The 143,710-nt window shown below is 41.3% G+C and overlaps 5 protein-coding genes, 1 long non-coding RNA gene and 1 pseudogene across 6 annotated transcripts; 3 read left to right on the forward strand and 4 right to left on the reverse strand.

Moving 5' to 3' along the window:
* Positions 1-4,829: 4,829 nt before the first annotated feature.
* LOC129045957 (uncharacterized) lies at positions 4,830-19,521 on the reverse strand (annotated as a pseudogene).
* On the forward strand, positions 18,979-19,759 carry LOC123847760 (histone H3.3A-like). Its single transcript, XM_045879530.3, has 2 exons — positions 18,979-19,033; positions 19,336-19,759. Exons 1-2 carry the CDS (start codon positions 18,979-18,981, stop codon positions 19,746-19,748), a joined length of 468 nt encoding a protein of 155 aa, XP_045735486.1. The 3' UTR covers positions 19,749-19,759.
* A 5,288-nt stretch (positions 19,760-25,047) lies between these two features.
* On the reverse strand, positions 25,048-46,353 carry DCTN6 (dynactin subunit 6). The gene is made up of 7 exons (XM_045879772.3): positions 46,203-46,353; positions 38,234-38,298; positions 31,851-31,956; positions 30,410-30,498; positions 28,889-28,936; positions 27,570-27,712; positions 25,048-25,535 (listed from the first exon to the last, which is right to left on the reverse strand). Exons 1-7 carry the CDS (start codon positions 46,223-46,225, stop codon positions 25,437-25,439), a joined length of 573 nt encoding a protein of 190 aa, XP_045735728.1. The 5' UTR covers positions 46,226-46,353; the 3' UTR covers positions 25,048-25,436.
* Positions 46,354-47,308: 955 nt separating this feature from the next.
* LOC123847906 (uncharacterized) lies at positions 47,309-65,534 on the reverse strand. The gene is made up of 6 exons (XR_010409705.1): positions 62,631-65,534; positions 57,831-58,344; positions 57,230-57,355; positions 56,703-56,814; positions 54,692-55,146; positions 47,309-51,662 (listed from the first exon to the last, which is right to left on the reverse strand). It is a non-coding gene; the product is annotated as an uncharacterized LOC123847906 (long non-coding RNA).
* MBOAT4 (membrane bound O-acyltransferase domain containing 4) lies at positions 51,475-58,623 on the forward strand. Its single transcript, XM_045879771.3, has 3 exons — positions 51,475-51,593; positions 54,775-54,999; positions 57,414-58,623. Exons 1-3 carry the CDS (start codon positions 51,475-51,477, stop codon positions 58,375-58,377), a joined length of 1,308 nt encoding a protein of 435 aa, XP_045735727.1. The 3' UTR covers positions 58,378-58,623.
* A 6,103-nt stretch (positions 65,535-71,637) lies between the features above and the next one.
* LEPROTL1 (leptin receptor overlapping transcript like 1) lies at positions 71,638-88,446 on the reverse strand. Its single transcript, XM_045879770.3, has 4 exons — positions 88,210-88,446; positions 82,703-82,778; positions 80,804-80,990; positions 71,638-79,812 (listed from the first exon to the last, which is right to left on the reverse strand). The coding sequence occupies exons 1-4, from the start codon at positions 88,223-88,225 to the stop codon at positions 79,696-79,698; spliced, it is 396 nt and encodes a 131-aa protein (XP_045735726.1). The 5' UTR covers positions 88,226-88,446; the 3' UTR covers positions 71,638-79,695.
* Positions 88,447-94,418: 5,972 nt separating this feature from the next.
* SARAF (store-operated calcium entry associated regulatory factor) lies at positions 94,419-112,493 on the forward strand. The gene is made up of 6 exons (XM_064585596.1): positions 94,419-94,685; positions 103,811-103,989; positions 106,536-106,953; positions 109,317-109,446; positions 110,079-110,227; positions 112,060-112,493. Exons 1-6 carry the CDS (start codon positions 94,583-94,585, stop codon positions 112,083-112,085), a joined length of 1,005 nt encoding a protein of 334 aa, XP_064441666.1. The 5' UTR covers positions 94,419-94,582; the 3' UTR covers positions 112,086-112,493.
* The last annotated feature ends 31,217 nt before the right edge of the window (positions 112,494-143,710 follow it).

A 143,710-nucleotide genomic window follows, 5' to 3' on the forward strand; every position in this document is an offset into this window, starting at 1 on the left:
ATTAACAGTATGTGCCCATCTGCACACTAAGTACCTCTGCACAAAGACTCACATGGGAAGAAAAACAATGACCAATACTGACAATCGATAATTCAACCTATTTGAATTCAGGATGTGTGGCTTCCATCCCAAGTTCCTGACTCTTTCTCTATCAACTGCTCATAGCTGGGACCACTGACTTCACTGACCCCTAGCTCTCAATGCGGGTTCCTGAGCCAGTGCTCAGGCAGTAAGTAAAGAGTTAGCAATCTGCCCCCTTCCTGTGGGGTTTAGGGATCCTGACCCTGGGTTCCCATCTTGGTCCCAGCTGTGCTTGGTAGCCAATCCCATGGGGTTGGGGAGGAGGGTGTCCAGAGGCTCGGAAGAAGCCCAGAGCTCCATCCACGGGACAGGGCTTCTGAGTGGTTCTTGCTGATCTCTCTTCTCAAGAGCTGGAATTCTGGACAGGGAATCTAAGATCCAGACTCAGGATCACCGGATGCCTGGATTTCTGGGCTGCTCCCTCGTCTCCAGATGGGAACCCGCTGCCACCTAGAACCTAAATGAAGGTTGGGAGCTGACCCTCTGTTAGTGTTCCAAAACATCTTCCCTCTCCTATTTCCCATGGTGGGCTGAGCCTAGACCCTCTCCCCGCTCCCTACCTGCTGTTTTGCCAAAAAAAAGTCCTGCCTAGGTGTTGGTCTTAGGTTTTAACAAGTGGCTTTACTAATTTGTTTTTCTGTCTATACCTATATTCAGATGTGATTTCTCGCATTATACCTCTCCAAACTGCCAGACCCACTAGTATTTTAGTAGCGTTCTCTAATTTAGCGTTCTCTGCTCTCATTTCAGATTTACCGGGGCCCCACCTAACAATAAAAACAATAAAGCGGACAGATCCCTGGGGCACCTGGCTGGCTCAGTCGGTAGAACATGGGCCTTGGAGCAGTGTGAGGACGAGCTGAGAACGACCCCTGGAAGGGCCAAAGCCAGCACGCTGCTGCATCCTCACGACGAGCGCCGACATCCCGCCCCACCCCCACCCCCAGCAGCCACCACGCCCAAGAGAAAGGCTGCAGGGGAGGCGAAAGGAGATAAAGCCAAGGTCAAGGATGAGCCACACTGAAGATCTGCAAGGTCATCTGCTAAGCCTGCGCTTCCAAGCCAGAGTGCAAGCCTAAGAAGGCCCCTGCCAAGAAGGGAGAGAAGGTACCCAAGGGGAACGAGGGGATGGCTGACGCGGGCAGGGATAGGAAGAAGCCTGCAGAAAACGGAGATGCCCCAACACGCCAGGCACAGAAAGCTGAAGGGGGCTGGGCATGCCAAGAAAAGCGCGTATTTCTGGTAACTGTGGACTTCTGGCGGCTGCACAGTTTGCAAATGCTACTTTTTATCAAGTTTTATTATATATATAAAAAAAGAACGTATGAGTCTTGATCTCCAGGTGGTAAGTTCAAGCCCCGCCTTGGGTGTAGAGAGTACTTAAAAATAAAATCTTTAAAATAAAAAAATTGACCACAACCCCCGTGCCCAGCACTGACCTAAGTGCTTGACACCCTCCCCGTGAGGTCCATGCTCTTTTCCTCTTGACGGGTGAGGACACCGAGGCTCAAGAGGTTCACCCAGGATGGACAGCTGGTGCATGACAGAACCGAGATTGCGACCAGAGCGGCCTCATCCCGATGCCTGTGCTCACAACTCTGATGAGACAGGTGAGTGGCCCACACAGGTGTGCAGACCGCCGTGGGGTGAGCAGTCACAGCTGAGTTCCTGGGCAGTGGCAGGTACTTTGGAAGGTTTTATTACATTTCCAAGTTACATGTGATTTTTTTTTTCCTCTAGGAAATCCAAAGGGCCCATGTCCATCCTATTCCATCTTCCCCAGGGCTTTGCCATCCATACTTGACAACATTCTGCGAGCAACTATGGGAAAGACAAAGAATAAGTGGATATAGCTTCTGCCTTCAAAGGGTTTCGGATGCAGGAGATGAATGGGGGACGAAGTTAGTGCTGCGTGAGGTTTTAAGTGCATTTCTGGGCTGTTTCCTCTTGTTGCCAGAAGTGACAGGACTCAGGTTATTCTGCTCAAAAGCTCAAATCGCAGAAAGGCCTCGAATTCAACAGCTGATGGCTAGGTTTTAGGAGTACACGGTTTTTTGTGTGTTTTAAGGGGCAAGGATAAGACTTGAGGGTAGGGTGGTGCTGTTACTATCAGTTTCCGTGAAATGTTGCAATCTGCCCCTGGCCAGGGATAAGCTCTCCTTAAAGGTCCTCTAGCAAGGAGAATCGATTTTAGATCTTGGTCATCGTAGAAGCCATTCCACTCCCCAGTTCCTCTGGCCTGCTTCAGCGCTGTTGTTAGGTTCAGTCTGGCAAACGTCTGTTGAGGGCCCACTATGAACCAGATCGGATGTCAGGAAAGGCGGGGGTGTGGCGGCGGGGGTGGGGCTCAAGCTGCAGAGGGCGTGGTCTCTGACCTGGAGGGATTTGTCCCTCAGGTAGGACAGATTTGTCAGTAAAAGCCGCTCAGTGCGGTGGCAGAGGTCCAGAGAACAAGCTGCCCAGACGGGGGATTTAAAGCCGTTCTGGAGTGTGGTGTAGTGTGGTGTGTGTGTGTGGACGTGTGTGTCTATCTCTGTGTTTCTGCGTATGCGTCTGTGTGTATCTGTGCGTGTCTGAGTGTGTCTGGGTCTGTGTGTATATCTTCCTTGAAGACAAGACACCTCACCCAAACCTCGGGAGGAGATTCCCGGCCAAGAGGAGGGCACAAACAAGGGCACAGAGGCAACAGGTGATACACAAAGCCCCATAAACTGGGCTGTGAGGTGGGGAGGTCAGGAAGAAGCCAGCAGGGGTCAGGACTGGAGGCCCATGGATGTTGGCTGAAGCCCTCCGGTTAATCCTGTAATGGAACGGGGCTGTGGGAAGCAGGAGAAAGACGTGGTTACATTAGCCCCTCGACGACACTGCTCTGGTGGCAGTCTGGAGACCAGAGTGATGGGGGGCTGGGGTGGTGGTGGGACGCTGAGGGAAAACAGTCCAGGAGAGAGGCAGTCAGGGCTCGAATTCCAGCAGGGAGCGAGGAAGGAGAGAAGGCCCCACACCATCCTGCTATCCCAAACCCAACAGACACTTCCATCTCCTCCTCACAGCCTCCTCTCCACCCTTGTCAGCCTTTCCCCAGCAGCGCCCGGCCAGGAGGCCCATCCAGGCTTCTGAAGGGCTCTCCTTAAACACCTGGGAAGAGAGGATGCGGGGAGGGGAAGAGGCCGAGTGAGGGAGTTGGCAGAAGCAGCCCACCGCTGCCTCCCACTTTGAGGGTCTTTGTCTGACCGCTGCGCAGTTTCACTTGCTCTTTGCAGTTCACTCAGCCCAGTTACTGCTGTCAGCTTAACTGACCTACACATGGAGACACCTATGATGGGTTAGCTATGCTGTTACAGGGACAGGGGTTCTAACTCGAGGAGGTTTTACAACACATATTCCTTTCTTTCTCTCTCTCCCTCCCTCCCTCTCTCCCTTTCTTTTCTTTTTTCTTCCTTTCTTCCTTCCTTCCTTTCGTTTTCTTTCTTTCTTTCTTTCTTTCTTTTTTTTTTTTAAAGATTTTATTTATTTATTTGACAGAGAGAGACACAGCGAGAGAGGGAACACAAGCAGGGGGAGTGGGAGAGGGAGAAGCAGGCTTCCCGCTGAGCAGGGAGCCCGATGCGGGGCTCGATCCCAGGACTCTGGGATCATGACCTGAGCCGAAGGCAGACACCCAACGACTGAGCCACCCAGGCGCCCCTCTTTCTTTCTTTCTTTTCTTTCTTTCTTTCTTTCAGATTTTAAGTAATCTCTATACCCAACATAGGGCCTGAACTCACAACCTCGAGATCAAGAGTCACACCCTCTAAGGACAGAGCCAGCCAGGCGCCCCACAACAACATTTCTTTTTCCTTCTAATGGAAACATGTTTCCTCCTCCCTCTCCCACACTCCCTCTCTTGCCGGGCTCCAGGTTGCCCAGATGAAGATCCTGTGCCCACTCGGTGGGAGATTCCTGGTACCTCAGGAACAGGCTTCTACTGTTTCCTTATAAGAGAGTTTCCTTATAAGAGCTTATTCTTTGCTTCTAGAAGTCATTTCAATAAATATCCATCAGATTAGACTCTCATTTAAATAGTATTTGTCGGGGGGAGAGGAGTAATTAAAACGTAATGAGACGGTTAGCAAATGGATCTGGGACTTTTCAACTTTCTTATTCTGGTGAAATCAAAACCAACAGGCATTTTTAAGCCCCTGATCTGCCAATGCATCGCAAGGAAATGGGGCTGGTATGTGGATGAGCAAGAGAACAGCCCGGTCCTGTCCTCCACGACGTAGGTCCACAGGCCCGGGGAGCACAGGGGAGAGGAGCTGACTGTGTCCGAGGAAGTTGGGGGTGCCTGTGTCCGAACTGGGTTTTTAATTAAGTGGATGTTTGACAGTCAAAGACCAGGGCATTCAGAGCTGAGGAGACCGTGTGACCAGTGTGGCATGGGAGGAAATGATGCTGGGCCGGGGAGAAGTTAGGGGAGGCTGAAGGCCTGTGTTGTGGGGAGTGGTAGGGAGACACAGCTGGCAAGGTGGCTCAAGGGCTGAATGCAAAGGCCCTGGGGCACCAGCACCAGAGTTGGGCTGTACTTAAAGCAAAAGCAACCAGGAGTCCTCAAATGTGTGCAGGCCTGAGGTATTTCGTGTTTTAGGAAGGCAACTATTTCGTGTTTGGAGAGAGAGGACATGGTGAGAATCAATCTGGAAGCTGTTAGAAGATAAAGACGAGGAAGCCTGCTTTAGGCAGAGGGATGCAGGGAAAGGGACATGTCTAGAGATACGTAGGACGTAGAGCTGTGCTGAGCTGGGTACAGACGGCACAGGAAGGAGTAAAGTCTGATAGAAAGCTTGCTGGTTTGGGAAAATAGGTGCCTACCACGCACTGCGCCAGGATACCTGAGGAGAGCTAACGCTTTTATCAACTGCCTTCTGGGATCATCTCAAGCGAATCTAAGAATGGAATCGCCTACAGATGTGGCAGAAGGCAAAAGGAAGAGCTAAAGGAGGGCATATACGAAGGGAGGTTTGTTCTTTGTGCCCAGATGGAATCTGCGAGTTTTTCTAAGGCCTGCAATTTTGCCGTTGGTGCCAACCACTGTCTGGGGTATAAAGTGGGACTCACTCCAGACTCCCACATGAGACATTTCTGGGAGACCCGTTGGATGAGAGCACACGACGAATGCAATGCTGGAAGCACATTGAGGGGGAGCTCTCTAGAAAGCAGCTGGAGTCTAGATTAATAGGAGATAGATAGGCTGGAAATCTAGGCTGCAAATAATTAGCATCCCAGAGCCACTTGGAGCTGGGGGCACAGGTGAAATCACCAAAGGAGGGCCTGGGACAGGAACCCAAGGAACATCAGCATTCGGGGAGCCGCTGGGAGGGGTGGCAGTGGAAATGAGGCATGAAGAGGACAAGGAGAGAACAGAGGCCAGGAATCTGCCATATGATGGACCAGGCTGGTTAAGGGCAAGTAGAGGCCGTGAGGGTAAACTTGCACAGTGGGAGCATGGGGAGTTGGGCAGGACGTGGTGTGTGGGCCTCAGCAACGCTGGGCACATTGCAAGTCGGGCAGTTACATGTGGACTCCTGTGCCCCTGTGTGCTAACATCTCCCAATCCAGACCCAGTGCTTGGCCCACAACTCATGGCTCCGAGGGAGGCTGCTGCCTTGACCTTTTGGGGCTCAGGCTGCTGGGATCAGAGGTAAGAAAGAAGGGGTCTTATAACTTCCCTTCACTCATCTGTGGGCTAAGAGCTTTTGGACCACTGGGCCAACGCCACTCTCTTTTTTTTGCACTGAGAAAAACTATCAGTGTAGATACCATGCAAAGCTTTTTCTGAGCGTGGCTTTGATCTTGTGGTAGCAACATTCCAAGAGAAAAATAAGAAAAAAACCTTCTTAAGAATCTGGTGCTTGTTGGCTGAGAGATTGGGTGTTGTGCGGATTGATGAAAGTCCCAAGGCTCAGCAGTTCAGGGGAGAAAGCAGGCCTTTGCTATCAGAAGAACCGCACTGCATGTTCTCATCCCGGCAACCCAGCTGCTGTCTTCATGGTTAAGCACCTCTAATGGCTCCCATGTGTCAGCTGGAAATTTTACTTAAACCAAAGGAATAAACAGCAATACGTCACAGTGTCACGAAGAGTTTCTGCCCCTTTGTGCACATTACGAGCGAATCACGTCTGCTAGAATTCTATCCTATGCGCCAACAGACTTCTTTTTTTTTTAAAGGATTTTATTTATTTATTTGACAGAGAGACACAGCGAGAGAGAGAGCACAAGCAGGGGGAGTGGGAGAGAGAGAAGCAGGCTTCCCGCCGAGCAGGGAGCCCGACGCGGGGCTCGATCCCAGGACCCCGGGATCATGACCTGAGCCGAAGGCAGACGCTTAACCGACTGAGCCATCCAGGCGCCCCTAACAGACTTCTTAATACATGTATGATGTCTTATAATCAGCTCTGAAGATTTTTAATGTGGGAATGTGATGGAATGGGGTTGGAGAACTTAACGATGACATAAAGGTTCTACAAGTCAAACCATTCTCTCTTTCTACCTTTCATAATCCCACTGAAACAATAAATATATTAGTATTAATATGTACATATATTAGCATGTTTATTTCTTTGGTTAAATAAAAACCCAAATGGACAGGAAGTTGATTTTATAAGTTTTTTTTTTAAGATTTTATTTATTTATTTGTCAGAGAGAGAGAGAGAGAATACAAGCAGGGGGAGTGGGAGAGGGAGAAGCAGGCCCCCCAGCTGAGCAAGGAACCCAATGCGGGGCTCGATCCCAGGACCTTGGGATCATGACCTGAGCCGAAGGCAGACACTTAACCGACTGAGCCACCAAGGTGTCCCTGATTTTAGAAGTTTTTAACTTCTAAAGCAAGATAGGATAGTTATTAGCCTGAAATAAATCCAAGAAAATTACAATCCTTTTGGTGGATTGGGACCAAATGCAGATTTTTCAAGAAGTAAAGAGGCATTTAACTCACAATTTTTCTTTTTAGGAAATTAGTATTTTTTATTTGATTAATGCTAGAAATCGATCACGTCCACATTCTGCCCTTTCCTCTTATCAATTCAGAAAATAGAATATATTCCATCTGTTGTCTCTCCCCTTACCCCACATCTTCTTAATCTCGTTAAGGCAGAATTGCTAAATAATAATAGTTGATGTTAGTTTCTGATGAGAACTGGATCATTATAGAGATTGAGGAACATCCAACACTCATGACCAAAGAAGGAGGCTGTGTACATGGGAAATCTGTGAAGTCTCATTTTGACAATTTTATTTTGACAACTTGTTCCCTTTGTTAAATTTTTTTTTTTTTTTCTGGCCTGAACTTGAGCCATTAGGGTCATTTTTGTTCTGGATGTTTTTGGTTCTCATTCACTTATTTACTGGTGTCTAAGGTCTGGACTTGTGCCCCTGGCACCTACCACCGTCTGCCATAGACATGGGGCTCACTCCAGACCCCCACCTGCGTGCCATTTCTGGGAGACTCTCAGGGACTGCACTGGGCCTTGGGCTATACAAGTGGGCTCTTGCGGGCAGGGACCTCAGGTCCCCAAGAGGTGTAATAGGAGAATCCTGTCTGGATAGATTCTCCAGTGTCTCTGACCTGCACTAGAAATATATTTTGAGAATCTTCTAGTTGAAACCGTCTGTTACATGTGATGAGAACAATGTCACCTATTCTTTTTCTTATTTGTCATGGCTCCCAAGAATCACGGAGATGCTTTTCAGACCAAAGTATTGGGGAACTTATTGCCTCAAACTTTCAGGACAGAGATGAAGGAGCTAAACATAGGGCAAAGGCACATTGCTAGTTTAACCCTTCTTTTTTATTTCCTAAAAGACAAGACTCAAGTGATTCTGGGTTAGAAGAGTAAGCGTACACACAGTCCAGTAGAGCTTGGTGCCGGAACGTTCTAGAAGATTCTGATCCAGTGGTGTCTCGTTACAATATGAAAACCTGAAAAATCGATGTAGCTTCAACTTCATGTGGTGAAATAACATGGGTATTTGGGAAATGTAATACTGACTATGAATTTTAACATTAACTACCATGTATTAGCCCTTCGTTGTTCCAGGTTCTCTATTTCCTGCTTTGCATATGTGCTCGCCTCAAAGTCAAATCCGAGGATCAATCACGGTAGTCGTCACCTACTTCTCGGGGTCAGCACATCTGCTTCTCCTCACTTCCCTGCTTGCTACCTTCATTTCTATTTTGTTCATCTTGATGCATACACTTTCTTTATCTTCACCCACTTCAAATTTCTTTTGGAAAGAGGCAGCATTCTGCATTCAGTTTTGGAATGATTTGTTTCTAAAGAGTAATTCATTGTGAAGGCTTTAGTTTGTCTTCACTTCTAAAGAAATCAATGTTTTACCTGGAAGGAAGACAACAGCCATTCTTGTTGAATTGTTCTGCTAATGTTTGCTTTGTAAACAGTAGTATTTTATGCAAACAAATTGGAAAGTCTTGATTTGGGCCCCGTAGGGGCAAAGGTCTTCCTTCTCTCACTAAGTATCCTTTGGTAGGGCTTCCTGAGGGGAGCTTTGTCATTTCCACCCCCTTGTGGATCATAAGGTACACCGTGGGGTGGGTTGTCTCCTAGAATGAAGTCTGACTTACTCTCCTTTTCAATGTAAATAGCGTGTATTCATACACACAATCTTCACACTTGTACTTTATGAATAATTTCTATGTATGCATATAGCATATGTGTAATCATTTCTTTAAGCTGTTTCATCTCTCCCTGAAGGACCCTCCATAATTACTGCAAAATACTTTTGTACAATGACCCAACTGAAATATAAACCGTTCAAAAAGAATTTAGATTTTCAGAGAGGAGGAGAGTTGCCCATTGACAAGGACTCTGGCCTTTGGCAAGCTGCTTCTGAGGGAGCTGTCGGAAACCTGAGAGGGATAAGGAACACCTTCGCTTAAGGGGCTCCCTGCCTTCACCTGGGTGGTGTTAAGCTGGGGTGGCTACTCCCTCTGGAGCAGAGATCCCATTATTTATCACAGGCACACTGCCTTTGGGAAAGTAGGGAGGAGACAGTTGGGTCCCTGCTCAGAAACTGGTGTTGTGGACTCAAAGATCCTCTCAAGAATTTCCAGATGCCTTCAAGCAAGGTCTATTGGAAATACACAACAGAGCAAACGATCCTGAGAGTCTGAAGGGGAAGGCAGTTCAAAGTCGCTAAAAGGGGGCTTTGTTATTAAGAGAGTCTTAATCTGGTAAGGCTCTAAGGTAAACCCCATAGTCAGACTTGATGTTTTTGTGTTTTAATGTTTGTTCTGGTGAGGTACTATTTTCACCCAGCAGGGTTAAGAGTGGGTGGGAAGGATGGACCTTAAGGCAATGGAAGGATTTTTACTTATTTTCTACCTGTATTGCCTGGAAAATGCTTCCCTTGTAATGTCAAGTAGTACAAAGTAAACCCGAGCAGTCTTGTGTATTTACATTGGGGCCTTAGTTATGCAAAAATATGGATGGGTAAAACATTAGTAGAAAATATAATAAAATGGTACCAGTGGTTGTCTCTTTATGTTGGGGTTGTAAATGTTTCCTTTTGCTTTTCTTTTTTCTAAATCTCATGTACTAAATGAGACATATTTATAATGAAACTGAAATCTGGAAAAAAAATCCTAGCCTTATTTTGCAATTTATACCACACATTTTTGTCAGAAAAATTCCATCAAATGTAATTAATAGTGTTCAACCTTGGGGGTATGTGTCAGCTGGGAAGCTTTTACGTTTTTCAGGGACTGCAAAGTCTGGCATGCGGAGCTGATGAGCAGCCAAGGTTGAGGACCATTGAGCTGATGGTCGCCAAAGACTTTCTCATTAATCTGGGTCTAACCCTCCTGTGAGGTCCGTGACAAACAGGACTCTAGACTAGAATCACTGAAGCTGAAGGGAGTGTCTGCAGCTCCCTGCTGTATGAATGGTGGATAACAGAGTGTGTGGGTCTCCTGGGTGCATCCATTTGAACAGGAGTCCCCACTGAGGTTTCCATGTCACTTACTAGCTTAATGGGAACTGGAAAAGAGTCAAAGTTAATTCTTTTTTTTTTTTTTTTTAAGATTTTATTTATTTATTTGACAGAGAATGACACAGCGAGAGAGGGAACACAAACGGGGAGTGGGAGAGGGAGAAGCAGACTCCCCGCCGAGCAGGGAGCCCGATGCGGGACTCGATCCCGGGACTCCAGGATCATGACCTGAGTCGAAGGCAGCCGCTTAACCAACTGAGCCACCCAGGTGCCCTCAAAGTTAATTCTTAACGCAATATTCATTCAAATTTTTTTAAAAAGTGCAGATCTCACAGCACTCTCGGAAATGGGAGAGGATTTGTGAAATAAAATATATAAGACCCTGCAGGTCAGGATTCACCTCTTCAGATGATTGATATTAACCAATAGATCAATCATGACAACTTTTTTTCTTTTTAAAAATTTTATTTGAGAGAGTGAGAGAGCACAAGCAAGGGGAGCAGCAAAGGGAGAGGGAGAAGCAGGCTCCCCGCTGAGCAGGGAGCTAGACTCGGGGCTCCATCCCAGGACCCCAGGATCATGACCCCAGCCGAAGGCTTAACCAACTGAACTATCCACGCTCCCCGACCATGACAACTCTCAAGCTAAATATTCAGGAAGGCATCTTTTTAGCTAAGTGTGTGTGTAGGAGGGTGGGTGGATGGCCGGGTGGTGGTGGTAGTGATGGTGACCAGGACCTGAAACGTAATATGGGAAATGACACAAATTCCTCAAGGCTTGGACTGCAATAAAGATAGATGTAAATCAACACAAAGGAGATTTTGATCTAAAAGTATGATCAGGGGTGCGTGGGTGGCTCAGTCGGTTAAGCCTCTGCCTTCGGCTTAAGTCATGATCCCAGGGTCCTGGGATCGAGCCCCACATCGGGCTCCCTGCTCAGCAGGGAGTCTGCTTCTCCCTCTTTTACTCCCCTGCTTGTGCTCTCTTTCTGTCAAATAAATAAATTAAGTCTTTAAAAAAATAAAAGTAAGATCATTGTTTATGTAAAGTCTTCTCTCTTAATTACCTTCTCCATCGGAAAAGAGAATATTTTCAGATTCTAGTGGCTATCATAAATGAAAGTTTCCCAAAATCCAGCCATCCAGAAAAGCAAATTCATTTTCAAATGCGTGAATAGGAGACACAGATGGGGTGTCCCTCAGCCACTGCTCCCCTTTCCAGGAGTTTCCAGCTGCAGTCATACTTGCCTTCCTAGCTATGGTTGATGAGACTAGCAGTGGGTCGAGCAGAAAGTCTCCATCCTGAGAGTTCTGAATTGGGACTGTGAGATGCTAGGTAGTCATTCCTGCAGGTCAGTGAACAGAGGACACATAAACCAGGGAGTGAGGGCAACCGTGGTGGGTCATGTGCACACATCAGCAGTGATGACCGGTTTGCTGAGACCAATGGAGTGGACGATGTGAGGGAACTCAAGCGAGGGAAGCCGACTGCCGGCTTCTTGGTCCAGTCCTCTGTGGGTCCCACCTCTGCTTGATGCCCTTAGATTCCATTAGCCATCTCGAGAGCCTTCCATAAGGGCCTTTTTGCTTCAACTAGTTTAAAGTGATGTCTTTACCTTGTAACCTAAAAGGCCTTGACTAGAAAAAATGGTAACCAAAGCAAAGTGCATAATCCAACCAGTAATTAACACTGAGAAAGAAATGTAAATGGAAGCAACATTAAGAATATATTAGTCATTTCTCTCTGCTGAGAATTTTAGAGCAGTCAGTCTTAGCTTTTTGGGAGTGGTAGCAGTTAGAATTCTTTAAGAAGCTGATGGAAGTTATAGACCTTCTGTTTAGGGGGGGAAAAAAACACATTTTGCATATAATCCATGTACCACCAGATAAGTACTTAGGTGATCAGTGTTTTGATTTGAGCCTTAATAAATGTACATAGATACCTGTCATTCTCATTGTGTCACCCATTTAGGTTATAAGCTTCTTTCTAAAGGAGGAAACCAGTTTTCTCTGTAAATTTTAGTTCCTTTTACTTGATGGCTCAGGCAGAATTACTCAATGAAGTTATTATCATCTGTTAAATTATGGGATATATATGGTATCAAAATACTTTTTTCTAATATTAAAATACTTTTTGAATGCAAATCATGATTTGTACCCCAAACATAAATGTCTTATTAAGGTGGATTAAGGGTACTTCACATTAAAATCAAATGCCCTCTTCTGTAGGCCAGGCTTTTCTTCCCTCTATTGAACTTGTAATTTATCGAAGGGCCCAAGTAGCTACAAGTCAGACAGTATTTGAATCCAGTCTCTACCACTTACCACATAACCTTGGGCAAGTTCTCTAGTCCTTTGAGACTAAATTTTCTCTCTGGCAAATGAGGTCAACAGTGGTATCTAATCACAAGGTTTTTGTGAAGTTTTAGTAAGATATTCCATTTAAAGCACTTGGCAAAATGCCTAGCGCAAGATAACAAATATTAATTTATTATCTAGATGAACTGACATAGAAATTTAGTCACAATATACGGTGAACTTGCTTCCCTTGGAAGGCCTTTTCTCCTGACTTGTCCTGCATACTTACACTGATAGAGTAAGGGCCAGGACTGAGGTAGGGTCAAGGTCCACTCAAGGTTTTCCTCCTTTGTGAAACTCCCTCCCTCTCTTAGACAGAACGAGTGACCTCTTCAGGCTTCCCTGGGTATTCCTCCTCACTGAACTGGAATCCACTGTGTAGTTGGGCTCCATCTCTAGACTCCGAGACAGGGACTGTATTAGTCTTCTCCTCTGTATCCCATAAGACAATTTATTGAATAAATACATGAGTAAAGAAACACAGAGCCAGTAGTGAAGGAGATTCCTACCCTTTCCCTCTTGTTGATCAGATCTCGAGGGAGAGCATGGGAAGAGGTTACATAAGTGAAGAGGTTGGTATGAGAATAAGAAGGATCCTACAAATTTAGGGAAAGACTGATAATTCCGTAGCCATGGTAACAAGGAGCCAAGAACTGTTTTTTTTTTTTTTTTAAGATTTTATTTATTTATTTATTTGAGAGAGAGAGCGAGAGAGAAAGAGCATGAGAGGGGAGAGGGTCAGAGGGAGAAGCAGGCTCCCTGCTGAGCCAGGAGCCCGATGCGGGGCTCGATCCCAGGACTCTGGGATCATGACCTGAGCCGAAGGTAGTCGCTTAACCAACTGAGCCACCCAGGCGCCCCAGGAACTGGTTTTAAGTCTCTTCAGTCTATCCGTGACAACTAGCTGAAGTGAACGTGCTTTTGCAAATCAACTGGTATTGTTTCTTGCTTATAAAAATCAGCCAACAGGGGCACCTGGGTGGCTCAGTGGGTTAAGCGTCTGCCTTCAGCTCAGGTCATTATCCCAGGGTCCTGGAATCGAGCCCCATGTCGGACTCCCTGCTTCTCCCTCTCCCCCCTGCTCATGTTCTCTCTCATTCTCCCTCTCAAATAAATAAATAAAATCTTAAAAAGAAAAAAAGAAAATCAGGTAATAAATTAGTATGGACCTGTTCTAGTAAAAATGCACCCGAGCACCAGCCAATCAATAGGTCTCACCCGAGCAACCACAGTTCCACAGATGATGTCAACCCACTCACACTTCTGAAAGCTCACCGATCCATGAATTCCACACTTCTCAAAAACCCTACATGAGATCAGCAGTCTGCTCTGTTCCCGGAGACCATGCCTGACAAGCACGGTTCTCCCTTACTAGAGCCAGCAATAAATTCAGTTTTGTTCTTTTTATCCAGATATTGGGAAACAGTCTCATCATCTTTTCCCAATTCTGATATAGACAATTTTTAAATTTTGTAAATTTCATATAACATAATTCACAATCTTAAACATTTTAGAGTGTATAATTCAGTGATTTTTAGTATAGTCACACTACTATGCAACCATCATCCCTGTTCAATTCCAGAATATTTCCTTTATCCTAAAAGGAAACTCTGTACTTCCCAACTGCCCTTTTCTTCACCACCTGCCAACCACTAGTCTACTTTCTGTCTCTGTACGCTTGCCTATTCTTGACACATCAGATGAGTGGAATCCTACAGCATATGGCCTTTTGGGTCTGGCTTCCTTCACTTCAGCATGTTTCAACGCTCATCCATATTGGAGGATGTATCCCTACTTCTTTCCTTTTCGTGGCCAAATAATATTCCACCGTATGGACGTAATACATAGTTTTTAATCCATTCTTCTGTAAATGGATACTTGGTTTGTTTTTACCTTTTGGCTGTTGTGAATAATGCTGCTGTGAACAACCGGTGTACAAATACCTGTTTGTGAGCACCTCTCTTCAACTGGTTGACAATTTTTTCTCAGGACTTTGACTGTATCACCCTAGGGGTGCCTGGCTGGCTAGGTCAGAGGAACGGGCGACTCCTGATCTCGGGGTTGTGAGCTGGAGCTCCACACTGGGTGTGGAGATTACTTTAAAATAAAATCTGAAAAATAAATAAACAAACCACCCTACTGCCTTCTAGCCTCCATGATTTTTTTTATTTCTTTTATTACTCAAAAATAAAATAAAAGTTAAAAATAACTTCATTTTTTTATTTAGCTTTCTGACTCTGTGCTTGAGCCTTCCACATTTCCACAGTGATTTTCTGCTCCTCGATAAGGAAAGCGTGCTTGATCCTGTCATGAACAAACTTAGCACACATGGAACCATCACAGGCCCTGCTGACATGTGTTTTCGTTTTAGACAACGTCATAAGAACCGTAGGTCTCACAGCACGAACTCCTCCAATCGGCCTGGGCCCATACCACCTGCGGATTTTGGGGCTTTCCCAACCTTCCTGGTACAGAGTTAAATGGTTCTACTCCCAGGGGTTCGGGACAGCCTAATTCTGCCAGAGGCTGTATCACAGGACAGCCTACGATCGTACGTCAAGTGCCGGACCGTTCTGAATGCCTGTGGATGCCAGCCCCAGGAGAGGAAAAAGCTCCATGATTTATGATGAGAAATCAGCCAGTAAGTTGACTGAGGATCCATTTTCCGTGATGAGTTGCTTGTCCAGAACAGGCAAATCCAGACACTGAGAGGAGACTGGTGATTGCCAGGGTTAGGAGGAAGAAGGAATGAGAAATAACTGCTCATGGGCATGGGGTTTGCTTTTTGGAGTGATGAAAATATTAAAAAAGAAATTAGTAATGATGTTTGCATAGCTCTGTGAATGTATTAAAATCCCCCAAATTGTCCATTTTAAAAGGATAAATTATGTCCTGAGCTGCTGTAGAAAACTCTAAATCGGATGTCTCAAAGGCATCTCAAAATCAATGTGCCCCACATCCAAGTCTTGTTCTTTAATATCAAACCCTGTCTTCTTCCTGGGCTCTGGAGCTCAGGGAGTAGACCACCATCCATCTACTCACACAATGGAAACCCTGGGTCATGTTTGCCAGCTTGTTACTCCCTTCCCCCAATATTTAGTCCATCCCTGAATCCTATCACTTTTACCTCCGAAATGGCTCTTTTCCCATCTGTCCCTATCTTTTTTTTTTTTTTAAGATTTTATTTTATTTATTTGAGACAGAGAGAATGAGAGACAGAGAGCATGAGAGGGAGGAGGGTCAGAGGGAGAAGCAGACTCCCTGCCGAGCAGGGAGCCCGATGCGGGACTCGATCCTGGGACTCCAGGATCATGACCTGAGCCGAAGGCAGTCGCTTAACCAACTGAGCCACTCAGGCGCCCTCATCTGTCCCTATCTTTAACGGTCCATCCCAAAGCCACCATCTCTCGTTAATGACCCCTCTCATCTGGCCTCCTCATGTATGCACTCTTGCCCCTCTTCAATTTGCCATCCCTGCTGCAGCTGGTGGCGCTGGATTGTTCAGCAGATAGACCAGGCACGTACTAACTAATTACATCAGCAAAGCAGGCCACTTACAAATTGAGGTAAAATTTCTTGGAAGATGTTGGTATTTTGTATCAGTTAGGATACAGCAGTTCTGTAAGTAACAGAAAAACCAGCTCGCGCTTGCTGAGATATTATCTCTGGAAGCACCTACATTTTTTCCCTATTGCCATCCTCTGTTCACATCCAGTGATAGAAGGACAGTCTCCCTCAAGGATAAGTTCTCCCCTTAGCTTGTATTAGGCAAATTTAAGGTATAGGCATACCTGTGGACCAGGGAAAGGCCAAACACTCGTTGGCATGGACTGACTGAGGTCTACCTGTGGACTGGATGGACAGCTGAATAAAACTTGAGAATCTGCTAAGGAGGAGGAAGACGGGGATGGGCACTTACCCTTGATCCAATAATATGGCTCTTCTTTTAGGCAAGACTTGAAATATAGGGAAGGGGCCCTGATATATTGCAGAAAGAGGAAGCTAACTTTAGCAAAATATCATTTACAGCACGAGGTTTCCCTCTTCATATTTCAAAATTCAAAGGCATTTTCTGTCATCTGGCACAAACAAAATGTAACAATTTATCGTAATTCAGTAAAGAGCTTTCCGATTTTTCTTACTGCATTGTGATAAAGTTAAAATGTAAAGATCATATGGGATCAAGTGTGGGTTATTCTTTTTCCAGTTATAAAATATATTGAGCACTACGGCAGAGGTTCACTAACCAGAGGGGTAAATACAAGTCAAACACTTCCCTTTTGGGCTCTACACATTTAAGCAATATATACCACACATCTACAATTGTGCCAGTCAGCCTTAAGTAAAAAGAAAACATATTTTAGGCACAGTTATAGGGTAAGCTGAAAGACCTAAAACCATTCTTTCAGCTAATAGACCTAGATATATTATAGGTAATTGAACTCTAAAAATCTGCTCTATTAAAAATCAAGTGCATTTAACCCAGAGATAAGGGGTTCTATGTGTCATCTTTATAAAAATGAAATTTTATTCACCTGACAGTATATATAAGTCACCAGCAAGCATTGCGGTGCGTTATTCCCCTACCTTTGTGTGGTTGGCAGCTCGTGGAAGTCTGTGGTAGAAGCTCTCTTCCCTAGGTAGCCAGGATCCATAGCTGGTCAGTTAAAGAGAAAAGTCAGTTAAAGTGGGGAATCACAAACTTATAATAAGTAGCCTTAAAATGTTATTTTTTTTTTAAGATTTTATTTATTTATTTGAAGAGAGAAACACAGCGAGAGAGGGAACACAAGCAGGGGGAGCGGGAGAGGGAGAAGCAGGTTTCCCGCCGAGCAGGGAGCCCGATGCGGGGCTCGATGCGGGGCTCGATCCCAGGATCCTGGGATCACGACCTGAGCCGAAGGCAGACGCTTAACGACTGAGCCACCCAGGCGCCCCTCAAGGTCAATTCTTAAATTGGACTATGTACCAGCGTTTTTCAAAGTGAAGATCCTGGGTCACCTCCATCAGAACCACTTAAGATGGTCCTATCCCAGTTTGTCTAAGGCCAAGAATCAGCATTTTGGAGAGTACCCTTGTTGATGCTTCAGTCCACTGCAGTTTGAGAATCACTGGGCTACGTAATTAAATAGGTGCATTTTATTTATTTTATTTTTTTTTTTAAAGATTTTTTATTTATTCATTTGTCAGAGAGAGAGCACAGCAGAGGGAGAAGCAGGCTCCCTGCTGAGCATGGAGCCCTATGAGGGACTCGATCCCAGGACCCTAGGATCATGACCTGAGCCGAAGGCAGACGCTTAACGACTGAGCCACTCAGGCGCCCCTAAAATGTTATTTTTAATTAAAAACATACAAGTCCTTTCATCCAGCATTCCTTTGATATCGGGCTAAAAGGCCTTTTCTTGGAGTGGCGTCTACAGATGGGGGCGGTACATAAGACATGCATTAACACCAGCAAGTACTGCTGTCAATTTTAGTTTCAGTGGAGTGAGGACTCAAGACACCTGTGGAGAAAACTGAGGGCAGAATTCCGATGGATTCCTCCGCCTAAACTTACACATTTGTTTCGCCCACACCTAATTCCACAACAGATTTTCTTAAGGCGTGATAAAGACCTATCTTTAGAGAGAGGCCCTGATATCAGATAGGTCTTTATCAGGTCTTCCCAAGCATTCAACTTATTTTCATAGAGATCACAACTCTCTTCATGCTCCTCTTTGTCTGCTTTGGGTAATATTGAATTAAATTATGTAATTACTAAGCAAAACTTGCATAAACAAGTTTGGGAACAAACGACTGACTTTTGGAAAGCATACAACTCAGGAAGAAGTGATTAGCCCATCAGGGACTAGCCTACTTACTGGTTGTAAAAATTGCATGGGCCTTCAGCATTAGGAATGTTTTTCACACAGAACAGGGACTGGTTCAAAGGTCTGAGCCAGAGGAAGGCAGAGTTGGTTCTAGAAACAGAAAATCTAAATTCAGAAACAGCATTTACATTTATATGAAGTTATGAAACTCCTTTGAGAGGAATGCTAATGAATAGGATTTGAGCAAACTTTTTTTTTTAAGATTTTTTTTTTATTTATTTGACAGAGAGAGACACAGAGAGAGAGAGGGAACACAAGCAGGGGGAGTGGGAGAGGGAGAAGCAGGCTCCCCGCAGAGCGGGGAGCCAGATGCGGGGCTTGATCCCAGGACCCTGGGACCATGACCTGAGCCGACGGCAGACGCCTAACAACTGAGCCACCCAGGCGCCCCTGAGCAAACCTTTCTTTACGGAGTTTGCAGTAGGGCCAGCCATGCTTCTCTGGGGGAGGGCATAATGCCTGAGCCTCCTGTTGGAGGTTGTTAGGGTCACTGGGTCTACTCTTGGTGAATGCTCTAAAATATTAAAATCTCTCTCTCTTTGAAGAAAGCAGGAAAGGAACTGTTCCTAGTTTATGTTTAAGAAAATACTGAAATCTAGCTTTTGGCTTTCAGCTCGAAGGAGGCCAAGGTCAGCTGTCTTCGGTTGTCCCCATTCCAGGTTCACCCAACATCAGCTGCCTCCATCATGCCGCCTAAGTTCGACCCCAACGAGATCGAAGTTGCATGGGTGAGGCGCACCGGTGGGGAAGTTGAGGCCACGTCTGCCCTGGCACGATCGGCTCCCCCTGGGTCTTTCTCCAAAAAACGTTGGTGATGACATCACCAAGGCAACAGGTGATTGGAAGGGTCTGAGGATTACAGTGAAACTGACATTCAGAACAGACAGGCCCGGATTGAAGTGGTACCTTCGGCCTCTGCCCTGATTATCAAAGCCCTCACGGGGCCACCAAGAGACAGAAAGGTGTTCGCAGCCGCCGTCGCTCGCCAACGCCAGCGCTGCCTCCAGCTCGCCGAGCTCCAGCCGAAGGAGAAGGGGGTTAAGCCGTGGCTCGTACAAAGCAGACTGCCTGCAAATCGACAGGTGGTAAAGCACCAAGGAAGCAGCTGGCTACAAAAGCCGCTCGCAAGAGTGCGCCCTCTACTGGAAGGGTGAAGAAACCGCATCGTTACAGGCCTGGGACCGCGGCACTCCGTGCAATCAGACGTTATCAGAAGTCCAGTGAACTTCTGATCCGCAAACTTCCTTTCCAGCGTCTGGTGCGAGAACTCGCTCAGGACTTCAAAACAGATCTGCGCTTCCAGAGCGCAGCTATTGGTGCTTTGCAGGAGGCAAGCGAGGCCTATCTGGTGGGCCTCTTTGAGGCCATCAACCTGTGTGCTATCCGTGCCAAACGTGTCACGATTATGCCAAAAGACATCCAGCTAGCGCGCCGCATACGTGGGGAACGTGCTTAAGAATCCACTATGATGGGGGCGCCTGGGTGGCTCAGTTGGTTAAGCGACTGCCTTCGGCTCGGGTCATGATCCTGGAGTCCCGGGATCGAGTCCCGCATCGGGCTCCCTGCTTGGAAGGGAGCCTGCTTCTCCCTCTGACCCTAACCCCTCTCATGTGCTTTCTCTCGTTCTCTCTCTCTCAAATAAATAAATAAAATCTTTAAAAAAAAAAAAAAATCCACTATGATGAAAAACATGTCATTTTTAAGAAAAAAATTTTTTTTTCTCTTCTTCCTGTTATTGGTAGTTCTGAACGTTAGATATTTTTTTCCATGGGGTCAAAAGGTACCTGAGTATATGATTGCAAGTGGAAAAAGAGGGGACAGAAATCAGGCATTGGCAGGTTTTCCATTGTCATTTGTGTGTGAATTTTTATTATAAATGCAGGGACATAAAGCATTAATGCAAGTCAAAATGTTTCAGTGAACACGTTTCAGCAGTTCAACTGTATAACAATTATAAATAAACCTGTTAAATTTTTCTGGACAATGCCAGCATTTGGATTTTTTTTTTTTAAGATTTTATTTATTTATTTGACAGAGAGAGACATAGCGAGAGCAGGAACACAAGCAGGGGGAGTGGGAGAGGGAGAAGCAGGCTTCCCGCAGAGCAGGGAGCCCGATGTGGGGCTCGATCCCAGGACCCTGGGACCATGACCTGAGCCGAAGGCAGACGCTTAACGACTGAGCCACCCAGGCGCCCGCATTTGGATTTTTTTAAAACAAGTAAATTTCTTATTGAAGGCAACAACAACAACAAAAAAAGACAGAAAGAAGCAGAAAAAACATTAAGCCCAGTGGAAAGAGCACTTTGGATGTGACTGTCAACGCTGCCCGACCGATGTGGCACTGATCTTGAGCCCGAGAAATCTCTGGAAACGCCCAGTCTGTGGGCTGCAATGTTGATGGCCGCCACCCTTGTGATATCACAGATGATATCAACAGTGGTGCAGTGGAATGCCCAGCTCGTCAAAAACTAGAAAGGAAAATATTTCAATAAAGAATCATTTGACAGCCGAAAAAGAAAAAAAATTATTGAAGTCTCAAGTAGCCTTAGTATGGGTCAGATTACTAAGGATAATAAAATTCTCCAAGAGAACCAATTTGCTAATCAAGAGGGGGAAAACGATCCTGTTTCCTGGTGCCCTCTTGTGATGAAACAGCAGGTCGACAGTAGGGATTATAAAGCTTTAAGATCCAAGTATCTGAAAGAGATCATCTCCCTTCATTAATGGTTGGACTGCACACTAAGAACCAGCCACCAAAATGATAAAAGCAGTGGTGCTTGAGGGAGGGCCATAGGATTAGAAGTACTTCCTCCCCACCTCCTAAATTATCTAAAATGAAATTATATTACTTTTGTAAGTAAAAACAACAAAAACACCACCACGATTTACCACAGTTAGTTAATAATAAGCAGAACCACTTTAAAGTTTTGGACAGAACGACCTATAGCCTTAACATGAGGACAGTTTTTTAGTAATTTTTTTTTTTTTTTAAAGATTTTATTTTTAAATAATCTCTATACCCATTGTGGGGCTTGAACTCACAACCCAGAGATCAAGAGTCACACACTCGGGGCGCCTGGGTGGCTCAGTCCGTTAAGCGGCTGCCTTCGGCTCAGGTCATGATCCTGGGGTCTTGGGATTGAGCCCCACATCCGGCTCCCTGCCCAGTGGAGAGCCTGTTTCTCCCTCTCCATCTGCCTGCCACTCTGCCTACTTATGCTCTCTCTAATAAATAAATAAAATCTTTAAAAAAAAAAAAGTCACACACTCTACCAACTGAACCAGCCAGGCATCCCCCTCTTCTAGAAATTCTTATTGAATTCAGGGGGAAGACCAATAATGCTTTTTAAGTTTTCCTATTGTTTTGTCTCACGCTGTTTAAGAACTTTCAAAATAACAAAGACTGATATGCAAGGCAAATCCTCAGCTGTTTTCCTAACTAGCACTTAGGAAGCCCACTGTATTATGGTATCTCTAAAAGGCAGCGCTAAATGCGGTTAAGATCATGAACTCTGGAGCCAAATGCCATTTACTTGCCAGTGACCTTAGGACAGTTACTTAGCCTGTCTGTGCCTCAATTTCCACATCTGTAAAATAGTGATAATATTACTTATCTGACTGTTCAGAGAATTAAATGACTTCATGTGTAATCAACCAGTTATGTGTAAACCGCTTTTAATAGTGCCTGACATGTAGTAGGTTCTATACACATTTAATAAATAAATGCAAATTTTAAAAAAATGTCGGTGAGTTTACTAAGTATATATTAAGAATAGTTTTTCTGGAGGCACCTGGCTGGCTCAGTTGGTTTAGTGTGTGACTCTTGATCTCTGGGTTGAGTTTGAGCCCCACGTTGGGTGCAGAGATAAATTAAAAAATGAAAAAAAGAAAGTTTTTGTATTATTTTCAACACTCTCCTATTCAACATTCTTACCCTTCAGGGTTTTTATTAATAATAATTTCTACTTAGCCTAGAGAAGTTAAACTTATGCTTAACGAGATATTTATTTAGGGACAAGTAATCTAAATTTCTAAGACGATGGTGTTTAGGGAAGGTTATGACGAAGACCTCTAATAATGTCATATGCCATGTCCATTAATAAAGAGTTCTTCCTGAACCTGTTTTCCCAATGTGGAGATCCTTGAGAGATACTGACCCAGCAAGGAACCCAGGCATAACCCAGGATGTGTGTGTGTGTGGTTTTTAGAATATGAACCTGAATTCTTGGATGCTCCTCCCTTTAAAAGGTGGAGCATAATCTCCTCCCGCCTTGAGTGTGAGATAGACTTAGTGACTTGCTTCTAAGAAATTAAATGAAGGGGCAGCCTGGGTGGCTCAGTTGGTTAAGCGTCTGCCTTCGGCTCAGGTCATAATCTCGGGGCCCTGAGATCGAGCCCCGCGTTGGGCTCCCTGCTCAGCGGGGAGTCTGCTTGTCCCTCTCCCTCTGCCCCTCCCTCACGCTTGTGTGTGCTCTCTCTCTAATAAATAAAATCTTTAAAAACTAATAAAATAAAATGAAGTGGAAGTGATGGTGACAACTTCAGAGACAAGGTCCTTCCTTGTTTGGATCTGAGGGAAGCTGAGGGAAGGCAGCTGCCAGGTCATGAGGATACCCAACAGCCCAGTGGAGAGGCTCACAGAGTACGGAACGGAGGCCTCCTGCCAACAGCCCTGTGAGGCAGTCATCTTGTTAAGTGGACCAGCCAGCCCCAGTCTTCAGGTGACTGCAGGTCTGACAGCTTGAGAGAAACATGAAGCACACTGAGCCAGAAGCCCCAGGTGAGCCACTCCTAGATTTGACCTGCAGAAACCATGTAAGATAATAAATGTTCACTGTATTAAGTTGCTACATTTTGGGGTAATTTTCTACACAGTACAGATAACTATTATAGCTTGTGTTCACGGGTGAATAAGAGAGCAGTGTGAAGTACCCTTTCTAGACCTGATCCTATCCAACTAGTGAAAATCTATCATTTGACCCAAGACCTATCGCCACGTTGCAGTTAGCTGCTGTGATAAAATGGTTTCTTTCTTTTCCCTGCCCAGTTGCTACTTTTTATGTTCCAAACATGTCAGGGTTTATCCTACCCCTTAGCATAACTGCCCAGAATGTCTGTGAAGAAATTTGAGGGCAGTCTCGGCGAGATAGAGACTATTAGTAAGAGAAGGCAGGAGCCTGGCTATGGAGAAGCCCCAAAGAGTGAAGTTTGTGCAATACACTGTCTGGGCTTTGGTTCTTTGTCCTAAAGGGTCAGGAACTGTATTTTTCAGAATGTTCAGAACTCATAGACTAAATTGACAGACTTCGGGGCTGAACTCTACAAACTAAATTCACATGAGACTAATGTATAAATCAGAAAGCTTCTCTGATTTTGCTCTGTGTGGAATGGAATTCCGATGCTCTCATCCAGAGTTCCTCCTTTTCCTGAATGATAGCTTGGAGGTCATATTAGCGAATCAGAAGGTGGTTCAGTTAAGCTTGCAATTAGAGCCCAAAGTGGTGAGTCTCAAGTATGTTCTTCCCAAACCGCAGCAAGGCTTGATAAACTGATACTACCTGAAGAAAAGAACACTTTGGGCCATTAAACTGCTCACATGTCTTGGATTCAGTACCTCCCTTCCATGGATAACACTGTATGTACTGTCATATTTTGTTTCTCCAAACTCTTGGCAAATTGACTATTTCTGTTCACATTTTCTTTCTCAAATGAGTTAGTATCACTTCTAGGAAACAATGGGGCTCCTCACCACATGCTGACTTAGTTTAAATCTCTGGGGGTATCTTACTACCATGTCCTTGGAGTGTCTCCCTGTTGTCTTCACACATTACCTGTACCGTTTGGATCAGAGGACATTTATTAGCATACCAGAGCTTGTCCAGAGATAGTATTTTGGAACTGGCATAGCCTCTGAAAGGCAGTTTTGTAATTTCTTATCTTTTCTCTAGAAAATTTCCATGATCAACAAAATCTGAAGTTAAGATCACCAGGGACGGAAAAATGAATAAACAGCAGTTATCAAAAATAGGGCATTTATGTGATGTTATCCTCTTTACAACCCATTGTATGTGGTAGTACCTGAGGCATGAGTGTTCTCACCAAAACTGAATCATTCAAATTTAGAACAAAGGCTAATTTGTAGGTGTCAGTTTCAGAACTTCAAAAATTGTTTTTACTATGTAAGTATTTAATTTTAAGAAAAAATATCTTAGTATTTAATGTCTTAGTATGAAGCAACAGCTATTGATTCAAAATTTGAAGTCTGTTCCATCAAATGTATGCACTTGAATTATTAAAACTTAGACAACAAAATCCTTAATGTTGCCATTATGTAATTAGATAAATTATAACAACATCAACAGTCATGTTGATCTATGATGTAGTATGCCAAAATCATTTCAAACATTTATAAATATAACAAAATCTCTTTTAGTTTTATTGCCTTCAGAAACCCAGGACCATTCAATGGTCATTTACTTGTCACTTTCATCAGAGATCATTCTTACTGATTTCGTATGCTACTGAATACATTTTTCCCTAATTATTTGTTTTACTAAAATGAAAATACAATTTTTTTCTTGGAAACAAAATTAAGTCAAATTAATTCAACAGCTGCTGAAATTTCACCTGAAATTTTAAACAGCTCCAAAGCCACAAAAGGAGAAGATAAACACATTAGCTTTAATATAGCTAGTATGCAATAAAAATGAAAAGATCTATTTTGGGAAAGTTAACACAAGTAGAAAAATCGACTAAAGTATGTTCACTAAAGTCCTGTCATTAGCATTTTTATTTAGTACAATATATGCTAGAATATAAATACATAACAATATGTCCTTTCTTATCACAGGGAATCTTTTATACAACTAAATTCCATGGCCAACATTTTATATGACAAAAGAAAAATAAACCAAACCTGTAAATTCTCAGAAAAGGAGCAAGGATACAGGAAAATAATGCATTTTATATAAATTATAGAGGACAGTTACAGTGAAAATCCATTACCTTCCTCTCTGACTCAATTTTACAAAATAAAGTCAGCATGTATTATTCTGGGAACTGCTAAGACTGCAGGAACACTGTGGCCCTTTCAAAAGACAGTGGTCAAAGACAAACTATTATCTTGATGTCATATATTGTTCTTAGTTCTTAACTGGAGTTGAGCTTCCTTTCATAGTCTTCTTTAGGTGGTGGTAGTTTGGCAAGATTTTCATCAGGAAATCCAGCTGTAGTGTCTGGGGCTAAAAAGATAAGATAATTAAGGACTGACAAGCAGAAGGCAAAGTTAAGAGTAGCAGGCAGAAATAATTACCACCAGGCCAGGGAAATATAGGTGATTTTCACTGGCTTATTTTTGCTTACCTGTTTGTTTGTTTGTTTAATTTACAATGAATGTATGTTAAGTATGATAATAAGAAAAGCCAAAAGATTTTACATAGACAAAATATACACGACTCAGTTTTCAACCCTGCTTTTGTAGACTTTACCCTGGCCTCCAAAAAATTAAACAGTTCTAATCACAGACAACAACGTTAAGTAGAAACCTGGAGCACGCGGATTCCCACAGGACCTACACAGCACGCAGCTGCAGTCCTCATCGGCTCTTCACTCTTCCCGCATCAGCTTTGCCCAGACTTCCCTCACTGTGAAACTCACAAGGGGCATTCATGACAAACACGGAGTTTTAGACCCTTGCCCTAGACACTGTGATTCAATAAGTCTGGGGAATCCTTCTTTTAATAAGGACCTCTACGTGATCACTGTGATCACTGAAATGTGGAAAACAGTAGGTGTTAAACTTCAGATATTCTTTCTTAATTCTAATCTCCCTCAACCCAATTCGTTTCTCCCTCTTCAATCAGTTTTGCTGTTATGCAAATGACAGTGAAAAGAAAAACTGATTTGTTCTTATTGCCTTTTTAGTCTATGGAAGTCATACTTGCTTATAACAGTAATAAAAGCCAAATGTTAGAGAAACAGAATACCCCAAAGAGAACTGGAGTTTTAATTTCTGATAAAGTATGGCTAAGAATCAGATACAAAGTGATAAATGTCTTGACAAATATTTTCTTCTGGGGGAGGGGAAAGAGGCTGGGTAACCAAAGCACTATGTTGTGGGCCAAGCAATGAGGCTCAAAACCTCAATCAGAATGTCTTCTGTCCAAAGAAAGCCCCAAATGCCCTATTTATCTCCTAAATGAAAGTCTAAATACATGTTCTTCATTATTCTTGGTTCTTAGGAGGAAGAAAAGATAATTTCTCATAAGCCAGGAAAATATCCAAACACATTTGCATATTCACAAAACTGTGTTTACTTTCAAGTCGTCTATGTTGGCAAACTAATAGATGGATCCAAGTTGGCTGTCCAATATAAATTTGGTAGGGTCATTCCTTACCCTGGAGGATTTTAAGAGTGAATCAACAGTTTATAAAGTTTGGTGATGCATCTTCAGTGAAAACACTTAAGACCAGGAATAACATCTCTGAATTTTCTTTTTTCTATCAATTTGTCATTGTCATCTTTGTATGTATTTTTGATAATAACTTAAAAGACTGAATAATTTGGGGCGCCTGGGTGGCTCAGTTGGTTAAGCTTCTGCCTTCGGCTCAGGTCATGGTTCCAGGGTCCTGGGATCAAGCCCCGCATCGGGCTCCCTGCTTGACGGGAAGCCTGCTTCTCCTTCTCCCACTCCCCCTGTTTGTGTTCCCTCTCTCACTGCCTCTCTCTCGCTCTGTTAAATAAATAAATAAAATCTTTAAAAAAAAAAAAAGACTGAATGATTTCATTGCAAATAAATTCTAGCTTTAGGAATGTTTCTTTGATGTTTTATTTTAATCATTTGCTTTTTAAATAGCAGACTGCTGCCCCATTAAAACAATTATGCGGTATTTTGGGGAAAATCAGCAGCCCTAGAAAGAACTTTTTTTTGGGAAATATAATTAACATACAGTGTTATATTAGTTTCAAGTGTACAACATAGTGACTCAAGAATTCTAAACATTACTCCCCGTGCTCACCAGGATAAATGTAGTCACCATCAGCAACCATGCAACATTATTATTACAATATTACTGACTACATTCCCTGCGCTGTACTTTTCATCTCTGTGACTTATTTATTTTATAATAACTGGAAGTTTGTAGCTCTTAATCCTCTTTATCTATTTCATACATCCCCTCCACCCACCTTCCCCGTGGCAACCACCAGTTTGTTCTCTGTATTTAAGTCTTTGTTTCTTTTAGAAAGAACTCTTTTTAAAGACAGGGTCTAGTACCTGTGGTCGCTCAGTCTGCACCCGACGAAGGCAATCTGCACCATAGATCACTGTATTCTCAGGGATGACTTCAAACGTATTCAGGTTGCAGCAAGCCCCAATGATGCAACCACTTGTCAATATTACATTTCTGCCCACATATGCTGCAGTAAAAACATAGAAAGAACTGCAATTTAAGACAAATGAGTGGAACGTTAATATTTTTCTAAAATGACTGAAGTATTAAATTGCAAACTAGCCTTAAGAAAATTAAGGAAATATTTCAGTTCAGAGTTTGTAAAGCAGGCAGGCGCCTGACTAGTACTAAATGGATTAAAACAGAGCTTTGCTCACTAGTTGTGTGACCTTGGGCAAGTCACTGTAAATTCTTTGAGCAAGTTTATCTATAAGATGGAAAGACTGACCTACTTACAGTTTGTTGTAAGGAATAAGTGAGATATTAAACGTAAAGTGCTGAGCAAAGGTTTGACACATAGTAAGTATATAATAAATAGAAAATAACAATGATAATAATAATTGGTAATCCAAATTAAAATAAAAACCATTAAGTAGATTAACAAAAAGTCTACTTTTATTAATTAAAAAAAAAGAAACATTTTCTTTCACACCAATCAGGACCATCAAAGATAAATCATTATTCTAAAGATGTCTCATTGTTCAGGTTCTTTCTGGGCTGTAGTGGGACATGCTCTTGGAGCTGCTTTCCAATAGCGGTGGTGACTTTACAAGACCTCCTGCCTAGCTCCATTTATAAGTAGCTTCCATTTGTTCCTGACTGGCTAGGGTAAATGAGTCCTGCAATTAAAGCAAACTGCTACAGAAAATTATTTTTTTCCTTTAATTCTGCAATTATATTAATCAACTAAATTATCATTGACATTAGTATTTAGCAGAAATCTTTTTCAAATCTTTCATCTGAACATTATGGTTTAATTCAATCCTGATTTAAATGTACACAGCTGAATTTTTTTTTTTTTAAGAGAGGGAGGGAGGGGCAGAGGGAGAAAGAGAAAGAGAATCTTAAGCAGGCTCCACGCCCAGCCTGACATGAGGCTCAATTTCACAACCCTGAGATCAAAATCAAGAGTTGGATGCTTAACCAACTGAGCTACCCAGGCAGACCAACGGCTGAATTTTTAATTCAATGTATTAAACATAGGCAAAGAGTTAGTCTCATAACTATTTTAGTCCACTTTCAACCATACCTTCCTTCCACTTTGCCATAGTTTCTACTTAGGTTGTTCTCTAGGACACAATAAAGACAAAGGAGGTAAAGGAGGTAATCATTTTTCACAATAAAATTTCCAAACATAGCTTACCTTTTGATTCAATAACATTATTATCTCCCATTTTCATAGCTTGGGAATCTGTAAGCCAGAGTTAAGTAAATATTGTAAATGTGTTCATCTTTTTTTCCCTCCACTAATTCACTATATCCTTTTTTTTTAAAAAGTTTATTTATTTGTCAGAGAGAGAAAATGAGCACAAGCAGGGGGAGCGGCAGGCAGGGGGAGAGGCAAGCCCCCGCTGGGCAAGGACTGATGCAGGACTCAATCCCAGGACCCTGGGATCATGACCTGAGCTGAAGGCAGATGCTTAACCCACTGAGCCACCCAGGTGTCCCTAATTCACTATATCCTTATCCTGCCTGGGGCAGAGGACAAAGGCATGGGAAGGGCCACGCAGCTCCAGTCTGGCCAGAATGGCTTGCTCAGGGCAGCCTGAAAGTAAAGTTTTCATCTTTAAATATAAGTGTCTGTAAGCAGACATAAATGCCTTCTATAGTTTTTAAAGAAATGAGCATCTTTTACCCCAATTCTATGAGTAACATATTTTCATGATTGTCTTAAGAAAATTAAAGTTACTGGGGCACCTGGGTGGCTCAGTTGGTTAAGCGACTGCCTTCGGCTCAGGTCATGATCCTGGAGTCCCGGGATTGAGTCCCGCATCGGGCTCCCTGCTCAGCAGGGAGTCTGCCTCTCCCTCTGACCCTCCTCCCTCTGATGCTCTCTGTCTCTCATTCTCTCTCTCTCTCAAATAAATAAATAAAATCTTTAAAAACAAAAAAAAAATTAAAGTTACTTATCACCAAATCACTTAAAGCTAACACTGTTAACAGTCTGATATATCTTTATATAAATACATATAATTCCTTTTATATAACTGGGAATCAAATTGTATAAAATCAAACTGTATAAACTTTCACAGCTCACTTTATTTGGTTCAATTAACTTTGCAAGCAAGCATTATTCCATAACATTAAAATCTTTAAAAACATAGTTTAAAATGACTGCTTAATGGCCTTAATAGTCCATTTTGTGCATATAGCTTAATTTATTTAAATATTTTGCTATTGTTAAACATTTAGATTTTTTTCGTCCAAGTTTTCCTATCAAAAAATAATGTTTTGCTGACACCATGAAAGCATTTTACTATCTTTTTAGAGTACAAAAATCAAGCACAAGAAATGGTAGCACTCCAGGGGAAAAAAAACAAAGAATGAAGTATTTCCATCCCTATCCACCATTTCTTTGCATCAGACAACATTCTGTTAACCTAAACTATACAGGAACCAAATGGACAGAGCTGTGGTTCCTAAATCAGGATGGAAGCCAGGATTCCTGTTTCTATGTCTACTGCCACTCAGTCATTGCTACCTGTCAACAAGTTATGCAACAGGAGCAAGATGGTACCTAAAGATATGTATGTGTGTGCGTGAACGCATGCTTATAATATATTTGATATATTTGATAGCTAGAACATGACCATTTCTATGGAATAGATCTGAATACTAAAGACAGCTGGGAAGAAGAGTTTACTTAAATTATTGTAAAGGATACAACAGCCAACTTCAAACACATTATTGGTGCCAATGATCATAGGTTTCGGTTCTGGATCTTCAGCATCAGGGGTGATATTATCAGGGTGACTATAAAAAGAAGAGACAAATTATCAAAGTCAATAATGCAATAAGCAATTCTCTTGTTTTAGAATTCGGGTTCATTCTTTCAATTTTACTTTCATCAAGCTTAAAATATGTAACTACAAAAGTACTTTCTTAATCCAAGTGAATTATTTATCCTCTGTGCTGAAGAATTGATTCTGAGTTGAAAAAGAACTATTGAAATGCAAAGAAGCCCAAGGCAGATGCCTAAAGAAGTCATAGATCAGCTTTCCTTTGCTTATTATTAAAGCTCAAAGGCCAGAGGGCCTTTTCCAGGACAAGGTAAAAATGTTGCTGGCTATCGTTTTTTAGCTTGTTAAATTAGAATCAAAATCAGGCCTGGCTTGAAAATTTTCCATTCTTAATAATCATTCGAGATTGTGAAATGCAAACAGATATTCACATCAAATAATTATTTTATGCTGTTAGGTAGTTTGAAATATTTGGAACATAAAATGTTTGTGGTCAAGAGGAAGCCATTTTTTAAATGGAGCTTTATCTCTGACAGTTGAGTTACTACAGAATATAGCTGTTGTCAACTGACTTACACTAAAGGTGCCAAAATAGATTTTAAAAAGAAACTGTTTAATATAGTAAGAAACTCCCAAATTCTAAGTAAGCGTTAAGACAAATCAACCTCTTTATCACAGTTAAATATTTTCCCAAGGTCTTTCTTACAAATTCCATACATTGTTGCTATAAATTAGGTATAAGCTTGAATTTCCTGCCAAAATTTTATCTAGAAAGCTTTACAAATGCTTATGAAAATTTCATTGGTATTACAGTCTAGTTCACTAAGACCATATACATGTTTAATATTTTATTATTTCTTTAATCTTCAAAGTTAAAAATTGCCTCTAGAACCCCCCCAAATTTTCAAATATAATTCTGGGTGCTATCCCCACAAAGCATATGAAAATATACATCAGAGTTAAATTCATGTGTCTGGGCATGAGTAATAACATTTCAGCCAGAACTGAGAAATCCAATCAAAAGACTCTCTTCGGGGTGGTCAGCACAGTACTTAGTCGCTGGAATCAGGAAATGTCTGCTTAAGGCACAAAAGAGAGAGTGACACGTAAGGGGAAGGTTATCAGACCCAGAGGGATTCTAGCCAGCCACCGACGAGTTCTCTCACCTTGGACAAGTCTCTTCACCCATCTGGTCTCGTTTCATTTACTAATTACTTGTGTTGAAAAAAATCCTTAATGTTTCTCTAGTTCTAAAATAGTGGGCTTTCCAGATGTCTGTCGTAAAAGGTTCCTATGGATAGCTGAAATTAACAAAAACATAACCTGTGGTCCTTAGTTCAGAGTATCTCTAAGAGTTGTACTCACGCATTTATGATAAGCGCCTGTTCTTCTATGAGGTTACCTTCACCAATCACTATCGGCCCGGCTTCAGCAATAATCCTCGCTTTGGGGTGGATCACCGTCCTAGGTCCTGTTAAAAATATGATGAAACGGAATTATTGGTGGAGGCTACGCGTCCGACAGGAGGGGAGAAGACGATCGAGGGGGGTCGAGGCCATTGGGAGGCACATTTTCTAAAGCAGGCAGGCCCCACACTAGGCACTTTACAAACGCTATCTCCTCAGCTATTATCAATACTAGTTCGTGCCAAATCTCAAGCCAAGGTGAGTGGAGACAGCCCAGGCTCTGGGGCCAGACAGCCCTGGCTCACCCGCTATTTGGAAGCCTCTGTTATCTCAGCGGTGAAATGGGGGTGGTGAGAATACCAGTCTCGCAGAGTCGTTGTAAGGATTAGATGAGATTATGTTTGTAGACACGGTATTCTGGCACATTGTTGGCAATAAAAATTAATTCCCTTCCATGCTTTGCTTTCCCTCATAAAAGTGAGGCTCTCTTTGCTTACAACGCTGGTGCTTTCTCATGCTGGTGAACCACATAACGCTTTCTTATGCTAGTGAACTACAGAGTTAGTCTTTGTATTAAGTGGCTAAGAGGAAATATGGGTGGAAAGGGAGACAGGAAATATGTAAACTAACCTTGCCTTTGTTACTTTGTCACCATCCCTACAACAAGCCTAACCACTGGAAGGAGGCGGAGCTTCTGTTGTGTCTGACCTAAGATACGATTTTAACCAGAAAAAGGTTACAGGGAGGCAGTGGAAGGAGACAAAGGTGGTTGGTTACTGGAGTCCTAAGGCTCTGAAACAGGCCGACTGAGGCAATGTCTCCCATCTCAAACTGAAGGGAGCAGGAAGGGGTCTTAGCACATCCATTTCACCATCAGGGTGAAGGAGGCAGTACATGGCTCAAACAGGGACCCGATTCTGGAGCGCTAACACATTCCTTCCCCTGGTTCCTAATTTCCTGGAAGGCCTAGCTAGCATTTTGGTGATAATGAAACCACCAAGAGAAAATGCACCCCTCCCTGCAGCACCAGCCCCACCCACCCCCAAGGCCAAGGCTATTTTTATTGGTAAATAAGATGACGTGATGTAACCACTCTGAAAGTAAGAGAGGGTGGGCAAAAGTGTTGCCAGAAGGTGGGGAGGCAGTCAGGAAGATGCCACTGTCCATGTCATTCAGTATTCGTGTAAATTAACTTACTCAACAATCATTACCTGCTTGTGACAGGCAAGATTAGTGCTATATGTCACAGGGAAACATAAAGGAATACAGGCTACTTTTGCCCTTTTGAGCTTGCCGATCTTCTTTGTTTTGTTTAGCTTGAAAACCGGAAATACTTAACATACTCATACACAAATGTATTAAAATAAATAAGGAGGTGTTCCTGGTGCCTAGAGAATTGGAAGGAACCTCCATGCAGCTTTATTTTTCCCCTAACAATGAAGAGCTGGGGACTGATAAGGAGGGTGGGGCCCAAGACAGGATGCACAGTCAAAGGACCGCACGGTCTGATAAAGAAACAACATGAGAGAGGCTTTGTTATTTCTGTCACCTCTGGCTCCCCAAATCCTCAGCTGCCAAATTAAAATTTCTCTGGCAACTTCTATTGAGAATAGAAGATGGGATCTCTCGGATCTCTGGGAAGGTTCTCAAGTGAACATGTATAACTTTTTTTTTCTTTGTTAAAAAAATACTCACATTTATAAAAGTATTATGTGCCCATTATAAAAATCCAAACAAAGCAAAAAGTGAAAGATCCTCTCTTTATGCTAATCCTATTCCCTAGAGGTAACTAGTTTGGGATATATTATTCCAGACTTAAGTTCTACTGTATACTTAAGACCTGTAAATGTCACTGTATATAAAATATATTCATCTCAAAGTTAAAGAATAGAATTTGAAGGTGGAAAAATATGGATTATAGGCACATAGTTGTTTTTGTTTTTTTTTTAATCAAGGAATAGTACTTATTATTCTGCAATCTGCTTTATTCACCTGAAAAGTCATGGTGATTTTTCCATAGAAGTACATTTAGTTAGCTATTCTTTTCAATGGCTGAATAGTATTTCATATCATATTAACATACCATAATTTATGTAACCAAGCCCTTAATAATGGGCATTTAGATGTTATCACTTTTGGGGGAGAGGTGCTAAATAATGCTGAAACAAACACTGGATGCCTCTGAAATGAGAAATTTCTTATAGGTCTTCCAGCTATGTGAACCAATTTAAGTCTGTCGTTTGCACGATACCAGATTTGCATTTTACTTTAAAATGTTCTATGACAGAGCACTTGGGTGGCTCAGTCGGTTAAGCGTGTGCCTTTGGCTCAGGTCATGAACCCAGGGTTCTGGGATGGAGTCCCGCATTGGGCTCTCTGCTCCACTGTGAGCCTGCTTCGTCCTCTCCCTCTGCCCCTCCCCCGGCTCGTGCTCACTCTTGCTCTGCACGCGCGCTCTCTCAAATAAAATCTTGAAAATAAATGTTCTATGATAAAAGGGACAAATCATTCAATTTTAGGTTCTCTGTAATTATAGCCCTGCCAGCACCCCACCCCTTGTCTAGAAAGCCCGGACTCCGGCCTCTACCACGTAAAGGCTAAATGCTTCATCTCTCAAATGCCTGTTCTCTCATCTATAAAAAGATGAGACCTAGAGCAACCTACTTCATTGTGTTGAAGTGTGGATTATATGAAATAACGTCTCAAAGGGAGATTACAGGGTCTGGCCCACAGCTGTTAAAAATGGGAGGTTCATCACTGACACCAAAAGCTATTTGTGTAACTATCATAATAAGCAAAAAACTCCTTCTGATCTGAGAAACAGAAAAAAAGAGTCCACTTTACTCCTCTACTCAGGTTATTAGGGTGATAACTCCTTTTAACCAGAGGGGAGAAATTTACATATTACTGTAAAATAGTAAAAGAAATTTAAAAAGATTTTCCATGCTAGCATTAGAATCTTAGACGGGGAAGAGATCATCATGCTGTGATAGAAAGCAGATCTGCTGCTACTGCTAGATAAGAAGCCAGGGGCACTAGATATTCTGCTGGTCCTCAAGCGGTAGCTTTTGACAACAAGCAGACTTGCAAGAAGCTACCTAAGAATGGACTAGTATGAAAAGGTTATCACTGAAACCTGTCTTTCTTTAAAAGTTTCTCTAAAGTGTAGCTTTGAAAACAACTGATATTTCCATTTTTCAAAATGATATAATACATATTAATTATATAAACACAAATGAAAAAAAATGAACTCAAGTCCCCATGTCTTACACAATTTTTAAATATAATGCCTGAGCTATTTTAACCAGGCATTTTATTGTTGTTATTATCATTTTTATCATTACTAATAAGCTAGCTAGAAGATAAACTGGAAAACTCCTGGTTAGAAATCTGAGGGCCCAGAGATAAAAAGCAGGATCACCAGCCTAGGTGAGGCCTGCACTTAAGACAGCACCTCCCCCTGCTGGCAGCACTGCCAAACTACAAGTCCTCGTGTTTCCGGGCGGAAAGAACTTAAAAGGTGAGAGAATCAACTTTGAATTGTGAAGTAACAACAAAAGTCATGGGTGATCATAAACTGTCAGGTCTTTTGGAGCAGAGACTAGAGAGGTTAGTACACATGTACTTCAGCATATGAGTGCTAAGATTTTGGTTTGGAGAGCTTGCTAAAGGGATGTTCCGATGCAGGTGTGCGGTCCACAGTGTGGGCTTCGTCTCTGCACAGTTTTGTGCTGGAGGTTGGCACCAGAGAGCCCAGGAGTCCAAGTGCTATTCCAAGTCCCGGGCGGCCGCAGTGGACTAAAATGTGGGCAAAGACTGCTCCACACTCTTCTACATGCGAGAAACACTTTTACCTAGAATGGGTCTGATTTCAAAGCAAGTTTAAGGGTACTGAGGTTAAAATGCTTTAAAAATAAAAATCTGTCACCATGGAAAGATTTTTTTTAAAGGTTGTTGTGAACTTTCTTGGAGCTCTCGCTGGCAGGGTAGTTTGTATATTTTCTTACCAAATGTGCTGAAACCCTATTTGGCTTATCTCCTTGTTTGGATAAATGTGTCTAGAGTTGGAGTTGCCTTACCGGCTGATGAATTATTTTTCTAAATGGTTGGCTGGGCCTGGTGCAACACAGCCAGAAAGGCATTCCTCACATCAAATTTCCATTCCCCTCATTTGGTAAAGGACATTTTTCCTGTCTATCTTTGCCACAGAAAGCAATCCTTGTGCCATTTTCATATGTCAATAAATAGTTCAAAAAGCCATAAGCTTTTTCCTTTGAAAATTAAAACAATTCTTTTTACCTGTAAGCTGAAGTACCTGTAAGAACTGCTTTATATTTGATGAATTTCAAGTCAAAGCCACCGTTCTGCCTTATTGAAAAAGATTTCCACGGTAAAGGGAAGCTTTTGATCTGTATTAAAAACTCTAATGGAGAGAAAGACAGAATAAGTGGGACAAAGGGCTTCCATCTCAAAGTTTTACCACTGTGTGGAGTTCTGCCTTCCTACTGCAATGTCCCAACCAAACCCTGTCCTAAGACAAGGAGACTGACTTTCACTCTATAATGGGACTACAGAACTTGCTTAGAAGTAACTTTCTGAAATGTTTTTCAGCTTTCAAAGCAAGATTTAAGGAAATAATGCATGGCCCAGGAATCAAGGCAGCCTAATTACAAACAGGCTTGATACTATGAAACCTTGTTTACCCACATTGTAATTAACAAGAGAGCTGTTATTTTTCCTAAGGTCTGTTTCCTAGCAGCCTCTAATGAAAGGGGTCAAGGCTCCAGCAGAGCCTCAAGTCATAGTTTCTACTTAAGGACAATACTTCAAAGCTTCAGACTAGTTTCTCTGATAAACCAAATAACTGATTTTCTAGGAGAACAGAAGATCAGGTTTAAAGTTCTACTACACCACTGAAACATAGAGAAGGAAAAAATTACCTTCCTTCCGAAATATTTCAGAATGGAATAATTTGGTAGGAGTATAACCAACTAGGGGACGGAAAGTTATGCATAACATCCTCTGAAAAATCCATTAATTCAACTACACTTAAGTTTATTACTACTTAACCCAGAAAATAGAGCTTATTAATCGTTCAAATCTCCCTATCCATAGCATTAGAGAAAAAGACTTTATTCTGCTAAGTTAAGCAAAAACAAACAAACAAAACCCCTGGTAACAGAACCCTATTGGGCTAAGGGAAGCCAAGCGCCCAGTTCAGACTATGATCTCCCAGCCTTCCCGGCAGTTAGATGTGTCCATGACACTAAATCCAAGGCATCACACATACAAAGAGAGATTGTGTGGAACTTTCAGGAAGACCATTTAAAGGAAGCTGACTCAACTAGGAGGTACACCCTTTGTCTCCACTTCTTCCCTTTCTTATCCAAGATCGCTCTTGGTGCTTTAGCTATCTCATTCTGGCCTACAAGGCTGGAGGTCCTGGACAATCAACTAACTAGCCCTGAATTGCCTACCTCTATACTTATTTATATAAAAGAATAAACCTTTGCATCGTTTAAGCCACCACTCTATGCAGCTGAACCTAATTCTAATACACACAATTACCCATGGATGCGGAAAATGAAGGTTGTTGAGGTTAAGTAGTATAATCAAGGTAAAGAGTATCATTAGCAGGGAAAGAGCAAGGATGCTAACCCAGGTCTCTCCGAGTCCACGGTCTACATTGTTAACAGGAGTACATAAGCCCCATGAAGGCAGTACCTTTGTCTGCTGTGTTCACTGCTGTGTCCCTAGAGCCAGCATCGTGCCGGCACACAGTAGGTACACACCTGATGCTTCTCAAACAAACGAATGACTTTATTATATTGCCTCATTATTTTATCAGATAGAAGTTTCAATACAGAGTCCATCAAGGGGCCTGGCTGGCTCAGTGGGTGGAGCATGCGACTCCATCTCAGGGTTTTGAGTTTGAGCCGCGTGTTGGGTGTAGAGATTACTTAAAAATAAAATCTTAAAAAAGTGTCCATCAGGGGCGCCTGGGTGGCTCAGTCGTTAAGCGTCTGCCTTCAGACCAGGTCACAATCTCGGGGTCCTGGGATCGAGACCCGCATCGGGCTCCCTGCTCGGTGGGAAGCCTGCTTCTCCCTCTCCCACTCCCCCTGCTTGTGTTCCCTCTCTCGCTGTCTCTGTCTGTCAAATAAATAAATAAAACTTAAAAAAAAAAAAACAAAACACTTATAGGAAAAACAAATTATTTGGTCAATAAAATTAGGACATCAGTGAAACATAAATATATAAAACCTAATTAACTGTAAAGCACTGAAATAAATTAAATTACATCAATTTTTGAGAAACAACACTAATAAACTGTTTTCTTACCTATGGTTACATCACCCCGGATTTCACTTTCTACACACACAACTGCTCCAGGAGCAATCTTCACACTGTAGAAAGGAAAAGGTAATATTCACTATGGGTACGTTTTAAAAATATTGTTACAGAAGCTAACTTGACACTGCAGTGAGAAAATGGTTTAAAAAATGGATTAAAAAACTGTAAGAGAATAAGGTATTTAATATATTATAAAAATCTCAGGAGGCATACTATCCATCAGGCTAAAATCAATAACGATACCTTATTAAAATGCTTGAGGGAGTGCCTCGGTGAGTCAGTGGCTTAACCGACTGACTCTTGGTTTCTGCTCAGGCCATGATCTCAGGGTCACGGGATTGAGCCCCGTGTCAGGCTCTGTGCTCAGTGGGGAGTCTGCTTGAAATTCTCTCTCCCTCTGTCCCAATCCCCTGCGTGTACTCTCTCTCTCTAAAATAAATAAATAAAAATTTTTTTAAAGGATTTTGTTTATTTATCTGACAGAGAGATAGAGAGAGACCACAAGCAGGCAGAGCGGCAGGCAGAGGGAGAGGAAGAAGCAGGCTCTCCGCTGAGCAGTACCCTGGGATCATGACCCGAGCTGAAGGCAGCCGCTTAACCAACGGAACCACCCAGTAAACCCAATAAATCAATCTTTTAAAAAATAATAGAAATAAAATGCTTGATAAGAGGCTTCGGATTCTTTTAACACCAGCATTGTCTCCAAATAGGATAAAGCTGAATACAACCTAACTATCCAATAGTAAGGGACTGGTTAATAAACTATGGTACAACACAGTCTAATACACAGTCATAAAAAAGAAAGAATAATCCTTTATGTAAAGATCTGGAACAATTTCTAAGTTATATTAAGTAAAAAAGAGTCAAAGCCAGAAAATGGATGGTATATAACACACTGTTATTTTTGTGAAAAGGAAAAAAAGAATGTACATTCAAAATATTTAACAACCAGCAAGGTAATACTAATATAGAAATCAATGTAGAGATACAAAATTTACAAAGATTCCTATTTATTCTCTAACTATATATGTTATAAAACTGCTTATCAAGTGAATTAAGTTGGAGTGCACTGTCCCAAAATTACTAACTTCCAAATAATTTACTGATGCTTTTTGATATTCTGTAACGTCCTGTTTGACACAGCTGAATCGAGCTAAATGCTACCTTAGCTGGGCCATGAGCTGACATGCAGAACTATACCAAACAATTTCCCCCATAAACTGATAATCATTTGGTAACTTGTTCTTATTAAGTAAAGAATTTTCCTTAGTAGTAATGATATTATTGATAGTGTTAAATATGTACTCAGCTTCTATAAAATAGCAGCAATACCATTTTAGCAATTTTGACTTTATAATCCTATTTGGATTTTTCAAAATTTTGATTTCTAGTTGTTCACTGCAAGTATATAGAAATACAATAATTTGGGGGGTTGCCTGAGTGGCTCAGTCAGTTAAGCGTTGGACTCCTGTCTCAGCTCTTGATTTCAGGATCGTGAGTTCAAACCCCCATTGGGCTCCATGCTGAGTGTGGAGCCTACTTAAAAAAAAAAAAAAAGGAAGAAATAGAATAATTTTGCATATTGACTTTGTTTCTTAAAATCTTGCTAAACCCACTCAGTTCACATAGATTCTCTGGGATTTCTCACATAAAGAATTCTGAAGTCTGTGAATAGGGACAGTTTTATTTCTTCTTTTCCAATCTGTATGCATATTATTTCTTTTTCTTGTCTTATTGCCCTGGCTAAGACTTTCAGTATGATGTTTAATATCCTTAATATGTTCTGGGTCTGTAAGATAAACAAAACCTATCAAACTATCTTTCTAAGAAATGAATGATGCATTTTAAATAAATTATTAAAACCTGGTATGTAAAACAGTTGAAACTTTCTTGACCAAAATGTTCATGCTTTGGTCTATTAATTTTGTAAAGACTTGCTTTCTTATTTTAGCAAATATGTTTTCAACCAGTAAGAACCATAAATGTAGAGTGTAATGATTCATTCGTATCAATATTATTTTTTTAAGTTCTACAAATATTCATGTATGAAAATACTTTTTTGTTTGTTTTTTTTATTTTTTTTAAAGATTTTATTTATTTATTTGAGAGAGAGAGAATGAGAGAGAGCACATGAGAGGGGGGAGGGTCAGAGGGAGAAGCAGACTCCCTGCCGAGCAGGGAGCCCGATGCGGGACTCGATCCAGGGACTCCAGGATCATGACCTGAGCCGAAGGCAGTCAGTCGCTTAACCAACTGAGCCACCCAGGCGCCCTACTTGCTTATTTTTAACATATAGTAGATAGTATAAAAATGTTAATGGTACTTTCTATTTGTTTTTCATGTCTTTTTTTGGACATTTCTTTGGTTAAAAAAAATTGTATTGCCAGGTTTTCTTTTTTTGCAAATGTTTTACTGTGAGACAGGTTCATGTTTTTGTATTTGTCCTCCTTGATGAATGCAAATTTTCATTATATGTAACGCAAACTTAAATAGGACATGCATGCCATTCTAACAAAATATTTTAAGTCATTAGCACATTAAATTTCTCTGACTTTTGAGCATCATTTACAAATGATGAAACCAATACAGCTGCACTAGTGCGTAACTGCTGAATATTTGTATTTGCTTGAATATTTCCAAACTATCTCTAGAGGAACAGACAAGGTACTAATAATATACATCACCTTCAGAGAGAGGAACTGGATAGCAGGGACACAATGGTAGACGGAAACTTTTTCACTACATGCCCATTTTTTAACTGTTTGCATTTTGAATCCTACAAATGCACTGCCTATTCAATATATAAATAAATAAAACAAAAAAGAGAGTGATAAAATTTTCTTTATACCAGGTGCTAAGGGGGTCCTGGATTCATTTCCATAATCAGGATGAAACTTTATCCCTATTTCCTTAAAAAGTCTCCCTCAAATCAGGATCCCTATATGCCCTCCCCCACTTCATTTTACCTAAAAATACTTTCTTGTAACTCTTAAGTATCATTTAATTAATTTTAGACTTCTTAGTTTCCCCTTAAGACCAGTTTTTTTTTTAAAAGATTTATTTGTTTGAGAGAGAGAGAGCACCAGTGGGAGGGACAGAGGGAGAGAGAATCTCAAGCCGACTCCGCCCTTGAGCCCGATGTTGGGCTTGATCTCACAACCCTGGGATCACGACCTGAACCAAAACCAGAAGTCCGATGCTTAACCCACTGTGCCACCCAGGTGCCCCAAGACCAATGTTTTGTTCTTTAAATCATTGTTCCCACTGCTTCAACAACAATCCTCTTTAACCAAGGATAAAATTATTATTCATGGAGTGCCTGGGTGGCTCAGTCGTTAAGCATCTGCCTTCAGCTCAGGTCATGGTCCCAGGGTCCTGGGATCGAGCCCCACATCGGGGTCCCTGCTCAGCGGGAAGCCTGCTTCTCCCTCTCCCACTCCCCCTGCTGTGTTCCCTCTCTCGCTGTGTCTCTGTCAAATAAATAAAATTTAAAAAAAAATTATTATTCATTAGTATCACTTTTCATTACTTCCAATCTTCAAATAAATAACCAGCTATCACAAATATAACCCTATTATGCCATATTCACAATGGCATTGGTTATAGTATCTCCAGACCATTGTCTGTAACTGTTCTGTGTCATATTACATCCATGATGCTTGATACTGTACTAGCAGAAACATGATACAAGTCAATGTAAATAAGAAATAAAAGGCTGTGTTATGAAATAAATATGAATACTTGGAATAGTCAGTATGATCATATTCTGGTCCATTTCTTGTATTAGTTTGTTCAGGGTAATGAGGTGTTTTTGCTTTTCTATTTATGATGGCTATCAAATGATGATGCACCTATAATTTAAGACACTGGGACACTTTTGTTGACAATATCAGGGCACTTCTTGGAAAATACTGTACCAATATGCATCAGCAATCATCAACACAGTCACCATGTTTGACCTTAGAAATCTATTCTGGAGTTCTATCATCAAGAATTCAATAGGAGGAATATATATGCACAAATTGGCCATGTTATTTAGAATAATGAAACTAGGGAGGAGGAGTAATGAAATAAAATATAATCATCAACTTACTGGAATACTATATACTCCCTAACAATAAAAAGCAAGATAAAACTACCTTTTTATAGAAAAAGTTTGCTCCTCCCTGTGGGCACTGCACTCGAGACATCAGGCCCAGAGGTAGGTAATGATGATAGAGCAACAGTGAGTCCACCAGCTCCCCTTTCCCTGTGTTGTTTAGTTTAGTCCACCAACTCCCTTTCCAGTTCTTTAGTTCTCATTCTTAATAATGGACCGAGAGCCAGAGATTATCAGATAAATCAGGAAAGCCTCCAACTAAAAAGGAAAAAAGCAAAACAAAGAGGAAAAAATAGTTTGAGGAAAAACAGACAATTCAGGTAGTAAAAGAAAACTTAAAAAAAAACCCTTATAATTCAGAGAAATAAGAGACACTACTGCATAAAACAAAAGTCTATGAAAAAGGAACAAAGTCTAAGAAAGAGCTCCTAGAGATAAAAAACGACCAAAAATTGAAATCACTAGGAGTGAGGTTAAAAAAAAGAGCTCTTCCAGAAAGTAGAACAAAATGGAAAAAAGAAAAGAAAACAGGACAGAAAAAAAATGAGAAAATTAGAGAATCCAAATAAGAGAAATCTCAAGGGGCGCCTGGGTGGTGCCGTCGGTTGAGTGTCCAACTCTTGGGTCAGCTTAGGTCATGATTTCACAGGTCCTGGGATAGAGCCCTGCATTGCATTGGGCTCCAGCTCAGCAGGGAGTCTGCTCTTCTCTCTCTTTGCCTCTGCCCCTCCCACTGTGCTCTCTCTCTCTCTCTAAGGGAAAAAAATTAGAAAAAAAATTAAAAAAGAAAATCTCAAAAGGAGAAAAGAATTTGTGGTAAAAACTATTAAAGAATAATACAAGAAAACTTCCCACTACTAAAGGGTATTAATCTTAACTCTAAAAGGATGCAAATGCAAAGGACCCATGCCAAGTAACATCATCTTAAAATTTCTGAATGCCATGCTAAAGATCCTTATAGTGTTCAGAACAAAACCAAAACCAAAACCAAAAGCAAAGTCACCCAGAGGGATTAAAATCATCAGAATGGCATCAGAGTCCTCAACAGCAATACTGGAGGCTACAAGACCAGAACACCATACGTACAGAATGCTAAGCAAAAACTATGTTCAAACTAGAGCTACCTATCCAGCCAAACTAGCAATCAAGTATTGGAAGGAGAATAAAGACATTTTCATACTTCCAAGAACTTAAAAAAAAAATTACCTCTTAAGTACTCTTTATTAGGAAGATGCTGAAAGATGTACTAAGCTAAATAAAAGAAAGCCAACAGACAAGATAGATTCTAGAAACAGAGGCCCCAGTGTGTGAGGACAGAGGGAAATTATCAGGGCAACAGCCATGTATCAGCCGCAGAGAGCAAAGATGATAGAGGGTTTCAAGGGGAAGATCTCCAAGAAAAAAAGAAGACAGATTATGTGATGATTACTAGATATTTGGTATATCTGCTAGAAGATTTGAAAATCATCAGTACATAGAAAAGTAAGGAAATGAAAAAAAAATGGTTATTTTGTTAAATTTTAGATTAACCTAGGTTGACGGTCCACAGAAAATTCAAGAGAAAGACCCAGTAAGAAAGTGAAAACACAGAGCTCATGAGAGTTCTAGACCAGAAATAAAGCTCTGAGAGTCAGCAGGGTACAAACTCTTTTTTTTTTTTTAAGATTTTATTTATTTATTTGACAGAGAGAGACACAGCCAGAGAGGGAACACAAGCAGGGGGAGTGGGAGAGGGAGAAGCAGGCTTCCCGCGGAGCAGGGAGCCCGATATGGAGCTCGATCCCAGGACCCTGGGATCATGACCTGAGCCCAAGGCAGATGCTTAACGACTGAGCCACCCAGGCACCACCAGGGTACAAACTCTTTAACATGTCCCTCCATCATTCACATTCCAGAATCCCCCTAAATATTCCCTAATACAAGTGCAAAGTAACACCAAAAATATTTTTCTTAAATCACACCAACTTCCCTACTGATAAGGAAAACTAAAAAAAGGAGACATACACAATTTTTTTCTCCTACAAATTTCAGTAAACAAACCTTCCTACCACCAAGTATTTTTAAAGCTCTAAGTAAAAAGAATATATACCAAACAAAAACTATTAATCCCCGAGTCTGTCTTCAAGAAATATTTGTGAGATCAGACACAGCTACATCTGTTTCCATCATTTTGATATACAGTGACTTTCTACAAGGCACAAGTTAGTGAAATTCTAGAAATGATGCATCTGGGTTATGTGTCTAACTCTGCTGAAGTCACAGAAAAAATACAATCTTTCTACCCAGTACATGAAAAACTTTAGTACCACGGAACAGAAAGCAGAAATGGCCCAACCCTCTCATCTTATAGATGAGGAAACTGAAGCCCAGAGACTAGAAATTTCCTGAAGCAGTTCGTCCCTGGGGCATCATTATCCGAACACCAATCATTTCTTTTCTGTTAGCTGAAAGTTTCCTGGGAACATCCTGACATGTTGGGTATTTTTCCTGTGAGAGCTGAATGATGCTGTCCTTGAACGCATCACCATTTGTAAATGCTATTCCTCTGATGGTTTCCATTTAGAGTGGGTGTGCGTGTTAAAATAAAGCAATTTTATTAGGCCCTGGTCAAATAAGTTAGGTTTTATAAAATACCTCTTGTTTTAGACCTTATTTGGGGTTTCAATTTCCTCAGCTTCCCTCTCACTATGATTTTTTAGGAAAAGAGCATTATCTAACATTTAAGTTGTCCTAGACAAGTGAGGAGAGGAGCGATTCCCAAGTGTCCCTCTGTCCAGTCTTATGCCTAAGGGAGAGGACCCAGGTAGAGTTTGTGTCCCGATCAGCCTACTTCTCCCTGAGGCATAAAATAATTAAATTCACGACTAGACCAGCTAAACGCGGTCCAAACATCTCCGTGGGGCTGCGGGGCGGGGGGGTGGCTCAGACGGCTGGGAGGAAAAGGCTTAGCCGAGCACCTACTAAAATAACAAGGCAACAATATCATCTCCACCGTACACTACTATATACTGCACACAATTTTCATAGTAGATCTGATCCTCTGCAGCTTATGAAAAAGGATTACAGTTACCTGCCTCAATAGAAGAAAACCCTAAATTTTAATTACAACAGAACCAAGGTTTGTCGGTCTTCCTGTTCAAAGAAGAGTCCGTAGAGGGTGCTCAACGCTGCTGCTTTCGGAAACGGTTAACATAAGCACCTCTCCCACCCAAGCCGTTCCTTTCCACCACCAGTTTCCAGCAGTGAAGACTGCTGGACAAGCCGCCACCATCGCTGTCCTCACATGCGTGCAAAGGGGCTTATCCACGCCGAGCGGACCGTCGCACACAGTTCTGGTCCGGGCGCAGGCCCCTTTAGACGAGCGACAGTGACGCGTTTGCCCAAACGCACACCGCCCACCATGGGCAGGAGGGGACTGGGGTGTGGCCAGCACTTCGCGGCTGTCTCGGAACGCCCGGCGGAGGATACTGTACAAGCCGCCGACAGTGGCCAGCAGCACCAAACGCAGCAGCATTTAGGGGGGCGGGGGTGTCCCTCCGCGTCCCGGGGCAGTGGGCGACGCCAAGCTCCCCGCGCAACGCCGCCGGAGACACTTTCTGCGCCGGCGCGTTGCGGAGGAGGGCGGCGGGATCTAAGAACAAAAACCTTCCTGGCACCGATTCCACATCCCTTCCCGATCCTCCCTCAGATCCACTTCGTTGCCCTCTCCCTCAGGGCCGCCACGCCCGGGCTTTAAGAACCAGCCCGGCCGAGCACCGGGGATGAGACACCATCTTAGTCCCTACCACTGGCGCCCAACAGCAGATTTTCCACTCCTGCGGAGTGTAGAAATAGGCTTTTCTCAAACAGCGGACTCACCTCTTTTGAGCCTTCTCCGCCATGGTGTGGACCCTGTCTCCAATTGGAGCGGAGATCGACACAACCGCCTGGGGCCAGCGATGATCTCTACGAGCGATTGGAGCGCCTGGCAGGATCGGGAGGGGGCGGGGCCTGCCGGGGCTAGTGGTTTCTCCTCCCCCTCGCTGAGGCGGCGGTGCGAGGCAGCGTTCATGGCCACTGGCTGATGGTTAGGGCAGCCCGCGGATGGATAGACTCGGATTTAAAACAGCCGCTTAGTCTAATCCAACACACGTCATGTTCATCTCATCATACCCCACCGTTCTTTTTCAGTCTGCTTTCCGGTCTCTGCTCCTTAAGATTCCTGCCAGGCCCCTGCGCCCTTTTCTGTTCAGGGTGAGCTCATCTCTTCCTGGGCGATCTCAGCATTCCCATAAGTTAAATACCTTCCTACCTGCTGGCTTTCTCAGGTTAATATCTCTAGTTCTGTCCTCCTTACCGAACTTCACATCTGGTTATTCCATTGCTTACTTGGCATCTCCACTTGGATGCCTCAAAGTTGTATCAAACCTAAAACGTATAGAAGAAGAGAGCTTTTGATTTACACCCTCAGTTGGTGCTTTGATCTCCATCTCAGTAAAGGGATCCACCATTCACCTAGATGCTCACGCTAGAAACTCAATAGGCATCCTGGGCTTTCCTCACCTCCGTGTATATAATTCACCGGCAAGACTTTGCCACCTCTCCAATGTAAGCTCAGCCGCGGTCTCTCCTGGGTAGTCAGCTCCCTCCACCCTTGACCTCTAAAGTCACACCCCCATCCCTGCCCTCCACCCCCCATCCAAGCCATTCTCCTGCAGCCAAAATCATCCTTTAAAAACCAATCCAGTTATTTTACTTCCCATTCTTTATAAAATCCAAACTCCTAAACTCCTTTCCATCGACTACTTCTGGGCTAGATCCAGCCCCTGCCTACTTCTCTCTTCCTTATTGTCGTGTTCCTCCTCCTCTTTCTCCGATCACACTTTCATCCTCCATGAAGCCAAGCTGACTCTCTGCCCCAGAGCGCTTCCACCTGCCCTGCTCCCTGCCCTGCCCTCCCCTCCCCCCCCTCCCCGCGGGTTCAAGTCTCAGATGTCCCATCGTCCGTGTATTAGTCAGGGTTCACCAGAGAAACAGAACCACTAGGAGACATAAATTAAGAGGTTTATTGCCAGGAATTGGCTTACCTGATTGTGGGGGCTGGCTAGGCAAGTCAGAAGTCTGTAGGGCAGGCTGGAACTCTCATGCATGCAGTGAAGCTGCTGTCTATATAGGTGGAATATCTTCAGGAAAGCTCCAGCTTTGCTCTTAAAGCCTTTTAACTGATTGGATCAGCCCCACCCAGATTATCTAGGATAATCTCCCTTCTTTAAAGTCAACTGGTTATAGACTTTAATCACACCTATAAAATACCTTCAAAACATTACTTAGATTGGTGTTTGATTGAATGGCTGGGAACCGTGGCCTAGCTAAATTGATACAAAAAACTAACCATCACACTCAGAGAAACCTCTGACCACCCAATCAGAAATAGGTCATTTTTGCTGTATTTTTGGTTTTCTCCATCGGATAAGAAGAGGATCCCTCATTCAGGTACCTGGTTGGCTCAGTCGAGAGTACGTGACTCTTGATCTTGGGGTTGTTTACTTAAGAAAAAAGGGACCATCCAGCAGCTGTAATTTTTTATCTTACTATCTCCCCAAAGACTAAGTTCCAGGGGCGCCTGGGTGGCTCAGTCGTTAAGCGTCTGCCTTCGGCTCGGGTCATGATCCCAGGGTCCTGGGATCGGACCCGTCGGGCTCCCTGCTCAGCAGGAAGCCTGCTTCTCGCTCTCCCACTCCTCCTGCTTGTGTTCCCTCTCTTGCTGTGTCTCTCTCTGTCAAATAAATAAAATCTTTAAAAAAAAAAAAAGACTAAGTTCCATGAAAGTAGTCACATGAATTTGTCCCCACTCTTTACTCAATACTGACCACAGTACCTGACACATAGTTGATACTCAAAAAGAATTATTGAATAAAGATATGGATGAATTGAGAACATTCTTTTGTCCCCAAGCATATAAGCACTTACTCATTTTCAAGCAATTTCTGTCTAAATTAATTTGAAAGACTTCTAGGGCATGTGTATTAGACTTCTCCAGAGAAACACAAGCACGGGAGATCACACACACACACACACACATTTATTTTAGGAATTGGCTTATGTGATTATGGGGGCTGGAAAACCTGCAATTTGTACAAGTAGACCCATGGGCTGGAAATTCAGGGAAGAGTTGATGCTGCAGGCTCAAATCCAAAATCCACACACTGGAAACTCAGGGTTTCTCTGACCCAATCTGGAGGTAGAATTGCGGCTTCTTTAGGAAACCTCAGTCTTTGTTCTTAGGGACTTCAACTGATTGGAAGAGGTGCAGCCACATTTTGGATGGTAATCTGTTTTACTCTAAGTATTGATTTAAATGTTAATCTCATCTAAAAACAAAAACAAAAAAACTTCACAGCAACTACTAGATTGGTGTTTGACCAAACAACTGAGCAGTATAGCCTGAGTTGATACAATAATTAACCATCACAGCATGCTTATAAGAAGGACCATTTTATCAACATTAGGTACAGTGTCTAGTGCCTATAAGCTTTTTAGGGACCTACAAACTGTTTGAGACCTGAAAATAAAATGTACTGATTTCAGGGGCACCTGGGTGGCTCAGTAGGTTATGTGTCTGCCTTGGGCTCAGGTCATCATCCCAGGGTCCTGGGATTGAGCCCCAGAGTGCAGCTCCCTGCTCAGTGGGAAGTCTGCTTCCCCCTCTCCCTCTGCCCCTCCCCACTGCACACATGCACACACTCTAATAAAATCTTTTTAAAAAATGTACTGATTCCAGGGTGCCTGGGTGGCTCAGTTGGTTAAGCGACTGCCTTCGGCTCAGGTCATGATCCTGGTGTCCCGGGATCGAGTCCCGCATCGGGCTCCCTGCTCAGCAGGGAGTCTGCTTCTCCCTCTGACCCTCCCCCCTCTCATGTGCTCTCTCTCTCATTCTCGCTCTCTCAAATGAATAAATAAAAAAATAAAATCTTTAAAAAAACCCCCCAAAACCCAAAAATCTTTAAAAAAAAAATTTAAAAAAAAGTACAGATTCCAAAACAAAAAGTACAAGTAGGAATTAATAAATTCCTGCTTGTGCCCTCTCTCTCTGACAAATAAATAAATTTTTAAATTTTTAAAAATTAAAAAATATTTAATTCAAAGACAAAAAGCATAACTTTGGTTTTTTTTATTTTTTAAGATTTTATTTATTTATTTGACACAGAGAGAGAGCACAAGCAGGGGGAGTGGCAGGCTCCCCACTGAGCAAGGAGCCAGATGTGGGACTCTATCCCAGGACCCTGGGATCATGACCTGAGCCAAAGGCAGACACTTAAGACTGAGCCACCCAGGTGCCCCAAAGCATAACTTTTTTCCCTAACAAATTAACTGCAACTCAATTCCTCTGTACCTAACAGTTAAATTTAATGAGGGATGTGATTACATTTTAATATGTTCAATATTGTGTGAGCTTATTCATTGTTCTACTGTTCATCTAGATCTTTGTACCACCTGTGTGGCCTGAAATAAGCTGTCCATCTGTTTGGAAACCTCCTTCCAGAGCCAATTTAAGCACTGCAGATAATTGCTTTTTTATTTACCCACTACAGGATACCCATGGTATACTGCACCTGTCATTCTTTGATGAAAGTATTCATTGCCATTTCCATCTCCCTTGTAGATTGAAAGCTGCTTGAAGGCAGGGGCCATGTCTTATTGATCTTTATATTCCTAGTGCTTGGCACCAGTCTATCATAAAATGGTAGCCCAATAATGCTACCATTTTTATTGTTATCCAACTGTTTTACTTTCAACTACATTTAACAACCAGCTTTAGGCTCCATGCCTTTCCATACTTTATCTAATCCTCATAACCATTCTGTTGAGACGGGCATTATTATATCTGATTTTTTTTATCAAGGAGCTCAGTCTCCAAGAGAAGGGATTTAGCTCAGAGTCCCCTAGTTAATAAGAGATTCTCTCTCTGCTTTTTCTTCTTTGCAGAGCTCTCTCTCACTAAGAGATGGTCCTTGTCCTTAGGACGCTTTTGTATCAGGCTCTACTCTCCTGTCCTTTTTAAAAAGATTTTATTTATTTATTTGACAGAGAGAGAGACAGCGAGAGCAGGAACACAAGCAGGGGGAATGGGAGAGGGAGAAGCAGGCTTCTTGCCGAGCAGGGAACCCGATGTGGGACTCGATCCCAGGACCCTGGGATCATGACCTGAGCCGAAGGCAGATGCTTAACGACTAAGCCACCCACGCGCCCTCTCCTGTCCTTTATCTAAGGCTGCTTGCTCTTGCATGTGTCTTCAAAGATGAAAAATGGCCAGTCAGGTACATCGCTGTAATACTCTGGGCTCAGTAGATGGACTCTACCAGCCAAGAGATGACCTGTTCTTTTCTTGCTTCTAGGCAGTGTCTCTTGTATTTCTTGTCCACACTCCGAAGAAAAGCTTCTCCTTAAATGTTCTTCTCTACACTTCACTTCCTTAAAACCTTATAAAGTTTAACAGGTATTTACTGATTACATAGCATACGCCCAACACTGTTCTATGTGCAGGGGGATACAGCAATAAACAAAACAAAGTTCCTCCCTTGTAGAGCTCACATTGTAGCAGGGGACAGACAATAAACTAATTGAAAAATAGAGAAGAGGTGGTGATAGGTACTATGAAAAAAAAAAGAGAGAAAGAAATAGCATAAGGAAGACAGCAGTGGTTGGGAGAAGGAATCTTCCTGCTCTTTGAGAACCTGCTTCCCTTTCTCATGCTCATGTCCTCGCTCACCCTCCCCAGCTGGCTGGTTATCTGTCCACAACTGGAAAATGAGATTTTTCATTAACTTAGTGAAGAAAATATGACAGTCAGATGACTGGAAAGGCAAATAATGCAGTATGTAAACTAATCGAAATGAGAACTTCTGAAAGCAATGTTTTCCGTACATTCTTAATAGAACACCAGAATGTGTTTTGGTTTCTATAGCGCAGTTCCCTTTATCAGAAAGCCAACTTTTATGCAGCTTCTGGCTGGTGCTTTTGTTTGCTCTTTACTCACCCAGGCCTTCCTGAGCCATATAAAAAGTTCAAAGAGAGCCCGGTTGAGGCATCTCTTACAGGAAGGCACCAGTTAAGGACTCTAGAAAGAACAGTGTCTTTGTTCCAGTTCACAATGGATTGGCTTCAGGGGTTCTTCCTCCATCCTGTATCACTTTATCAAGGGGCTGCTTTTCCTTTTGCACTTCTGTTTAATTATCTCTGCGTCATGGATTCATTTTCCACCCATGCCAGGTAGGTTTAAGGGCTCATTTTGCTCTTACATCTATGAATACCATAGTAGGTCAAAAAGCATGGATCGGCCTGTAGACATGAAGATTAAATAATTAATTATACGGTTGTTTTTAAGTGATTATCACTACCACTGATTATTGATTGTTTGGTCATGAGTATCTTTTTTTTTTTTTTTTTTAAAGATTTTATTTATTTATTTGACAGAGAGAGAGACAGCGAGAGCAGGAACACAAGCAGGGGGAATGGGAGAGGGAGAAGCAGGCTTCTTGCCGAGCAGGGAACCCGATGTGGGACTCGATCCCAGGACCCTGGGATCATGACCTGAGCTGAAGGCAGACGCTTAACGACTGAGCCACCCAGGCGCCCTGGTCATGAGTATCTCTAATAGAGTGAAATGAGACTGGAAATTGACATCATGACTCCATTGACTCAAAGTTTCCCATTAAATGGGAAAAGGATAAAAATAAACTCTGGGGAGAGATAGCTGTTGAGATGGTACAGGAATTCCCCAATCAGATATATCTGTACCCCCACCATATGTCCTACATGTTCTTGAACAGTCTTAATTTCATGGAATTTTATCATTTTCAATAAAATTAAATTTTGTTAAATATATAACTGATTTTTAAAATGCCTTGTATGGTTTCTCAGAGAAATGGAATTAAGTCAAAGCAAATTATGTTAGATTAGCTATGTCTCAATCTAGGGTTTAAAATATTGTCACTAGAGATTTGACAACTTGATTGAAATGATTTTAGATCTAGCTAGTAGATTCTATACACGAGAGACAGTCCTTGTTTTTTGTTTTAAAGATTTATTTTATTGAGGTGCCTGGGTGGCTCAGTCGTTAAGCGTCTGCCTTCGGCTCAGGTCATGATCCCAGGGTCCTGGGATCGAGCCCTGCATCGGGCTCCCTGCTCGGGGGGAAGCCTGCTTCTCCCTCTCCCTCTCCCCCTGCTTGTGTTCCATCTCTTGCTGTGTGTCTCTCTCTGTCAAATAAATAAATAAAATCTTTAAAAAAATCTTTTTTATTTATTTGAGAGAGAGAGAGAGAGCAGGGGGGAGGTGCAGAGGGAGAAGGAGAGAGAAAAACAAGCAGACTCCGTGCTGAGCTCGGAGACTGACATGGGGCTTGATCTCAAAACCCTGAGATCAGACCTGAGCCGAAACCAAGAGTCGAACGCTTAACCAAGTGAGCCACCCAGACCCCTTGAAATAGTCCCTGTTTTTAAAGAAGTTTGTGGAATATCCTTTTGTAAAATGAAAATCCGTTGCCAGAGCGCTACCTCCTAATAGTTCACTTATTTTAGAAATTAAGATTTTTATACACTGAGGATTTTTAAGTAAAATCCAGCTGTATCTAATTATCAGTTAGAATTTCTGAGTTTGACTGAACTGTGGTATGTTATTACACGTTCACAACTGGTTGATGGCCCTTACCTTCATTTAGGAGATGGGGCAGTGGGGGGAAGGGGGGTGTTGTAAAAAAGTTTCCTATTGAGAAAGAATCACAAATAATAAAGCAAAACAAGTGCAAAAACAAAGGTTAATTCCCATCGGGGTAAGATTGTTGGCTTTGGAGACAGCCTGGTGGGTCCTGGGTCCCTCCCTTCCTGAGTTGTCCTTGTGTATGTGAATAGGTTCTCTCCAAGTTAATCCATGAAATGGAAATAATAATGCCTATCTCATGGGGTTATTTTAAGGATTACATAAAGGTATTTCTTATACAGGGATTATTAGCACAATGCCTAGAATAAAATAAGCACTCCGTATATCAAGTATCCTGTGTTGTACATGTGTAGACATTTTAATGTTGACAAAGCCTTAGGGCAGTTGCCACTTTAGGCTTCACTGTGTAAGGAATCCGTGTTCCCCTCATTTTTCCACAGCAAGGAGGTAAAGTCTTGGGCCACAGTGTTAATTGGGGTGGGTTAGGTCAAAGAGAAGCACAGGAATGGCCCAGGCCTTGTGTGATAGAGCTTCTCACACTGGGGCACCTACCAGTTGCTCCCCAGAAAGACTCTCTCACCCATATGTGGATGTCACTGTGCCACAGGGCCAGGATATGTCCCCTCTGATGGTCAAGAAAACACAGGCCGCTTTGACTCTATTTTCCTATCTGAGGAGTCAGTACCTATTTTCACACCTCTCCATTCAGATTTATTAATTTGGCACCAATTAAAACAAACAGGGGCACCCGGCTGACCCCTTTGGGAAAGCATGTGACTCTGGATCATGGGGTCATGAGTTCAAGTGGAAAGAAGAACTGAGTCCTTGTCATGTGAAATTTCCCAGGTCTCTGCACATCCTCAGGGCATCTGACAGCTTCCAAGAGAGGTAGTTTCCACAAACCACTGATGTGGGTCTTTAACAACATGAAAAAAACCACCAACTCCTAAGATCTGAAAGTGCAGTCGAGAGGATTAAGAGCACATATAAAGATTTTCTAATTGAGTTTTCAAACACTTAGAGAGAGAGACGGAATCCCCTTTCCCACTGTCTCTGGAATGGTTCAGGGCAGTGCAACCCAGCGAAAAGGAAAGAGGCTCATCTCGATGAGGCGATGTCTAGAGAGCTCTCCTAGATCCTTGACACTAGGTTTACAACACTTTTCATTCAGGCAGCAAGCCACTAGATTTTTAAGATGTCCCCACCAGGAAACCTCTGGAGCTATCACCCACAGGATTGTCAGAGGTGTTGTTCCCACTTGAGTGATGGACATCAAAGAGAGGTTCCCAGGATCACTAAGGTAGGAATCAAAATTCATCTCCTGAGGGGCCCCTGGGTGGCTCAGTCGGTCAAGTATCTGCTTTCGACTCAGGTGGTGATCCCGGGGTCCTGGGATCGAGCCCAGCATCGGGCTCCCTGCTCAGCGATGAGTCTGTTTCTCCCTCTGCCCTTGCTCCTCCCCCCTACTCATGCTCTCTCTCTCTGTGTCAAATAAATAAATAAGATCTTTTTTTAAAAGTTGTTTCCTGAGATAGTCGTTTTCAAATGGACTCTGGCTTTTTCTCCCTCGGTTCTTTCCTTCAGAAAAACAAAAGGAAGACTTTGGGGTGATTACGGTATGGCTTCTTCAGGTGGTACATGGGGTTTACCTCCATTGGGTTATCCAGAATGACATCTGAAGTGACTCCTTTGTCACACCAATTCAGTCTCACACTTGTCCTTTCTCTTTTAGGTATCTCTTTCTCCTGGCTGGAGGGGGGGCCCTGGCCTTGGCCGCCATGGGTTCCTTCGCTGTGCTTGTCCTCATCCCCGCTCTGTGGGCCGTGGTTCTGATTTCCTGGCTTGGCCCACGGGATGTCCACAGGTGGGCTTTCTTCTTTCAGATGAGCTGGCAGACTCTGTGTCACCTGGGGCTGCACTATACGGAATACTATCTGCAAGAACGTGCTTCCACGAGGTAAAGCTACCTATTCACTTGGCTGTACTAAAGCAGCCAAGGCTTTGCTTGCACCATGGTGGAAGTGAGTTTGAATCCGAATTCTTGCACATTGGAGCAGTGTGACCTTAAGCAAGTCATTTAACCTCTCAGCCTCAGTTTTTTTTCCTAAAAAAAAAACAAAACCAGTGTGTGGGTATGTGTATATGTATATGTGTGTGTATAAGAATACCAGTCTTATAAGACTCTTAAGTTTGAGATAATTAATATAAATGTAATTATATGACTATAAATAACAACCATGTGTTGCCCATGTCACACAGTGCCTGGCACTTTGCTGTATTTATCACTGTGCTTGAAAAGGGCATTGAACCAGGAGCCTCAGGGCCCACAGATGAGGTCTGCCTAGAAGTGACTAAGCACAGTTTGCTCAACTCAGAGTGGGTGGTTTAGACACACAGCCAGTATCCTCTCCTCCCCTTCAGCAGGACCGGGAAGGTAAAAATCCACTGTAAACCTTCTCTGCCTTCCTATGGAAGCTGCTACGCAAGGGTTTTGCTTTCACTGAGACTCAGCTGTTTCCTCCTCCCAGAAGGGTAGTTACCCAGTCTAGGAAACAGAATCAGGCACTAATTACAGTCTAGAGAAGTGTTTTCATGAGTCAGTGAGATCACCCAGATTAGGGGAGAACAGGTATCTCTGCAATCTTGAGGCCTGTGGTCCCTGGCTTCCTCTGTTACCACAATTGGTGTGGGTCTGTGGTCACTCAGAGAACAGGGGCTGTGACCTGTCGAGGCGGGTCCCCTCTCTGATTCTAGTTTGCCATTGGTTCACTCATTCTGCCATCCCTGCCACACCCAGAATCCTTTTCTTTATCCTCACTGTGTTCACCAAAGGCTTTAGGGTTTGCTTCTTGGAAGAAGAGGCAAGATGGCAGGCGGTAGGGGGCGGGGAGTACTGACTGGGGTGTGGTGAATTAGGATTTCATTAAGAAGCTGGGACTTGAGGGCGCCTGGGTGGCTCAGTTGGTTAAGCGACTGCCTTCGGCTCAGGTCATGATCCTGGAGTCCCGGGATCGAGTCCCGCATCGGGCTCCCTGCTCGGCAGGGAGTCTGCTTCTCCCTCTGACCCTCCTCCCTCTCATGCTCTCTGTCTCTCATTCTCTCTCTCTCAAATAAATAAATAAAATCTTTAAAAAAAAAAAAAAAAAAAAAAAGAAGCTGGGACTTGATAGGGGCTGAAGGAGCAAGCTGAACAGGATCTGGTCAATGGGAAGAAGGCTGAGCCAGAGCTGAAATGGGAAGATGTAGTAGTTTGCTCTGACTGTCATAACAAAGTACCAAAGATGAGGTGGCTCACACAACAGATATTTACTTCCTCTGGAGGCTGGAAGTTCAAGATCAAGGTGTTGGCAGGTTCAGCTTCTTCCGAGGCCTCTCTCCTTGGCTTGTAGATGGTTGTCTTTCCCTGTGTCCTCACCTGGTCTTCCCTGTGTGTGTGTCTGTGTCCTAATCTCCTCTTCTTATAAGGACGACAGTCATACTGGATTAGGGTTCACCCCAGTGACCTCATTTTAACTTAATCACCCTATCTCCAAATACAGTCACATTCTGAGGTACTGGGGGTTAGGGCTTCAATGTATGAAATTGGGAGGAAACACATTCGGGCCACAACAGCAGGTGTACGAACAGGGGTTGGTGGTATTTGGAGGCTACTTTGCTTACTGTTTGGTTAAGTCAGGTGAGGAGGTCAGTTGTCCTTAAATCCTCAGACTCACGGATAGAAACTGTGGGCATGTGGGAAACACTGCCATTTTCTCTCCATAGGACAGCGTTCCTGATTGTAGAGAACATATAATTTTCATTAATCTTCTCCATAATAATCTTGCCAGCAGGATCTCTTCTACCTTGTGACACTGAGGCAGGAGCAGTTCAGGTGATTGGTTAAGAACACACCTCAAATTGCTAATGACTCAGTGCACACCCTGAACCCCAAGCTTGACTCACCGTTCCTGAGCACAGATCCCAAAGCCTACAGAATCTTACTGACAGGGACCGGTTCATATTTAAAATCTTCGCCTTCCTATAGTCTCTTCAGTACTAAATTTTTGTTCCTTCCATGGCAAATTTCTCCCAGGTCCCTGATTCTAATCTATAGAAGCTGTTCTTAGAAATATCCTAACAATATTTCCCCCACAATATTCCTTGGCATTCTTTTAGTTGCCTCTCTAAGGATTCATTTCCCCACTTACCTTTTGATCCTGCCCAGAGTAGCCTGTGGTGTGAACTAATCCAAGAGTCTGTGGGGGCACAGCAGGGCAGGACATCGGTCTCCATTGTTCAGAGTGGCTGTTCGCTGTGGGGTCACGTGTGAGGGACTGGGATGGGATGAAATAAATACGGAGCATTTTCACATTTTAAATAAATCTCTTTCAGGTTCTGCATCACTCTTTCTTCCCTCATGCTCTTGACCCAGAGGGTCACATCCCTCTCTCTGGACATTTGTGAGGGAAAAGTGAAGGCACCATCAAGAGACATCAGGGAAAGAAGCTCGTTGTCTGAGCATCTGTGTAAGACACTGCCCTATTTCAGCTACTTGCTCTTTTTCCCTGCTCTCCTAGGAGGCCCCCTATGTTCCTTCCAGAAATTTCAGGCTCGTGTTCAAAGGCCCGGCAATTTGTGTCCCAGGCACTCTGTCTGGGCTCTGAGCTGGAGGGGTCTGCAGATCCTGGGCCTCGAGTGCCTAAAGGTGGTCTTGGGGAAGGTGGTGAGTGCAGGAGCAGGTCTGACTGACTGCGGGCAACTCCAGTGCATCCATGTCATGTGGTCCACAGCCGGGCTCTTCAAACTCACCTACTACTCCTGCTGGATCCTGGATGACGCCCTCCTCCATGCTGCGGGCTTTGGGCCGGGGTTTGGTCAGAGCCCTGGTGAGGAGGGATACATTCCTGATGGGGACATCTGGACCCTGGAAACAACCCACAGGATTTCCCTGTTCACGAGAAAATGGAACCAAAGCACAGCACAGTGGCTCAGACGCCTCGTATTCCAGCACGGCAGGGCCTGGCCCCTGCTGCAGACGTTCGCCTTCTCGGCCTGGTGGCATGGACTCCATCCAGGACAGGTGTTCGGTTTCCTCTGCTGGGCTCTGATGGTGGAGGCTGATTACCTGATTCATACCTTTGCCCGCTTGTTTGTCAGATCCTGGCCGATGCAACTGCTCTATAGGACCCTCACCTGGGCCCACACCCAGCTCATCATTGCTTATATAATGCTGGCCGTGGAGGCCAGGAGCCTCTCCTCTCTCTGGCTGCTGTGTAATTCTTACAACAGTGTCTTCCCCCTCGTGTATTGTATTTTGCTTTTTCTGTTAGGAAAGAGAAAGCACACATTTAACTGATATCTTTCCCCAGCCTTCATCTTATACATCCATGAAACAGAGTTTAGAAAATGCCAGATGGTGTGTTGATGATGGCTATGCTTGAACTTTTCCATACTAGAAGTTTTTTTTTTTCAAGTATTGGATGTATATATCTGATGTCTGCCATAGAAATTTGTGTATCTACTTTCACAAACTATTACACTCGTATTGAAGATTCAAAAAAAAAAAAGACAAAGACAAAGACATGGTTTCTTCCCTTAGGACTTATAGTTTAGGCGGAAGCAAAGTAAGGTGATAGGTAAAAAGCATAAGGTACTGCCAAGCAAATGGCAAATGGTAAACACATGGACATCCAAACACTGAGTCTCCAACATGTCCACTTGGGATCCTGGACTGTGAGTTTAGCAAGACAAAAACAAAAAAAACAAAAACCTAAACCGGGGCGTGTGGCTGGCTCACTCAGGAGAGCATGTAACTCTTGATCCTGGGGTCGTGAGTTCTAGCCCCATGTTGGGTGTAGAGATGACTTAAAAAAAAAACCTCTAGGGGCGCCTGGGTGGCTCAGTCATTAAGTGTCTGCCTTCAGCTCAGGTCATAATCCCGGGGTCCTGGGATTGAGCCCTGCAATGGGCTCACTACTCAGCAGGAAGCCTGTTTCTCCCTCTCCCACTCCCCCTGCTTGTGTTCCCTCTCTTGCTGTGTCTCTCTCTGTCAAATAAATAAAATCTTAAAAAAAAAAAAAAAAACCTCTAAATCAAATTATTGTATTGGTTTGCTGCATGAACTGGAGACTCATCCTCATCTACAGGTAATTTGAAAATTTTGGTCTCAAAATGGAAAAGCTGCTATTATCTCCAAATATGTCAATAAACTGAAAATCTGGCTGACCTGTGATAACCACTTACATAATAGTTAAGCACAAAACCGATCCATGAGATATATCACACAAAGAGGCCAAAAACAAGAAGTAAGCCCTATTTTAGTACGACGTTGAGGGTCTGGTTCCCTTTTCTTGGCATAGCCTAAATAACTCTGTTTCTTCCTCTGTGAGGGCCCCAAGAGAAAGCTGTGAAGACCTCTGAGTGGTAGCGAAGCCGTGTCATCTCATGGTTGCTGTCACAGTGCCTCTGCCAACCTCCCAGCTGGTCACATAATTCGTTTCTCTCTCTCTCTGTTTTTAAAGATTTTATTTATTTGACAGAGAGAGAGAACACAAGCAGGAGGAGTGGGAGAGGGAGAAGCAGGCTTCCCGCCGAGCAGGGAGCCCAATGTGGGACTCAATCCCAGGACCCTGGGATCATGACCCGAGCCGGAGGCAGAAGCTCAACCCACTGAGCCACCCAGGCGCCCCATAATTAGAGGTTTTCTTTAAATTAACTTTAGTTCAGCTTACTTTTAAAACTTACCCTCTGAGCAATGGCATTGCTTAAAATTGAGTTTAGTGGATTAACTATATTTCACTATCACACCCACTAAAAGAAACATGTACAAAATGTTTCTTTGTGTCCCACTTAAAATCATCCGCTTACCCCATCTATCCCACTGCAGGAAGCATGGTATGAGCATCGAATCTTCCAAAACCAGCCATCTGCATGTTTAGAAATATATAATGTTTAGAAATATTTAGAAAAATATAATATATAAAAATATAATTCCAAAATATAAAATTGCAAGTGGGCTTCTAATCTTTAAAAGTTGACAAAGATAATACTAAGAAGTGATGGATCACTTAGAAAGTTATGTCAATATCACTCCCTGAGCTGTTTGTTTCCCTTCATGTCAATCTTCACACACAGAACATACCACAGCAAGCAGTGAGGGCCTTGAATAGGTGGTATGAATTTGTAGTGGCCTTAACTGGCCTGATTCTGGACTTTCTCTCTCCACACTCAATAGCCCAGAGGAGACAATGTGGACAAACGGGGCTTTCCAGGGTTGGCGATAGTCAAGGGGAAACAGCCAATAGCCAAGGGGGTGGTAAAGTACTCTAAGACTATTACAAGCAAGTCACTGGAAGGACCATCCTTAGAATCCAATCCAGAAGGGCAAGTGGGATGGCGGTGGTGGTGTTATGGGAGGAAAGATAACAATCATCACAGCATTACTGATCATTAAAAAATGGTCAGCATTAGGAGAATGATTAAGCAAATTACAATGGACTGTGATAGAGCTATTAAAAATCAATGCTTGGGGGCACCTGCGTGGCTCAGTCAGTTAAGCGTCTGACTTTGGCTCAGGTCATGAGCTCAGGGTCCTGGGATAGAGCCTCGCCTTGGGCTCAACACTCAGCGGGGAGTCTGCTTCTCCCTCTGCCCCCCTCCCACTCATGCTCTCTCTCTAATAAATAAGATCTTTTTTAAAAAAAAAATGAGTACTTGTATAGAGGCTTCTGAGAAGCTAGCCACGTGGCTGTATGTGTTCTGTTTATGAAAATCCTTCAAACTGTACACTTACGTGTTAATTCTCCTAATGCTGACCATTTTTTAATGATAAATAATGCTGTGATGATTATATGATTAACTTATGTACAAGTTTCTGTATGTATATTACACTTCTGTAATTTTCTTACATGAATGCTTTTAATGGTTAGGAAAAGGCTTATGATAGAATGCTCAATTTTAAAAGTAGTTGGGTGCTGCCTGGATGGCTCAGTTGGTTAAGTGTCCAACTCTTGATTTGGGCTCGGGTCATGTTTTCAGAGTTGTGAGACTGAGAGCCCTGTGTCGGGCTCCACACTGGGCATGGAGCCTGCTTAAGATTCTCTTCCTTTGCCTCTGCTCCTAGCCCCCTCCCTTTATAAAAAAAATTAAAAAAATAAAAAGTTGGTTAATAAAGTCAAACAAAGTGCAATTTGGTCTCTAAATCTATCTCCCCGTTGATGGCCAGGGGTAATTTCTGCTCCTCTGGTTAAAACCAGGACATGTACTTCCTTCCCTTTCTATTTGCATCCTATAAAAGTGTTCCATTTATACTGGACAGTATAAAGAACATGTGATTTGAAAGAATTAATCTAAGGAAAAAAGTCACAGCCAGAGATGTAGACCCAGGAGCCATCTGTCTACACAGAGAAGATCCCGGATCCAAGAGCAGAGAACAGAGAATGTATCTTCTTTCAATCCTCATTTCCTTTGTTAGGACTTAATTTCTGAGTTCCTGACTCCTGCCCCCACTGCTTCCTCAACAATTGCCAACTTTAGTTTCCCTTTTCTTCAGTTACTGATTGTCACTCTCCAGACCCTGCCCATTGACACATTCCCTTTGACACATGATGGATAGCACCTGCTTATTCACCTCTCTCATTTTTTTTTTGAGGGAGAGAGTGCACGTGCGCATGCACCATGCGTGGTGGGGGAGGGGCAGAGGGAGAGGGAGAGAGAGAATCTTAAGCGGGCTCCACACCCAGCACTAAGCCCGATGGGAGGCTCTATGTCATGACCCTGAGATCATGACCTGAGCCGAAATCAAGAGTTTAACCAACTGAGACACCCAGGCACCCTTTGGCATCCTATCTTTTATCAGCCAAATTACTCTGAAGAATTTGGTAGGAGCCTTTACAGACACCCCCATGAGTCCTCATCCAGTTGTTGGAAAATATCATTGTGTGAGATTCTGTTGATTCAGAGAGCCCTAAAAACGGGATAAGCCATGATAACCAAAAAGCTCAGAATGCTGGCAAAACTTAATTAGAAAAAATTTAACACAAAGCTACAAAATTTGCCTTCCTAAGAGGACTCAGGAACTGTAGATGCCATCATTTGTCTATTGAAATGGCATTGCCTAGGAAGTGTTCCATGAAAACTTCAGTCCACCTTTCAATCTATTATTTTGGGTAAGGTAGGCTCACAGGGCACCCCCTGGTGCACATGCACCACTCACCTATGTTGGCCTCCTTACAAATCTGTTGGTAGCTGCCATAACCAATAGGCAGCAAGTGGCTCTCAATGGGTAACTCCGATTTAGCGATCCATCCCAATTGTTAAAATTCTCCAAAGGAGACTATCCAATCTTGTTTTTTTTCTATCCATGTAGTTGTTTTTTTTTTTTTTCTGTCCATATAGTTTTTATAAAGCAGGCCATAGGGAGACTTCACTGACAAACGTCCACACAATTAGTTCATCAATCCTTGATTCATCAATTCCATGAGAACATGGAAAAGGAGGCCCAGATGGAGAGTTTTGAGGAGTTTGTCCTAGCATACATTCGTAGATATTTCAAACCAGAAAAGTACCAAGAGAGCCAAGTTCTATCTCTGCCCAAAGGATGCTACTCACTTGACTGATCTCTTGCATCAATGAACGCTCTCTCAGGTCACCTGAGCCGCTCTGGCAGCCAGCCTGCCGAGCCTGGGCGAAGAGGAAGGGATAAAACAATGAGAAGCAGGTTGATGGTGAAGCAGGTTCAGTAGGTGTGAAAGAACAGATTTGACCACCGTATTCATACAAGCACTATGGAGACCAACAGATTATGAGCATTACAGTGACCAATTGCTATAAAAGAATAAAGCAATCACTAGTAACAATCCTGATTAAAATGCCAAGTATTAGACTGTAGATTCATGTCACTTCCAACAGGTTCTTCTCTACATGTTTTAACATAGCAGATGGTGCAGGAAACTTGGCTCCCTGTAATCCCAGGGTTCAGCACTGAGAGGTGGAGGGTTAGTAGTTATATTTTATGTGAACCTTGTCAACTACACCTATTTCCAAAACAATAAAAATGTGCAAGAAATTGAACAGACTTCTCACAAAAAAAACAGGTACTTCACTCTTTGGCTATTATAAATAATGCTATTATGAACATTTGTGTGCAATTTTTTGTGTAGATCTAAGTTTTCAATTCTCTTAGGTATATATGTATGAGCAGAATTGCTGGGTCATATGGTAACTATGTTTAACTTTTTGAGTAACTGTCAAACTGTTTTCCACATCAGCTGTACATTTTACATTCTCACTCCAATGTATGAGGATTCCAGTTTCTCCACATCCTTGTCAACACTTGTTATATCTGCCTTTTTCATTCTAGCCATTCTAGTGGGTTTGAAATAGTATCTCATTTTTTTTTTAAAGATTTTATTTATTTATTTGAGAGAGAGAGTGGGAGGTGGGTCAGAGGGAGAGAATCTTCAAGCAGACTCCCCGTTGAGCAGGGAGCCCGATGTGGGGCTCCAACCCACGACCCATGAGATCATGACTTGAACCAAAACCAAGAGCTGGATGCTCAACCAACGCCAAGCCACCCAGGCACCCCTCTCATTGTGGGTTTGATTTGCATTTCCCTAATGACTAACAGTGTTGACCACCTTTTCATATGATTGTTAGCATTTGTATCTTTTTTTGAGAGAAATGTCTATTCAGATGCTTTTGCCCATTTTAAAATTGGGTTATTTGGGTCTTTCTGCTGTTGAGTTGTTAAGAGTTATTTAAATATTTTGGATACTTGATCCTTATCAGATATATAATTTGCAAATATTTTCTTCAATTCTGTGGGTTGTAGTTTCACTTTCTTTTTTTTTTTTTTTAAAGATTTATTTATTTATTTGAGAGAGCGAGAATGAGAGAGAGTACATGAGAGGGGGGAGGGTCAGAGGGAGAAGCAGGCTCCTCGCCGAGCAGAGAGCCCGATGCGGGACTCGATCCCGGGACTCCAGGATCATGACCTGAGCCGAAGGCAGTCGCTTAACCAACTGAGCCACCCAGGTGCCCCTGTAGTTTCACTTTCTTGATGGTGTCCTTTGAAGCACAAAAGCTTTTAATTTTGATGAGCACAATTTGTATTTTTCCCTTGGTTGTTTGTTGCTTGTCATATCTATGAAACCATTGCCTAGTCCAAGGTCATGAAGATTTACACCTACGTAAATCTTAAACTTTTATAGTTTAGCTCTAACATTTAGGTCTATGATATATTTTGATTTAACTTTTGAAGATAGAATGAGGTAGGGGTCCAATTTCATTCCTTTGCATGTGTTTATCCAGTTGTCCCAGCACCCTTGCTAAAAAGACTACTCTTTCCCCTTTGAATTGTCTTGGCCCCTAAAGTTGATTTTTTTTTTTTTTTTTTTAAGTAAGAACCAGAAAAGGGCACTTGGGTGGCTCAGTTGGTTGAACGTCTATCTTCGGCTCAGGTCATCACATACCTTAATCCAGAGGTCAGGAAGTTTCCAATAACACCCACAAGTCAGGAAACCACTGCCAAAGTCACAAATTCCTTGCATCTGCTTAAAAGCAGTGGAATGCAGTCTTGTCAACCCTTGAGAAAACTCACATCTGCTTAAGCCTGCATACCACTGTTGGCAGAGGAAGAACATCTTTCGCTCTCCTCAGGTTTCCCAAAGCATGGTGAGTGTATTTTATTAGCAAAATATAGATTAAACACAGGACCCTGGAGGCAAGAGGATCTGGAAAATAGAGTTTCAAGACCCCTATAATAGAGGTGGTGGGAATGAATGCTGGTTATCACTGAACAATAAATATACAGCTTATCAACCAGTCATGGACAAATACTGCATGATTCCACTTTTTTTTTTTTTAAGATTTTACTTATTTGAGAGAAAGACTGGGAGAGAGAGAGAGAGAGAGAGAGAGAGAGCACACTAGCAGGGGGAGAGGCAGAGGGAGAAGCAGGCTCCTTGCTGAGCGGGGAGCCTAATGTGGGACTCTGATCCCAGGACCCTGGGATCGTGACCTGACCTGAAGGCGGACGCTTAACTGACTGAGCCACCAGGCACCCCTGCATGATTCCACTTATATGAGGTTCTAAAGTAGTCAAATTCATAGAGACAGAAAGCAAAATGGTGATTGCCAGTGGCTAGAAAAGAGGGGGAAACGAGGAGTTGCTACTGAGTGGGTATAGAGTTTCAGTTATGCAAGATGAAAAAGCTCTAGCAGTTGCTGTACAACCATGTGCATATAGCTAACAATACTATACTGCACGCTTAAAATTCATGAAGACAGTAAATCTCATTTTTTTTTTTTTTTTTTTTTACATCTATCCATCTTATAGAAAAATCATTCAAAGGGTTATTTTGCAGGGCGCCTGGGTGGCTCAGTCGTTAAGCGTCTGCCTTCGGCTCAGGTCATGATCCCAGCGTCCTGGGATCGAGCCCCACGTTGGGCTCCCTGCTCGGCGGGAAGCCTGCCTCTCCCTCTCCCACTCCCCCTGCTTGTGTTCCCTCTCTCTCTGTCAAATAAATAAATAAAATCTTAAAAAAAAAAAAAAGACTCACAGGTTAAAAAAAAAAAGGGTTATTTTGCCCTCTTTATATTCTACAACCAAAATAATATCACATAACCCCTGTTGCAGTCTTATGATATTTCTCATTCTTCTATTTTTTCCCAAGTGTCTGGGGAGATCTGGATCCACCCTATTTTTTTTTATTTTGTCATGGAGTGGGCATCAACTAAGAGTTTACCCTCACTTAGAATCTGCTTCAAAGGGGTGAACTATTTGGACCCTTTTTATAGCCTTGCCTGGGACAAAAACAATTGGTTTAATAATGACATTTATAATTTTATCATTTCATTTGAAATGGCTTCATATGCGGGCGCCTGGGTGGCTCAGTTGGTTAAGCGACTGCCTTCGGCTCAGGTCATGATCCTGGAGTCCCTGGATCGAGTCCCGCATCGGGCTCCCTGCTCAGCAGGGAGTCTGCTTCTCCCTCTGACCCTCCCCCCTCTCATGTGCTCTCTCTCATTCTCTCTCTCAAATAAATAAATAAAATCTTAAAAAAAAAATGGCTTCATATGCAACATTAGAAGTAAATTAGCATAATTGCCTCAAGAAATTGCAAGTAGTACATATTTGCAACAATGCAAAGTTTAATTTTCTGAAAAAGTTGCACACATATCTTACTTATAAAAAACAATGAACTGTCATCACTTTTTAAGACTGCTTTTGTTGTGGTAAAATATAACGTAAAAGTTACCATTTTCACCATTTTTAAGTGTACACTTCAGTGGTATTAAGAACATTCACATAGTGGTGGGACCATCACCACCATCCATCTCCAGAATGTTTCCATCATTCTAAATGAAAACCCTGTACTCACTAGATAGCAACTCCCCATTTCCCACCCCCCCAGTTCCTGGTAACCACTGTTCTATCTTTTGTCTCTGTGAATTTCCCTATTCCAGGTACTTCATATAATATTTGCCATTTGTCGGGCGCCTGGGTGGCTCAGATGGTTAAGCGTCTGCCTTCGGCTCAGGTCATGATCTCAGGGTCCTGGGATCGAGTCCCGCATCGGGTTCCCTGCTCAGTGCAAAGCCTGCTTCTCCCTCTCCCTCTGCCACTCCCTCTGCTTGTGCTCTTCTGTCTATCTCTCTGTCAAATAAATAAATAAAATCTAAAAAAAAATATTTGCCATTTGTGTCTGGCTTATTTCGCTGAGCATAATGTTGTCAAGGTTCATCCATGCTGTAGCATGCATTAGAAGTTCATCCTTTTTTAAAGTTGAACATTTGGGTTGTTTCCACCTTTCGACTACTGTGAACAGTGATACTATGAACGTTGGTGTAAAAAAAAAAATCTGTTTTGAGTTCCTCCTTTCAGTTCCTTTGGTCATATACCTAGAAGTGAATTTCTGGATCACATGGTAATTCTATGTTTAATTTTTGAGGAACTACCAATCCATTTTCCACAGTGGCTGTACCATTTCACATTCCCACCAACAGTGCACAAGCATTTCAATTTCTTCACATCCTTGTCAACACTTGTTTTTTTCTGGTGTTGTTTAAATATAATAGTCATTCTGGGGGTGCCTGACTGGCTCAGTTGGTAGAGCATGTGACTCTTAATCTCAGAGTTGTGAGTTCAAGCCCCATGTTGGGCAAGGAGCCTACTGAAAAAAAAAAAGGGTATATATATATATGCATATATATACACATATATACATATGTATATATATATACGTCATTCTACCGGGTGTGAGATGGTATTTCATTGTGTTTTTTCTAAAGATTTTATTTTTAAGTAATCTCTACACTCAACGTGGGGCTCAAACCCACAACCCGGAGACAAGAGCTGCATGCTCCATCAACTGAGCCAGCCAGGTGCCCCTCACTGTGGTTTTGATTTGCATTCCCTTCTGATTATTGATGTTGAGCATCTTTCAATATGCTTATGGAATTTTTGTTTATCTTCTTCGGGAAAAAGTCTGTTTAAGTCTTTTGCCCATTTTCAAATTGGGCTGTTTGTTTAATTATAGTTCTTAAATCATTTCTTATTTTAATCTTTATCCTGAGAGAAAAAAATAATGAAAGGTATGGTGAATACTAGGGGCTTTAGTCTCATATTGGGTGATTTGACAAAGATCTCTTCAACCAATCTTACCCTGGAATTATTAACCTGCAAGGAAAATGAAAGATCTTTTTAAGGCATTTAGGTAAAATTAGCAAGTCATTCTCTAAACCACCACGATTCATTCCCTGTAACTCCCCACATAGCCCCCCAAGCAAAATGTGTTTCTGTGGCAATAATTAAGAGAAATAGCCATGGGGCAAACAAACAACAGTGTCTGCCTCCTGTAGTTTGTCTTGTTTTTTGTTTTTGTTTTTTCAGAGAGAGAGAGAGAACGAGCAGGAGCACAGGCACGAGCAGGGGGAGAGAAAGAGGCAGAGGGAGAAGCAGGGTCCCCGCTGAGCAAGGAGCCTGATGTGGGACTCGATCCCACAACTCTGGGATCATGACCTGAGCTGAAGGCAGACGCTTAACTGACTGAGCCACCCAGGAGTCCCAAGTTTGTCTTCAGTGTTAAAAAAAAAATTTTTTTTTAAGCTAAGAATTTAAATCTTGAGCATTAACGACAGAATGACAAATACCTGGGGCTTATTTATCTGAACATCAGTGTCCATTCCACAGACTCTGGCAAATGCCCTAGCTCTCTTGAGGGAGGAAGAAGCAGTTTCTCTTCAGACCCTTGGAGGGAGGAAATGCAGAAGTGCTCCAGTGACTCTCTTCAAAGGGTTACCTTCTCTACTCCTCCATCCTCCACATTTTACTTCTACAGGTAGGAAGTGGGTGCGCACTCAATAGATGTGACTTAGCACCACATTTAAGGACAAAGAGATAGAAATTGGCATCTCTGTATTATTCTTGGTTTGGGGGACCTCAACTGAGATTGAAAGAGTCCTATTTATCATTAGTATAGTAAGATCTCATTTTAATAAAAAAGCATTTTTAAAATTACATAGACATATCTAGTTAATATTTTGACATATAGGTATTATGGGCGGAATTATGTTCCATCAAAATTCAGATGTTGAACTCCTAACTCCCAGTACCTCAGAATGTAACTGTATTTGGAGATGGTGCCCTTACAGAAGTAATAAAGGTTAAGTGAAGTCAGAGGATAGGTCCTAGTCCAATATGACTGGTATCCTTATAAGAGGTGATGACACAGTGAGGAAGAAGGTAGCCTTCTGCAAGTCAAGGAGAGGCCTCAGAAGAAACCAACCCTGCTGACACTGTGATCTTGGACCAGCCCCCAGAACAATGAGAAAATAAACTTTTGTTTTATTTTTTTTAAGTAAGCTCTATGCCTAATGGGGCTTGAACTCATGACTCCAAGTTCAAGAGCTGCATGCTCTGCTGACCGAGCCAGCCAGGTGCCCTGAAGTTTCTGTTGGTTAAGCCTCCCAGTTTGTGGTAGTTATGGCAGCCTAGCAGACTTCTACAAAAATCTTCCAACTTTCTCTACATATACATTCCTATGTATTATATATGTGTACTTACATATTCTCAAAAATTAGGATTATACTCATTTGTATTTTCTAGCCTGCTTATTAAACTTATTATAAAGTGTTCTTATGTCTGCATTTTTACAATGTGATTTTTAGTAACTGCCTAAAACATTCATGACTTATTTAATCAAACTGCTATGTGACTTTAACATTGTTTTAATTTTTCACTGCTATAATTAATAAGGTGATGGCTATCTTCTGATTAATTCCCTAGGATTACTACTATTCAGGTAGTTAATAGGTTAAATAGTATGCATACATAGAGGCTTTTAATATTTATCACCAAATTACATTTGAGAAATTTTTGGCTTTCTTTTGTTCTTGTTGTTGTTTTTTTTTTTTTTTTAACGTAAGCTCTATGCCCAACATGGGACTTGGGCTCACGACACCGAGATCAAGAGCCACACGCTCCACTGACTGAGCCAGCCAGGTGCCCCACATTTGAGGATGTTTATACCAATTTACACTCCTACGAAAATCTGTGAGAGTGATCGTTTCATGTGCCCTACTTGAATATTAGTAATTTCAAAAAAGTCTCTGCCATATTTGTAAGTGGTATAAAGTGTCATATTGATGTTTACATTTCATTGACTTGATTACTAACAATAACGCCCCCTCCATACACTCCTTATTGACCATCTATTTATAAATTTTTATTCAGAAATTGTGTGCTCATATATTTTGCTATTTCTTTTTAAATTTTTTCACTAATCTATTTGTAACACTTCCCTGTAAGACATTCTTCTATCTTTCAAAGTAATTATCTCAAAGAGTTAAAGTATAGGGCCCCTGGGTGGCTCAGTCGGTTAAGCATCTGCCTTCGGCTCAGTTCATGATCCTGGGGTCCTGGGATCGAGTCCTGCATCGGGCTCCTTGCTAGGCGGGCAGCCTGCTTTCTCCCTCTCCCTCTGCTGCTCCCCCTGCTTGTGCACTCTCTCTCTGTCAAATAAATAAAATCTTAAAAAAAAAAAGTAAAGTAAAATATAATAAATGTCTGTGTATGTACCATGAAGTTAAAAAATAAAACATTGAGAATACAATTGAAGTCCTTTTTGAATCCTTCCTTGATTACTTATCCCCACTTTATCACTTCAGAAGAGATTGTATTTTATGTTTTAATGTCATAGTTTATTTATCCCAAAACAATATACAGTATTTTGGGCATGTTTTAAAACTTTATATAAATGGTATTATTGTCTAGTATCCTTTTGTGACTTGAATTTTCACTCACAATTCCTTGTTAGGTTCATCCATGCTGGTGCATATAGGCCCTAGTCCCTTCATTTTCACTGCTGTATAGTGTTCCACTGTGTGAATGTACCACAATTTATTTACCCAGTCTCCTTTCCCCCCCAAGTATTTGTTATTAAAATAATCAGTGATGGACACTCTTAAACATGTTTCCTTGAGTGCCTGTATGATGGTTTCCATAGGATATGCTCCTACTCATGGAGTCACTTGGTTATAATGCTTACATATCTCCAATTTTGCTAGATGTTGTCAAATATTCCTATATACTCTCCAAAGTGGTTGTACCAATGGACACTTACACTAGCAGTATTTGTGGTACGTTTAATTTGCTACATGTCCTTTCCAGTTATTGATATTGTCAAGACTCACAATTTTGCTGATCTGATGGGTGCTAGTAGTACTTAAAAAAACTTTTTATTTTGAAATAGTTTTAGACTTACAGAAAGTTGCAAAAAATAGTACAGAGAATTCATTTATCTTTTACCCAACTTCTCTTTATCAACTTACATAACCACAGCACAATTATAAAACCAAGAAATTAGTATCAGTACCTTATTAACTACTAAACTACTGACCTTACTCAAATTTCACCAATTCTCCCCCAATGTCATTGGTCTGCTCCAGATCCAGATCCAATGGGGGATCCCATTTCCATTTAATTGGGTCTCCTTCCCATCTGTGACAGTTCCTCAGTTTTTCCTTGTCTTTCATGACCTCGGTGACTCGTCTTTCATGACCTTTGATGAGTACCAGTTGTTTCGCAGAATGTCTCTCAAAGTGGGTTTATCTGATGTTTTCTCATGATTCAATGGAGACAAAGATAAAAAAAAAATCTTCCTTCCAGATGAAAATGTTTGAAAGGATAACATGCTTCATTATGAAGAACCCTGTCTTCTGTGGGCAGAGATGGATTACTACAGATCATGCTGTTTTGGAGTAGGGGGCCTGGACTCATGTAAGGGGACCTCATGAGTCCCTTCACAAGGGATTCGAGAATCCCTCCCTTCTAGGGGAAGTAAATGCTACCTGCAACCTGGCACAAGTCAGAGCTATGGACAGACTTGGGGCTGCCTTCAAGCAAGTACACAGCCAAGAGACTATAGAAGACAGTGAGTACAATGATCAGTTTTTTTTTTTTGGGGGGGGGTGAGGGTTGTGTAGTAATTCCTCTCTTTTCCTCAGGCCTTTGGTAAAAGATTTGTTTGAAGTTATAGCCTGATTTTAGATGTGCTTTGCAGGGATCAAGAGAGAGGGTCCTATCCATGGTTGGGGTGCAGGATATAGGGAGAAAGGAAAAAGCAATTAGAAAGTGGTGAAAAGGTGGCTGCAGAGAATGGAGGCCAGTCCAGTGCCAGAGTCCGGCTGAGGGACAAGCACCAACCATGACCAGTTTGTGAAACATACGCAATCCTGGGATTCCCAGAAATACTTTGGAAGAGAAACATGAACAAAAGAACATTAACTGTCACACTGGTTGGGAGCTTGAATGGTTCCTTATTACCATCCTAGACCAAGATCAACCACCATTTTCTTTTTTTCTTTTTTTTTAAGTAATCTCCAACATGGGGTTCAAATGCATGACCCTGAGATCATGAGTCGCAGGCTCAACTGACTCAGCCAGGTGCCCCAACAACCATTTTCTTTGTGAAGCATCTCTCTTTCCTCCCTTCGCTGTTGTTGCTACTTCCTCTAGAGTCACACAGCTACTTGGTAGATATAATGTAGTGGGGACGTCTGAGATACTTTTGTTCTCATCTCACTTTCCATTTTATTTCCATTTCCATAGCCCTGGTGTCTGATTCCAAAAATGTCTGTGGAATGAATAAATGCTTATGGTGGGCTATGCAATGTTTCAGGTGGGAATCCAAAACATCATGTAAGATGTGTAATGGCACGTATAGCTTTTCCCTTCCTTTCCATCCAAGCAGATACTGGGTTCCACGTTCACGCTCACAGGACAGGACATTACAGGGAGAATAAGGTTTATCCGTAGTAAGATTATACTATGTGTCTCTGAATTAAATCCACTGCAATACGATAAAGCAGCTCTGAGGAAAAAGCAAAATAGTGGTCCTGGGTAATCTAATTGGATTTGGGTGCAAAATATGTAAAATGTTCTGTAACTTCATTAGCCTGATTTTATACACAGTTGGTCTGGTCTTTTGGACAGCTTGAATTCTCAAAACTGTAAACGTGGAGCTTCTTTTTGTTCTGTTAACTGTTTCCTCAGTGCTAAATTCTGTGAATTTGTCTTCTTCCAGTGGGCACTCCTGAACTGTTTGGTTATCCCTGTCTGGGAACTCACCTTTGCTACTGAGAACTTTTGGCTAGACCATCTGTTGCTCCTGCTTGCGCAGCCTGAGGAAAGGGAGGGGCGGTGTTTTCAGTGAGTTAGGGAGGAGAAAGATGCGCCACTGAGCAGGGTAACTCTGGTGGCTGGCCTTCTGGACTTGGGTGTTCCCATTTTTGCTCCTTCAGGAAACATGTTCTCCAACCTAAACTGGGAAGTGTGAGATGGGGATGCATAAAGATCTGATGGTTTTGCTGCTCCCACTGCAGCACCCTAAATAATCCCTCAGCAAATTGCCTCGGTATGTTGCCTCTCTGAGCCCCCTCCCACCTCTGGATGCCACCACTTGTGGTGATAAAGGGCCTCCTTGGCATGGCTCCCATATTTTATGGTTGTATCCTCCCATGTGCTTGCCACCAGCATTCTAGGCTACAGTTTTGTTCTTCAATTTGATTATGCTGGTTTTCATTTTCTCAGGGATTTCTTAGTTTCTGATCTATCAAGACTTCCCCTTCTTGTTTTAAGTTTGGCAATATATTTCCCTATTCTTAAAAAAAAAAAAAAAGGCGTATCATTTTTCAGGTTTGGTGGAGGAGTGGGGGGAGAGAGGATCCTGTAGACTTAACCCATCGGAACACTGTGGCAGTGTTTATTAGATAATCAATAGGTCTTCCTGATTACCTTGAAGTACTGCAATGAATGACTGAAGACCAGGGAGGTAGAGCATTTCCAAGAGATACTGTGAGGCTGACGGGGTGACTCCTGTCAGCAATATATTAAGACTGGATTGCTAGAATGTTTTATTTTTTTTAGTTTGTCTACTTCCATGAGAAGAGGGAACTGCTTAGCAGTAGAGAGAACTGGTAAGAAACAGTAATGGTAGCTAACATTTAACCATCTCAATCGCTGTCAGCCCTCGGCAAGTCACATTTAAACATCGCAGCCACCTTATGAAGCAGGTACTATTAGCAGCCTCACTTTACAGATGTGGAATTGAGACACAGAGAGGTTCAATAACTCACTTAAGGCTACACATCTAGTACAAGGAACAGCCAGTGGTACAGGTAGGCTCACTCTAGAGTTCACTGTGTAACCACTATGCCAAGACGTGTGCTACAATGTCAACCCTCAGGAGTTTATAAAGTAGTTACTAGGCTGAAATGTCCATAGTATTGTTTTGTAGGGTAAAGGTTTGAAACAAGGCGAATGATGTCACTTCCACGTAACAAGTAGATATGATGAACCAGTAGTTTGGACATATGGTCTAGACCTTATTGTTTTCAAACTCTCCCTCACTACCTCTTCTTCATCCCCCACCCCCTGACATGACAATCAAAAACTTGGTAGTCACCCCTGACTCCTCTCTTTTTCCCACACAGTTCTTCAGCAAATCTGCTTGGTCGTTCCTTTAAAACACAACATAAATCTCACCCACCTCTCACATCTCCACTGTATCTGGGATCCAGAGTGAGGGGGTCACAATCAAGAAGTGCCCACCACCATTTCTGCTGCCCAACTTCCCCGAGTCCCAGGAATCCTAAGAGCCAACACCACACACAATGCTGCTCCAGAGAAAGGCTCATGCCAAGACCCTGTCTGCCAGCAAGAGACAGGCCAAAGCAGAACAGGAAATTACCCCCACCTCCCTTTTGCTTCCCAAATCTTTTCCTCCTGCAAATCCCCACACTTCCCTTTTGGCATATATAGGAATCAGCTTCCTTTGATATCTTCTTGAATCTCTAGTTCAGAGAGGGACTGTGTTCCTATTTTTTTTCTATTCCCCATTAGTACCTAGAATGTTGTCATGTAGAATATAACTGCCATTGGGAACAAAGAACTTATCTAGATAAAAAGTTTGAACCAAACGTAGTGTTTCAGAGTAAGTATCTCAGTGACATAGTCAAGATGAAATATAAACCATTTCTACCTAATTAGTTGGATACTTCTCAGTGTCTGGAAGGTGTTTTTTTAAGTATACATATTATATATATATATATATATATATATATATATATACGTATTTTGTTTAAAGTAGGTTCTATGCCCAATATGGGACTCAAACTTGTGACCCTGAAATCAAGAGTCACATGCTCTACCAACTGAGCCAGCCAGGCGCCCTTGTAATAATATATTTTTTGAGGACACCTTTAAGCACTAGATTAATTAAGCCATTTATACTTGTAAATGACAAATGTCCCTTCTAGTATGGAGTATGGTTCAAAACCATTTTTTTTTTTTTTTTAAATCCTTGGGAGACTAATACCCTCTTCTTCACTGCTATACTCATTGACTAGATATTAGAGCTGATTGTATATTTTGGAAGTTGATGATTTAGACATGACAAAAAATGAATTAAAATCCATCCATCTTAACTTAATCCTAGAAAGTTGTTCAATTGTGAACACTTTCAGAGACAGTCCCCAAATATTCTATGACGTATACCAAGCTTTCAGGAAAACATCTGTTCTATTTTGGAGGTTCACATATATACACGAGTTCACTCACTTTTATGTCATAACTATATTTACATATTACATAATACATTGATCAGCCGAAAGAGAAAAAGATACTTCTGACATTAAATGCCAACACAGTATAAGTCAAGATAACTAAACTATTAAACAGTAATGCTCTTACAAAGAGATAAGAAAATACTCAGTTTCATTCTATATTATTCTTTTTGATGGTTTCTATGGCTGTAAGCTGCCACAAAGTTTCTCTCTCACAGTATTAGCCATTCTACTGGCTTCTGAAACAAAAGTTCCTGATTGTCCCCTGTGAGTACTCCTCTAAATACAAACAAGAAAACAAACTGCAACTGAAAAAGGAATGTTTCATGGTCATAATTTCTCACTTGTGAAAACATTTTTGAGTTTGACTGTTTTAGTCCTTCTGATAGGAATTTACAAGCTTAACAATTAATATCTGAATTGTTGTGACTACAGTGTATGGTCCTAAACCCTAAGATGGATTCAAATAATCTTCAAGAGACTGGAAGCAAAATATTCAGTACAGAGTGTCCAGTAAAAATGAACTGTAAAACTGTCTTCATATCTAGACTTTCTGCAACTGAAGACAAATGGTGGAGAGAGAGAGAAGCTCTCAGAAATCAGTTAGAGGCCTATGGGTATCTAAGCTCGGGGTAAGTCCTCAAGTTTAGCAAGGGGACCTCGGAGGCACCTCCTGCTGCAGTCACACCTCCCTGTCTGTGCTCCCTCTCACAACCCCCACTGGCTGGTGTACAGTTTTTTAAAAAGGCCTTTGCAGCAGGAAGAAGATTCATCACAGAGCATTTCATTTGTACAAGAGGTGGGAGCACCTGGTTAGGCCCACTGAGGTAACTGTGTATAGAAATGTTACATAATTGATTCAGTCCACTTGGTTACCTAATTTTTCCCCTGGCAACTTTCTATTCCTCCTAATGTAGTATAGTCTATTTATTTATTTTTTAAAAAGGTTTATCCACCCATTTTAGAGACAGCGAGCAAGCAAGCAAGAGAGAGCACATGCATACGCCCATGCACACCACTGGGGGGAAGGACAAAAGGAGATGGAAAGGGAGAGAGAACCTCCAGCAGACTTCCCGCTGAGTATGGAGCCGAAACCAAGGAGCTGGACACCTAACCGACTGAGCCACCCAGACGTCCCCTAAAGTACTATAGTTTAGAAAATTAGAAACAAAACAAGGTAAGGCATGCTAGGAACAAATTCAGCTGTAAGAAAAGCCAGCAAAAACACAATTCCAGAAAAATACAGGTCTGGGGCCATTTGAAAAAGGGGGAAATAATTTATGATAATCCTAAATTACCAAGGAAAACGCAAAATGTCTTAATATATTCTAAGAAAGTACAAAAGTGTATGACTCATTTAATACTTCACCAAAATAAATAAAACAAATGTCAGTTCTCTTTGAGATAAACTTCAGTTACCTGGGATATTTATTTTATAGGATATGTTCTCTTCTCTGGGAACGCCAGAAAATTAGGAGGCCTGTAATAAAATAACAGCTCCCTAATCTTCACCCAGAGAAAGGATAACATAGGCTTATATGGAAGAAACATGATTTTGAATTTCCCACCAGTTTTACAAACCATAAAGCATCCCGAGATGTAAAACGTACATATCACTTGACAGTACTGTTGTTGCATGGCTGCTTGTTAAATCTGACGTGCTGATTTAAAGTTACTTGAAACTTAGGAATGAATCTTGTCACACTCAATATACATATTCCAGGGTTTACTCTAGAAATCTGGATTATTTTGACAAAACACCCCAAAAATTGTATTAGAGCAAACACTAAGAAACTATGATCTAAACTTTTTAAAGTATATAATGAGGTTATATAATTAGGACAGTTTGGGACAAGATTCATGTTTGATAAAAGAGAACAGTATTTTTCTCCGTTCACACTGTACCACACAGATTTTTTACCATTAACTATTTGAAATGTTTGCAAAAAGCAAACTGCTCTACTAATGAATGGTGATAAATGCACAATAAAACATACAGTCATAAAAAAGATCTGAAAATTTAAGAACAGGTACAACCTTGACTTTAGATTATCAACGATCTTTTTTTTTCAACAAAATCATCTATGGCTTTTTTATAAAGGGTTAGGTAAAAATTCTACTTCCCCAGGTTACCAATCCTTTCACCATAGCACAAAATCATAGGGCTTCACTGTTAACATTTATTACTATGGTTTCAATTCTATTTTGGGAGTGAAACTCCAGCAAGTCCAACATTAATGATTAATGCCATACTTGTTTTATATCACATTATTAAAACGAGTAATGCACTTCAGTTCCTGAGGTGCATAGTATATTTTCATTTCAAAAACATCCACAACTAAAATAGATATTTAAAATCTTTATTGTTTCATCATCAAAAGTTTTCTTTCCATAGAAGAATGGCAATGCAGGATCAGTGCATATTCTATGGAAAATTCATACCTCAAATAACTAGCCTAGAAATCAGACAGCACTATGTCAAGCTAGTGTGCAAGACGAAAGACACAATGCTGCCAATGCAATCAGTACACAGAAAGAATATGCAGCTGTTAGAAAAAGAGTCTATGGCCAAGTGAATAAAACAGTAGCAGTGCACTGCACTGATATTCTAGAACAGAAAATGGGGAAGGGCCAGAGGATGTACTGCCTGCAAAAAAAAAAAAAAAAAAAAAAATCAAGTAGATCACAGGCACTGAGTTCCCAACTGTATGGCCAGCTACTTCATGCGTACCTGTACCTTCCTCTTTAGGTCTCCATCATTATAACACCGCAAGTCATGTCCAGCCTACTGTCTAAGTGGGACGGCCACATGCAGATCTTTTGTTCTGCTGCCCATCTCACAGCTAAAGTCACAACATGGGTTCAGCAATAAAACCTGTGGCCTTTACACATCTTCAGTAAAAAGCTGAACAAACCCAAAATCTGTTTCCATTTTCTTGAGAAATAAACTCTATAAAACAACAAAAGATAGCTGTCATGATCACTCAGTTTTGTCTGAAGGCAAAATAATTTTCCTGTAAGTATACTGACTAAACACACAAATATCCTCAACAACATACTGTCAGACCAACTCAAACACTTTCCTAACTAGCTCTAGAAAAAGGTACTGATAATTGTTGAGATGCAAATGACCACTACCATTTGATCATGCCTGATTACCGGGAATTTTTTGGTCAGGTCTGTGTTTGAAGCTGCTATACAGCTGGATTTGGCTACTTTGCATTAATTCACACAATAAATGCCATTTAAAAGGAACAGCGTATCTATCATGATGAAATAAAAATCAAGAAAGTTGAGAGGTATACAGGAAACTTGTCTTAAATATTTTTAAATTACATATGATATAACCTTAGAGAATAAGAACTACAATTACCATGGTCTAAATCTTAAATTGTTAATGCATCACTTCTCTGCAAGACTAACAAGTCACTTGTTAATCATGTCAAGGCCTTGCGGGGCAGGGGGCGCTTGGCTTGTACGGCATAGCGATTACTTTCCAGGTGAGATAAACACCTCTAATTTAAAGTGTTATTAAACTATATTTGAAAAGTTATTTTACTTAATATATACAATGTATAAAATAAGTTAAAAGGAGGAAGCAGGGAAAGGTTTTCTGGTCTAGATGACGCAAACATACAACTTTCCCTTATCAGTAGTATAGTTCCACGTATGTCCATTTCACCCATGGTAAAATATGGAAGGCTGATAGAAGATCAAACATTTCACTCAGAGACAGAAAGAGGATTCAAAAAGTGGAATTTCAATGTCGTTTCTTCCCACAATGCAACTCACTCTACTTTAACTATAATAAACATAAATAAAAACCATCTCAAAAATCTGCTTTTACACGCTTACCTTTAACAATAAATTCTTCTAACAATTGAGAAGAAAAGCACTCCTTTGCAGCAATCCCATAAAATAATTTTCAATTCACAAAACACCTGCTTCCTGGCAAAACCAGCAACCCTTAGGAGGGCACGGGCATTAATACTTGGCCCCTCTGAGGTATAAATGCAGCTATATTTGCGCTGAGTGTACAGTCTATAAGGTATGCCAACAGTCTGTATGTTTGCATAAAATTGGGAGTGATGTCATCCTGACTGATTGAAAACTTCTTTGAACTTTTGCAATGGAGGTTAAATAATTTTAAGACAAAAGATGTCCTTTAGCCCAGTAATAGCCAGCAGAAATCTAATTTCTAACCAATGTAAATGGTTATTATTACATTTTTAAAATGCTTAACATTGCATACTGATTTAAAAAAGTAACTGAACAGGGACACATAAATATTTAAATTCAGCAGGACACCACAAAAAGCATACTAGAGATAAGTGTGAAATCAGTCAAGCTTTTCCAAAAGAGAAAATCCTTTTAATCCTTCAGCAAGTCTCTGTGAAAATAGTATGCTTACAATAAAAGTGAGAAGGGAGCACCTAGAATACCCCCAAGAGGCTTGCTGTGCCACTCAGCTTCCCTGCCCCAGCTCCTGTGTGCGTAGATGGCCAACAAATGACAAGAAGTCCACTTGACAATAGTGCAGTAATTCCTCTCACCACTGCTGCCAGCTGAAGTCATCATTGCTTCCAAAGACCAAGAAAAAGCCCAGTATAGTTGCAAAGATGACTGTGTTTCCTGTGAGAACAAGTGCACAAGCTCCCCACTCAATCTAGGGAAATAAAATAAACACTTAGTTAATAGACACATGAAAAACAAAAGGAGAATGAAAAGCAAATCACACTCTCGTTGTAAGCCAATCACGATCTAAAACAAATACAATTTGTAATAACTTTCGCTCTACTAACACTTAATGGTCTTTCTATATTGCTGTTTTTTTTTTTTAAAGATTTTATTTATTTATTCATGAGAGACAGAGAGAGAGGCAGAGGGAGAAGCAGGTTCCCAAGGAGCAGGGAGCCCGATGTGGGACTCGATCCCAGGACCCTGGGATCATGACCTGAGCCGAAGGCAGACGCTTAACCATCTGAGCCACCCAGGCGCCCTATATTGCTGTTTTTAATTTGCTTCCTTAAAAAGACAGAAAGTCACGAAGATGGTAATTATTCAACAGCTAGACTTCTGGACTCTGAGGAGGCAGCACAGACTTCTACAACTTTCTGTTTATAAAGAAATTCGCTCCAACTCTTCTTCAGTGAATCTAAAATTGTGTCTAGAGAGCAGATTAAAGTACCAAAGATGAAAACACACTCATGTGCATTCTTTTAAAGGGATAGAGGGAATAACCGCCTTCCCCATATGGAAGGGTGGCTGGCCCTTGGCTTCTCCACCTCCTCGGAGACAGAGGAGTGAATCTGACTGGCGAGTCTGAGAGGAAGACAAGTATATGGAGCCCAGCGCCCCTTCTCCTCTTCCATCCTTTCCCACCTGCCAAGAACACAGAATCTCCTCAGGCCTGTGGCCTGTGGTTGGTAAGCCCCAGGTGAGTTGATGTGCCCAGTTCTGAGAGTGAAGTACAGACCCCAGCCATGCTCCCCAATATCATTTTTATCAGTTAACAACAACAAAAGTAAGATTATCTCTTTTCTCTAGGATCTTATGTCCCTCATCTCTTTTTCATGTCATTTCACAAAATCTTTTTCCTAAGACAATTTTAACACAGTCTAATGTGAAATCGTTAATTGAAGAATACATTCACTTACCAGATGTGCTCTGGCAAACACAATAGGGAGCCCAAAAGCTGAGACAACAATGCCTGTTGTAAGAAATATGGCAAGTTCCTTACAAGCGTTACTCATAGCATCTGTATCATCCACTAATCTTCTCGCTATGCAGTATGGGATAGGTGAAAGGATGTAAAAAAACAGAACAAAGAGAGGCCAGTATTGGCTAGAAAAAAAAAATAAGTTAATGTAGTTTTTGCTATCTATGTCATTTTCCTACACAATATACGCTTTTTAAAAATAAGGACCAAAGAAATATTGCAAGGTACAAAACATGATACAGTTTAAAAATAAACAATAACCTGAACACTCAAAAGAGAAACATTTAGTCACAGTATTTCTACAGTCAATTATGACACAGTGATTAAATATTTCTTATACTAAAAGAAAATGCTTTATAAATTAAAGCAGTTGGAATCAAGGCCCAAAATTAAAATATTTTTTATTTTAGGTTATAAATAAAGAGGCATATGGAAAATAGAAATATTAACACAGCATTTTTAAAATTCAAGATTCATGCCCTTGACTCCTAATGAATGACAGCCTTCTTAGGGTAAAGCTGGAACATCCCCAAACTCTTGTTAGGTCACTGTGAGCTCCCCAAATACTGAAGTCAAAATGTAGAAAACAAACTGAAAGTAATACTGAAGACTTTCAGTCAGAATATAGAAAATAGATGGCTTTTAATGTACAGTCTAGCTATTCTATTATGCCAATGTCATTTCCTGGTTGGATAATACAGCTACAGTTATGTAAGACAGGGCCACTGGGGGGAAGCCTGTGTGAAGGGTACAGGGGACCTCTCTGTACTATTTTTGCAGCTTCTTGATAGTACATAATCATTTCAACATAAAAAGTTGAAAAAACACAAAAGCCACAAAAAGTGAAAACTCCAAGCTGCCCATATCTCTCCTGCTTTCTCCTTCCACTCTCCTAATGACCTTCTTGTGGATCCTTCCATATTTCCATACAGATAAATTTTAACAACATGAATCATTGTACTTTTCCATTTAACAATGTATCTTGAACACCTTGACATATTAGCACTTACAGCTCCTCCTCATTCTTTTTAAGACTGCCTACTACTTCCATTGATCGACATACCAGAGTTTAACCATTTCTCCTTCGTCAGGCCTTCAGGATGCCTCCAGGTTTTTTGTTTTTTTTTTTGGTTGTTATTATAAACAAGGCTGCCATGAGTATCCATACTCTCCCCTCACTACACATATCTTGGCAAACACCTGCCAGTAGATTTATATGCGAAATTCTAAGTGGAAAGACTAGTTCAAGGAATATATACATTTTGAGAGCTACAAGCAAACTGGCCTCCAAGATGACTGCCCGTAGCTATTCCTCCACCCCACTGCACAGGACAGTGCCTGTCTGCCCATAGTTTTTATCTCTGCCAAAGGATCTTATTTAATTTTGAGAGAGGCTGAGTATAATTTCATGTGCTTATTAATAATTTGTAGTTCTTTTTTCATATTTGTGCAAATTTTTCTATTTAGTTGTCTATATTTTTCTTACTAATCTATCCTCTTAATTTTTAAATTTTAATTTTAATTTAATTTAAATTTTTAAATTTTCTATCGTATGGAAAGTAATTGCTTATATGACTTTTTTTCATAGTCAACTGTCTCTTGATTCTGTTTCTGGTATTTTTTGCTGAAAAGACATTTTATACTTTCTTGTGTTTAATTTTATCAATAGGCACTCAAAACTGAGCAGTAGTGCAATAACCAAAAGTGTTTTTCGCACTTCAAAAAAGGTTTGTCCTTGGTAAATGAACATTGAAGCTTTCATTCAAAAAATTTATAAAGCTTTAAAAGTAGAAAAATTTTACCCTTAAACACTCAAAAAGACAAAAATTTTACATACTTGTATATTGGAAGGGCACATCCAAGCATCAAAAACATCAGCCCAATTGCTCCTCCAAAGGACAAACTAATCAAAGCTGCAAAGTAAATAGAGTCAAATACAAATATTAATTAAACTAAGTATTATTTTTATTAATATTAGTATTAGCAGTCTGCATATTACGTGTGACCCCAGAAGCAAAAAGCAAAACACAACACAAAAAACAAATGCATTAAAAGTGAGTTATCTTCAAGAGTGTAAGTTATCTATAGTCTCAAAATAAGTTTTTTGTGCCATCTTCAAGGCAAAATAAAGCAACACTGATTTTCAAAGCCCTGACCCATCGTGAGCACACCACCACATTCCCTCGTTACTGGCTCCATTTCTAATGAGTATCCTAGCCCGCCAGATCAATGCTCTTCCAGTCATTAGTGTTATATTTACTCCACAGATCATTATAGTTTGAAAAGCAGGATGTGGAGAAACTGCATTCTCAGCTTTACTGGACTTTAGAACCTTATCCTATGGGAAAGTCTCTCATGATCAACTCCTGCTTATTGCACATACACCCCCAATGTGCTCAAAACTGATTAAGAGTGTCCAATGACATCTGGAGTTAATAATTTTAATCAACTAATTTTGATATAGACCTTTGAGTAGTTTACAAAACTATAGTTGGGTTTCTTCTACACATTGGAAAATGTGCAGGATAATAGGTAAAAATCCTTCTTTGGTATCACTATTTTATGATATTATCACAAGCAACAGATGCATTCTACAGGTGAAACATAGTTTCTGAAGTTATATACACACATATACAAAGCATTATATTTTATAAAGTGTTTTCACTTTATAGTGAGTAGTGAGTAGAAACAACTTTCTTCAATAGGCATAATCAATGGCCTAGAATTAAGCAAAGATATAAATGATTGATTTATTTTGAGTTCTATATAACCTGTATTTCCTCAACTACATTGGTTAAGAGAATAACTTAGGTGTTTTTTGTCTTAAAGGATGCAGTCCATTAACCTTAAGAGAAATATTAAAATTCAAAAGAGTTGTAGAAGGTCTAAAAGTTATCGGGAGAAAAACTAACACATACAAACCAAAATTAACAGTAAAGGGGTTAAATGCTGCCCAGTACTTCTGACAGACTTCTGTGGATTAAAATGGTGATAATCAAGAATACCCATTCACATGGTAGGTTGGCAAGTTTGATTTTCACTTAGATCACGGATGTAGGTCATGTCAACCTTGAACACATTTATTTAATCCTTAATGCCATTACATCTTCAGTTACAGAAAAAAGAAAGAAAAAGAATTACTTTTATTTTATAGCAGATAACCTCAAGTTTACAATGGAATGCAATGTCAACTGTCAAGAAAATACTGAGTTTATCATTTGTTTTGTTCACAGGCCCTCAAAATCTGGCCCTGCTTACTCTCCTGACACACTCACACCAGCCTATTACCCCTTGCTCTCTGCACTTCAGTCACACTGGCCTTTCCTCTCCTGGAAATCAGCAGGCTCCCTCACCCACATGGCCCTTGTACATGTTGTCCCTTCTACCTCAGACACTTTTTCATTCATTCATTTCATTCAAGAAATACTTATTCAAGAAATATTTACTGAGAACCAAATACATAACAGGTGCTGCAGATATGTTAATAAACCAGACAAGGCCCTTCTACACGCATGAAGCTTGCATTCTTGTCCCATTCCCTTCCTCTTTCTTCCAAGTGAACTCCTCCATGTCCTTCAGATCTCAGCTCAATCATTTCTTCCTCACTGAAGTTTTTTCAAACCTCCTGCTAGACCAATTCCCTCAATTCATTCGTTCAACAAATATCTGTTGATCACCTAATACATGTCACACATTGTTCTTGATACTGGAGATAAAGCAATGAAAAAAAAAAATCAAAGCTCTTGCTCTCATGAGGCGTATATTCTAGCAGGAGAACAAAATGATTAAAAAAAAAAACTAAGTTAGCAAATGTATGTTAAGAGTTATGGAAAAAATCAGGTAGAGTTAAGAGGATGGGAGTACTATTCTGGACAGAGTGGCCTGGGGAGGCATCTCTGATAAGGTGACATCTGAGCAGAGATTTATATGAAAAGAGGGAGTGAATCATGTGGATATCTGAGGGGAGCATTCCAGCAGAGGGCCATGCATGTGCAGAGGCCCCCCACCACCTGTACTGTATACATCCCCTTTGCTCAGTTATCACAGCTGTAATTTTATAATGATTTGTAACTGTTTTTCCTCTTTTAAATAAAGACTTTATTTATTTTAGAGAGAGAGAGAGAAAGAGGTAAGGAGCAGAGGGAGAGGGACACGCAGACTCTGTGCTGAGCACAGAGCCCAACATGGGGCTCAATTCCATGACCCTGAGATCATGACCTGAAGCAAAATCAAGAGTCAGATGCTTAGCCAACTGAGCCACCCAGGCGCCCCTGTATCTGCTTTTCCTCATGAGCTGTCTGGTCCACCACAGCAGGGAAAAAGTTTTTCTGTTGTTGATACTCACACCCCAGCTCTTAACACTGAATAATAAATATCTGTAGAATGAGTAAAAAGAACCCAAGGGAAAAAAGAAAGGGACAGAACGGAAGAGGAGGGGAAGATCATGCCAAAGCAGCAGAGTAAAAACAGCACATAAATGAAAAGTCAGGAGACAATGGGTCCCTAGTCCCTACTAGCCACTTAACTAGCTGTCCATATAATCGTATCTGTTCTTTCTTCTATAAAATGAGACTTGGATTAGAACTAAAATGCAAATAATTCTCTGAACACTAAAGGTACTTGTTATAAGACATGCTGAAGAAATAAAAAGCCATCTCCACTTAAAAATTTTTTTATGTAACTGTATAATTAACATACAGTGTTAAATTAGCTTCGGGGAACCATCTCCACTTTTTGAATGTAGTTGCAAAACAGCTGAATTCACCACTATAAATACTATATAGTAACAACTTATTTATTCAGAAGCCATTTATCCAGAATATAGTTTAGAATCCTGGAGGAAACAAGGGTCACTAAAGAGTAAAACAGATGTCACAGAGCCCACACATTAAAGCTACCATTCTTTATAAACAGACCCTTAGGCTCTTATTTAGTCATTATTTATTCATTTTTTTGGATACAATTGTTGTATGTGAATTTCAGCAGAATTAAAAAAGAGAGCCATCTATATTCATTTATACATTTTTTTCAATAGCAATTCATGTAGCCTGAACAAAATTAAGTGAGAAGTAACTTTCCCTACCCAGAAATGATCACTATTACCTGTAACTTGTAACATAAAATTTTGTAAGTTTGAAGATCTTGTTTCCCACATTGAAACAAATGAGAAATAGGAGGTAGAACTGCACATAAGCAAGATCTGCCCTCTGACAAGAGAAAGGAGACTGGAAAAAAAAACAAAAAAACCTTAAATCAGACAGAAAAATTTCAAAAAGCATACCTGTTTGTGGTAATCTTGGCCAAAAGGCAAGTAGCTTTAGGGCTTGATGGCCTCTGCAGGCAACTCTTTCATGACAGAGAACAGTTATTTATGTTCTTATCAAAAAAGAAAGTGTAAATTCTTTGAGTACACTCTTAGAAAGTTAATAAAAGAAGATCTCTTTTTTGAAAATTTAAAAATGAGAACAAGGTAAGATTTAAGTATCAAAAAATAATTTTATGTGACATCTCACCTCTAATCACACTGGATTAACCCCAATGGTGTTAAATACATTGCTCAAAAGTGTTCTCAAAACTTGTAAAGTTTCTCCAGGTTTATGAAATCAGCAACTAGGCTGATTTATACACAAATTTCATCATTTGTGTATAAATGGTTGTCCCAGATGACACATCAACAAGGCAAGAATTTATACCGTAATTGAGTGATGAAACATTTGGAGGGCAAAACTTAGATGAGTCTGCTTTCTACTCCCAAAGCCCCTAGACTCAGGATGGAACAGCCCAATTACCTAAACTCTCTAGAGACAGGGTGCTGATTCTGTGACTACAAAGAAATTAGCGTAGCAGGGACCAGTTCCCTAACCTGGGAGTTATCAGAAAAATCTAATATATAGCCAAATAATAGGCAAATGGCTTAAGAATTAAGTAATGGTCTCCAATTATAGCAACACTCCTAATACAAAGATAGGCCAAAGAAAGAAAATGTCCTGATAAAACAGTCATAACAATCAGAAAATCTTACTGAAACCAAAAGTGTAAGTACAATTCCATCTGAGATAATTTCACCTGGTTAATATTTTCCTAAATTTGGAGAAGGAAATTACAAAGTTATTTTTTTTAAGAGGGAGATTTCCGTTGATGACACTGAAGAAATGAGAAAGGACTGGGAAACTGGCAACATCCTTAAAAACCACAGCATTCTACCCTGCCTTTCCACACAAGGATTTAAGGAGGTCTATCACAGTTCAAAAAAATATTGAAAATGAACTTTGTTGCTTATCTATTGACAAAGTTTTACATCAGAAATGAAATGTTTTCAGACATTAAGCCAGAAACAGTAAAAATGTGACTCTGGGAAAGAAGCTCAATAAAAGTTGTCCTAAAGGAAATAAATAACACAGAAAAAAAACACTGCTATCAAAGTTCTTCACCTCCTGCTTGCCTGTCCCTTCTACAAAGCCGCAGGTCAGGAAATCAATGCAATTCGTGGTCAAAAAGTTGAAAACGCTGTCAACGGTGTTTCCTTCTAGTCACATTAACAAAACTACCAAACAATTTGAAAGAATGCAGCCTTCCTTATTTCTAAAGAAAACAGACGAATAAACGAGTAATTTTTCATTAAGTTTTCACACTATTTTATTTCTTTAACGAACCCAACTGTGGAGAACAGGGGCACTTCGGGGTCGCTTACAGGGTCTAACCCTATCTGACAAACACTACAAATCAAAACGCATCAGTTTCTGAAGCCTGTAAAGCTTCGAGTACAGGTCCTGGGAGTGGATGTGATGGCCAAGGTTTCGGAAAGAACCGTCCCTAAGTCCTTCCAGGGCGTTCCGGAGGGACTCGGTTTCGCTCAGCACCCGAAGATCGCACTTGTGCCTTTAAGAGGGAAATGACACTGATTTCCCGTAACTGGCATCTCTAGGGGCCTCAAGCCCCTCAAAAGCACTCCCCGCTCGCCTCTCTCTTCGGATGCAAACTCCTGCAAAACGGGTGTGATGGCCCGAGGTGCTGCGGGACTCTCGCAGACCAAGGACCACTTCATTCTTTGTACGGGTGCCGATGGGTGGGAGAGAGGCTGCCGAGATCAGCAGGAAGTAGGGGCTGACGGAGAAGCCGCCCACCCTGCCGGCCCTTCCCGGAGGGCGCCGCGCCCAGCTCGGCTCCCAGGCTGCGAGGGCGGAGGCGGAGGCGGGGGTCGAGGGGCGGGAGGCGGCCGCCAGCGCAGGGACCTCCGCGGCGCGCGCCCGGGCCGGAGAGGCGGCGTGCGGGGGCCGCGAGGGACCCCCTCCCCCTCTCTCGGGCGGCCACCCAGCCCTCCGGCGCCCTGCGCCCCAGGCCCACCTTTGATGCCGGCCATGGCGGTGACGTCGCTCCTGGCTCCGGGACCCGAGGCGGCAGCGGCGGCGGCGGCGGCCGGGGGACCGGAGACGCGCGGCGGCGGCAACCAGACAACACCCGGAAGTGCGCGACGCCGCACTTCCGCCGGCGACTCGCGCTCGCGCGGGGGCGCGGGGGGCGCGCCGGGTTGGGGGCGGAGGGGCCGACCCCTGCTTTCCCTGCCGTGGTGCTGTGCGGGTTGCCGTCCTCGCCCGCTTGGCGTTCTCGCCTGGGTTCCGTTCCTATTTTCCCTTCAGGCTCGGGGAAGCTCCACTCCCAATCCCCCATCGCGGATCCTGCAACCTCCCACATTCTTGGAGCGTGTAAGGGAGCGCGAGTAGCCGCCGTCCTTTGGGAGGCATGCTGTGATGTCTTCGGAGGATGGTATTATGGTCTTTAAAGCGCACCCTTGGCTCTCTCCTCCCCAGCCTTGTAATAGAAGTCAGTCCAGTTAGGTCGTTGGCACTTGGCTCCTTGGTTTCCGACCCAAATCGAGTTCTGGTGAGCCCCACCTCCACAGATAAGGAGCAGCGGGACCAGAAAATACAAATACACATTTTAATGCAAATCCGATCTCTTGGGAGTCTGTGAGAATCGCTGTTTATTTGTTGTTTTTTTTTGTTTTTAGTAGTAGCAGGGCTAGGAATAAAAAGGAGAAAGCAGAGGGACAAATACACTTAAGTCATCCTTCAAATGCACTCAACATTTACTATGTTTGGGGAACAGGGCTAGGTACTGGGGTGAGCTAAACTAGGTGCGGTTTCTGCCCTGAAGGAGCTTGCAGTTTGGTGAGACACAGGCACACACACACACAAATGTAAAATTGTAACAGTGATAATTGTTAGGAAGACGGGTAGATAGTCCTTGACAGTCTTTGATTTCGATCAGAGAGATTTCCCCGAGGGAGGGACAACGGAAGGATGAGCGGGTGTGTAACTAGAAGACAAAAGGGAAAAACCGTTATGGGGAAGAGAGATGGTGTTGGGGGCGGAGGTGGGAGAAGTGGTTGGATGGTGAGCTTGGGAGGCAAACTGGGGCCCAGGAGCTTGGTCTGTTGGAGAGAGGAGAGAAGGCGAGTGGGATTGCTCCCGGCTAGGGTAGGACAGCAGAGTCCTATATTAGACTTTTCCCCCTCCTGAGCAATGAGAATCTTTCCAAGGGTTGTATTTATTTATTTTTTATTTGTTTAAAGATTTTATTTATTTATTTGAGAGAGAGAGAATGAGAGAGAGCACATGAGAGGGGGGAGGGTCAGAGGGAGAAGCAAACTCCCCGCTGAGCAGGGAGCCCTATGCGGGACTCGATCCCAGGACTCCAGGATCATGACCTGAGCCGAAGGCAGTCGCTTAACCAACTGAGCCACCCAGGCGCCGCCCTCCAAGGGTTTTAAAAAGATACAGGTGGAGGGGCTTGACATAAGATTTGAATTTTTCAATCTTTTCAGTCACCAGACTAAGATAAACTGGCATGTAAAACGTTGTTGAGTGAATGGTTAGAAGAGATGTTTCCAAAATGCTTTAAAATGGGAGGTACTGAGAGCTAAAGGTATTGTCCTACCCTGCTTCTCTCCACTACTTTCAGGGTTGAATTATAATTTTTTATTTATTTTTATTTTTATTTTTTTTAAGACTTTATTTGTCAGAGAGAGAGAGAAAGCGTACAAGCACTGGGAGCGGCAGGCAGAGAGAGAAGCTGGCTCCCCGCTGAGCAGAGAGCGGGATGTGGGACTCAATCCCAGGACCCTGAGATCATGACCTGAGCCGAAGGCAGATGCTTAACCGACTGAGCCACCCAGGTGCCCCGAATTATAATTTTTTAAAAAACAGGTCACTTGAGGCTTAATGTCCCCAATAAATCTATAGATACCTTGTGGAGGAGTAGAATTTTTTTCTATTCAAGTTAGTGCAAAAAATTCTGGCATCTTCTGAATCATGAAGAGTTTCCATTTAAGGACTGTAGTAGTGAAAACACAAGGCGAACTTGAACATATGCTATAGAAATGTTGCTGTTTAAGACAGTCTGTGAACCACCAGCTCCTTTCTCTAAACTGAAGCAGGTGTATGCATCCTATTCCCCAACCACCTTGAAAGGAGTAGGTGAAATTCTTGGAGACATAAATGATTCTGTGACTCCAAATAGTCACCACTAACACCTTTCTTGTTTTGTTCCACAGTATTCATCCTTGAAAGCAGGATGGTTGAGGGAACATAATAGAGATAGCTTATCAGTGGTGGTGGTATTGGTGGTGGTGAAAGTGATAGGTTCTTATCTCATGGACTCATAGCTTGGCTCCTGGGGGAAAGATCACATTTTAGGAAGCCTTTTGGGGCTTCCACAAGTCCCTGTAGCTGAGGTAAGTGCTAGTCCCCTAATTTCCTCTTGTGAATACAAATGGGTTGGGCATTGCAGATATTCATCCTTGATAACATTAACAGGCAACTGGGATTGTTCTTCAGGTTAGAAGGATCTATGTTCTTTTGCTTCCATGGTCACAGAATCCAATGATATTATGCTTCTTTGACTTTTCCATGAGATCCACAGTGTTACTAGCAAGAAAACACTCACCATCCTAAGTACTATTTTGGTCTACAGATGTTGTCTGGAGACACTTGAGACCTTAAAAACAGTGTTTCCAAATGTATTTCAACTACCTACAATAGAATTCTTTAGGATGCTTCCCAAAAATACAAATTCTTGGATCCCACTCTGGACCCAGAAGTTCCGAATCAGAACTTTTGAGGGCAGAGCCCAGGAATCTGAAATTTTATCAAGCACCCTGAAGACTTCCTATGCAAACGAAAGCTTGAAAATAATTGTCTGAAAAAGGTAGAATGTCAGGAATTACCTTCATTAGATTGCCAAGTAAATCCTAATCATTAGTTAATGTTGTATCCTTTAAACGTTCTCTAAGTATTCTTACAAAATAGTTAATCAGTGTTACCCTACATAGTTTCAAAACTTATTCAGATGGCTTCTTATCCTCCAAAGTTAACTCACAAAGATGGGGATGGGGGTGAGAGGAAGAGAGCTATTGTTTATTGAGCAGCTGATATGTGTCTGGTGCTTTAAACATCTGATTTCATCCACTCCACAATTTTGTACATTTGGAATTACTAACTCTTACAGATAAAGTCAGACAAACTTCAGGGAAGCTTTTAGTTTTGGTTTAAAAAATGTTATTATGGAAAAAGTAAATATATAAAAAGGAGTCAGGATACTATAATGAATGAACTACCTTCAAAACTTAACACATGGGGTGCCTGGGTGGCTCAGATGGTTAAGCATCTGCCTTCGGCTCAGGTCATGATCTCAGGGTCCTGGGATCGAGTCCCACATCGGGCTCCCTGCTCCTTGGGAGCCTGTTTCTCCCTCTGCCTTTCTCTCTCGCTCTGTCTCTCATGAATAAAAAAAAAAAAAAAAAAAAAATCTTTAAAAAAAAATTAAAAAAAAAAACTTAACACACGTTCAATGTTGTTTTGTCTATACTTCCCATCCTCTTTCCCCTACCCCCCATATTATTTTTCCCCAAATTATTTTGAAGAAAATTCCGGACATAATTTCCTCTCTAATATTTTAGTATATTTCTAAAAGAACCATTAAAAATAACATAGCCATAGTACATTTATGAAACCTAAAAAACAATTTTTTAACATCATATATCTAGTCAGTGTTCAAATTTCTAATTGTCTCATAAATGTCATTTATTTTCTAGTTTGTTTGAATCAGGACCCAAATCAGGTCCACACATTCCTATTGATGTGTCTCAGAGATGATTTAAGAAGCTGCCTCTTATTATTTAGATCTCAGCTCATATGGTAGCTTCTCAGAACCCTTCCTGGACATCCCATGTATTACAGAACTTCACTTTATATTATGCTGTTTTCTTCTTCTTTTTTAAAAATTGAAGTATAGGGGCACCTGGGTGGCTTAGTCAGTTAAGTGACCGACTCTTGGTTTTGGCTCAGGTCATGATCTTGGGGTCATGGGACAGAGCCCCCTGCATGGGCTCTTCCTCTGCTTCTCCCCACCCCCCCACCCCCCCACCATCCCACCCTCTCTTTCATAAATAAATGAGATCTTTAAAAATTGAAACATAATTAACATACAGTGTTGTATTAGTTTCAGACATACAACATATTGATTCAACAATTCTATACGTTAGTCAGTGCTCACCATGATAAAAATGTAGTGACTCTCTGCCACCAAACAACATAATTACAATATTGACTATATTCCCTATGCTGTACTTTTCATCTCTGTGACTTATTTATTTTATAAATGGAAACCCCTTAATCCCCTTTATTTCACCCATCCTCCTAGTGACCTCCCCTCTAGCAACCATCAGTTTGTTCTCTGTATTTAAGAATCTGGTTTTGTGTGTGTGTGTATTACTCTCTTTTGTTCTTGAACGTGCTTATTATTTATCTGAACTATATTATTTGTTGGCTGTCTCTCCCTCCAGAATGTAAGTTAGGATAACCTTTAGTGTTGTATTCACCACTATCCAGAACTATACATGGCAAATGATGTGATCTCAAATAACAGCAGTTCTCTTGTTAAGGTAATTAATGCCCTCTACATTGCAAAATCCAAAGGTGGCTTTTGGATTCAACCTTTCAACAACAGTGGACACTGTGGACCATTGTCTTTCTCTCAACTACCGTATTGCTTCCTTTCTGGCTTTCTTCAGATCTCGCCAGAGGTTACTTTTCAGACTCTTTCTAGGATCTTCTTCTGCCCAGAATTCAGATAATAGTGTTCTTAGTTTAGTCCTGGGCCTCCTTCTTTGCCATATCTAAATTCTCTTCCTATGCATTGTACCTTTTTCTGTGGCATTAAATACCATCTTCATTTTGATAACATCAACTACCAAGTTTACCTTAACTTTGAAATACAGACTTACATATCCAAGTGTCTGTTTGACATGTCTATCTGGATGCTTAATAGTCACTGCGAACTTAACATGTTGAGAACAGAATTTTCTATTATCTTTCTTACAATCTTGATTGGTCCCACTCCAAGCCCCCACTGCTCAGCTTCCTCTTGTTCTGCTCTTCCCCTAAATTACTTTGCTTCAGTGATGTTGGACTTGTTTGCCTCTCCCACCCCCTGAATTTTGTTTTATTCACTACTGTATCCCTAGTGCCCAGAACAGTGCCTGGCAGGTACTGTTAGGTACTGGTGGATGCTCGATATATAAAGTTATTGGCTGAATCGATGAATGATTGTTCCTCAAAACACATGGCAAGGGCTTGTGCACCCACTGTTCCCCAAGCTGTGGAGGATCTTCCCCTGACTGTTGTATGGCTGGTTCTTTCTCATTCAGGTCTCAAACTTCAAAATCACTTCCTCAGCAAGGAAATGCCTCCCTGAAGTTGCCTCCCAGTCTCTATTTGTAACACCGTGTTTAATTTTCATCAGTGCGTTTATCACTGCCTATTATCTTTGCTTACTAATTATTTAATGTTGTTTTTCCTATCCAGCTTTAGTGTAAGGTCCACGAGTACCGGGGATTTGTCTGTATCTTCCATGCCTAAAGCAGCGCCTGACACATATTAGGCATTCAACCTGCATTTGTTGAATGAATGAATGAATGAATGAATGAGAGAAACCCAGGGCCGTCAGGCCTCAAAGATAATGCTGGTGCACTCTTAGAACTGTTTTCTCTGACTGGTTAAGTAGTAGTTTCTTCTCCTGATATTTTGTAAGTTCTTACTGCCTCCACGTACAAGGAAATACATAAAGGCTCTGAACTTCTGAAACCAGACAACATATTCCCTTGCTACCTTTCACCTGAATATTCTTAGCAAACAATAGTGGAACACGAATCATGTACCAGGCTCTATGTTAGGTGCTGAAGACAGAAAGTTTTATAATGCACAGTTACTTTCCTCAGAAAGGTTACGGAGGTTTCGGAAATACATAACCCAAGTACATTTCTTAGATTTTACGTTGGTTTCAATCTCTCTAACCCTTGTCCCTTCGCTTTCTGAGCCGCAGACCAAACGCAACCGGGTTGCGTCATTTCGGTCCCAGCCCCAGCACCCAGCGCCCCGCTCATGGATCCGCCCCCAGCGGAAGCGTCCTGCCCTTGGCCACGCCCCCAGCCGCTCTAAGCCTCAGGGGCGGGGCCTGCAGTGTCCACTCGTGTTCTCCAGCGCGGCTCAGTGACAATGACGTAACACTCGCGCACGGACCTTCGCTGCGGCGCCGCGGGCAGACTTCCCTGCGCCGCGGCCGGAGCCCCTGGCGTTGCGGTGCGGCCGCGCGCGGACAGACTTCCGCAACAGGATTCCGGCCTGGCAGCCGCCTGGCAACCGCCCGCTCACCCAGAGCCATGGCCGCAGCCGGTGGGCCGGAAGCTGCTGGACGCTGCCCCCTTCTCAGCCTCCTTTTGCTTCTGCTGGTCGCGGGCCCTGCCCTCGGCTGGGAAGACCCTGGTGAGTGCTGTCGTCACCCGTCCCTTTCTGTCGCGTACAGCTAGCGCTCAGAGGCCCAGCGGGCGACATTTCCGTTCGCCTCCGCTTGGGCCTTTCAGCCCTGATTTCTCATTTCCATCTTCTTCCCTCTTCACCTGCGTCCTGCCTGTTCCTTTTGCTCTTCTCAGACGTCCTACGGGACAAGTGGGGACTGTTGGGAAGTCGGCGGGGCGGGACGACTCTGTATTCTTACGGTCCCCTTTCTCCCTTCCCTGGACTCCCAGAATTTGTCTACCTTCTCCTTTCTCGGACTACAATCCTCATCCCTAAGAATAACTGGAAAGCTCGGCTCTCACCTGCTCCTCTTGCTTTGTTGTCATGACTGTCTGAAGTCATCTTCCCTGCCTGTTGTCAAGGCTGCCTGTTGCTATAGCTGACAGTTGCCACAGCACCGGCAGTCTGTGAGTCACACTTAGTGGGCAGCGATGTAAACCTTGTAGGTAGGTTAGCAGAGTCGTAGACTGTACTACTTACATGAGCAGAACCCATGCTTCTTATTCCGACCACTACAGTGAAGTTCATCTCGTTACCTCAGCTTTTCTTCTTTTTCACCGCACACTAGAATTTAAAAAACATTTTATTGTTATTTTCTTGTGTGCGATGATACATGATAAGTGATTTCTGGAGAAGAGATTTTTTTTTATTACTATGTTATTAGAATATTCTAAAGAATTTTTATGGGATAAATAATATTCCGTGTAATTAATATGTGTATATATACACAAACATAAAGGTTTCCATTTAATGACGCATGTTGTTAAATTGGAGTGATGTAAGAAATGACTTTTAATTTATTTTTTATTTTTATTTTTTTAAAGATTTTATTTATTTGACAGAGACACAGCGAGAGAGGGAACACAAGCAGGGGGAGAGGGAGAGAGAGAGGGAGAAGCAGGCTTCCCACAGAGCAGGGAGCCTGATACAGGGCTCGATCCCAGGATCCTGGGATCATGACCTGAGCTGAAGGCAGACGCTTAACGACTGAGCCACCCAGGCGCCCCAAGAAATGACTTTTAAATAGTTAGAACATTTTTTGTTTGGAGAATGAAGATGTTAAAGCGTGAAAGGTATCAACATTGCATTTGTGACTTGGGTGATAGGAAATGCCCATGTTTCTTAAGCAAGAGATTCACTTCTGTAATATCCTATTTTATTCCTAAATGCTGAAATGAGAGAGAAGGTGCTGTTTGCAAATACTTGGCTTTGAGTAACTGATTTGATGTGGATGTTTTATTAGTAATAAAAGACAGGTTGACTTTAAATGTCCATTTATTTATGTATTCCTAGAAAGTTGTATATACAGAGGACATTTTGATCAGAATTATAATTTAAAAACAGGACTGAAACAGTTGAACCATCAATTCTCTTTTTTTTTTTTGAAGACTTACTTATTTGAGAGAGAGAGTGTGCGTGTGTGCTCGGGTGAACGCATGTGCAGGGGGAGGAGCGGAGGGAGAGAGAGAGGGAGAGAATCTCAAGCTGACTCCGGCTGAGCGGGGAGCCCAGCTTGAGGCTTTATCCCACCACCATGAGATCATGACCTGAGCTGAAATCAAGAGTCCTATGCTTAACCAACTGAGCTACCCAGGCGCCCCGAACCCTCAATTCTTAATTAAAAAAAAAAAAAAAAAAAAGGAGGGCGCCTGGGTGGCTCAGTTGGTTAAGCGACTGCCTTCGGCTCAGGTCATGATCCTGGAGTCCCGGGATCGAGTCCCGCATCGGGCTCCCTGCTCAGCAGGGAGTCTGCTTCTCCCTCTGACCTTTCTCCCTCTCATGCTCTCTGTCTCTCATTCTCTCTCTCTCAAATAAATAAAATTTAAAAAAAAAAAAAAAGGAAGTTTACAGATGAAGAGTCAGGGAAATTAAAAAAAGGAACCAAATTTAAATGAATGGTGAACCACTTCTTGGTAGCTCTTAGTCTATCTAATGTATAAACTATTGTTCTGGAACAAAAAGCACCAAAATATTTTGCAGAGTAAACACAATCGATTTTTATAAATTCTACTTTACCTTAAATTTACTTTGAGGAACTGTTCTGTAAAAGTTTTATTGGGTCAAGTTGTATCAAGCCTTGTAATAAAACAATAATCACTCCCTAATATTTTTTTTACTTTGGGTGCACTTTGTCTTTAGCTAACATAGAGTGATAATTTGTCTGGAAAAAAATTGTACCAGTTCTAAAGAGATTACCGGACTTTTCAAAATTCTTTATGGAATTATTTTATATTTAAGTCACTTTTCTGGGTGTTGGCAATATAGCAGTGAACAAAAGTGAAGCATTTTGCCCCCAGAGAGTTTACATCTATTGAGGAGAAATAAACAATACACAAATTGGTGAGTAGCATGTCATATCATGAAAAGTGGTATGGGCAATGATAACACAGGGGAAGGAAGACAGGGTGTGCAGGTAGAAGTGGAACTTTCAAAATATACATTGGTCAGGGAAGAAGTCACTGTTAAGGTGACATTTGATCAGAAACCTGAGGGTCGAGGAGGGATAACCGTGACTTGCATTTTATTTTATTTTTTTAAAGATTTTATTTATTTATTTGAGAGAAAGAGAATGAGAGAGAGCACATGAGAGGGGGGAGGGTCAGAGGGAGACGCAGACTCCCTGCAGAGCAGGGAGCCTGATGCGGGACTGGATCCCGGGACTCCAGGATCATGACCTGAGCCGAAGGCAATCGCCCAACCAACTGAGCCACCCAGGCGACCCATGACTTGCATTTTAAAGGCTCATTCTGTCCTCTCTGTGGAGAACAGACTGTAGGAGGTCCGGGGAAGCAGGGAGGCCAGTGAAGAGGCTGCTGGTACAGTGAGTTCCAAGAGTAGGGATGGTGGTGTGGCCAGCGGAGAAGCAGTGGAGTTGGTGAGAGTGATTGGATTCTCACCTGTTTAGAAGGTGGAGCTGACATGCTATTCTGATGGATTAGATGTAGGGGTGAGAGGAGAGGACAAAGGTGATCCAAATTTTTGGCCTGAGTGACTGGAAGTGTGGAGTGACCATTACCTGAGAGATGTGGAAGATCGTGAGAGAAGCATGTTTGGTTTTGTTCATCTTAAGTTTGAGACCTGTGAATGGATTTCCATTTGTGAGTCTGGACTTGTGGGAACTCCCTGTGACTCTTGACTGATACAACTAGTGGTGGATGGGTATGAGCACTTTGTTCTTAGACCTCGTCTCACTTTGGGCTGCATAACAAAATACCATGTTTTTTTTTTTTGTTTTTTTTTTTAAAGATTTTATTTATTTGAGAGAGAGAGAATGAGAGAGAGAGCCTGAGAGGGGGGAGGGTCGGAGGGAGAAGCAGACTCCCTGCTGAGCAGGGAGCCTGATGCAGGACTCAATCCTGGGACTCCAGGATCATGACCTGAGCCCAAGGCAGTTGCCTAACCGAGTCACCCAGGTGCCCACAAAATACCGTGATTGGTTGGCTTAAACAGCAAGCATTTATTTCTCATATTCTGGAGGCTGGGAAGTCCAAGATCAGGGTGCTAGCATGTTTGGTGTCGGGTGAGGACCCTCTTCCTCGTTTGTAGGTGAGGATCCTCTTCTTGGTTTGCAGATGATTGTCTTGTTATGTCCTCACATGGCAGAGAAAGAGAAGGCTCTGGTCTTTTCCTCTTCTTATAAAGGTCTGCTATCATAGGGGCTTCATCCTCAAGCCCTCATCTAAAACTAATCACTTCCCAAAGTCCTTGCCTCCAGATATACTGACATTGGGATTAGGGCTTCAACATAGGAATTTTTGTTTTTTTTAAGATTTTATTTATTTATTTGAGAGAGAGAGAGACAGCCAGAGAGGGAACACAAGCAGGGGGAGCGGGAGAGGGAGAAGCAGGCTTCCTGCCGAGCAGGGAGCCCAATGCGGGGCTTGATCCCAGGACCCTGGGATCATGACCTGAGCCGAAGGCAGACGCTTAACGACTGAGCCACCCAGGCGCCCCAACATAGGAATTTTTAAGGCCACAAACAGCGACCTTTAGGAGATCTAGGGAAGAAAAATGCTGTAGGGTTATGGTAATGAAACCCAGTGTGTATATAGCTCCTTCAACATTCTCAGTAATATATATTGTACTTGATCATTTATTATGTGTCAAGTACTCTGCAGGACAGTTCTAGTAAATCATACCTAAGCTTCAGAACCTATTTTAAGGTTGATAAATCAAAGCTTCATGACCAGTTTTAAAGTTGATATTATCTTCTTAATTTTACAAGTGAGGAAACTTCTATGCAGATAAATTAAGTGACTTGGCCAAAGTCATACAGCAAGTTGGTGATGGGAATTTAGTTCAGTGTTCTTTGCATTATCTCAACCCTGCTACAATAATTTCAAGTTATTATTATTCCTGTTACTTAGTTTAATAATACCTTATGACTTTAAACCTTTGAATATTTTCATTGTTACAGTTTTTTATGTATGAGGTGGTCGTTTGGGGTTAATATACCATATTTTATTTTAATATAGTTCTTGGAAATTTTAGGTCTTCAGCCCATGTGGAATTAAGTTTTTATATTGCTGTGGATTTTCTTCTAGCTGCATAGTCAATTATGTTGGTGTCATGTATTAAAGAAGGCACTCTTTTTTTTTTCTAAATTAAAAAGTCCACTTTATCTTTTCTTTTTTAAGTTATTTATTTATTTATTTATTTTTATTTTTATTTTTTAAAAATATATTTATTTATTTATTTATTTGACAGAGACAGACACAGCGAGAGAGGGAACACAAGCAGGGGGATTAGGAGAGGGAGAAGCAGGCTTCCTACCGAGCAGGGAGCCCGATGCGGGGCTCAATCCCAGGACCTCCGGATCGTGACCTGAGCCGAAGGCAGACTCTTAACGACTGACATTTTTTTTTTTTTTTATTTATTTGAGAGACAGTGCGGGTGTGCACACAAGCACGAACAGGGGAAGAGACAGAGGAAGAGGGAGAGAGAGAGAATCTCAGGCTGACTCCAGCTGAGCGTGGAGCCCCACTCGAGAGCCCAGTGAGGGGCTTGATCCCACCACCCAGAGATCATGACCTGAGCTAAAATTAAGAGTCAGGTACTCATCTGATTGAGCCACTCAGGTGCCCCCAAAAGTCCACTTTATCTTCTATTGGATTCCTACATATATCTGGATTTATTCTGGGCTTTCTTTTGTTTCATAGTTCCCTTGCCTATTTTTTTTTAATTAAAAAAGATTAAATTCAAGTTAGTTAACATATAGTATATTATTAGTTTCAGGGGTAGAATTTAGTGATTCAAGAGTTGCATATAACATCCAGTGCTCGTTACATCAAGTGACCTCCTTAATACCCATCACCCAATTACTCCATCCCCCCCCTCCTTTGCCTATTTCTGTTCTAATTCCATACTATCTTGATTATAGTTATTTTATGGTAAGTTTTATTGTCTGGTAAAGCAATTCTTTTTCAAAAAATTCTTTGCTATTTATAGACATTAGTTTTTCCACAGGACCTTTAACATAATTTCTTCCTGGTTCCAAAAATCCCAATTTGGTTCCTGGTGGGAAGTGCATTACATTTATTTAGATCTTATTATATATGTTTTTTTTTTTTAATTTTATCTATGATGATTTTTTTTTCTTTTTTTTATTCTTATGTTAATCCCCATACATTACATCATTAGTTTTAGATGAAGTGTTCCATGATTCATTGTTTGTGCACAACACCCAGTGCTCCATGCAGAATGTGCCCTCCTCAATACCCACCACCAGGCTAACCCATCCTCCCACCCCCCTCCCCTCTAGAACCCTCAGTTTGTTTTTCAGAGTCCATCGTCTCTCATGGTTCGTCTACCCCTCCGATTTCCCCCGCTTCCTTCTTCCCCTCCCGCTACCTTCTTCTTCTTCTTTTTTTTTTTTTTTTTAACATATATTGCATTATTTGTTTCAGAGGTACAGATCTGAGATTCAACAGTCTTGCACAATTCACAGCGCTTACCAGAGCACCTACCCTCCCCAGTGTCTATCACCCAGTCACCCCATCCCTCCCACCCCACCCCCCACTCCAGCAACCCTCAGTTTGCTTCCTGCGATTAAGAATTCCTCATATCAGTGAGATCATATGATACATGTCTTTCTCAGATTGACTTATTTCGCTCAGCATAACAACCTCCAGTTCCATCCACGTCGTTGCAAATGGCAAGCTCTCATTCCTTTTGATGGCTGCATAATATTCCATTGTATATATATACCACATCTTCTTTATCCATTCATCTGTCGATGGACATCTTGGCTCTTTCCACAGTTTGGCTATTGTGGACATTGCTGCTATAAACATCGGGGTGCACGTACCCCTTCGGATCCCTACATTTGTATCTTTGGGGTAAATACCCAGTAGTGCATATATATGTATTTTTAAAATATAGATCACATATTGATCCTAAGTTTATTTCCAGATATTTTATGTATGTTTTTATGTTTTATGTAGTTTGGCACTAATTTGAGATAGGCTTCCTATTTTCATTTTTAATTGGATACAGTTATAGAAAAAACTGTTGACCTTTGGTAATTGATAAAATATCTAGCTGTTTTATCAAATTCTCTTATTATGCCATGGTTGTCTTTTGGGAAGTTCTCTTGGATTTTGTAGGTCCAGAAACTCTGAATAAAATGTTATTTCTTCTGTTTGTACCACATGTGACAGATACTACTGGAGGATTACTCAGAAGCCGTTGTCTACCTTCTTCTCCTTGTCTACCTCCATGTAGATACTGGGAAAGCCAAATACTCATTTTACTAGAATTACTGGATCCTAAGTCATTCTAGTCAGTCTACCAGAGGAATTCTGGGAAAGATATTTTAAATTTTGGTGGAAAGTTATCAATCTTTACATATTCCTGTTTTCTCTCAACTCTGTATTTAGGGTTGAAATATGTCAATGTAATTTTAGGCATTATGACAGGCCATCATTAAATCCTTCAATATGCCCCCCGTCCTTTTTTAAAAAGGAACTTTTCCCCACAAGGTAAAAATAACATTACCCCTGACAAAATTAATCTTAATTTCTTAATATCAACTAATTATCCATTCCATATTCAGATATCACAATTATGCCTGAAATGTCTAAACTAGTTGGTTCAAAACCCGACCCAATCCAGGTCTGTGCATCCCATCTGATTGTATTCTCCCTTAAGTCTTCTTAAATGTAGAACAAAGAGTCCTTTATTTATGCTACTGCTTTGCTGAAGGGTTTGGGCTTGTTGTCCTTTAGAGTATCCTACCTTCTGGATTCTGTTTTCTCATGGTGTTTTAGCTTGCTTTTTTCTTCCCTGTTTTTCTCGTAGACTGGATGTTAAGTCCAAAGGTTTGATAAAATTCATGTTAAATACTTTTGGGGATTACATCATAGTAGATGGTATAATATCAATTTGTTCTACCATTATTGATGTTAAGATTAACTAGTAGATTAAAAGTGGCTTTATAACCCTTGTGAAGTTACATTTTTCCAGAAAGCACTCTGTGTAATGTTACTTGGTCCCATACCAATATCCAGTCTCTTAATGATTTTAAAACCAGTAAATCCTTGTCTGCATCGGTTTCTTTGGGCATTATGAAATGATGATTTTTTTCTAATTCTGTCATTTCTTCTGCATTTATTAGCTGTCATTCTTCAGTAAAGTTGAGATTTCCATTATCACCTGAGGCTATTTCAGATTACAGTTCCTGGTGGAAAGTCAGAATATAAATTTAATTTTTAATCTTTAATTACCAATTTTCGGAGTAAGGAGGTAGGTAGCAACTTTTAGTGACAAATGAGTTTTTGGCATTCTCTTTGAGTATCATTATAGACTCTGATTCATAGATTGAACATAATTTGATCAATTACAGTCTTTATCTTGCTGGTCGGTCTTTTTCTTTTGGTGTCTTAAGAATTCTCCATACCAGGATTATAAACATTCTGTTGTGCTTTCTTCCAGTATTTTTTATTTGTTGTATGTTTTATGGTAAGTTTTTAGCCATCATGGATTAATTTTTGTACATGGTGTATGATGATCAATTTTTCTAATCCTCTGCCAATATTACACTGTTTATACTACTATAGGTTTAATAATATATTTTGATATATGTAGTCCACATTTACTTTCTTTGTTGTTACTAGTTTTCAGCTGTCTTTCCATTATTGATTTTATATATTATTATATGTTTGATGTTATATTTCTAGTTTTATCTCAGCTTAGTCACATTTATTAAGTTCTTTTTTTGGTAAATAAGTACAAATATGATCTGTATCTGCTGATATGAGGGAATGTCTATGATGTATAATTAAGTGGAAAAACCATGTGAAGAATAATGTGGACTGTATATTCAGTTTTTATAACCATAGATTAGCAAAACCCAAAACAACTCCTGTATCTGTGTCTGGGTAAGCAAGAAAAAGGTACTTACCAGGTCGTTAATTTGGGTTATTACAGAAATGTGAAATTGGAGGAAGAGTGGGTTTCACTATTTTAAAAAATCATGAAATATATCATAAACATACATGAATAGTTTAAAGAAGAATAAAACGATGGGGTGATATGAGTGTCCTCAGCTGATCCCAGGTAGCAGGACATGGGGGGAAGAGGAGGAACTTCCATCACCTCAAGGTCAAGACAGACCAAATACAGATAAAAACCAAAGCCAGGTTCACCTGGACATTCTGTCCTTAGGTTTAAAAAAGAAGGTAAGGTAACAGCAGGGAATTTTGCTGGTAGCCCTTTTGAGCAGTACGCTTGCAGTGTGGACTTGTTACCCTCTGCCTGACCCATGGTTATCATCCTGCTATCTTATCTTCTCTTATCATTCTCCTTGGGATTAACTTTGTCCCTCTGTATGCCACTACTCTTTCTTTAGACCTCTGGTTTTTATGTTTTTCTCTTGTGAGTATCCTTCATTATCTTACTGAGAATTGATACCTGGGAGGTAAAGATTTTGAAACCTTTCAGATGTCTGAAAAATCTACTCTCTTGCTTGAGTGACAATCTAGAATTCTACATCCACTTACTTTTGAAAGTATTTTCTATGACAAGAGTTTTATTAGGATGACTCTGTGTTTGACAATATATTTACCACCTGTTCATCTGTGTTCTTGTTTTAGACAGAATATTGTTGCGGGATGTAAAAGCTCTCACCCTCTACCATGACCGCTATACCACCTCTCGTAGGCTGGATCCGATCCCACAATTGAAATGTGTTGGAGGCACAGCTGGTTGTGATTCTTATACCCCCGAAGTCATACAATGTCAGAACAAAGGTTGGGATGGTTATGATGTACAGGTAATATTCATTATGTTGATGACAGTCTAACTGGAGTTTTTATTCAATAAAGTGTTTATTGGGATATTACTCAGTATTTTTGGGAAAGACATATAGAAAATCTCAAGTTAAATATATAAATATAAATCAGTTATTCATTTTCTGGAAGAACATCCTCCAAAAGAAATGAACTGATTTTAAAGCCTGGAAATAGGGGTGCCTGGGTGGCTCAGTCGGTTAAGCATCTGCCTTCAGCTCAGATCATGATCCCAGGGTCCTGGGATCGAGTCCCACATCGGGCTCCCTGCTCAGTGGGGGGCCTGCTTCTACCTCTCCCTCTGCCTCTCCCCCTGCCTGTGGTCTCCTGCTCTCTCTGTCAGATAAATAAATAAAATCTTTAAAAAAAATAAATAAAAATAAGGCCTAGAAATATTCATTGTTATTTTCTTCTAACACATTAGTAAATTTTCAAAACTTTATATACTTGAGGGTAGGGGTAGAGGTTCTCTTCTCGTTGTAATTTTACTGTCACTCCTCAAAGAATACCAACCTGCCCTTGAGAAATAATGTTAACATGATCAGGAATCATAGGCTGTTAGGAAATGTAAAATGGTGCAGCTGCTTTGGAAAACTGCCTGGCTGTTCCTCAAAAGGTTAAACATAGAGTTACTATATGCCCCAGTCATTCCACTACTAGGTCTAGACCCAGGAGAATTAAAAATATATGTCCACACGAAAATTTGTACATAAATGTTTGTAGCAGCATTATTCATAATAGCCAAAAAGTAGAAACATCCTGAATGTCTATTATTGATGAATGAATAAACAAAATGTGGTGTATCCATACAATGGAATATTATTTCGCCATAAAAAGGAATGAAGAACAGATACATGCTACAACATGTGTGAAAATATTATGCTAAGTCAAAGAAGTCAGTCACATGTTGTATGAAATGTTCAGGATAGGGAAATCCATAAAGGCAGTTGCTCAGGGCTGGGAGATTTGGGAGGAAGTGAATGACTGCTAATGGATATGAGATTTCTTTTTGAGGTGATGAAAATAGCTAAAATTGATTGTGGTGGTGGTTGCACAACTGTGAATATACTAAAAACCATCAAAATGGGTGAATGTATGGTAGGTGAATCATATTTCAATAAAGCTGTTATAAAAAATAAAATAACATATCTGAAATTTGGGAGAGGAAGATAATTGGCCAAAAACTTACAGAAACGCAGAAGAACAAATCAGATCTATTTTAGCTTGTGTCTCTTTAAATGCTGTTAAAGAAGCATATTACCTATTTTGCTCAAAATATAGTTATGAAATTTAAACTCAGACTTTTTAAAAAAAGATTTTATTTTATTTATTTGAGAGAGCAAGAGCGAGAGAGCATGCACAGGTGGGGGGAGTGGACTTTTTTTTTAAGGTGGAAATTTTTGAGGCTAGCGTGAATTCTTTTTGCATTTTTCTAAATATCTTCAAAAAATTTTTTAAGAGATGGGGCGCCTGGCTGGCTCAGTCAGTGGAATATGTGATTCTTGATCTTGGGGTTGTGAGTTCAGGCCCCATGCTGGGTGTAGAGATTACTTTAAACATTTTTTTAAGAGAATTACTTAGAGGATTGGACCCTTGGAAGGTTAGTCCATAGTATTATAAAATTTGTGCAGAAAGTTTTTCTCAGAAGGTTATATACTATCTCTGATGCTATATGTAGTTACCAGATACTCCTGTATGATGCTGATGTTTGAGCCTTAACTTAAAAAAAAACCAACTCCATTTATATTATTTATTTATTTATATATTTATTTATTTTTTTTTAAAGATTTTTAAAATTTATTTATTTGAGAGAGAGAGAGAGAGAGAGAGAGAAACAGCATGAGAGGGGAGAGGGTCAGAGGGAGAAGCAGGCTCCCCGCTGAGCCGGGAGCCCGATGTGGGACTCGATCCCAGGACTCCGGGACCATGACCTGAGCTGAAGGCAGTCGCTCAACCAATTGAGCCACCCAGGCGCCCTTATATTATTTATTTTTAGGAGATTGATTTATTTTAGAGAGAGAAAGAGTGAGCACATGCTGTCATGGGGGATGGGTGGCAGGGCAGAGGGAGCGGGAGAGAGTCTTAGGCGGACTCTGTGCTGAGTGGCGGGGCTCCATCTCACCACCCCGACATCACGACCTGAGCCGAAACCAAGAGTCGGTCACTTAACTGACTCTGCCACCTCGGTGCCCCCCAAAACCTCTTATTTTTAAAACATCTTGAACAACAGTGGCAAAAAGTTGACATTTAAAAATTTTGCTTAACATTTACAATTGTGGAATATTTAATGTACAAAAGAATTGCTTACACGTGTATGTAAGGAATAAGGAATAGTAATAAAACAGACACTCAGGTACCTAGTACCTAGCTTTGAAGTCCCTGGGTTACCTTCCCCAACACAGAAGTACTCATTGTTGTGAATTTTATCATTCCCTGACTTCATTTTGCAGTTTTATGACTCCCCAAATAGTACATATTAGATGAAAAACAATTTTTGATTCTAATAGCCTATTTCTATTTTTCTTCACAGTGGGAATGTAAGACCGATTTAGATATTGCATATAAATTTGGAAAAACTGTGGTAAGCTGTGAAGGCTATGAATCCTCTGAAGACCAGTATATACTAAGAGGTTCCTGTGGCTTGGAGTATAACTTAGATTATACAGAACTTGGCCTGAAGAAATTGAGAGAGTCTGGAAAAAAACATGGCTTTAACTCTTTCTCTGATTATTATAATAAGCTGTACTCCTCAGATTCAAGTGGCATCAGTGGATTGATTACCATCGTAGTACTACTTGCTATTGCTTTTGGAGTTTATAAATTGTTCCTTAGCGATGGTCAAGATTCTCCTCCACCATATTCTGAGTATCCTCCAAATTCCCATCATTATCAGAGATTCACCAACTCAGCAGGACCCCCTCCTGCAGGCTTTAAGTCTGAATTCACAGGTATGTTTCCCTAATGGCAATAAGTAGGGTAGATGCCAGGTAGTGAATCTTTTTTTTTTTTTAATTTTTTTTTTTAAAAGATTTTATTTATTTATTTGAGAGAGAGAGAATGAAAGAGAGCATGAGAGGGAGGAGGGTCAGAGGGAGAAGCAGACTCCCCGCTGAGCAGGGAGCCTGATGCGGGACTCGATCCCGGGACTCCAGGATCATGACCTGAGCCGAAGGCAGTCGCTTAACCAACTGAGCCACCCAGGCGCCCCGCCAGGTAGTGAATCTTGTGCTGGTTTCTGAAATAGAATGTGGTCAGATTGGGAAACCAAAGCAGATTTGTCTTCTCATCTTATATTTTACTTTTCAACTTCTTTACCTCTTATTCTATGTAAGGGTAATTGTGATTATTATTTGAAGGTGGCATGATTAAATTATAAATCACCTTAATCAGAAAAACTTGATCAGATTTGGTAATAAGCATTTACCTTGAACTCTCATATCATACACAAAAATTTATTCATTAAATATTATAGATGTCAGCATAAAAGGTAAAACAGGTTTCCAGAAAACATAGGAAGATATTTGTCATGATCATGCGGTAGGTAAAAATTTCTTAGACTATAAAAATTTCCAGCCATAAAGAACGGGTGGATAAATTTGACTTTATTTAAATTAAGAATGTTTAGCCACCAAAAGACCACATTAACAGAGTGGAAAGGCAAGCCACAGACTGGGAGAAAATATTTGTAAAACGTTATTTCCAACACAGGGTATGTATCTAGAATATATATGTATGTGCTGCCCAAGCGAGCCCTAGAATATATAAAGAACTCTCCCACAAATCTGAGGGAAGACACACAACCCAGTTTTTAAAACGGACAGAGACTTGAACAGCCATTTTATAATAGAAGATATCCAGATGTCCAGTAACAGTATGAAAAGGTGCCTAGCATCATTAGTTTTCAGGAAAATGCAAATTAAAACCACACTGAGTTCATTATTAACCACTATATAACCACCATAATGGCTGACATTAAAAAGGGAGAGTACCAGGTAATGGTAAGGATGTAGTCAACTGCAACTTGATGATAGGAGTTAAAATAGAAAACATTTTGAAAACTGTCACTGCCTCCCCTATGACCCAGCAGTTCCATTCTCAATACATACCTAAGAGAAATGCATGCATTTGTACACAAAAAGACATGCACAGAGTATTTTTACAGTTTTATTCATAACAGTAAAAAACTGGAAATAGAATGTACGTAAACATAAGAATGGGACAAATTGTGATTTTTTTCACACAATGGAATACACAATGGATCAGTTTAAAAAAACAAACCCAAAAACTGATACAATGCAATAATGGGGGTTGACTCTCATAGACACAATGATGTGCTGGACACGGAAGAGTACCTAGTGTGTGATTATGTTTATACAAAGTTCAGGAATGGGTAAAACTAAAGTATAGTGAGAGAAGTCAGGGTAATGCTTATCTCTGGTGTGGGTGGGTGTCTATTGGGAATTGTCACGAGGGAGCCTTCCGGGGTGCTAGAAATGTTTTACTGATGTGCATAGTGGTTACATGCACGAGTACATATGTACACATTTATTATGTTGTTTCATGTGAGATTAGCACACTTTCCTTTATGTGTGCTGTACATCAATTAAAAAAAAAAAAACAACTTCCTCTGAGCTGAAGATACTTTTTTGGTCTCTTTAAGATCTGACTTCCCAGTTGATACAAATCTTTGGCTGCTGCCTCCACTTGGATTCCTCCATTAGACACTCAAGTACAGCTATCACCTGAAGCTCTTACAGATGTTCATATACAAAAGAAGGAACTCCCAGGGGGGTCATCTTCCAGTAGCTGATCCTGAGCAGGGCAGATGTGACTTTACAGGAGGGAACTAACCCCCCTTCTAAAATATATCTCTTTTTTTTCATGTCCGTGGGAAAGCTCCTCCTTAGTTATAAATCAGTATTTTATGAATACACTTTTTTAAAAAAGATTTATTTATTTCAGAGAGAGAGAGAGTGTGTGTGGTGGGGGTGGAGGAACAGAGGGAGAGGGAGAGAGCTTGAAGCAGACTCCCTGCTGAGTGGGGAGCCTGACATGGGGCTCGATGCCACACCCTGAGATCATGACCCGGGCCGAAATCAAGAGTAGGACGCTCAGCCGACTGAACCACCCAGGCGCCCCCCCCGCCCCCCCGCTTTTGTTAGTATACACTTTTTGAATACAACTTGTTTATGAGTCGAGGGTTGAGTATTAGTAATACATAGGACAAATGAAGTAATTGAAATGCCATATTATTTTTGGTTTTGTGGGCTGTTTTAAGTGAGGATACATAATAAATCATTTTTATTTCTAGGACCACACGGTGCAGCTTCTGGTTTCGGCAGTGCTTTCACAGGACAACAGGGATATGACAATTCAGGACCAGGGTTCTGGACTGGCTTGGGAACTGGAGGAATATTAGGATATTTGTTTGGCAGTAACAGGTAGGCTTTGCACTGATCTCCCTTGCCCTTTAATTCCACTTTTCTTTAGAGGCTTCTTTGTTTGCTTTGCAGTTTTATTGGATGTGGTGTTGTTAGGAAAATAAATTATGGTGACATTACCCTATTAAATCAGATTCTCTGCTATATGGGCTTTCATCAATATTGTATATGTTGTTTTCTTTTATTGTGTTTCTTCTTCCAGTGTCATCCTTATAGAGATCATGAGATAGGAAAAAGACTCTTTACTTAACATCTGAGAAAATGAGAAGACAGGAAAGAACATGGCATTTGAGGAACAGTTAGCAGTCTGGTTTCATAGGAGAATGATAGAGAAGCAAGGCTGAAAAGGGCTTAGAGCCAGATTTTGGGATGTCTTCTTATTATTGGTAGTTTAATTTTAGATTTTATCTGAGTATGAGTTCTGGAAGAAAGAGTCTCTTCTTCCTGTCACTCTGCCCCCCATGGCAGTGACTATACAATATCAGAAATACAAAACAGTATTTATTTCATGTTATACCAGATCACTGAGGAAAAACACTTGATAAAGGTATTTTTTTTCTGAGAGCATAGGAATAGGAAGATATTTAAAAGTCATAAGAAAAATGCCTGATATGCTTTTATGTCTTTAATAGAGCAGCAACACCCTTTTCAGACTCGTGGTACTACCCGTCTCCTTCATACTCTAGCACATGGAATAGTCGTGTTTACTCACCCCTTCGTGGAGCCTCAGGTAGCTATTCAGCATATTCAAGCTCAGAGACAAGAACCAGAACAGCATCAGGTAAGAATGAAAGCATAGAAGTTCCTAGTACGTAGCAGTGAAGTACAGAAATAGTTTTGGAACTTAAGAAGATAGTTATTAACTATATATTAGCAATCATAATTTTATTTGGCATACCCATCAGAAATATTAATAGCATAATTAACTCAGATTAAAATGTAGTTCAGATTCATTCTTTTCTCAACATTCTTTAAAAATCAAACAGGGATTTGGTTTAGACTCACTTCTACCACTAACCAGGGTTTTACCTTAAACCTTCCTAAACATTGGTTTCACCATATGTTTAATTCTGTGACCTCTAGGCTTCTTTTAAGCTTATTTAAAATGGAATTTTCTAGGTAGAAGTTTGAACTTTTAAAATTCAGTAAAACTCAGTAAATAACTCAGTAAATCCATACTTTAAATAATTGTCAAAAATATGGTGGTTATGTTTATTGCTATTGTTAAGAGGAAATTTTGTAAAAAGCAAAGATATAATATAAAAAATTAAAAAGCTGTTTGTTTTAAAACATCCAGCTAATTAGCAGAGGATGGGAGGACATGGATAATGAAGTAGTAATAGATTGCTGTGGATTGGATTCGTCTTCTTCAGCAGGGGGAAGTTATGGAACAGAGGTTAATTCTTGATATTGACAGAAGACTTGTTTAAATATGTTTTGAAAAAAAAATATGTTTTGAAGTGTAAGAGTGAATTTCTCATAGTACTGGTGTGAATATAAATTGACATGATCCCTTTGCAAGATTGGCATTACTGACTAAAATTAAGCACAAACATCTTCAAGACCCAGCAATTTCGCTCTCAAGATATATAGCAACAGAAATGCATATACTTGTACACTGAAAGATAAGTACGAGACCGTTCATGGCATCTTTATTCCTAATAGCGTCCAACTGGAAAAAACCATGTATCCAGCAGTAGTAAACGAGATGAATAAATTGAGTTACGGCCATACAGTGCAATGCTGTGCAACAGAGAGAGAGAATAAACAGCTGTATGCAATAATGTGGGTAGATCTACCAAGTATAAAAAGAAAAGAAAGAAGCCAGACACAAAGGAATATATATAAATATGATTACAACATTCATATTTTATAAATATGCATGTTTAAAAACAAGCAAAGCTAACCTGTGGTGTTAGATGTAAGGTGGTGGTTACTTTTTGGGAGGAAGAGGGGAGGTAGTGATTGGGAGGATATATAAAAATATAGCTACGTAGGACATAACACAACAGGAAAACTCATTCTCAGTGGAAACAAAAATTGTAAAAAAACCCATAAATATCGACTAGGAATCTTTGGGACTTAAATGAAGAAAATCATTAAATGTTACCGAATAACCTAAAGGAAAACCTGATGGGAACACTTGTCATCTTGTAAACTATTAGTGCATTTTTGTGTGTGTGTGTGTGTGTGTGTGTGTGTGGAGGGGGAGGTTGACTGAGTAACATTTACCATTGAAAGCCTGAAACTTGCTCCTGCGGTAGTTTTGTTGCCGCTGGAGTTGCGACAGGTAGCAGGGCATGGCTAGCTCCATTGGCCTCTCTGCTTTTTGGCTTAGACTTTGAGTATTGCACGTACCACGTTGGCCCCACCATAGAACACGTGTTCTTTGGTTTCCTGACTACAAGTGATTCCTAAGCAGCATGTCTGAGTCTAGTCAACTTGATGCCTGGGTGACGGGGAGGGCTGTTGTGGGTGGCGAAGCACTGTCTTCCTCCTTCCCTCGTGTCTCTTTATTCATTTGTTAACAATAAACGTGTTCCTGTTGTAGTTTTATAAGCAATGCCAGTGCATCTTTAAAAGCCAATATAAATTTTACTCTTCTCATTTTAGGATATGGTGGTACCAGAAGACGATAAGAGACTAAAAAGTTGAAGTCAAACACTGGATGCAAAATTTCTGATTTTAAAGTACTGGTGTGAATTAAAAAAAAAAAAAAGTGCTACCTGCTAACAACTGGGGAATATGTAAAAGCTGTGTGGTTTTTTTGGTCCTGTATTGCTTTTTGTGCTCTATTACTTGAGACTAACAGTTGATATATGAGAAAATGCTTCTGTAGAGAATTGTATGTTAGTGTAATGTGCAGTTGTGTTTTAGTTTCTGAAAGTGATGATTACTGTGAAAAGCTGAAAGTGCGTTAATTTCTAAAACCTATGACGTCATTAAGAATGAAGGCTTTATGACCATTAGACACTGGGTACAGAAAATGTCAATCTTACGTGGTTTTAGTTGATGAGTCATTACCTTATAAAAACGATAATAATCTATTTGGCATTTACTGTGTTGTGTTTACTGTTCTTCAGACATTTAAACCAAGCTTTGGACTACCAATTATACTTATCTGTATGTTCTGATCACTTTTGAGCTCATGAGCTTTGAATCCTTCAGTGGCGGTGGAGTTCAATTAAGTGAGAATGACCTTTTTTGGGAAAAGATAGAAAATATCTAGAAAGTTGTTGCGAATGATTTCTGTGCTGACAAAGATGGCTTGAAACCTCCATATTCATTTAAGTAAGGTTTAAATGCTTCAGCAAAGGTGTTTTACTAGCAAAAGCATGCAGTTCTCTGTGGGATCTCCAGTGTTGTAGCTATCTGTTTCAATCTTACATTAAAATGACAGGAAAAATAAAAACAAGGGGTTTCATTCTTATTCTTTCTACCAGCTTTGACACAAATTGGTGTTACTTTTTTGACCCTTTTTCCCAAAGGACAAGGGGTGCATGCAGAAGCTCTGTCTCCCTAATTTCCCATGGTAGTTGCCTTAGCTACCAGTCTCTTGGTAATTGTTTTCAAAAAAGTAATTCAGAAATGGTGTGGAAGGAAGCCTCTGCTAAAAAATGGCTTTAAAAAAAAACAATGAAATCTCCAAGCCTCCCAACTCTCAAAGATTGCACCATCTGTCTTAGTTAAGCTCTGCAACCTGAGAGTCTCATTTTTACCCTTTAGGAATCATTTAAAAACAAACCTTTGTTTATTCTTTAAAAATGTGATTTAGGGACTAGTTGAAGGAATATTGTGAACACAGCTCCTCTTTTCTCTCATCAGTAAAACTTGGTAGAAAATTTATGTCACAGAGGAAAGAGTTTTTCTTTAATATGTTGCACTAAATCCTTACCCCATTTCTCCTTAGTAAAAGGAGATGGAATAAAAGAAAATCCAGTTTATTGCCTTTTCCCCCATCTGCTTAGTGTTTTGGGTTTTAATTTACTTTTTGCTATAGGAGTTGATAATCTTGAACTGAGTATGTTTTACCTGGAGAGCAAAGTAAAAAAAAATTGTTAATTTAAAACTGCTGTAGATCGTGCCAGTGATAGTGATCTGCATATAAAATTTGCTGTTCTTTTTTTAATGAAGTGGTTTTTTTTTTTAAATTGGAGTATAGTTGCCACACAATGTTAACATTAATTTCAGGTCCGATTTCTGTTTTTGAATGCATTATTTCAGGTCATTGGAACTTTAAGAAAATAATGAGTGAATATAGAGTTGACTATACTGGTGGCTTTAGATTACTCTCAGGAGCACTAGGGGTGTTCTTTGAGGCTCTTTGAAAGACTGCCTGGAGGGAAGGAAGGGAAAGAAACTGGCGCATAAGGCTCAAGATCCTCTGCCCCCAACCTCCACTAGGGTGCTCCTCCTCTGTTGTTGTATGTTTACATTTCCTTGTTATTTGTGGAAAAGATTCTGAGGTATCATCTTCAAAATCTAAGACTCAGAAGGACAGTACAACTGGGTCTTATTAGTGGGGTGATGGCCCCCAAAAGGGGATGGCACCAGGGGAAATTAGGTCCTGAAGTTGGGAGGTTCGTGGACCTGGCTGGGTGGGCGTGAAAAGGAGAAAGGAGAGGTGAGAGGGGCCTTTATAGTTTTACTCACATGAGGGTTCAGCAGAACTTCAGATGTTAGGATGGGATTGCTGGTAATTTAACCAGTTAGGTGTGTTTTTGTAGTTTCATGAATGCTTCTCTCTGAAGCTCCTTGATCTCTTGGATTCTGACCCCTGTCCTCCAAGACTGGCTCAAGTTTATCTACTGTTTTTCCATAACACATTGTGCACACTTTTACTGTTGTACTTAGTACATTCCGCTGTAATTATTTCTTAAGTGTAGATCTTTCTTACGACTCTGAGCTCTTTAGAGGAGGCCAAATATTACTTCTTCCTGCCCCTTGCAGCTAGGGCATGGTCATGTGACTGAATTCTGCCAATATTTCTGTCAGATGTTCCCTCCAGGTCTATGGAGACAATGGCACAAAGACCTCAGGACAGTTAAGAGATTATTCCCAGCAGTGATAGAGTAGTCAAAGATTTAGCTGAGGTATTGGTGAGTGTCTGGTGGTACTTCCTAGGGAGACATATTAACAGGATGATTGCTGTGGTATGTGTTGGCTGGTTCTGGGTTTTCTGGATTATTTTTTCTAATCTGATTAAATTAAAAGACACTAATGACTGTTGGCCAGTGGTAAAGAGGATACTGGTAGTCCATGGTGTGTTGTGGCAATGGAGATAGACAAAGTACCACATTTTGATAACATGAAAAGCAAGATTCTGGGTGACCATGCATATGATAACTTAGAACATTTTATATTTTCATTTAAATTTTATTTTATTTTATTTTATTTATTTTATTTTTTTATTTTATTCTTATGTTAATCCCCATACATTACATCATTAGTTTTAGATGAAGTGTTCCATGATTCATTGTTTGTGCACAACACCCAGTGCTCCATGCAGAATGTGCCCTCCTCAATACCCACCACCAGGCTAACCCATCCTCCCACCCCCCTCCCCTCTAGAACCCTCAGTTTGTTTTTCAGAGTCCATTGTCTCTCATGGTTCGTCTACCCCTCCGATTTCCCCCACTTCATTCTTCCCCTCCCGCTACCTTCTTCTTCTTTTTCTTTTTTTTTTTTTTTAACATATATTGCATTATTTGTTTCAGAGGTACAGATCTGAGATTCAACAGTCTTGCACAATTCACAGCGCTTACCAGAGCACACACCCTCCCCAGTGTCCATCACCCAGTCACCCCATCCCTCCCACCCCACCCCCCACTCCAACAACACTCAGTTTGTTTCCTGCGATTAAGAATTCCTCATATCAGTGAGATCATATGATACATGTCTTTCTCTGTTTGACTTATTTCACTCAACATAATACCCTCCAGTTCCACCCACGTCGTTGCAAATGGCAAGATCTCATTCCTTTTGATGGCTGCATAATATTCCATTGTATATATATATACCACTTCTTCTTTATCCATTCATCTGTTGATGGACATCTTGGCTCTTTCCACAGTTTGGCTATTGTGGACATTGCTGCTATAAACATCGGGGTGCACGTAGCCCTTCGGATCCCTTCTTTTGTATCTTTGGAGTAAATACCCAGTAGTGCAATTGCTGGATCATATGGTAGCTCTATTTTCAACTTTTTGAGGAACCTCCATACAGTTTTCCAGAGTGGCTGCACCAGCTTGCATTCCCACCAACAGTGTAGGAGGGTTCCCCTTTCTCCGCATCCCCGCCAACATCTGTCGTTTCCTGACTTGTTAATTTTAGCCATTCTGACTGGTGTGAGGTGGTATCTCATGGAGGTTTTGATTTGGATTTCTCTGATGCTGAGCGATATTGAGCACTTTTTCATGTGTCTGTTGGCCATTTGGATGTCTTCTTTGGAAAAATGTCTGTTCATGTCTTCTGCCCATTTCTTGATTGGATTCTTTGTTCTTTGGGTGTTGAGTTTGATGAGTTCTTTATAGATTTTGGATACTAGCCCTTTATCTGATATGTCATTTGCAAATATCTTCTCCCATTCTGTCGGTTGTCTTTTGGTTTTGTTGACTGTTTCCTTTGCTTTGCAAAAGCTTTTTATCTTGATGAAGTCCCAATAGTTCATTTTTGCCCTTGCTTCCCTTGCCTTTGGCGATGTTTCTAGGAAGAAGTTGCTGAGGCTGAGGTCGAAGAGGTTGCTGCCTGTGTTCTCAAGGATTTTGATGGATTTCTGTCTCACACTGAGGTCTTTCAACCATTTTGAGTCTATTTTTGTGTGTGGTGTAAGGAAATGGTCCAGTTTCATTCTTCTGCATGTGGCTATCCAATTTTCCCAACACCATTTGTTGAAGAGACTGTCTTTGTTCCATTGGACATTCTTTCCTGCTTTGTCGAAGATTAGTTGACCATAGAGTTGAGGGTCCATTTCTGGGCTCTCTATTCTGTTCCATTGATCTATGTGTCTGTTTTTGTGCCAGTACCATGCTGTCTTGATGACGACAGCTTTGTAATAGAGCTTGAAGTCCGGAATTGTGATGCTGCCGGCTTTGCTTTTCTTTTTCAACTTTCCTCTGGCTATGCGGGGTCTTTTCTGGTTCCATACAAATTTTAGGATTATTTGTTCCATTTCTTTGAAAAAAGTGGATGGTATTTTGATGGGGATTGCATTGAATGTGTAGATTGCTCTAGGTAGCATTGACATCTTCACAATATTTGTTCTTCCAATCCATGAGCATGGAACGTTTTTCCATTTCTTTCTGTCTTCCTCAATTTCTTTCATGAGTATTTTATAGTTTTCTGAGTACAGATCCTTTGTCTCTTTGGTTAGATTTATTCCTAGGTATCTTATGGTTTTGGGTGCAACTGTAAATGGGATCGACTCCTTAATTTCTCTTTCTTCTGTCTTGTTGGTGGTGTATAGGAATGCCACTGACTTCTGTGCATTGATTTTATATCCTGCCACTTTACTGAATTCCTGTATGAGTTCTAGCAGTTTTGGGGTGGAGTCTTTTGGGTTTTCCACATAAAGTATCATATCATCTGCAAAGAGTGAGAGTTTGACTTCTTCTTTGCCAATTTGGATGCCTTTGATTTCTTTTTGTTGTCTGATTGCTGTGGCTAGGACTTCCAATACTATGTTGAATAGCAGTGGTGATAGTGGACATCCCTGCCGCGTTCCTGACCTTAGGGGGAAAGCTCTCAGTTTTTCCCCATTGAGAATAATATTTGCTGTAGGTTTTTCATAGATGGCTTTTATGATATTGAGGTATGTACCCTCTATCCCTAGACTCTGAAGAGTTTTGATCAAGAAAGGATGCTGTACTTTGTCAAAAGCTTTTTCTGCATCTATTGAGAGGATCATATGATTCTTGTTCTTTCTTTTGTTAATGTATTGTATCACATTGATTGATTTGCAGATGTTGAACCAACCTTGCAGCCCAGGGATAAATCCCACTTGGTCATGGTGAATAATCCTTTTAATGTACTGTTGGATCCTATTGGCTAGTATTTTGGTGAGAATTTTTGCATCCATGTTCATCAGGGATATTGGTCTGTAATTCTCCTTTTTAATGGGGTCTTTGGTTTTGGGATCAAGGTAATGCTGGCCTCCTAAAATGAGTTTGGAAGTTTTCCTTCCGTTTCTATTTTTTGGAACAGTTTCAGAAGAATAGGTATTAATTCTTCTTTAAATGTTTGGTAGAATTCCCCTGGGAAGCCATCTGGCCCTGGGCTTTTGTTTGTTGGGAGATTTTTGATGACTGCTTCAATTTCCTTAGTGGTTATAGGTCTGTTCAGGTTTTCTATTTCTTCCTGGTTCAGTTTTGGTAGTTGATACATCTCTAGGAATGCATCCATCTCTTCCAGGTTATCTAATTTGCTGCCATAGAGTTGCTCATGATATGTTCTTATAATTGTTTGTATTTCTTTGGTGTTGGTTGTGATCTCTCCTCTTTCATTATGATTTTGTTGATTTGGGTCATTTCTCTTCTCTTTTTGATAAGTCTGGCCAGGGGTTTATCAATCTTGTTAATTCTTTCAAAGAACCAGCTCCTAGTTTCGTTGATCTGTTCTACTGTTCTTTTAGTTTCTATTTCATTGATTTCTGCACTGATCTTTATTATTTCTCTTCTCCTGCTGGGTTTAGGCCTTATTTGCTGTTCTTTCTCCAGTTCCTTTAGGTGTAGGGTTAGGTTGTGTACTTGAGACCTTTCTTGTTTCTTGAGAAAGGCTTGTATTGCTATATACTTTCCTCTTAGGACTGCCTTTGCTGCATCCCAAAGATTTTGAATAGTTGTGTTTTCATTTTCATTGGTTTCCATGTATTTTTTTAATTCTTCTTTAATTTCCTGGTTGACCCATTCATTCTTCAGTAGGATGCTCTTTAGCCTCCATGTATTTGAGTTCTTTCTGACTTTCCTCTTGTGATTGAGTTCTAGTTTCAAAGCATTGTGGTCTGAAAATAGGCAGGGAATGATCCCAATCTTTTGGTACCGGTTGAGACCTGATTTCTGACCTAGGATGTGATCTATTCTGGAGAATGTTCCATGGGCACTAGAGAAGAATGTGTATTCCGTTGCTTTGGGGTGGAATGTTCTGAATAGGTCTGTGAAGTCCATTTGATCCAGTGTGTCATTTAAAGTCTTTATTTCCTTGTTGATCTTTTGCTTAGATGATCTGTCCATTTCAGTGAGGGGGATGTTAAAGTCCCCCACTATTATTGTATTGTTGTCGATGTGTTTCTTTGCTTTTGTTATTAATTGCCTTATATAACTGGCTGCTCCCATGTTAGGGGCATAGATATTTACAATTGTTAAATCTTCTTGTTGGATAGATCCTTTAAGTATGATATAGTGTCCTTCCTCATGTCTTATTACAGTCTTTGGTTTAAAATCTAATTTGTCTGATATAAGGATTGCCACCCCAGCTTTCTTCTGGTGTCCATTAGCATGATAAATGGTTTTCCACCCCCTCACTTTCAATCTGGGGGTGTCTTTGGTTCTAAAATGAGTCTCTTGCAGACAGCATATCGATGGGTCTTGTTTTTTAATCCAGTCTGTTAGCCTGTGTCTTTTGATTGGGGCATTTAGCCCATTTACATTCAGGGTAACTATTGAAAGATAGGAATTTAGTGCCATTGTTTTGCCTGTAAGGTGACTGTTACCGTATATTGTCTGTGTTCCTTTCTGGTCTATGTTGCTTTTAGGCTCTCTCTTTGCTTAGAGGATCCCTTTCAAGATTTCCTGTAGGGCTGGTTTTGTGTTTGCAAATTCCTTTAGTTTTTGTTTGTCCTGGAAGCTTTTTATCTCTCCTTCAATTTTCAATGACAGCCTAGCTGGATATAGTATTCTTGGCTGCATATTTTTCTCATTTAGTGCTCTTAATATATCCTGCCAGTCCTTTCTGGCCTGCCAGGTCTCTGTGGATAGGTCTGTTGCCAATCTAATGTTTCTACCCTTGTAGGTTACGTATCTCTTCTCCTGAGCTGCTTTCAGGATTTTCTCTTTGTCTATGAGACTCGTAAGTTTTACTATTAGATGTCGGGGAGTTGACCTATTTTTATTGATTTTGAGAGGGGTTCTCTGTGCTTCCTGGATTTTCATGCCTGTTTCTTTCCCCAAATTAGGGAAGTTCTCTGCTATAATTTGCTCCATTATACCTTCTGGCCCTCTCTCTCTTTCTTCTTCTTCTGGGATCCCAATTATTCTAATGTTGTTTTGTCTTATGGTATCGCTTATCTCTCGAATTCTGCCCTCGTGATCCAGTAGTTGTTTATCTCTCTTTTTCTCAGCTTCTTTATTTTCCATCATTTCATCTTCTATATTACTGATTCTCTCTTCTGCCTCATTTATTCTAGCACTTAGCGCCCCCATTTTTGATTGCACCTCATTAATAGCCTTTTTGATTTCTACTTGGTTGGATTTTAGCTCTTTTACTTCTCCAGAAAGGGTTTCTCTAATAACTTCCATATTTTTTTCAAGCCCAGCTAGTATCTTTAAAGTGATGATTCTGAACTCTAGATCTGACATCGTACTAATGTCCGTATTGAGTAGGTCCCTGGCAGTCGGTACTACCTCTTGTTCTTTTTGTTGAGGTGATTTTTTCCGTCTCTTATTTTGTGCAGAGGAGAATAGATTAATGAGAGAACAAAATGCTAGCAGAGTAACCACGTCCCCAGAAAATATACTTTAAACAAATCAGAAAAGACCTGAAGCAGTGGGATAAGAAAGGGAAAGAGAGAAAAAAGAAAAAGAAAAAAAAAAAAGAAAAAGATAAAGATAAAAACAAAAACAAAACAAAACAACAACAACAAAAGGAAAACCAGAATGTGATCAGATATGATCTATATGGTATATAGATCAGTGCCACACACTAGATTTGGGGTGTATTTTGGTCTTTTAGAAGAAAGTGCCTCCCAAAATTTTAAAGAAAGAAAAACTTATATATGTACAAAAATAAGGGTTGATATGATGAAGGGATGGAATATGACTGTAAAAATGGAAATTATAAAAAATTTTATAAAAGGAATTGATAAGTTGTTTGAAAAAAGAAAGAAGAGGATTTAAAAAAAGAAAAAAGAAAAAGAAAAAAAAAGGGAGAGGATGTGATCAGGCAGGGGAATAGAAAACACCATATACTAGAGATTTAGGGTATATTTTAATCTGTTAGAAGAAACTATCTCAAAATTTTAAAGAGAGAACAACTTATATATATAAGCCAAAAATATGGGTAACTATTATGAAGGGATAGAATATGACTCTAAAAATGAAAAATAAAAATGTTTTTTTTTAAAAAAAGGGATTGATAAGATGTTGGTTGAAAAAGGAAAAAAGAAAAATTCAAAAAGAAAAAGACAAAAAAGACAGTTAAAAAAAATTAACTTTAAAAGACTAAAGAATCATGGTAAAAAAGCCATGAATTCTATGTGCAGTAGTCCCCTAGCGCTGGAGTTCTGCCGTTCTCATTGATCGGTAAACTTGGTCTTGGCTGGCTGTTCTCGTTGATCTTCTGGGGAGGGGCCTGTGGTCGTGGTTTCCAAATGTCTCTGCCGGAGGCGGAAGTGCCCCGCCCTTGCCCCCTCCCGGCTAAGTCATCTGCTCGGGTTTGCTCTCCGGGGCTTTTGTTCCCTGCTAGCTTTCCCTACAGCTTTGGAGGCGGAGAGTGAAAATGGCGGCCTCCCAATCTCCGCCCCGGAGGAGCCGAGAATTCGGGGCCCCGCTCCTCAGTGAGCCCCCAGAGAAAGGCCGTCAGTCACTCCCGTCTCCCTGCTCTCCGGCCGCACTCCGTGCTCGCCCGGCCTGTGACCGCGCGTTTCTCTCTCTGGCACCCGACCCCGGGTGGAGTCTCCAAACCCAGCAGATCCCTGCGGTGCACTCCCGCGCGGCTCCTCCCGGGGGAGGAAGGTGAGTCTCCCCGGATCTGCCGCTTGTTGGGTCCCTGCTGGAGGAGCAGGGGCCCGACTGGGCCGCGGATCACGGTTTATGGCCACCCCGAGCTGAGAGCCCGCGCCTGGGCTCCGCCTCTGCAGCCGGCTTCCCTGCTCCGTTACCTGGGAGCTCTGCCGCCCTCAGGCACCCCCGGTCTTTTGTGACCCCGAGGGTCCTGAGACCACACTGTCCCGGAGGGTTCCACCCCCCGCTTAGCCACCAGAGTGACGTCCCTCGGCGGAGCAGACTTTTAAAAGTTCCGATTTTGTGCTCCCCGGCTCTATCACTTGCCAGAAGCGGCCGACGGAGGCCCCTCCCCCGCCGTCTATCCTCCCGAATATCGCCGCGGATTCACTTCTCCGCACGTCCTACCTTCCAGAAAGTGGTCGCTTTTCTGATGAGTTGTTGCTCTTTTCTTCGATCTCCTGTTGAGCTTGTAGGTGTTCAGAATGGTTTGATCCCTATCCAGCTGAATTCCTGAGAGGAGACGAAATCCAGGTCTCCTACTCCTCCGCCATCTTGCTCTGCCCCCCCGTTTAAATTTTATTTAACATACAGTGCAATATTGGTTTCTGGAGTAGAATTCAGTGATTCATCATTTACGACACCCAGTGCTCATCACAACAAATGCCCTCTTTAATACCCATCACCCATGTAGCCCATCCCACCACCCTCCATCAACCCTCAGTTTGTTCTCTATCTTTAGGTCTCTTATGGCTGGTTTCTCTCTTTCCTTCCCTCCCCCACCCCCCTTCCTGTATGTTCATCTGTTTTCTTTCTTAAATTCCACATAAAACTGAGGTCATATGCTATTTGTCTTTCTCTGATTGACTTATTTCACTTAGCATAGTATACTTTAGTTCCATCTACGTTGTTGCCAATGGCAAGGTTTCACTTTTTGATGGCTGAGTAATATTCCATTGTATATATATACACACCACATTTAAAAAAATTATTTATTTTAGAGAGAGAGAAAGCATGAGCAGGGGGAGAGGGACAAGCAGACTCCCCGCTGAGCACAGAACCCAATGTGGGGCTCAATCCCATGACCCTGAGATCACGACCTGAGCCAAAATCAAGAGTCAGATGATTAACTGACTGAGCCACCCAGGTGCCCCCAATATACCACATCTTCTTTATCCATTCATTGGTCAGTGGACATTTGGGCTCTTTTTCCATAGTTTGGTTATTGTTGATAATGCTGCTATAAACATCGGGGTGCATGTACCCCTTCGAATCTGACCTTATTACATTTTAGTCAAATGAGTGTAATGGTTGCTCCTGAGATGGACAAAGTAGAAAAAAGAAAAGGATGAGTTCAGTGCTTCAAATTCCCAGCTGAAGCTTCACATTAATGACCTGAAAGCCTTTTAAATTTTCTCTGAAAGAAACCCTTAACCTCTTTAGCCACAGGACTGAGACTTCTGAAAACCAAACCCAGTCTTATCCCATAAGTGGCTGAATTACAACACAAATGAATTTCCAACCTCAAGCAGTGTCTACTGTTAAAGTGGGGGCATTGAGTGGGAAAGAATGGGAACCTAAAAAGTGGAATGGGGACATATGGGAAGATCCCAATAAAGTTCGGGCCATCACATCCCTAAGTTCTGCTGAGTCTTTCTTGCCAGTAGAAGTAGCCCTTCCACCCCTGAGAATGTTAATCCGACTTTGCCTGAAACACCTGTTATGATCTCTCTTGAGGTGTTCCTTGCAAGGCATTACTGATTCTCCTCACCACCCTACTTTGCTTCTTCAACTGTACATAGACTCATGTCCCCGCAGGTACCAAAGTGTGAAGTACAAAGTTTAACCCACGAGGTGCATTGCATACCAAAAGAACGGCATAATTTTTCAAATCTATACAGATAGGAATCTGGGGACTATGTGGGAATGGATCTTAAGGGTGTAAGATAATTGTGGAAAAATAGGAAGTTGAGTCAGGCCAAATTTATTGATATGGGCCCACTAAGCAAATTCTGGATTCAGTATCTTAGCTCCAGGGATTTGAAAGGGCTCTAACAGTTTGGTTAGTTGGCTGACCATGGACTCAAAGGTGGCCCACACTAAAGTCAGAATGCCACAACTGCCTTGGAGGGTATATTGTAGAGGAAGGGATCCAAAAGCTTAATGGGATTGGAATGTTGGGGTGGATTTATCATGTCAGACCTACTCACCCACTCTGGGAGAGTCCAGAGGAAGGCACCTTTCAGAATTTAACTTTCAGAAATAAATTTGGGGTGGGGCCCCAGCATCCTTGAGCTCAGTGGTTGCTCTTTGTAGGTTAGAAAATACAGTGGGGACTGCTTCCATCAAACTGGGATCCCTAAATGAAGTGAGGTTAATGTGATCCCGGGGTAGCAGGGGTTAAGTGGTGACACTTGGTTGCCAAAGACAACATGGCCTGGTTACAGTAATAAACAGAGTAACAGAGTTATCTAACTCACAGAGATTTAGGGCATTGGTGTTGATTATGGTGTACCTAGAGAAGAAATAGGTGGGCAGTCTACCAAATTCTTGCTTGATCTGTGTAAGTGGAAGAGTTCTAGGCTGAGTGAACAGAAGCCTAACTACCACACTGCCAAAATGTATATTGTTAATCTTTTCCCCAACCTTCCGCCAAAGGACCTATGGCTCCTTACTAGGGAGACTGTGCACCATGGAAAGGGAAATAATCAGGTATTTTGGGGATCACTGGACACTGTCTCTGAGTTGACACTAATTCGAGGAGGTCCAAAATGCTACTGTGGTCACCCACCAGAGCAGGTAATTAATGGAGTTTTAGCTTAGATCTCTCAGTGTGAGTCCAGTGGGTCCCCAAGTGTGTCCTGTGACCATTTCCCCAACTCTGGAATACACAGTAGCTACCAGAATCTCCACATCGATTCCCTGACCTGGAGAGTGAGGAATGTTATTGTAAGAAAGACCCAAATGGAAGTTAATAGAACTGCCTCTACCTCCAAAATGGAAAACCAAAGGTGTGCAATATGCACACTGGATTAAAGGGCCCGAGAGGGTTTGTGGGGACCCTAGTGGGAAGGAAAAACATCTAAGTGAGAAATGATAGTGGCTAGGAATAGAGTGGGAATGGGGAGATGAAATGGAGGAACACAGAAAGCTAGAAAAATGCATTTAACATGTGTTATGAGTGGAATTGTGTCTCCCCAAATTTCATATGTTGAAACCCTAACCCCCAGTACCTCAGAACGTGACCTTAATTGGAAATAGTGTTGTTGCAGATGTAGTTAGTTAAATTAAAATGAGGTTCTACTGGATTAGGTGAGCCCCTAATCTAATATGACCACGTCATCATAAAAAGGAGAAATGTGGACACAGAATCGTGCACCCAGGGAGACTCCAGTGGAGACTGGAGTCGTGCTGCCATAGGCCAAGAGATTGCCACCAAAGCACCAGAAGCGAGGAGGGAAGCCAAAGAACGACTCTTCCTCACGCTTGTGGAGACGGCTCGGCCCTGCCAACCCCTTGATCTCAGGCCCGCAGCCTTGAGAACTGTGAAACAAATTCCTATTGTTCAAGAAAACAAAACAAAACAAAACAAAACCAAAGAAATACGGCACTTCTGGAGGGACTGCAGAGATGAGTGCCACCATCAAGGACTTGAAGGATGCGGGTCTGGTGATTCCTACCACATTCCCATTCAACGTGCATATTTGGCCTGTGCAGAAAACAAATGGCTCTTGGAGAATAATAGTGAATTTTCATACTTATCATTAGGTGGTGACGCCAGTTGCAACCGCTGCTCCAGATGTGGTTTCATTCCTTGAGTACATTACTACATTTCCTGGTACCTGATATGCAGCACTGGATCCCGCAAATACTTTTCCTTGATACCTTGATAGTGACCACCGGAAGCAGTTTGCAAAGCCAGCCATACACTGGCACTGTCCTACCTCAGAGGTATATCAACGCTCCAGCCCCATGTCATAATTTAGTTTGCAGGATCCCTGGTCACTTTTCCCTTCCGTAAGATATCACATTAGTCCATGACGATGATACGCTGACTGGACCTGGCAAATAAGAAGTAAAGACTATTCTGGATGTTTTAGTAAGAGGTGTGTCAGAGGGTGGGAAATAAATCTGACAGTGAAGTTTCTGGGGGTCCACTGGTGTGGAAAGCTGCCGGTTGGTCTCCTTCATTTGATTGTTGGCTCTATGAGGGCAGGAATTTTTTTGGAGGGTTTTTTTTCCCTATTTTGTTACGGCTATATCTCCAGCAACAGAGGAGTCCACTCACCAAAATTCATCTGGCTACAGTCACTGCTGAAAAAATGGCTTGATGAAGGCTACTCCTTTTAATATTTTTTAATATGGAGATCAAAGTTTGCTTAAGAGGAAGTAATTTTCTTGGAGACCAAGGTGACTGTTGGAAAAGAATGTAGCCATATTTTTCACCCCTCTCTTTTGGAGTTCCTCATGGATCACACCTCCTGGATGATTAGAGATAACTCTTACTGAGGTAGAGAAGAATGAGTTTAGACTAGGGATTCTGGCTTATTACAAAATTCTAGATGGTCTTGGGGGGAAATTGGGTTCTGAATTAACTTGTGGCTATGCCTGGAACTAGAATTGCCCCAGATCTTACTTACACCAGGGCACAATGAGTGTGCTTTGGAAAAACGGCTGAAGGTGCAGGTCTAAACGAGAGCTGTAACCTGGGAAATCTAGGAGTAGGGCGCCACTGTGGCCTCCACAGGAATAGGGACTGAAAAGAGCAGTGGAAAAGAATACACTAGACTGGGTGGTTTTCAGAATGTGGCACTAATGATGGTAAAATCTGGTCAGTTGGTGGATGGATCAGATTCTCCAGATTGCTCTCCAGAAGGCATTTGAGAAATATGTTCAGCCACTCTGGGCAATGTCCTTGGGATTCTTGAATAAGCAGTGGGGGAGGAAGTGAGGTCCCTCAAAAGGTATTATGCCTCCTGCTAATCTAAAATATTGGAGGGGCTCCTGGCTGGCTCGGTAGAGCACATGACTCTTGATCTTGGAGCCGTGAGTTTGAGTCCCACATCGGGCATAGAGATTACTTTAAAAGTAATCTAGGGGCTCCTGGGTGGCTCAGTCGTTAAGCGTCTGCCTTCGGCTCAGGTCATGATCCCAGGGTCCTGGGCTCGAGCCCCACATCGGGCTCTCTGCTCAGTGGAAAGCCTGCTTCTCCCTCTCCCACTCCCCCTGCTTGTGTTCTCTCTCTTGATGTGTCTCTCTCTGTCAAATAAATACATAAAACCTTAAAAAATAAATAAAAATAATCTAAACTACTGGGGTTCCAGTCCAGTTTAGTTAGGAAAAATAAGAGATGCAACCATATTTGTTCCTCAAGTGGATTAAATAAATCATGCTGGTTATACCAGTACAAAATTAAGTGGATATGCTACCTCTTTAATGTGAATGAACATTTTGTTTTTGCAGCCTTTTTGGTAGCTACAGCTCTCTACTATTTCATATTCAGTTTATGAGGAGGATAAGAAAAAAATGCCACTCTGTTTCACATGAACTGCCCGCAAGAAGTTTGTCACCATTTTGCACTTATGAGATTGACTAAAAAAACAAAAACCAAAAAACTAAATTCAGGAATTCCCAGCTATACTCATTAAACCTCATAATCTTTCTTTATGGAAGACAAGAAAAGATTTGTATGGTTGTTATCACTATGAATACTACTACTTTGTATCCCCACAGTAGTCCTGTACTTTAACTAGTGGGTTTCAGGATTCTTGCTTTCTTGAAAATTATGGATAACTTTGCAAAGCAATGCCAGATTTTATCTTCCCTGATATAGAATTGCTCATGGTATTTCCTAACTAAAAGTTGTTATAAAGTAGCCTGTCATGGCACAAAGAGGGCCCATAATTTCAACTCAACAGCATTGATTGTCACTGTCTGGTTTTTTTCTAAGTTCAGTTTTTTCTTTCATCACTAGAGGGCAATAATGCTCCAGTAATCAAAGTATAGTGGGTGGTGAAATCTCTCTTTAACTTTTAATATTTAGCGGGTTGTTTGTGCTGTTGCAGACCTGCTAGAGAGATTATTTATTTCCTCCCAGACTGTTACCAGAATATAAGGGTTGCTTACATTAGAATGGGTTTTTCACACACGATGTCTCTGACATACTATTAGAACCCATGTGGTCTGCTGTCACTGGTCTCACATTTTCAGTCACAGAGGACTTCACTCTTTCCTCTGTATAAAAACATATCCAGAGTCTGATGACTTCTCATCTTTTCCACTATTGCAACTCAGGTTCAAGCTACCAAGGTCTGTTACCTCAGTGAGGTCTATGCTAACTACTTGCATCGGTTAGGCTAGCATGTTCTGCAGTAACAAACAATCCCCACGTCTCATTTGCTTAATCAACACATAGCTCACTCTGAGCGTCTTACATAGGTTGGCAGGGCTTCTGCTCATCACAGTTCCTCAGGCATTCTGGCTGATGGGAGCTTCCATTTGGCATGTTCTTCTGCAATTGCTGTAGCAGAGGGAAAGGCATGTGGGGGAATCATGCACTATTCTTAAAGCTTCTGTCTAGGAATGACACGTGCCATTTCGGCTCTTCATTGGCCAAAGCGAGTCACGTGGCTATACCTAATGTGTAAATGGTAGGGAAGTACAATTCTAGCATGGGTCTGGAAATGGAAAACTAAATATATTTGGTGATCAATAATAATGAAGCCAAACTACTCTATTTAAAAAAATTTTTAAAGAGATTTTATTTATTTATTTGACAGAGAGAGACACAGCGAGAGAGAGAACACAAGTAGGGGGAGTGGGAGAAGGAGAAGCAGGCTGCCTGTGGAGCAGGGAGCCCGACGTGGGGCTCGATCCCAGGACCCCAGGATCGTGACCTGAGCCAAAGGCAGATGCTTAACGACTGAGCCACCCAGGCTCCCCTCCATTTAAAAATTTTAAGTCCCTATTTTTGCCCTAGGACTTTGCATCTTCCTTACTCTGTTGCATTTTTTTCCCCCAGAGCATGTATTATTTTCTAACTTACTAATTTACCTTATTATTTTTTCTATTATACATTTTCTATTTTTGTCTATATTGTTCTATACTATATCCACATTACTTAGAACGGTGACAGTCTTATAGTAGGCATTCAGATTTTTCTTCTTAGCAAACTAGAAGTTATGCATTCAGTATCTCTTAACGTTTAACTTGCATCTTGATTTCAGAACGTCTGAAGTTGGGGCCCCTGGCTGGCTCAGTCGGAAGAGCATATGACTCTTGATCTGAGGGTTGTGAGTTTAAGCTGCATGCTGGGTGTAGAGATTACTTAAATAAATAAAACTTAAAAAAAGAAAAAGAAAGTTGGAAATTAATAAAATCAACCTCCTCCTGGGCGCCTGGGTGGCTCAGTTGTTAAGCGTCTGCCTTCAGCTCAGGTCATGATCCCAGGGTCCTGGGATCGAGCCCCGCAGCGGGCTCCCTGCTCTGCGGGAAGCCTTCTTCTCCCTCTCCCACTCCCCCTGCTTGTGTTCCCTCTCTCGCTGTGTCTCTCTCTGTCAAATAAATAAATAAAATCTTTAAAAAAAAAAAAATCAACCTCCTCCAGAACTATGTATGTAAAAAACCTTTAATCTTAAATTACTCCCAGTAATATACTGTACTTCGTATTCTAGTTCTACAATGTTTTGTTCCCCTGCAAATTTACCACTTTTTATTATTGTTTTAAATGGTAGATTACTTAGTCCAATTTCTCCAGAGAAACAGAACCAGTAGGATATATATATATGTAAATATACATAGGATATATATAAGTGTAAGTATATAATATATATACACACATAAATATATGTATATATGTGTGCCTCTATCTATCTATATCTATGTATCTTTCACTATTGCATATATTTTGAGGACACAGATTTCTCAGTTTCCAGTTTTGGGGGCTTAAGCATTTTTTTTTTCCTGCTTGAAAAATGGAGGAATTGAGGAATTGGCTCCTTATGAAGAACTGGCTCACACACTTATGAGGAATTGGCCCACACAGTTATGGACGCTGAGAAGTCCCAAGATCTGTCTGCAAGCTGGAGACCCAGAGAAGCCATTTGTGTAATTCAGTCTGGATCTGAAGGCCTGAGAGCCAAGGGAGCAGATGGTTTAAATCTCAGTCTGAGGGCTGGAAAAGGTATTCTATTCTTTTTATTGGTGTTTAAAATATTTTCTTTGTTTTGGTGTTTTGCAGTTTACTGTAACGCGAGGAGGTATTAAGATTTATTTCTGGGGTGCCTGGGTGACTCAGTCGTTAAGCATCTGTCTTCGGCTCAGGTCATGATCCCAGGGTCTTGGGATCAGGATCGAGCCCCACATCGGGCTACCCACTCGGCGGGAAGCCTGCTTCTCCCTCTCCCACTCCCCCTGCTTGTGTTCCCTCTCTCACTGTGTCTCTCTCAAATAAATAAATAAAAAATCTTAAAAAAAAAAAAAGATTTATTTCCGTATTAATTGCTTTGTACTTTTTTGTGGTTCCTCAGTCTGAGGATTCATGTGTTTCATTAATTTTAGAAAATTCTCAGCCATATGTCTCTGAATATTATTTCTCACATCTCTCTATTTTTTTCTGGAATTCCTGTTAGACATATGTTTATCTTCTCATTTTATCCTCTGTGTCTCTTAAACTCTAATATTTTCCTTCTTCTATCACTGTTACATTTTGAGTAATTTTCTTAGTTCTGTTTCCTTCTTCATCTGTGTCTAATATGCTGCCTAATTTGACTAATGGGTTTTTAGTTCCAACGATTACATTTTCATTTCTAGAAGTTTTTTTCCATAGTCTTATCTTCTCATGTTTTAATTCCTTTCTGAAATGTCATTAATCATTTTATAGTCTTCATTTGATCAATTATTTAAGTATCTGAAGTTCTGAGGGCCTGATTTCCTTCCACCTGAACTTTATTACATACTTGTTACATACATACATACATACATATTACATACTTGTCTATCCTGGGATTTATTTATGTGTTAATTTTGGCTTGAGAATTCCCGGACTCTCATGTAGCATTGATCCATAATTGGACAAAAGGAAACTCCTTTTGTCCCCCCCTACTTAGAATCTAGGTTAAAAGAGACAAGTTTCCACACCATCTCCTTATGCTGGTAGAAAGAGATTTTCTAGTCCACTCTTAAGGGAGGGAGAGTAGGCAGGACCCCAGTTTCAACTCCCTATTTGAGAGTCTCAAGTCCTTTTGATTTGTCACCAAGTGCACATTAAGACCCAGTTCTCTAGATTAGTCAAAGTGGAAATAAAGCTCACCAATCCAGATAAGCTGCCACATCAGCTCAATCATATACTGCTCTGGTTTTTAGTAACCTCTTCCTTTCTGGCCTTTGGGAATTTCTATTACTTTCCCGTGAGCTTAGTTATACATTTAAAAGGATATTTCACCTGGTATTCCCCAGTGTTAATGGTGGGAGGTGTTTTCAGAATATTAAGTCTGTCCTACTAATACAACTAGAAATTTTCAGTGTTCTATTTAATCTGTCAAAGGACTTTATACCATTTATCGCAGACTAATTTACATCAAGAGTACACACTCACACAGATGCATGGTGCATGACACATGTACTTACACATGTGCTCTCTCTTTCTCTCTGTCTTTTATTTTCTGGTCTCTTAACCAAATGGAGAGCTTAGAAGATTCTTAATTATAAGCAATACCGCATAACTCAGCTTATCAAATCTACAAATCCGAGCTTAAGAAGTCTGTTACAAGTGATAGACTCACCATTAGCATCTACGTGTCACTTTATCCTTTAGAGGGTCTAAGTGAAAAAGGAGATGTTTGAATGGCTAGCAAAGTATATGGAACCAGTGGGAGCTTCTTACTTTATTTCCCCATTTATCAATAGAAACTTTGTAGGAAGACTGTGCGGTGGTTAATACCTACACAGTCAGAAAGCCTGTGTTTGGATCTAGCTTTTGCCAGTCTCTGACACTGAGCAACTTACTTGATCTCTTTATGCTTCAGTCTTCACATCTGTGAAATGAGAGTGTTCAAATGCTGAGAGCACTGAATGAGTGAGTATATATATCAGCATAGTGCTTGGCATATAGAAAGATCTCAAGAATACATTAGTTATTACAATTATTATTTATCATTATTTACCTTTATGCTTGGAAAAACTCAACCACCTCCAAAAAGCCTCTGAGGGCCTCTGCATTAGGCTGAACTATATGAAATTGCCATGATTTTAGGTCAAAAATCATCAAAGATTGGTAACTTCATATGGTTCGTTTTAGAGTATGAATACTAATCTGCAGTTGTTAGAGGAAGAACAGTCAGAAGGAAGGCATTTTAGAGACAGAAATACAGATGAGGGCTCATTCTCTGGGGACAATCCTAAAAGTCCCCAGGTGTTGAATTGTGCCCATCTGAATTCCCCATTGACTGGGCACTTCTTCAATTTTTTTTTTTTTAATTTAGTCACTCAATTTTAACTTTGCCTAATTTAGTTAAAGTTTTACCAGAAAGTTGCAGGAAAGTTATACATTTCAGTGTATTGTACTGGCCCTATGTATCCGAAAAAAAAAAAAAAATGCCATTTTGGAAGTGATCATTAAGAATAGCAGCTAGCCAGCTTGTTAGTTGGCCGGGCACCTCGTTAGAGAGCTCCTAAGGTGTCCCGCTGAGTGATTAGGAGAAAGAATTGAGAATGAATTTACATACTTCTAGATCTGATCTTCTTGTTAACTGTGGATAGCTGATTAGTAACTGTGGAGAAAATAAAGGTCCTGTTGGGTGGCCCACAGGGAGTAATGCATAATTAGAAGCAGCATCCCTTGCCAAACAGAGAGCTGATGCTGTAGGGTTGATGAATAACCTCCTGACACTGGGAGTTGGAATTTAACCTAATTTCTGTCACTTTCTCCTGTAATTTGACTGTGTGATTCACTGACAAGAAAAGCGGCTCTGCGGAGGTAAACCCTCCCACACCACAGCCTCTCAAATGCTGTCTGCCTCCTTTTAAATTCACTCCTCTCTCAGAGATCAGTGATTAGGTAACCTCTCAGACTCAGTTTTTATGATTAAGGTAAGTTAGAAAATTAGTGACAATTAAATCGGCTATGGGAGAGGCTTGAAATATATGGCCTGTCAAGACATAGTTATTACATTCTGTAGCACTTAATGTGATCTCAAGACTGGCTCATCTACCTTCTTGGCTGGTGGGATTTACTTTCTGTTCCTACACTGAATGGTGGCTGAAAGCTGACTCCAAGCACAAAGGGGGCATTACCATATCTCCAAGCCTGTCAGAACTTTTAGATGACAATTTCTCTGAAATTCTTCTTAAAAATATTATATAAGTCATCTGTGAAACAGATGTAATAAAGAAAAACAAAAGAAAAAAAAAAAAAACGAAATCAGATCACCCAGGATCACTCAGAACTAGCCGTATTAACATCCAGGTATAGAGTAAGGCTCTGAGTGGAGAGAAGATTCAGTCCAGAGCAGATATGGAGAAATAGGCATTTCATCAAGGGAAAGGCACTTCCTTTGTGTAACAGAAGGAAAAAGAAGATAGTAGTTGCAAATGGAGGATTGGTGGTTGAAACACAAGGCTTGGCATGGTGGGTTCTGTATTCTTCGTGAAGTATGAGGAATGATCACCAGCTGAGGGCAGAAGGCAAGGAGGAAGTCAGAGTTTTAGTGGAGTGGAAAGGTATGAAATAGTAATGGAAAACAGGAGAGGGCTTTAGTAGAGAAAATTAGGAAGATTTTTGGCATGGTGGAGCAAATCTGAAGTTGGTCACTATGAATTTGACTTGTTACCATTCTGCCTAGTTGGGTGCTTTTCTCCAGCAGTAACTAATGTTTCAGGTTGCGGTACAGAGAAGGTAAGTGATATTAGATCCATGCACAGTTAGGGTTTTATTTTTTTATTTTTTTTATTTTTTAAGATTTTATTTATTTGCAAGAGAGAGAATGAGAGACAGAGAGCATGAGAGGGAGGAGGGTCAGAGGGAGAAGCAGACTCCCTGCTGAGCAGGGAGCCCGATGTGGGACTCGATCCCGGGACTCCAGGATCATGACCTGAGCCGAAGGCAGTCGCTTAACCAACTGAGCCACCCAGGCGCCCACAGTTAGGGTTTTAATTTGGAAGGAGAAAGTCAAGGAATTAAAGGTATTTGCAAGAGAGAAATGCAGTGTGAGACACTGGAATTGAAGTTGGATGAGGAGGGATGTGCTGGATACAGTGACAGAAGTGTCAATGTATTGGGGACATTGAAGACAACTGGGATGGGAGGAACTTGAGAAAGTGATGTGAATGTGAAAGGAAGGGTTATGATAGGAGATTGGGATTTTTGAATTAGTTGCCTTTTCCTTCTTCCCTCCCTTCTTTTCCTGCGAAGCTCAGTGGAAGAGGTATCTTAAAGCTGGGGTGATTGGAAAGGCTCACCTGAGGTGGGACTTGAGTTGGCCATTGGAAAGATTTGTATGGGCAAAGAGGCTGAAAGTTACGTGGAGCTGTAATTTTGGTGAATTGCACAAAATGGAAATTCACAACACTTCTCTTGCCTTGCAATGAATAGTTTTCCTCAGTCATTGCTGATGCTGTTTAATTAAAGATGAACTAGTATGTTATGTCAGGGAGGCTCTCGTGTGTGTGTGTGTGTGTGTGTGTGTGTGTGTGTACAGCCTCTCAACATTTTAATTCCATGACTTAATTTAGCCATTTTTATCAGGTGTTATGCCTTTAGGGGGCTGAGTCATTCTAGGCAAATATAAAAGAATGATTGAAAAATTACAAATTCCTACTAGTTAAGTTTCAAGACAAGAAAGTTCCTGTGAGTTGATGAGCACATTCTTCCCACTAGGAGTCTGTTTACCTGCCTTCTCTCTCACTGCCTCTACCTACCTAGGTATCTGATATCTGAGCATTTATTTATGTTTTGCACTATTTCTTGAGTGCTTACTATGTTCTAGGGCCCCTGACATGTTCTTTACTTTCATTAGCTCATTAAAGGCTCCTAACAGCTCTATGAGACAGGCATTATTATTATTATTATCCCATTTTTTACATAGGAAACTGAGACTTAGAGAGGTTAAGTTTTTTTCCCTTATTCAGCTAGCTGGTGGAGCTGGGCTTCACATCCAGTCAATGGACTGACCATAGCTTTGATAGCTTAATACTATGGTACACACACACACACACACACACACACACTCTTTAAAAATTGAGGTAAAATTCATACAACATAAATTCACCATTTTAACCATTTTCAATTATACAGTCCAGTGGCTTTGAGCATATCTACAAGGTGGGGCAACCATCACCATGATCTAATTCTGAACATTTTCATCACTCCAGAAAAGCCCTCTACACCCATTAAGGAGTCACTTCCCACTTTCCCTTCCCACCAGTCTCTGGTAACCACTAATTGGCTTTCTGTCTCTGTGGATTTCCCTATTCTGGAACATTTCATATAAATGGAATCATGTAATATGTGGTCTTTTACGTCTGGCTTCTCTCATTAGTTTTCAAGGCTTATGTTGTAGCATGCATCAGTACTTCATACCTTCATATGGCTAAATAATATTCCATTGTATGGATATACCACATTTTGTTTATCCATTCATTAATTAATGACATTTGAATTGTTTCCACCTTTTGGCTATTATGAATAATGCTGCTATGAACACTTGTGTACAATTTTTATTTCAACATACATTTTTAATTCTTTTAGGTATATACCTAGGGGAGGAATTGTTGGGTTGTATGGTAATTGTGAAGAACTGTCAAACTTATACACAGTGGCTGCACCATTTTACATTTCTTTTTAAAAAATATTTATTTGAGAGAGAGAGAGAGAGAGAGAGAGAGAGCATGAGCAGGGGGAGGGGCAGAGGGAGAGGGAGAGAGAGAATCTCAAGCACACTCCGTGCTGATTGTGGAGCCCAAAGTGGGACTCGATCTCATGACCCTGAGATCATGACCATGAGCTGAGGCCAAGATTTAGCTACATTTAACTGACTGAGCCACCCAGGCACCCCCATTTTACATCTCTACCAGCAATGTATGAGGGTTCCACTTCCTCTACATTCTTTTTTTTTTTTTTAAAGAATTTATTTATTTATTTGACAGAGAGACACAGTGAGAGAGGGAACACAAGCAGGGGGAGTGGGAGAGGGAGAAGCAGGCTTCCTGGGGAGCAGGGAACCCGATGCGGGGCTCGATCCCAGGACCCTGAGATCACGACCTGAGCCAAAGGCAGACGCTTAACGACTGAGCCACCCAGGTGCCCCTCAGTTCCTCTACATTCTTGCCAAAACTTGCCATTTTCCATTTTTTAAAAAAAATCACGCTATCCTCGGGGGTATAAATAGTATCTCCTTGTGGTTTTGATTTGTATTTCCTTAGTAATGACACTGATTTTTCATTTCATTATTGCACTTTTTTTTTTAACTCCAGAATTTCTATTCAGCTCCTTTTTATAATTTCTGGCTGTTTACTGGGACACCTGGGTGGCTCAGTTGATTAAGAGTCCAACTCTTGGTTTCAGCTCAGGTCATGATCTCAGGGTCCTGGGATTGAGCCCCCACATGTTGGGGCTCCATGCTCAGTGGGGAGTCTGCTTGAGGATTCTCTCTCTCTCTCTGCCCCTCCTCCCAACTTGTGCACTCTCTCTCTCTCTCAAATAAATGAATAAATATTAAAAAAATAATTTCTGGCTGTTTATTGATATTTTCTATTTGGTAAGATATCATTCTCATGGTTTCCTTCACTTCTTTGTACATTATTTCCTTTGCCTGTTTAAGTATATTTAAAATGGTTAATCTAAAGTTTCTGTCTAGTAAGTCCAATGCCTGGGCTTCCCCAGGGACAGTTTCTATTACTTTCTTTATATCCTATTTTTTGACTTTCTTACGTCTTTCTCAAATAAAGATTTTATTTATTTATTTGACAGAGAGAGACACAGCAAGAGAGGGAACACAAGCAGGGGGAGTGGGAGAGGGAGAAGCAGGCTTCCCGCTGAGCAGGGAGCCCAACGTGGGGCTCGATCCCAGGACCCCGGGATCATGACCTGAGCTGAAGGCAGACGCCTAACGACTGAGCCACCCAGGCACCCCTCTTACTTCTTTTCATGCCGTGTAATTTTTTGTTGAAAGCTGAACTTGTTGAATATTCAAACATGGCAATTCCACTCAGCAGATTCTCCCCACTCTTCTTCCTATTCTCCCCCTATGGTATCTTGTTGCTGCTTATTGTAGTAATTGTTATTTGCTTAGTGACTTTCCTGAACTAATTTTGTAGAGTCTGTATTCTTTGTCATGCATGGCTACTGAAATCTCTATTCTGTTAGTTTAGTGATTCTACAGAGATGTCTTTAAACGCCTAGAATCCGAACAAAAATCTCCCATTCTTTGGAGATGGGCTCTGCATGTGTTGGGCATGCCTTCAACACTCAGCCAGACAGTTTATAACTCTGCTTTAGCCTTTGTTTCCTGCTTGTGCAGAGCCTGAAAATCAGCCAGAAGTGAGAGCTTGGAGCTTTCTCTGGTCTTTTGTAAACATGTGTTCAGCCCTACACATGTGTGTGTCCTTCTAGATTCCAAGGAATATGTGGGACCTTTTCTCCTCTCTTCTCTCCTCTCCTCTCTCCTCTCCTTTCCTCTTTTCTTTCCTTCCTTCCTTCCTTCCTTCCTTCTTTTTCTTTCTTTCTTTTTCTTTCTTTCTTTCTTTCTTTCTTTCTTTCTTTCTTTCTTTCTTTCTTTCTTTCTTTCTTTCTCTTTCTTTCTTTCAAGATTTATTAATTTATTTGAGAGAGAGTATGAGTAGGGGCAGGGGCAGAACAAGAGGGAGAGGGAGAGAAAGAATCTCAAGCAGACTCCCTGCTGAGGGTGGAGCCCAACATGGAGCTCAATCTCACAGCCCTGAGATTATGACCTGAGCCGAAATCAAGACGGACACTTAACCGACTGAGCCACCCAGGCGCCCCCATGGGACCTTTTCAAAGCCCTTATTCTCCAAAGCATTTTATATCCTAGCCTTTGCTCCCAAGCTTTTCAGTTTGTCTCTTGTTCATTCCAAATTTTATCCTTGGCATCAGCTAATATGTTTTCCTTTAAATATTTTTAACAAACATGCCCCCCTGCCCCCCAAACCTTCTCCCTCTAGGTAGCTATCTCAGTTCTGGGCAAGTTCTGACTTCTGTGAAATAGTGGCAAGCCCTTTAAGCTAGTCCTTCAGGGCACCACCAGACTAGTCAAAATAAACAACCATCTTTAAGATCTGCCCCGCTCCTTGCAGTACTAGGTGACAACACTGGGAATGTGGGCTGTTGTCTTCAAGACCACTGCCAAGCTGGGGTGGAGGATGGGGCCAGGGTAAGTTACAAATGCCGCAACTTGCTCTTCCCAAGACTCAGCTGTTTTTTCCTCGATTAAACACCCCCTATTTGCCGTGTGCTGGTTAAATTCCAGCATTCTGAAAAAGTTGATTCTGACAAATTTCGCCAGTTTATTCATTGCTTGTATGGAGAGGTGGACTTCTAGATTTCCCTTCTTTGCCATTTTCACTGATGTCACTCAGTAATTGAATCTTATGGTATATTGCCTCTTTCATGAAACTAAATTAATACCAGATGGTTACTTGATCTGTAGAGTCAGAGTCAGGATTCGAAAAACTTGGGGGATTCTGTCACTGAACTGTGCGAACTTGGTCATTCCTTTATTATACAGACCCCAGTGCCAGAAAGAACCACTATTCCTTGAAGATAGGATGGACACATTCTTAATGTTTCAACCCCTTTTCTAAATGTTCTGCGGACCACAACCAACCAGTGATAAATGTGTATCATTTGTATGTGATGAATACTTCAGTTATCTTTGTATGATGTCCTTTTATGGGCCGGGGAAAAAATGTTTTTGCAATCTAAAAGCTGGGGGTATTTCAGTTGATAACTACTATCATCCATTTTTTGGTGAATGTTCGCTAGCTCAATTTTCAGAACACAATGTTCTCTGATTCTGTTTTAAATTTTGTGTGCTGGTAGTTTCAACTCAGCTTCATTCTTCTTTCTCTCAGCATTTTGGAAGAATTCCAATATATTATAAAGCAATATGTTTTAAAATCCTATAACCCCCAACTTAAGTAGTTGTATCTACTTTGGCCAATGCTGCTTCATCTGTTACCACCTCAAGATTATGTAGGCATCATATTATTTCATCTGGAAATATTTTAGTGGATGTCACTAAAAGACAAAAACTCATTTTAGAAAACAAAACCCCTAACATGGGGTGGAAGTCTTTCAGAGTGCAAATGCACTCGGGAAGGATAATAGTCAGTTCCTGAACTCAGGAATGAGAATGAAGACAGTATCTGATATGACCTTTAAAAGAGAACAGCTGAGGTGTAGCTATACACCTCCCTGGCCCTGTGAGCTCGAATCCTCGAATCCTCCAGTAAACATCTTTGAGCCTCAGCTCCCTCATTTGTTACAAGGGAATAACGACGCTTCTCTTGGAAGGGGGGGGGTGTGTGTGTGAAGAGAGAGATGTAATGTAAAGCACTAGCACAAGGCCTGGCACATGGTAAGTCCTTCGTAGGTGGTAACTATAATAATATGAGTTGTTTTTAGCGGACTTCGAGTGAGGAAAACTCTAATAGCATAAAATCTAGAGCCATGAGAAGTAGCAAACTAAATTAAGAGAGGGGAAAAGGTGAGAAGAAGGCGTCTGCGAACAATTTGAGTTACTCAGACACTTGGGTAGGTGCCATCTGAATTGAGTAAGGATGTTCCCAGGATCCTCCCTTTGCTGTTTATCATAGGAACAGCATCTCTTTTCTTGCCTGCATTCTCCTAGGGCAATGACTCATTAATATCTAGGTAGTTCCGCTTGGCTATAATCCTTCCACGGTCTTGTGAAAACTTTGTTCAGAGACCACTGCCTGCAAAGATCAAGATGGATTTGGACTTAAATCACTGAGGCCTGGGGAGGGGGGTAATACATGCTTTACACAGGTAAAATTTGCAATTTCTTATCTGCCTGGATTTTTACCTCAAGCAGGAAAATTGAGCTTTTAAAGCTGGGATCTTAGTATGCAGCCAGATAAGCTCTTCCTTCCTGCGTGCCTGGGAAGCTGATGAGAACTTTAGTTCCCTCTGTCTCACACTGCTTGTTAAAGATGGCAAAACAGGAACAAAGAATAAATGATTCACCTCAGTCATTCATGAGGAGAGTTGGGATGAAATCTTTCAGCCTCTGAATTCACCAGATTGGCACCAAGATGCATTTCTGCCTCTGTGCTTCCTTTGGCAATGGGATATGTCGAGCTCTGCCAGCTGGGATGTTTCCCATCTTCCTCCTCCATCTCCCCTTGGCATTTGGACAAAAATCTTTGTACATATACAACCATTTAGCTCTGGTAGTGAATTTATTGGCTGTTCGTTTATCCTGGAATTTAGCTTGTAAAGCAGATACTGATGGTATGCATATGATTATCCAGGTTGATTGATGGATTGATCCATTCATTTAACAAACTATCTGTGTGCCAGGTGGGTATTAAGCTAGATGCTGTTGTGAGAACCAAGTATGAAAACATCACCTTAATTTGAATTGTAATTGAGGTAGAAGGCAGTCGATTTTGCTGGTTTGTTTGCTTAAATTGTCTAGGAGATTGTGTGGATTCAATAGGACAGACCTGTCTGAACTTGGACTATCTAGATGATTGTATCTATATCCTTCATAGGCCTAATCGCTGCTACCAGTTGGCTGCTTTTCAACATAGCGATATCAAGATGCCTTCCTGGAATGGACCACACTAAATAAACAAGACACTGTTACTATTGATCAAGAGTTCTTTTTTTAAAATTTTTTTTTTTAAGATTTTATTTATTTATTCATGAGAGACAGAGAGAGAGAGAGAGGCAGAGGGAGAAGCAGGCTCCCAAGGAGCAGGGAGCCCGATGCGGGGCTCGATCCCAGGACCCTGGGATCATGACCCGAGCCGAAGGCAGACGCTTAACCATCTGAGCCACCCAGGCGCCCCGATCAAGAGCTCTTGAGAATCGGTTTTACATGTAGGTTACTGGGACACTCAGATGCAACAGATGGTAGGGTGTCATCACAGACTGGGTTTATAGGATGGGCAAGGGATGAATCCCTCTGATCTCATCACTGGAATTTACTTTTTACCTTTCTTAAATTTAACTCTACAAAAATTTCCTTTTCATCAACTATGGGTTCAGTTTCAGTAAAAAGTTCTTGCAACCCTTCAATAACCACAAGTCTCAGCATTGTGAGAAGGTCTTGTCGTTAGGCTTTCTTTGCTGATGCATGCAAGAAAGGCTTCAACATTGATGTTCTTTGAAAAGTCAGGTAGAGATTTCTAGTACTGAGTGATCTCCAGTTTTCTTCCCCCTCTGGCATGTGGGAGGAATACTTTTCCTTGCCCCTTGCATGTGACTAGTTCTGGCCAATGGGATATGAGTAAAAGCAATATGTGTGTCATTTCTGAGCTGAAGCACTTATCTGTTGATGTGAGACTCTCCATTGCTAAGATATATGTCTAGAAGCAGACTTACTGGGTTGTGTTGTTATGTACATCTTCAACTATATTATATAATGTCAGCTTTGCTTGATAATTGACACTTTGACCAAGGTGATAAGAAAGAACCCATTTCTCCACATCATTACCCAATTTGTAAATAATTAAAAATTTTTTGTAATCTAATGGTTATACAATGGTCTATTTTTGGTGTAAAATGGATTTCCACAATGACTAGTGAAATTGACAATCCTTTCATATATTTACTGGCCATTTGGGCTTCATTTTCTGTGGAATGTTTGTTCTTTTCTATAGGGATCATGCTTCATTTATAATTTCTCTAAGTAATCTCTCTACATCTTGGTAACTGTGCACATTCAGAATCCTGCTTTCACAAGAATGATGTCAGAAAACTTGCAACCCCAGGCTCTTTTGCATAACCTAGATTCTTCCAATCAGAGGGGCTGATGTAAGACTTAATTTAGAAGTGAGCAATGTGAGTGGTATCTTTAGGGCAACGCTAGCTGCTATAACAGATAAATCTTATTCTCAGCACCGAAACAATATACATTTACTTCTCACTCATATCAATGTCTGATGTGGGAGTTCTTGGTGGAGCAGCCTTCCATGTGGTCTCTCAGGGACTTGGGCAATGGAAGAGGAAAGAGAGGACCATCGGTAGGAGGTTTTTACAGGATTTTCCCGGAAGCAGTACACTTCTTGTCTGCCTACATTCTATTGGCCAGAACTCAGGCACATGCCACACCTAACAGTATCAGAAATATGATCTAGTCATGAGTTTTTGATAAATGCATAGTAGCTCTGCTACACGGCATAATGATCTTTTGGCTAGTGTGGTGACAGTTGGCTGGTTCCCTAGGGAAAGTGATAGTGGAGTTTTTAAATCTCCGAGCGGTGTGACAAAGGTACTTCGTAGAAGCCTCCACAACGTAGTTGTGTGTTGTTCCTGCTCATGGAGCCTCAGCGCTTGGCCTTCCAGCCCTCCCAGTAATTCCGCTGGCTGTCTAATATCCTTCAGCAAGTTCCTTTACTGCTTAGATGAGCCTGAGAGGATTTCATGGGTTGTAGCTAAGAATCCTGAGTGTTTTAGTTTCTTAATTGTCTTTTTCTTTGGCTTATTCGTATTTGTCTTTGGGACTGGGCCTCAGAGACTATCTCTACTGAAATAAGTAATAGTGTTTACCCCTTTCTGCACAGAGATCTGTATGCCCTACTTATGTTAACAACAAACCTAAGGCCACATGTGTACAAAAGCATGTTCTCAATGGACCCATTTTGCAAGTGTCAGGCCCAAAGACATCTAAACTAAACTAAATGAGAACCTTCCTAAACTAAATGAGAACAAGGTAAATATTCATGATTCTTCTGAAGTTGAGGTAGGACTGCCTCATTTGGAATCTCGTCATTGCCACTAATGACAAGAGGTGGTCTGGAGGGTGCAGACCTAACCCTAGATGGGGTGCTGCCACTTCTGTTTCCCTCCCTGTTGGGGAAGGAGGGGGAGTGGGCAGTGAGGCTGAGACACATAGCTGGAAATCTGGCTATGTGATCTTGGAGATCAACCAGGTGGAGAATCAAGATCGACTAAGTGATCATGATTGTTCCTTTATAGATTCCTGGCTTAAGGGAGAGGCAAGAATTGAAAAGTTTTAGGGTCATGTACAAATCCCTTGATAATTGAGCCTCTTCAAAACTAGTTTCTCCACTTTTTGGTTCATACTGGGCTTAAATCACATCCAAGGATGACCAGTTTGATAATGCCACTATCTAATTCTTTCAGCTTAGGCAAGGCACTTAAATTTGCTGGGTCTCAATTTCATATGTGAAAATTAAGGGTCTCTTCCAGTCACCATTTCTGTATTTGCTTTCATTAGCAGATTTTCACTGATTATTATTCTTAGTTGCTTTCAGTATTCTCCACCAGATGGCTCTAGTCTCTCAATGTAAACTCCTATCCACAGCCTCCTTTTGAGCCAGGCTTGCTTTTGTGAGTTATTCTTCTCTGCACACTCAATTTCTATTCTTCTCCAAGTTTTTTTTTTTTTTTTAACATTTATTTTTTATTTTTAAGTAATCTCTACACCCAGTGTGGGGCTCAAAATTCCAATCTCAAGATCAAAATCACATGCTCTACTGACTGAGCCAGCCAGGGGCCCCGTCTTCTCCAAGTTTTTAAACAAAACCTCTTCTTAAGTTTGAAAACATCTTTTTCTTCCTATATTCCATAGCACATTACTTTCCTTGCTTAAACCATAGATCAAGACTCAAAGAATAATCTGATAGTTAAATAGATACCAAGCTATTCTCTACTATAATCCCTACAGTGGGTTGTGGCCAGGCCTAGGGGCTCACACCTGAAGCTGGCCCATGGGTACTGTGGGAAATAAAGTGCAGATGAATATAACCATGCAGCAGAAGTTTCCCCATATGGTTTAGGAAGTTCCTATGAAAGTCAGTGAATGATTCTGGGTTCTTCTGTCTTGGTGGATTCCTTACTCTACTTGACCTGATGAAACCACTCACTTCTGGGGCCTTCAGTGTGAGGAATTAGGAAGGCAACAGGAAGTATTCTACTCATCTGTATCTTTATTCTCATGTATATTCTTTTCACTGCTCGTTGGCTAGTTGGGTAACAAACCGATGGGAAAGCAACGTTAAGGCCAGTCCGAATCCTCTTTCTACAGATCGTTGAATTCAGATCAGTTTTGTGATGTGGTCCAGCTCAGTCCTGATCAATCCTAAAAATAATCCTGACATTATAT

The sequence above is a fragment of the Mirounga angustirostris genome, unplaced genomic scaffold, assembly GCF_029215605.1.
Source record: "Mirounga angustirostris isolate CCGP_5_RB_7025 unplaced genomic scaffold, mMirAng1.0.hap1 SCAF_2, whole genome shotgun sequence".
In the NCBI taxonomy this organism is placed as follows: Eukaryota; Metazoa; Chordata; class Mammalia; order Carnivora; family Phocidae; genus Mirounga; species Mirounga angustirostris.

Excerpts from the sequence above, each read along its gene's own strand:
- LOC123847760 (XM_045879530.3), top strand. The coding sequence starts at position 18,979 with ATGCCGCCTAAGTTCGACCCCAACGAGATCGAAGTTGCATGGGTGAGG. Across the intron at positions 19,034-19,335 it reads TGCATGGGTGAGGCGCACCG|CCGTGGCTCGTACAAAGCAG; the intron begins GTGGGGAAGTTG and ends AAGGGGGTTAAG.
- DCTN6 (XM_045879772.3), bottom strand. The coding sequence starts at position 46,225 with ATGGCGGAGAAGGCTCAAAAGAG. Across the intron at positions 30,499-31,850 it reads CAGGCGCTTATCATAAATGC|TCACCCTGATAATATCACCC; the intron begins GTGAGTACAACT and ends TTCTTTTTATAG. Across the intron at positions 25,536-27,569 it reads TGCAGACTGAGCGACCACAG|CCCCAGACACTACAGCTGGA; the intron begins GTACTAGACCCT and ends TTATCTTTTTAG.
- MBOAT4 (XM_045879771.3), top strand. The coding sequence starts at position 51,475 with ATGGATTGGCTTCAGGGGTTCTTCCTCCATCCTGTATCACTTTATCAA. Across the intron at positions 51,594-54,774 it reads TCATTTTCCACCCATGCCAG|GTATCTCTTTCTCCTGGCTG; the intron begins GTAGGTTTAAGG and ends TTTCTCTTTTAG. Across the intron at positions 55,000-57,413 it reads CAAGAACGTGCTTCCACGAG|GTTCTGCATCACTCTTTCTT; the intron begins GTAAAGCTACCT and ends AATCTCTTTCAG.
- LEPROTL1 (XM_045879770.3), bottom strand. Across the intron at positions 80,991-82,702 it reads TGTGCCCTTCCAATATACAA|CCAATACTGGCCTCTCTTTG; the intron begins GTATGTAAAATT and ends TTTTTTTTCTAG. Across the intron at positions 79,813-80,803 it reads TGTTTGCCAGAGCACATCTG|ATTGAGTGGGGAGCTTGTGC; the intron begins GTAAGTGAATGT and ends TTATTTCCCTAG.
- SARAF (XM_064585596.1), top strand. The coding sequence starts at position 94,583 with ATGGCCGCAGCCGGTGGGCCGGAAGCTGCTGGACGCTGCCCCCTTCTC. Across the intron at positions 94,686-103,810 it reads CCTCGGCTGGGAAGACCCTG|ACAGAATATTGTTGCGGGAT; the intron begins GTGAGTGCTGTC and ends TTCTTGTTTTAG. Across the intron at positions 103,990-106,535 it reads GGGATGGTTATGATGTACAG|TGGGAATGTAAGACCGATTT; the intron begins GTAATATTCATT and ends TTTTCTTCACAG.